General features: G+C 38.4%; 3 protein-coding genes across 5 annotated transcripts; 1 reads left to right on the forward strand and 2 right to left on the reverse strand.

Moving 5' to 3' along the window:
• Positions 1 to 35,561: 35,561 nt before the first annotated feature.
• CAAP1 (caspase activity and apoptosis inhibitor 1) lies at positions 35,562 to 57,488 on the reverse strand. Its single transcript, XM_062018323.1, has 6 exons — positions 57,273 to 57,488; positions 56,082 to 56,282; positions 54,590 to 54,674; positions 53,549 to 53,624; positions 44,724 to 44,797; positions 35,562 to 36,630 (listed from the first exon to the last, which is right to left on the reverse strand). Exons 1-6 carry the CDS (start codon positions 57,402 to 57,404, stop codon positions 36,287 to 36,289), a joined length of 912 nt encoding a protein of 303 aa, XP_061874307.1. The 5' UTR covers positions 57,405 to 57,488; the 3' UTR covers positions 35,562 to 36,286.
• Positions 57,489 to 59,845: 2,357 nt separating this feature from the next.
• On the reverse strand, positions 59,846 to 79,126 carry PLAA (phospholipase A2 activating protein). The gene is made up of 14 exons (XM_062019083.1): positions 78,927 to 79,126; positions 77,250 to 77,443; positions 75,468 to 75,568; positions 75,263 to 75,383; positions 74,764 to 74,931; positions 73,616 to 73,751; positions 72,963 to 73,132; positions 71,916 to 72,073; positions 70,175 to 70,394; positions 68,536 to 68,604; positions 66,923 to 66,994; positions 65,994 to 66,095; positions 63,731 to 63,895; positions 59,846 to 62,265 (listed from the first exon to the last, which is right to left on the reverse strand). Exons 1-14 carry the CDS (start codon positions 79,073 to 79,075, stop codon positions 61,700 to 61,702), a joined length of 2,391 nt encoding a protein of 796 aa, XP_061875067.1. The 5' UTR covers positions 79,076 to 79,126; the 3' UTR covers positions 59,846 to 61,699.
• Positions 79,127 to 79,312: 186 nt separating this feature from the next.
• IFT74 (intraflagellar transport 74) lies at positions 79,313 to 118,022 on the forward strand. Of its 3 annotated transcripts, none has more exons than XM_062017807.1 (20): positions 79,313 to 79,400; positions 80,091 to 80,231; positions 80,646 to 80,781; positions 81,186 to 81,234; positions 82,070 to 82,168; positions 82,344 to 82,404; positions 82,863 to 82,922; positions 83,976 to 84,037; positions 98,012 to 98,150; positions 99,163 to 99,225; positions 100,167 to 100,310; positions 100,639 to 100,679; positions 101,830 to 101,909; positions 104,929 to 104,982; positions 108,259 to 108,356; positions 109,266 to 109,392; positions 112,249 to 112,412; positions 113,082 to 113,207; positions 115,643 to 115,703; positions 117,157 to 118,022. In XM_062017807.1, the coding sequence occupies exons 2-20, from the start codon at positions 80,115 to 80,117 to the stop codon at positions 117,270 to 117,272; spliced, it is 1,797 nt and encodes a 598-aa protein (XP_061873791.1). In that variant the 5' UTR covers positions 79,313 to 79,400; positions 80,091 to 80,114; the 3' UTR covers positions 117,273 to 118,022. The 3 variants fall into 3 exon arrangements, with proteins under 3 accessions (XP_061873791.1, XP_061873792.1, XP_061873793.1); XM_062017808.1 differs by having other exon boundaries at positions 115,636 to 115,703; positions 117,157 to 117,241; XM_062017809.1 differs by lacking the exons at positions 112,249 to 112,412; positions 115,643 to 115,703; positions 117,157 to 118,022 and having other exon boundaries at positions 113,082 to 113,174.
• Positions 118,023 to 123,699: the final 5,677 nt, after the last annotated feature.

The raw sequence follows: 123,699 nt of genomic DNA on the forward strand, positions 1-123,699 counted from the left end.
GCTATCATGAATTCCGGTACTGCTGGCACTTAAACTGCAGTGATTTACTGAGTGAAGGTGTATTAGTCAGGGTACTGAGCCCATACTCTTTTCCTTTGTTCATTTGCCTCATGAGACCCTTCAAATCCTTTACATGGTCACATCAATAAGAAAGGAGCAAGGAGATCAAACATCTGTCCTTACTCTTCTTCCTTTCAGGTATTCATTTTTTTCCAGAGAAGATGAGAATAAAAGTCCCATTGAGTAGATACTATACAGAGGGATATTCAGATAAGGGAATTGAAATGTCACAAGAGGAAAAAAACCCCATTTGTTTTCTATAACTTGCTAAATATCCCTAGATATTATTTAGTTGAGTAGCAACAGCCTTTGATGCCACACACAAATGTATTCTTCCTAAGTTTCACAGCAAAGCAAGAAGATCTAGAAACAAGAATAAAGTTTTTTTCCAATAAACCAGACAAAGCAGGACCCTTTACAGAACATTACACCTCAGTTTCTGCCATACTGTATGTGAAGAAATCTACTTCAGGTTGTGATTTTGGAGCTAATCTTTAACTTTACATACATACACAAAGGAAAATAAAGTTCTTTGCAATCTCCAAGATAAAGAAAATTAAGGGTCATGAATTACATTAATTTTGTACTACAAAACAGATAGTCTCTTTCCCCAACACTAGCAGCAAGGGAAAGCTTATGTGGTGTTATCTGCATGTAGAAAGATAATAAAAGAGCAGAAGAGTATAGCTAGATACGAGTCATGTAAAGAGGTGTAGATAACCAGGCAAGATACACTAGATTAGAGCTGAGGTCTCAAGGAGCAGTCTTGAGTTGCTAAGCTCCCCTTATAGATCTAATGTTAAAATTATTAGCTAAACTCACTGAAGTTCAACAGTGACAGGCTATGCACATTGTAGAGGAAAATTAGCTTTGCTTTAATGTTTAAACATGAACCTAACAACAGAGCTGCAGACATATCCCTCAATTGTAAAGGACAAATTCCAAGTATCAAATGGAAACAAGCTTCGGTTGTTATGGGGAATTTGTATATTCAGGGGAATTTATATGTTCCCAGATAATGCCCACACTTTATGACCTGTGTCTGTCTCTGTTCATAACTGGACAATATGAGGAAGATGTCGAATGGAGATGTGCTGAATTTAGTTTTTTATGATAATGACCTCTACTGAAAAGCACCCTACTTCTCATTTCTAATTATTTCCAAAGGCAATGAACAGATTCAAACAGGTTATTGAACTTTAATTAGGAGACTAGTTTGCATACATTTTAAATATTAATCACTATTCAGTGGGATGGTGAATTTTGATGGGTCACAACCTATTCAATACTGGAATAGTTGATAGCTCTCACCAACAGCAGCCAAACAGGGCAGGACATGTTTTGACAGCCTAGCACTCTCTTCAGAAATGTGGGTAAAGATATTACATAAAGAATTTGAGCTGATTCAAAAATTATTTATTTCTGAACTCTGCCTTGGTGTCTATGCTTTTTCAGGCATTATCTACTGGCTACAATTTCAGATACTGGTTTTAAAATGGTAAATTGCAGCAGATTAACCACCCAGAATTTATATTTATCATGCTGTGCTTACAAGTAATAACAATGTGCTAAATAGATATTACAACTCAAATGATGGAGTAAAAACTGAAGAAATTAAGTATCAGAATAACAAAAATTAATTTGCAGCTTCAGTTGTTCTCACTTGTTTTTATACTAAAAAACAAAAAATAGCATTTTGAAGGATATGTTTCTACATTTCAGTGCAGCCAGGCTGATGAGGAAGGACAAACACTTGAAAAGTGCAGTTGCACAAGGTGCTTGAAGACAGAAATTATTTCCTTAAAGTGTTTAATCATGTTTTCTAAAAACACTTCCTCTGGTGACCTAATCACATAAATCATAGTAAAAGGTTAAAGATGAAGTTCAATTGCACAAAATTACGTGTGACAGTTTCTCTCAAATGGATTACTTTCCATTAAAGAGTGAACCCATTCCACTAAATAACCATATTTTTTGCATGACCTCTGGACTGAAAGTTGGTACTCTGTCACACACTTGCATGGATGGACATTTCCCCCCTCCTTCAATCTCTGCTATGTAGAATAACAACCAATCGTATAGACTCTGGAAGTAATTGTATAACTGTTACCTTACTCCATGCAATAACAACATTATGTATGGCTTAACAATTTCTTGCAAAATGTCATGAAACTCTGCTTATTTTACAGCATGGGAAATCAAAGTATACAGGTCCAATGGGAAAGCATGGAGTTGGGAGATGTTCCACTCCTTGACCTATATACTGCACTATCTCCTCCTCCTGTCCCCCAAAAGAGATGTTTCTATTGCAAGCTTCTTACTCTTGTGTATTTATTTTGGGTAACATCAATGTGTTTGTTGGTTTAAAGTCTGGAGAGCTGCAGTCATTATGCTTCCAAAGAACTGGTGAAATACAGCCACCCCATTGTGCTGGCTGTAGAGGATACTGAATAAGTATCAGTCCAATTACTGTCTCTGAAAGCCAAGAAATTGCCCTGGCAAGGGAGTAATCAAATAAGAAAAGAGTGCCATTCATTTAAAAGCCCATAATGCAATAAGAAATGAGGAGGAAAAATCAGCCAGATCTATCAAAGGTTTCAGACTGTCCTTACATTTAACGCAAGCAACAATATAAGCCTGAAAAAGATTTCATTGCATGCATCTTAGCAGATATTGAGTACTAGCCAAAAGTTTTGGCACCTAAAGACTAGATGGCAAGCACACAAAAGGTGGCAGAAATTGTGTGATGTTATGGCACAAATTGAACAGATAGATGGATTTTCTATACGATCACTCCCAAGAATGACTTAGTAAACTTAACATTAAATTATAATCTTTAGATTTAAGGGTGAGTAGTTTAACACTCCAAGTTCTGACAAAGCCAGTTTTATAATCCAGTGGGAACTTTTGTACTACATCCTTTCTGCTGCTGTCTTATGTTATGCTTGGCTTACGATCCCTTCACCACAGAATTTTTTCTTTTTGTTCTGAGTCATGATAGCATCTAACACAATGAGTACAGGTGTTTACTAAGATGGCAAGACACTATTTGTTGCAATATTAAGAGGTGATTTGTTGTTAGATCTAATACATGCTGAGCCTTAAAACAAAGTGCATCCCTATATGTTACTCCAGTTCACCAGTGATTTATGACAGCATAAAAGTAGAGTGGCTTGAAAACACTGGGCTCATTTATACCACCTCAGGAAATGAGGTTTATATAATGCTTCATATCTCTCCTAGTGCTGTCTGGTTTGGCAGTTCAGCATGTCGTGTAAAATTTTTACTCCCATACCTTTGTTGCAGTTAAATTTGACAGACTTTTTTTCTGTCAGCTTTACCTCTCATGCTACAATGCAGCTGGAATAATATTCACTATGATGCAGGGGAGCAGGAAAAATGTTTCTGTATCTTTTAAATCACTACAATAGGTCATAGTTAAGTCACTATTACATTGAGCAAATACTTGTCTTTAACTCTGATTGACTGTAACAGAGGGTAAGGCCACCAAGAATGTAGTTTTTAAAAATCATTACATTCTGCTTCAGAAACAAATATTTTCTACTCAGTTGAGGCTAATGACTTCATTGCAAAGGAGGTTTTCTATTCAAATATGTCACCCTATTCCATTTTTAAAAGAAAAAAAGGTAAGAGATTATCCTATAGGTATACCCTAGACTCCAAAGAAGAATCATGACAACTCATTCTTCCTGGTATTATTAGGTTAGGAGACAGCTCCTAGATGAATGAAATTCACCTATAACAATCACATTAAGGCAGAATTCATGAATTAAATGTAAACTCTGGTTTTATTCACTTCTGGTGTTAGCTGAATAACTCATGGCATTTCTTTAACAAGAAAAAGGTAGTTCTTGCATCTCTTCTAGTAAAAGAAGAAAAAAGTACATGATATATTCTTGTATAAACGTACATCAGAATAGCTCCACTGGTATTCAATAGAGTGTAACTATTTATAAGTAAGAATGATACACGTTAAGATATAGAATAGTCTCATATGATCACAGAGTTTCTACAAGCTGCATTGAAAAACTCTAGTAGTATTTTTTCTGTGTGAAACATAACTCATTTTCAACTTGTGATGCTGGAAAATCTTTCTCCTATATCATTATTTTTAAAGTTAAGACCACTTTGCAAATCTGCACAGGATTTAGGCTATCAATTCTGTGAGAGATAGGGGTTTTAAATTTTGTCCCTAGTTTCTTTCAATAAATATTTGTAACTTGAACATGTTTTCAGACATTTTAAACTATATCAGTGCACATTTTATGCCATAAAGATACTGACTTAAAAATCTCTTTTGGTTCTATTGACAAATTCAAAGGCAATTTCATGTTTAGTTTCTGTGAAGGAAAAAAAAAGGCATGTGGTAGAATTGACTGCTCAGATCCCACTCCTGTTGATGTCAATTCAGAGTAATACAATGAAACCAATGGCATTTTAAAAAATTATAGCAGTACCTATGTAATCAATGTCTGTCTCAAAGAGTTTTGCTGCTGTTCTATAAACAAGATTCAGTACAAATTCAAAACCAGATAAAAAATCTCATTGTCTTTATCTTCTAATGCAATTAAATAAGCTATGAGACTTAATAGAGGAAATCTGACCTCCACAATGCAAATTCTACACCTTGAATCCTAGAGAAGTTTTGTAATGTTGATTTGATCTCCGTGGCTTAACCTTATCTGTCATTTTAAATATAGGCTTTGTAACAGTCTAATTTTTCTATGGACAACAGGTTCATTAGTAAATCTGCTCACCACCTGCTTACTTTATTTTGCAATAGTACACTGCTCCCTAGCTGCCTCTTACAGTAACATTCATCTTAAGTATAAACAGATAAAAATAATATTGCGATGAGATTAATAAATTTAGTAGAGTATGTTTCAGAACCAAATGGAATGGACTTTCTTGAATGTCTTCCCAATCCTGCAATAAGATTACCGTGGTGTGGCTTTGGTTTCCTAACGCTTCCATCATTGTCTCACTTACACATCATCAGTTTAAAAAAACACCTTCAAACATTTACAGATCAATGCAAAAAATCCAGCAACAAGGTCCATTAACATAATTCTACTATTTGACATGCCAGTATCATCTATGTTAAGTGGATTATTTCATGCATATGCACATAGTTAGGGAGGCCAGATATAGAAATAAATTGATAGACAAGTAGATATATTCATTAGCTTTTCCTTTTTGCCACCAATCAGCTAGGAATTGTCTGTATTTAACAGTTTAATGCATCTTCTCGTTAGAGATGTACAGAAATTAATCTAAATGAAAATAAATTGCTTACTACACCCAGTATAAAAAGCACCTCAGATTATTTATCTTATCTGGTTCACTATTCCAAGCAAAGTGCAACATTAGTGTTTAAATCTGGCAGACATTTTGGTGAGGGAATATGAACTTTTTCAGTTTGGTCCCTCACAACCAGTGTCCTCTGATTACTTTTTCTAATAGAACATCATTGGAGAGTTTCAGGAGAAAATGGTTTTTTTAAAACTACATGCTACTTTGCAATATTCCAGTTATCATTTTCTATTAAATTTTAGCCAGGCCCATCACATCTTCACATCTTCCCTTTCTCTGCTATTTTAGCTTAACGAAAATCTGCCACCACTGAGAGGGAAGGTAACTATAGTCATTCACTAGATGAGAAAAATAAGTTTTCTAACCCTGAAATTGGGATACAGGTGAAATGGACCTAACTTCTATGTTCTTTCTTTTCTTTAAACCAGTGGTGCTCTTCCATCTAAAAAAACAAGTACAATTTACCTTCAATTCAGGCCTTTTAGCATGTCCCTGAGCAGAATTAATACATCCACCTGTAATTTCTTAATATCTGTCACGTTTCTCTACTCAATCCACTCACATGGCACATACTTTTAAAAAATTATTCTGTCACCTGGAATGAGAAGATACAAATAATGGACAAAACAGGGATCAGAGTGATTCCACTTAACGACTAAACTCCCAAAAAGCTTTATGGCAGGCATCACAAATATCCTCATGTTTCACCACATGAAATAAATGAGTGACTCAAATGTGACAGCCAATTCTCACTTTAATTAGTAATATCTTTAAATCATAAAACCTTTGTGAAATAAGGGGTCTAAACCTTCCTGAATTACAGGCCATAGATCTTGGAAGAAATTCATTAATCAGTACAGCCCTAAATCTCTTACAGGGGCCAGAAAAGGAGTAGAAGAACAAATTATATAATGTTTTTACAAGTTTACTATGGAGATTGTTCTTAGTCTGTAGCTTCTTCTGTGGCACTCTGGATCAGCAACAATCCTACTGAAATTAGTCACTTTTCAATACAAGGACTGTGAAACTGGCCTCCAGTTTATTTGGATCTTACACTGCCATGACAAAACCAAAAAACAAAACAAAACAAAAAAAAAGGAAAAAAAAGAACAGAAGTCAGGACTTAAAAGTTAAGACAAATATTTAGTAAAATACCATTACATTTGATATTTGTCCAAGATCAGATTTCTTACCTCATGGTAGCATAAAAGGCACAAAAGAAAGTGCTGAAAGAAGAGAGAAGGCTTTTGGAGATTTATACAAATCAGAAATAAGCACAATTACCTTGTGTTCCAGATAATTCACAATAATGGTGAGGTAAATTTATTGCTTGTTCAGTGGTTGTATTTCACATGCTGCACAATGGACCTGACTACCTTTGTGCTGCATGCTGTAAAAACAAAACACAAAAGGAAGACCTTGCTGCAGAGAAAAAGGTGGTATATTGGTTGGTTAAAAAGGAACAATACCCCTGTGGATGAAGTGAGGTGAGTTGTTGTGCCTGCTAGAAGCATCTTCTGACAGATTCAGGACTAAGAAGATAAATCACTGTTCAAATACACATGTTGCCTAGCTGATCTAAGTTAATAAGATAAGATAAGAAAATTATTGAGGTTATCGCATGTCCTGCAACCAAAATGTGTTGAAAACACAGCTCGTGGTTGAATTGGTTTGAACTGATTTTCAAGAGAATGAAACATGTCCACCAGTCCTACAACAAAAAACAGAACATAAGTGTTAAAAAGCAAACTTTTAAGTTTTTTTCTTAAATAATGGAAAGGTAAAATCAGTTTTAACTTCAGTTAATTCTCCCTAAAATCTCCAGTTAAAATAAACACAAGCTTCTTTCATCTAGTTAAAAATAAATGCTGTTTTGAATCTATTCATTAAAGGTATTTATTTGTATATACGCTTGATCTCTGTTTGTTGTGGAAATTTCAGGAATAAATGTATATCTCCCTTTTTAGAACTTTTTTTTCAGTTAAGAAATTATCCTCAGTTCCAAAAGAAATGTTGTTATTAGTATCTTTGGAGGCTTTTTTAGACTGTTAGGATTTGCAAAGTTTTGCTGTCTGTGATTTCTTTTAAGTTAAAAAAAAACCAAACAAACAAGATTGAACCATGAGCTGCTTTATATGGGTAATTTATGTTGTGAATTGAGGCCCCGGTGAGATGGGAGGAAAGAAGATAACCAAGGATGTTGCAGATTAAGAAAAGGGCAGGGAGAGTTCACCGTCAATTAATTCCAGGCAAAACAGACTCCACTACTTGACTTAGAGAGGAAAGTAAGGAAAGTTTATTCTGCTGCCTACTAGAAACAGAACAAAACAAAAAGCAAAAATGGAGCAAGGTGATGAGAAAAATATAACCACTTCTCTCTTCTCAGAAGAGGACGACTCCTCACACTCTTCCCTGCTCCAATTTGGGATCCCTCCCACAGGACACAGTCCTTAAAGAACCTCCCTGGTGTGGGTTCTTCCCAAGAGCTACAGCTTCTGCCCACAGACTTCTTTGCTGTGGGATTGCTCTGCAGCAGCAACATTCCGGGCACCTTCTTCTGCAATGCTGCCCTCCCACAAACTCATGGCCTACTCTGGGTAAAATAACCAACCCCTAGCGCAGGGCCTTCTATGAACTGACAACAAATCTCAGCTTCTCCACTCCACAAGTGCCTGGGGAACGGCTGCCATTTCCCCACGGGATGCAGGAGAGTCTCTGCTTCAGCATGCATCCTTTTCACTTTCCTCATCAACCCTGGGGTCTGCATGGTCACTTCTCTCTCCTCCAACTCCTTCCACCACCACCAGCCAGAAAATAAAAAGGATAGGAAGAAGGAACGGGAAGAGCCCTCCTCTTCTGGCCTCTTCTTCTTAAAAAGTGGTCATGGAGGTGCCTAATTGGTTCAGCCTCAGACATTAATCTGGCTCAGAGCCCAGGAAAGTTTTGAGCAACTTCTTACAGGAGCAATCTTTACAGCCCCGTTATCAGAAGTGGCTCCACACAAACCCACGACAGAACTCTTAAAGGAAGGATTTCTATGAAATAGATGTATTTTAATGCATGTAGGCTGATGCGATTAGCCCTTTCACTTTCTTCACAGACAAGACTTCAGACTTCATTTTAAACACCTGTTACTTCAGATCTCCAAGATTAACTATAATCTTCACTGATACATTCTTGCTGTGTGTTGAGAGGAACAGCTTGGAGAAGGCAGATATACACAGGCAGTATGAAAGCCAAAATAAATATGTTCACAATTTCCATAAAGTATGTAAATTTTTTTCTCCTACATTCATACTTTTCTACTGTGACATCACAACACATATCTTGAATTAGGGATACAAAAATACTCAGGAACTTCTACATGTTTAACATTTGCAGAGGCTCAATTCACAACAGAAAATTAAAGAAACTTAGGTTTATACTGCTGCAACATAGGATTTGGGTTCAGCTGAGCACTCTTTTTTAGATAAAATCTAGGGAATTATTTTAGAATTTGATTCCAGGGTCCCTAGGTTTTGGAAGAAAGAGAATAGAAAGTTGAGATAAGGGGCTTTGACTTCTATGTATGTTCTGCGTCTTGCTCCATGCTACATCATTCACAATTGTGTTTGCAGGTTTATAAACCTAAGTACTAATTTGTATTATTCTTTGCTGCATGCTCAGCTGTGCCTATCAGCCTATTAAGAAATTAATAGGGTCTCAGTATTTGCCATTGCTAATTTTAAACAGGAACAAGGACATGACACGCCATAATATTGATGCATTTGAAAATATGTTAATTATCCTTCTCATTATTCAGCTTACAACTTTCCTAAACACAAGTCATGAGAGATATTCTAACATTTTCAAAACAGTGTATGAGTTCCTTTGAAATGCCAGAGTTTTCCTACTAATTGAAAAAAAAATAGGTTTCTAGAGGATTTTTGTAGAGAAATCACCAATCAGAGGTAGAAGTTAATGTACATTTGGTACGTGCTATCGACCACTTTTCAACTTCACTTACTAAATGAAAATTAGCTATCTGAACTCAGCAGAAGTGCTAACTCACTTTCAGTACCAGCAGTTCTCAGGCTATGTTCAGAACAGCTGCAAACAGTTCTGTCACACTTTGCAAAATAACTATGGGAGTTGTAAAATGGGAAGTAAGCAAGAGAGTATATTTTTCTCCCTGGCGAGCCTGATTCCTACTGATGCTAATACAGGCATGGCTGTGCAATGATGACTCTCTATCCCTCTCAGACTGCAAATCGACAGTCTTACAACATACCAGTGTGCATAAGGATGAGAAGTGAATATTAACTGTGTTTTAACATATTATTTTCCAGTTTTCTTATGGAAATCTGGAATACCAGAGGGTCTACCTCATTTTAGCTTTTGGAAGGACACTGTATGGAGGTTTTTTGGATGTTTACGGAGTAATAGTCCTTTTGATATTTAAGTGTCAAGTTTCCCATTCGACTATTTCATTTGTGAGCTGCAATATCTTTTTGGACTGCCTGAGATCTTATCTACACAGAAGAAAAAAAAACAGTTCCCTTTCAAGTGATGGAGATGGCAGTCTTTCAGATAATAAATCAGGAACTATCTCTCTGATATTGAAAACAAGCAAGAAAGAGACAAAGGGGGATGGAGAGTGTGCAAAAGCTGGTCATTTTCACCACTAGAATTACTTTTAAATGAGTGGCAATTATTTTATGGGCTAGAACTCCTTTGTCTCTGCTCATCACCTGATCAAGTTTCTGTATCTCACCTTTCTCTGATACTGGAAGAAATAATTTATCCAAGACATTCAGGTAGATAACACTTCTTAGCACACCAAACAGTATTCATTTTGCACATATTCATGCACATAACACTCCAGATCCAAGACAAAAGCAGTGAAGAAGGAAAAAAAACCCACATCATCCGAGAAAGAGCTAGAAGAGGAGGATAAGGGTTCAGAATTTCAAAAGGGGAAATTTTTCTCCTGTAATATATTCTTAAATCCAATCCATAACCTAGAAATTCTATGCAACTTAAACATTCCTGTTTGGATTTTCAAAGCAACCTTTAGGTGACCCGGCACTCAAATTTCACCATGCTGCATGCAAGGTAGTCAAGAGGTTCTTAACAGCTATGAGGTGTGCTGGTGGACCTGATACTGACAAATAAGGAGGGCCTGGTTGGGGATGTGAAGGTTGGAGGCAATCTCGGCTGCAGTGACCGTTAGATGGTAGAGTTCAAGATCCTGTGTGGAAGAAGCACAACACAAAGCAGGACGTGACCCTGGATTTCAGGCAAGCCTCTTCAAAGATCTACTGGGACTGATCTCATGGGATAAGATTCTAGAAGACAGAAGTGCCAATGAGAGCTGGTCAATCTTCAAGCACCACTTCCTCCAAGCCCAGGATCAGTGTGTCCCAATGCACAAGAAAGGAGGAAAAGGAGGTAGGAGGCCTCCATGGATGAGCAAGGATCTGCTGGGACAACTGAGGCAGAAAGCAGCCATCTATGAGAGGTGGAAACAGGGGCTGGCTTCTTGGGAAGAGTCTAGGAACATTGCCAAGGCATGCAGGGTGCAACTAGGAAGGCTACAGCCCTTCTAGAATTAAATGTAGCCAGGGAAGTTAAGGACAGCAATAAGGCATTTTTCAAGTACATCAGCAGCAGAAGGGTGGTGAGGGGCAATGTGGGCCCTCTGCTAAACGCTGAGGGTGCCCTGGTATCTGAGGATGCAGAGAAGGCTGAAGTACTGAATGTCTTCTTTGCTTCAGTCTTTACGGCCAAGGCTGACCCTCGGGAAGCCCAGTCCGGCAAGGATAACAGGATGGCCAGGACAGCAGAGTCCTGCATCTGGGAAGGAACAACCCCATGCGCCAGTACAGATTGGGGGTCGAATTGCTGAAGAGCAGCTCTGCAGAGAGAGACCTGGGAGTCTTGATTGATAATAAGGTAAATATGAGCCAGCAATGTGCCCTCCTTGCCCAGAAGGCCAATGGCATCCTGGGATGCATCGAGTGTGGCCAGCAGGTCGAGGGAGGTTCTTCTCCCCCTCTCCTCTGCCCTGGTGAGGCCTCATCTGGAGTCCTGTGTCCAGTTCTGGGCTTCTCAGCTCAAGAGGGACAGGGAAGTGTTGGGGAGAGTCCAACGCAGGGCCACCAAGATGATGAGCGGACTGGAACATCTTCCTTATGAGGAAAGGCTGCAGGAACTGGGGCTGTTTAGTCTGGAGAAGAGGAGACTGAGGGGAGATCTTATTAACATTTATAAATATCTAAAGGGTATCAGGAGGTTGGGACATCCCTTTTTTCTATTGTAGCTAGCAACAGGACAAAGGGTAATGGGATGAAGCTGGAACACAAAAACTTCCATTTAAATATAAGAAAAGCTATTTCACTGTGAGGGTGAGGGAGCCCTGGCACAGGCTGCCCAGAGGGGTTGTGGAGTCTCCTTCCTTGGAGGTCTTCAAGACCTGCCTGGACATGTTCCTATGTGACCTGATCTAAGTCAACCTGCTTCTGCAGGGGGGTTGGACTAGATGATCTCTAAAGGTCCCTTCCAATCCCTACCATCCTATGATTCTATGAGGGGCAAAAGATGTTCTGCACATATGTAAAAATAAGCCTAAGGTTCAACATTATTTTTAACAGTAGAGGGAGAAAATCCACATACACATCTTCACAGCATTAACTGGTACTGCTCTGAAGGAAGAAGAAATTTCTAAAAGACAGGAGAAAAAGGGGTCATCAGCTATTTCAGCTGCGGCCTTAGACTAGCAGCCATCCTAGCAGACTGAGACAGTTCAATATGAGGTCATGACACTTATAGCTAATGAATTTACAGCTGCTGGACAGCCATACATGCCATAACACTCCTAAAGTCCAACCAGATGATACTGATGACTTATATCTGAAAAGCTGTAGTATCTTTCTGTTTATTGTTAGTTGTCACATGTTAGCTCAGGAAAGAAAATGTGTTAGAGATTCTTACAAAGCTGATTTGAAATGGAGTGTAAATTACTTGTTGGCACAACCCGATGTGGAAGTCAGATGGGATTTCTGCCTGACTGCAGTGACAGCCAGCACTGGGTGAAGGCCAAAGCTTTTATCAGATGCTGCAAGAAGGTGTTTCCTCTCCCATGCCTTTGGAAAGCCCATACCCAGATTCCTGATCCACTGGATTACTTTCCTCCATGAATGGTCCTTCTGGACCTCTGAATAAACTAATTCAACATCTAAATCTAGCCCTGAGATGAACACAATTTTCTCAACCCCTAAAGGAGAGGCAAAAGAGAAACTTTTGTGAAAGGAGACAAATTCTGCATGTATACCTTACAAACAGAAAAATGTTGGTGTAGTTTGACTCCCTTTCATGGCAAAAAATAGAGTGAAAAGCAGAATTTCTTGCTTGAGACCAAAATATTTCTTTCCTCCATTCCCCTAATGTAGCATGAAGTAACTCTAGAGGCAAGGTCCCTGGGATACTCCTTGGACCACCTTTCCAAGGCCACACTACACTAACAGACACATATTGAACAAACTCTTGTCTTCAGTGAAAAAATGAAAGATCTGTCTCTTATTTCACTTCAGCCAAGGCTTCACATTCTTGATTTTGGTAGCCCCTGACAAGCACGTTTAGTGTTCTTGCTGGCATGTGCTTTGGTAATTTTTTTAAGCAGCAGTACATATACATGTGCCAAAGAACAAACTATGGCCAGTAACAGCAGTTATTTTATATTTGGTCCCCAGAAATGATTCAGCTGCAGTCCAGGCCAGTTGTGATGCAACCAACAGCACTGACCTGTCAAACACAAAGTCATTATCAGAACACTGCAAACAAAAGGAGCCTAATAAAGATGTGAGGACAATGAAACTGGAATCCGAAGCATTAAGGGATGGAAGACAAAAGAAAGCACAGATAATATCTCCTCTCTGTGCTGCACATCTTATTTGTACGAAAAAAGAGCTCCTGACAAATCATCCCTCATTTATTTTCCTTGTATACAATGGATGCCTAATATATTTAGTCACTAATCCCCTGCAATAATAAAGCAGTACAAGAATATACACTCATAATAGTGACTATAATGGGAAGAACACTTTGAGTTTCCTTCTCCAAATTGAAGAAATCTGTGTTATATGAAAAAGAAAGAAAGGGAAAAAAACCCCCCTACTTTGTGTCTCACAAAGCTTAAATACAGGATAGGAAGTAACACCTTTTTTCTTTTTTCTTCTCTACTCTGTTCCTAATTTGCTGTGTCACTGAGGTCATGCCTTCCCTGCATTTTTTACCCTGCATTTTTTGCACAAGATACATCAAGCTCTGTGACTAACAGCTTCTTGAACTGTCTGGATCATGTGTTTAGTTCTGTTATTCCTTCCTCTCTAGCTGATACAACGTGTACATCAGCAGTCATGGGGAAGGGTAGAGCCTCAGCCACACTCACCATTTGTTCACTGTTTAGGAGACAGCAGAAAACAAAATACAGCATCTCAAAGAGGTGAGGGAACCATGGGGCAGGATTTTATAGGAAGTGTTATGTTAGGTCTAAGCTGTATGTGCCATTCTAAAATCTATTTTTTCCGTTCTTAACACTTAAGAAGAAAGAAGAAACCAACACAGAAAAGCATCATTTTCTAATGCCACAGTTACTCGTGAGGATGCTGTGTTCCCACTTAACATGGTTCAGTTTATAGGAAACAAAATGATGCCAAGACCTCCTAAAAAGAAGGTGCAATGTAATAGTAATACTTGTTACTGTTTATCAATGACAGGTGAGTTAAAATGAGCTCTTAACCTGTGCTGATATTAAAAGTGGCTTATCTTTACCAAGATAATATCCTCCATAAGTCCTTCTCCAAGGCACATGAGCCCTCTTTGGACATAACATCTTCTAGGGTTGGTGCAGCTTACTATTAACCATGTACATGAGGCCCAATGGCACCATTTAGCTTTCAGATTGTACTTTTTTGAAGCACACTGATATCCTCTGACTGTAGAATCTCTCTCATAGTTACCTGCAAATTACCTGAGATATTATTTAATCTCCGGTGTGACGAAATGGGGAAAAAGGCAAGGCTGTAAGATGTTCCCTTTCTTCCTCAGATGCTCTATTGCTGCATGTTTTTAGCTACAGTAAAAAGTTTTCTAGTGCTACAGTAAGCACAGAGTCCTGTGATGTAAATGGGAAAAAAAAAAAATAAAGACAAAAAAACAGAGACTTGCATAACATTTAGTTCAAGTGCAGGCATGTAGCTCCCAACATACTCTGGAGATGTAGTGCTTGAATTTGCAGCATGCAAAGTCCAATCACAAGCTGAATAATGAGAAGCAAATGAACTCCCCATGCTCAAGATGTGAGGCAAGGGATATACTCTCCAGGAGTAGCATCGCCTGAGACACCAAATCAGAAGGAAGAAATTAGAGCAAGCTCCTCACAACAAATGTTTGCATTAAACCAAGTTCTACAAAAGAGAGCTTGCAGCTCTCTCTTTTTTTTTTTTTAATTAGTTATTTTACTGCACATAATCAGCAGTCCCAACAGGACCAAAAGAGTTTGTCCAGATGAGTGGAGAATATTCCATAAAAAGGTGAGAGAGGATACAAGGGAGACAAGAGGAGAGAGGAATGTGCTCCTAACATAATTTTTGAGTGCTGCTTCAGCACCTGCATTAACAACTAAGATTTGCTATTGACAGAGATGTAGAAATAACTAGAGGACTGGCAACATTCCACCTTCACAGAGCACCAGCTCTACCATGATGTTGCCTCATTCATATTGTTTGTGTTCCAATAACTACCAGACACCCCAAAGGACACCAGGGTCCTGCTGGGTAGTCCTCAGGCCACTCATCCAGGGGTTGCCAGAAAGAAATAAAAGCCCATTCAGTCTCTACTAATTCTTCAGTAGCCAAGTCAGATCCCAAAACCCCGGCAGCAACTGCAGAGGCAGAGGACACAAACTGAAGTGCAACTGCACACATACTGCAGAAGGGCTGTTTGCCCTGTTTACTGCAAACACTGAGGAGAGCTGGGCTCCTTGCCCCACTGTGTCATTTGCTGTTGATTTCTCACTCTGGGAGAAAAAAGATGAAAAGCTAGTGTTTTTCCACATGAAGAGGCACAGCACAGAAGGAGTTAAAATAAGAAAGCCTGAATGTTTAATCTGCCAGAAACATATGAGAAGAGCAATCAAATCTGGGATAAGTAGCTCCGAATGAGGTATGCCTGATTGCTTTAGGCCATGCTGTTTGTCAGTCTTTTAAAATTCAAGTCATTACCAGATGCTGATCTGCTATAATATTGTGATATTTTATCTGATTACACTTATCTGATTGTGCCATATCTGCTATTTGCCTTCCCATTTTTTCCATGTATATTAAATGCAGGTGGTTTTATTATTCAGAGAGCTAGAAAGTGTTGACTGCTCTGAATATAAATGGGGATATTATATCATTACCTTGCTCTGAAAGCAGAGTCATTCAGTGTGTAAATCATATGCAAGGTACCTAGTGGAGGGAGACACAATAAACCATAATGTCTTGAGAGAGAAAGCAATGAGAAAGGGATAAGGAGATAAAAATTTAAGGCATTGTTAAAGAAGGATAATCTTCATAATCCCATTCAGCTCTTTCAAACCACTGCTTGTTGATAATATAACCTTTATATTCAAAACTTTTTTTTAAGTTCATTCCGTATCTCTTGGCAAAGTTATTACCATATGGAATATTATCAATAATTGGACTGAATAAAAAACAAGATCACCAACCAACCAAGCATTTTAACTGCTTTCAAAAGGGTGCAGAAGAGACCCACATATTTCTGCAAAAGCTCTGTGGAACCTTCCACTCATCTCAAAGCTTACTGTGGGTACAGAACTTCAGGATTCCCTGGGAAAACATACAGGAATCATTTGCAACATATCTGAACTGCAGATCAGGGTAACAGGGCAAAGGGACTTCATCCGAGACCAATATTCAGATACAATAAAGATAATCTAGAAACCTCATTTTTCTTGCAAGCAAATTTCTTGATTTCACTGTGATAAATTGAGAGCAAGATAAATTCTGCTGTGAGGATAGTTAGACATGTCACAAAATCACAGAAAGGCCAAGACTGGAGGCACCTCTGGAGATCACCTAGCCCAACTCCCTTGCTGAGCTAGAGTACTTTTCTCAGGACAGTGTACAGCTGAGTTTTGGATATTTTCAAGGATGGAGATTCCACAACCTCTCTGGAAAACTGTTCCTGTGCTCAGAACCCACACAGTAAAAAAGTGGGGATTATGTTCAAATGAACTTTCTTGTCTTTCAGTTTGTATTCATTGCCTCTTCTACTGTCACTGGTCACCTCTGAGGAGTCTGTTTCCACTTGCTTAACTTCCCCTATGAGCTATGTGTACATATCAATAAGATTATCCCCACTCTTCTCTCCAGGCTAAAAAGCCCCAGCCCTCTCAGCTTGTCCTCCTAGGAGAGATTCTCCTATTCTTTCATCACCTTTATGTCTCTGCTCCGGACTCACTCCAGTATGCCCATATGTCTTTTTTACTAGGAAGCCCAGGATCAGGCACAGCATTCCAGATCATCTCTAGATGGTCGTCTCTAGATGTTAGTCCTCATCCTTGGCTGTTTTGATGTAACCTCTTGTGATCCTGCTCAACCTCCAACAGCTTGATAGGTGCAGGTAAATGCTCAACAAACAAGTCAAACCATTAAATAGCTAATGCTCCCCCTCCCTGTCTCAATCCCTTCTGCTTACAACAGTCAGGACACCACAAGTATCAAGTCTTCCAAACAGACTACAGCACAAAGCAACCCCACCATACCTCCATTTACAAGAATGATCACAGAGAACGTGACTAGAAGTCCAGAGGGAGATGACATTTATCAAGTAAGCAGTAGCTCTAAGTAAGGCAAGATAAGCTAATGCAGGCACTAGGTAGGAAGCAGAGTGTGCAGAAGGCAGCTGGTAGAATGCTCTACAATGAAAACACAGCAAGTCATCTGAAAAAGAATAAGGAGGGGAAGGGAAGGGAAGGGAAGGGAAGGGAAGGGAAGGGAAGGGAAGGGAAGGGAAGGGAAGGGAAGGGAAGGGAAGGGAAGGGAAGGGAAGGGAAGGGAAGGGAAGGGAAGGGAAGGGAAGGGAAGGGAAGGGAAGGGAAGGGAAGGGAAGGGAAGGGAAGGGCAAGAGGCAGTCAACACAGAAGTCTAGGATAAACTCAGAGACACGGAAGTTCAAGAAGAAAAACAAGCAAATTTAAATAAAAAAACATGTGAAAAAGAGCTGCAACTATTGAAGTTTAATTTAAGCTTGCAGGGGGAAGCATAAGGGCAACAAAACAAAAGCAAAGCTCAGTGTTAGGTGACAATGAAGAGTAAAGGTGGCTTGAAATCCAAACTGAGGGAAGGATATTTTATAATCCTGGAACCAGAGCATATACAGTGTCAGGCTTTCACGTGTGTCTTTCATACAAGTGCAGCGGTGGTCCAATGAACCTGAAGGTAAATCAGCAGAAATGTTCTCTTCTCTGTAAAACACACCTTTAGCCATCAGAAACAAAGAAAAGCATGAGAAGGTAAAAAAAAGATAAACATAGCCCTCAAAATGGTGGTAAGAGCCAGATGGACAAACCAGCACCTTAAACGTCTCTCTCATGTATCTTCACTGATTTTACAAACCCAGATCATTTTCAGCACATAGTAATAGCTTAATGACATTGACACACAGGTCTGGACACTAAGGGAATTAACTGCCAAAATTGTAGGAATATATGTGATTTTAGCACAAATATACAAAATGTGTTGTTAATAAAGCCCCTGCCCTAGAGCCATCTGACACAGGGAAATTCTTGGTTTGTGTTCATATTACAAAAGTAAGCTTTTTGTCTTCCCATATTTGAAAAAAGATTGAAGACCTGACCTGGATGTTAAGAGAGCAGAAAGCAAATAAAAAGAATTCCATGTTTGAAAACTGGTTTTTAAACATGTTAAAGAATGTCACTTTCAGATTTTGTAATTCTTGACTCATGCTTAAGCTCAGTTTCTGTCCTTTTTCAAAGCTCCCGGACAGAAAATCTAGTAAGAGCCCTGCTTTTCCAGGGTAAAATGCTGTTTTGCAGTCACTCTCTCATATGTACAAATCCCGCCAATGGGAAAAAAAATGAGGAAAAATAAATATGCAGAAAGTTGTAAAACTTCAAGAACTGATGGCTAAAAAGTAAGGGCTTTTGTGTGCAAAACACGTGTTGGTAGCACCAAGCAAGGGGATTTCTAGAATTTTTTACTTCCTTGTATTAGCCAGTCTTTGTAGAATGAACGTTCTTTTAGCTCTGCTTTCAGAAAACAACTGGTAGCACTGGTGCAGAGGTTCATACTCATGTCTCTTTGGTTCTAGCATCAAGACAGGGGATTTAAAGATTAAATGCAATCAAATGGAACTGGTTTTCCCTGTTATCCAACTTCTAACATTGGAGGCAAAGGGAAGGTGAGACTAGATAAACTGCATTTGGATACTAGTACAGCTTTCAGCATTTTTATGAAAACTTACCTCAAAACTCACTCAAATTTTTTTTTTTTATAAAATACAAACTTTTAAAGAGGGCAGAGTCAAAAGTGGAATATGGTGTCAAATTTCAAAGGCAAACAGATATTCAGGGTAAAGGAACTGTCTCAGGCCTGGCTTTACTTAAATCTTCACTTGTATAGTTTTTCAGCGGGAATAAATATGTTTGTAAAGCTGCAAATTGTAGTAGATGTAGAGGAGCTGCTAAAACAGGTTAAAACAGAATAGATTCAAGTATCTTCAAGAGATTAGAAAAATAGATTTATAAAAATAACAGAATTAAGCTATGTTCCCACTAGACTCCCTTAGTAAAGCTCCTTATATGTCATATTTCCATAGAGCAGTGCACTCAAGTTCACAGGCTTTTCTGGCTGCAAATGGATCACCCCAAAGACCTGAGAAGCTACTTCAGTTAATTTGGTCACAGATGGATGGATATTGGACTTGGTGGGAAGAAGACATTTTACTTCTTTTGGTTGCTCATCCTGCTCTCAGCAATTATTTCTCTTGGTGTAAAAGGAGGTGAGAAGAGAAAGATGGACATTACTCAAATGACTGTGATGCGTACAGCATGGTTTGTTCATTCTTATTTCTCTTAACACGTAATTAGTTGCTTTCTCCTAGTGCCAATATACTTCTTAAGCATGGGCATGAATAAATGCCATGTGATCATGCAGTCCATCCAGAAGTCACTGAAGAAGGAAAACAAAGCAAAAGTAAATAAGCAAAAGTTAAAAAAATCACATTTACCAAGGTGCCATAGGGGATGGAACTGCTGGCAATGGGAGAACTGGGGCCTCGCTTAGGCTGACAACCAGAACCATCCCCCTGTCCCACCAGTGAGCAGGGCAGGCAAGGCAGCCCCAGCCCCAGGCCACAGACATGGGGACAGGGACAGGAGAACTTGGACTAGCACATCAGCCTGTGAGATGGGGTCAGTATTAGGCCTGGTGAAGGGACCCAAGGTTAGATACAACCCCAGGACTGGAGTTTGAAGTATGTTCATTCGAGAAAATTATATCAGAAACAAAACAGCTTGCACAGTTTTTTTGTTTTCTTCATTTGTTTTTGTGCTAATTCCTGTAATACTTCTGCTAAAAATACCACCTCATTTTGATTGCTAATGTTTAAGGAGCATCACTACAAATAGGGTCTGCAAAACTGTTCAGTGAATCCTACAGTGGAACAATAAATCCCCTCAGGCACAGCGTTGCAAGGCCTGGAGGGGCTCCCAGTCAAGGTTCTCACATATTTTCCAGCTACGCACTGTGAACTGCCTAAATTTTGTCTTATGCTGCCCTTGCCAGGAGTGCCTCAAAGCTGCTTAAAGTGCAGCCTGGCCTCACAGCTGGCTTGCATCAGCTGGGGATCCAGGCTCCCCGTCCCTGCCCATGTCCTCACATCAAAAACACATACACAAACTTCATTCCTGCCCTTATTTCAAATTTCCCCACTTACAAAATAAAAAATTAACATGTCCATCACACCCCTTATAATTCCTTGTCTATTTTTCCCTCTCACTCTACTACTATAGTCAAAGACTCATATTAGGCAGCTAGGAAAAAACAACAGCTAGAATTTGTCATGGAATCTACAATGCCCACCAACTATCTGACCAAAAAGCAGGGATTCAGCAGAGAATTCTCTTTGCTAAAATGCCTTTAGGTCAAGCACACTCATTGAATGAGTCCATTCAGCCCTCATGTACAATGACAGTGCGTTTTCATGAAATAAAATCATTTAATTGGGGAAAATGTCAACAGCCACTGATTTCATCAATACTTAATTTATTTCTGATTATTCTTCCTAGAATTTTTTGTGCTGGGACCTCATCTGTGCAGTCTTTCATTTTGTTTTCCAGTTATTTCTTTCCAAAGGATGGCCTTTGTTATCTCCATCTGCTGATTAAAAAAAAAAAAAAGAGGCTTCTTATTTATGCACATACTTGCTGCACATATATGCACACACAGGAAGCAGTGGCAGGGTGCTTATACTTCTCTTTATTCAGATATAAATAGCCTGTCACACATGGCAAAACCTTCACAAGCCAACTGTTCTACTGCATATCTGAAGCAGAAGAATTTGCAGACCTGAAATAACAGCAAGCCTAAACCTTGACAAAAGAAATCACCCTTCGGCTAAATTTTGCAGCATGACTGGTGTAAATCTAGGCAGTCAAATAAACTATTTAGAGAGCTGTTCCTCATTCTTTGCAGATGGCCTTGCAAATTATATCCAGATATGACAGCAGGGCAGTCATTAGCAGAGTTAGCAAAATAAATATTTTCAATAACAAAAATATATGAAATGAAAAAGCAATATTGAGTCAGAGCATCATATGGTATAAAAAGGAACAACATTGCTTGGGCAGTTCTTTTATTTTGTTTTTAATAGTCTAGAAATACATGTTATACATGGAAGACAGAATTATAGGAATACAAGGAATACAAGGACATGTTACAGGAGAGTGACATAATAAAAAGACTCTAATGTGGAGCAGGCAGTTCTTCAGAGTGCCAAGTTTCTCCCGACTTTTCTGTTCTTTACTAGTAGTAACGTAGCCTACTAGTAACGTAGGCTCTTCAAGAATGAATATTTTAATGTTATTCATTATTTATGAACTTCATAATTGTACTGAAACATGTTTTGAACAGTCTTGAGTCAGCTACCTACTTCAGAAGAACTTTCTGTACTCCATTTTGAGAAATGCACTCTTGTCCAAAGAACTTCTGAAAGCATACTTTCCCAAAGGTATACACATGTTGGATTCTCTTAGTTTTGTTTTAAGGACAATGTTGTACCACATTGTCAAGAAATTGTATTACCAGCTTAATTTGGCTTCATAACCTAGACTACAAAATCAACCCATTCTCCATACAAAACACATCCTCCTTCTTCCTTTTTTTGTAATATGTATAAAACACCTGTTCAAGACTTTTTTCCTCACAGACCAAAAAGCATGTTAACAACATCTAGTTGCTGCCAATAAAACACTTGTTGGCTATGAACAAAACCAGTCCTTTCTGTTCTCGTTAACTGAAGGAAACACTGGGCTCAATAAAATTAGGCTGTGCTTCATGACCAGAGAAGGAAGAGAGACAATATAAAAGAGACAGGGTCAGGAAAAGTGTCTGGCAGGTAATGATGCTATTTGTAGTTGTTCTCCTCCATGTAAGGCTCAGGATCATCACAAGGACTGGCTATACAAAAAGATACATTTCTACTTACCTGGGAAAGCATATAGGATGATCCAAGAGAGTAAAACACTGCTAGCAGAAACCGTCACAGGGAGACTGACCCACAACCTGAAGCCAGAGAGACGGGAGCAAGAAGGCATGAGAAAAAAGTGTAGGAAAAATAAAAAAACAAAATCTAATTTGAACATGAGTGCAAAGACAATCAGCCTACAAAGCTGTCTTTATGAAAACCTCATTACTATTTGTAACTGCACAACAGCTTTAGCCTTGGACGTAAATCTGCAGAATCAAAATTAATGTGCTGAACCAAGAAGTTTTATAGATTATCAGAGTTTTTCCATAAGAGAGTGTCTGATTTCTCCCATAGATAGCAAAGAGGTACCTTTACCATTACCAAACACTAACCTGAGAGCAGAGCAAGAGATTGTGCAAGGAACAGCTGATGACCATTTTGTTGGGAAAACAAAGAGTAACATGGAAACCTTAACCCTAACTCAGAGGAGCAGCTAAAAAAGATAGTCAGAATGACAATGCCTGAGCAGCTTTGTGGGATGAAACTCGGTGCTTCATTTTCCCACCTCAGTAAAGGAGATGACAGGATTGCCCTGCTCCACGGGGCATTTCATAAAGACTCATTAATTCTAAGTGAAGAGACTGAAATTAGCTAAACTGAGGGGTTTTTTACCATTGACATCCAAAACTAATATCAAAGGGCTGATAAAAAACGCTGGAGATCCCACACCCAGGACAGCTGTAATTCAGAATGTGGAACACTACTTCAAGAAGAGATATCTAAGTAGTAGACCTGAGGAATTATCAAAAGACTGGAGAAAGGAGATGTAATTTCTAGTTGGCATGAGGAATACTGATAAAATGATCTTTCCAGTCCTGATATCCCTCCCAAGAAGGACTGTGATCAGCAGGAGGAGGGGTCCACTAGGACTCCCATGTACCTGGGGCAGGAGCACTGTGGAGACTTGTGCCAGGCAAAGCCCCAGCAGCAGCACCGGTGGGTCCAGGGTAACTCTGAAGAGAAGGTCCTGGGTTTTGGTGGGCAGCCAGCTGAGGAGAGATAGAGACTCTGGAGATGAGGAAAAGCTTTTCCCCTACAAAGACAGCTGTGCAGTGTTGCTGTCCCCTCCTTGGAGGGTTTCCAGCCCCCACAGGATAATGCCCTAGGCTCTGGTCTGACCCCATGGCTGAGCCTTCCATGGGTAGGGCATTGGAGTGGAGACCACGACAACTCATGGTCCATGCTGACCTGATGTATCTGATGATGATCCTATGTCCTCGATTCAAGGACAACATCAGAATGCTGCAGTGAATTTCTGGAACATCTAATTAAGGATGAGTTAAGTAACTAGAAAAGGTGCAGTGCAGATGAAGAGTTTAAGGATCTCCATCTTTTTACCTCATTACAAGCAGGTTAGTGGATGCATTGATCATTGTCCTTAAGTACTGCTTACAATGCACAAACTTGATAACAGAGGGCTATTTAGTCTGCCAGGAGAAGATATAAAAGCATCAAATAACTAAGACAAAGAAAGCCTCAGAAACAAACAAAAAAACACCACAATTCAAAACACAATTAAGCATTTAATTTGTGGAAATCCTCTAGTCTCAACAGAATGTAAGTAGGTTCAATTATAGTTGGCATTTCAGCCTTTTATTCTGAGAACCTTGAGCATTGAATCACATTTATCTTTTAAAAAGTATTAACACAGGACAGCACTTTTTTCTGACAAAAAAAAAGAATCAAAGATGCACTTCAGCAGTTGACTGAGAAGACACAAAAATTACATGTAGGAAGAGAGCCTATGGAGGGAAAGAAACATGAGTCCAAAGGCGACAGAAGTATGCAGTTGTACAGGTGACAACTATACGCTGCACTACTTTGATGCATTCTGGCTTTCTTGTGATAGTTATGCAGGGTTAACAAAAACACAGATCATCAGTAAATCAGGCCTTGGATCCATGACTTTGCAGTGCATAACAAGAAGGAAATTTATGTGATGCAGGAGTTATCTCTCTGCACTGAGAAGGTGCTTTGCCACTTGTATTGCCAGTGATGAGTACAATTTACAGTTGTTCTCAAGGCATAACAAGCAGTGTATGTGACTCTGGATACACACACAGAGCAGTTATTTATTGTATCCTGAAGTTAAACCAGGGCTGTGCAGGGCAGAACCATGCAGTACAGTTCCATGGCTGTGGGACTCAAACACAAAGGGTTAAAAAGTGCCAGTATCTGCTTCTCTCTTGTGCAGACCTCAGACATGGAGGCCTGAGATGGTCCCGTTTTGGCTACAAATTTCAGAATCAAGCGGACAAACAGCTTCAAAACAGTTTCAGCAAGGCCACAGTGTCCAGAGTGAAATATTTGCCTAATAAACCATATTATTAATATCAAAGTTAACATGTCTGAATACAGTAATGTGCTAAAAGAGACACATGCTAAACATATATGAATATGTTCCTCAACTCTTCACCCAAATCCTGTTAAACACCACCCCAGGGAGAGGGCAGAGAAGTTTGTGATATAAAAGTCTCCAGGGAAAAAGAGATAGAGCCTTTTTCCCTTTAGAACAGTTCTTTCAGTTCATTTAGCCTTTTGAACATTTCTGCTCCACTCCTTTTCAGCTTAACTTGGAGGCAGAAAGATGCAGCAGGGAGAAAGAGACTGAAGATACAGATGAGACAGTCAATGGGCTGTACTCCACTTCTTCCACCAAGACAGGAATGCTCTTTTTCACTCGATGGTTAGGAATCCCTGGGATAAGTGTTGCTAGCATTTTCATTCTAGATTAGTACTGTTGCAGTGAGTGCATTTAGTAATAGCATTCTCCACTCTGCTACATACTGCCTTAATAAATCACCTGTTTTCCAGCCTTCTGAAATTGTGGCTCATAAACCAAATTCTAACCCTTGACTTCACAAAACTCTTGTTACTGCAAGGGGCTCTGACAGGCAAACGTCAAGCTCTCACCCTTCATCTGACAATGACAACTGGATGTAAAAGTGAATCAGAAGGTTAAATAAATTACAGAGACAGATAAAAGCCTGTACATGGTTAATATATGTTTCTAAGTAGAACAAATTAGCTGAAAATGCACTAACAATACTTACAGGTATAAAGTGGAGATGTCTAGGAGAAACGGCATCATTGATGAGGAATTGCAATACTGTATGCAGGTCTGGTGCTGAGCTAGAAGCAGAAACTACAGTCAGCACCAGTCTTAATATCATAGTAGCACAAAGAACATATTACAGTGAGATTTCAGTGTGATCAGGAGTAAATCAGATTCATTCTTTTAAAACACATAGAAAATCATTAGTAAATTATTTTCTTTGTATTACAGCCTACACTGGACATTGCTTTAGTTACATTAAGTTTGTTAGTGTGGTGAATGGAGCAAAGAGCTCTGACAAAAGAAACTGTAGAGATGATCTAAAACAAATTAATTCCTAGTAGGTGTGGTTTCTGGTGTGAAAATTTTGAAGATGCCTTCCAGGCATTGAAAATGCCTTTCATAACACTTAAATGGCAAGATTCATTATATCTTAAAAGTCTGGTACACTTTAATTCAACTCTGTTCATTAATGTTCCCTGTTTCTTACGTGCTGTGTGGATACTTAGTGGGCCAGAAGATGAGCTGCTGCAGAGATCATGTAGTACCAGGCCAGACACGTACCATGCTATGCGGATGGTCAGAGTAAAGTTCCAAACAAAGAGACATACAACAGGGAGCCTGCCATATAAGCAACTCTTTAGCTACTAACTTCTCTATAGGGCCATTCTCCCAGCTACTCTGATTATCTTCAATGGAAAATGGTCTCTTGACCAGCTAGGCTCTTCTGACTCAGGACCCCAAAAGGAATCCACTTAAAGAAATGAGCAGAGTCTCAACATGAGTGCAGTGACTTCTCCAGTCTGAATTATATGTGCAAGCTATAGTTATTCCACTGGCACTATCCCTCCAAGGCTCCTCTATCATCCTGCTGTTGGACTATGTGATGGGAAGGTCAGAAAAGCCGATTTTTAGTTTTTCTGTTTTGTAGCCACCGTAGCAGTGATCCCATGCAAGGTTAGTAAAACCACATGATACATGAAACTACTAGAAAATACTCCAAGTGGTGCACACTTAAAGAACTGACCAATTTGTTTCATAAGTGGGTATACATCTCAGGCAAAAAATTTTTGCAAGACTATGCCCTGTGTTTGTCCTGTTCTTGAATTCCTCTAAGATTATTTATGATTCAATATCAATGACCCTTTTTCTGCAAAAGTACAAGAACCTGTCTATCTGCAGTGTTTCCTTCCTGCAAAGCACACTGAGTCACTGCAAGATGTTTCCTTGAGACTGATTCTGCAGGGGATTGGGCTTTTATTTTTGTAAGTCAATGAGCAGCCCAAATCTTGTTTAATTTATGCATTTCTATTAGTATCAATTTGATGCATTTAAAGGGCTGCTGTGGCTGGAATGGAAAGGAGGTTGTTACGCTGTCAAGTATTTCTCCTGTAGGCTGACAAAAAGAACCTCTTAACCTGATGGCAAGGAAAGACAGTAAATGAATCATTGCTTGAGGAAACCAATTTATTTAGTCACTCTGTGTCACTGTTATTTATTACTTATCAGCACATGATGTTACTTCAATTAAATATAAAAAACCTGAATTTCTCTCCCAGCCCTCCCCCCACCCCAATTTTTAAAAACACACAACAAACAAGAAAAATGACATGAATCTACAGTGCTAAAGTAGAACCCTTTGGGTTTATTGCACTTCTCTCGTTTTAATTAAGCTTTGTTTATTAAACTTCTGCAGCTAAGGTATGGGAATTATTAATCTTCTTCAGCAGTGAAAGATAAAAGTTAGCTGAGAAAGAGGACATTATAAAAGTACAGTTTAGAGCTCCCTACTGAGATACACATTAAAAAAATGAAACCAAGTAGTGAGACAAAGTGTTGATTACAGCATTTTATCAATAGAAATACAGGGAGCTGAAAACAGCAAATGACTTCTCCCTTTTGCATACAAAAGAATAAAAACTCCTTATATATGGGTATGTCATTTATAATATTGGTAATAAATGTACATGCTGTCTCACAATATGATCACAGATGTACAAAAAAACCCTGTAGTGGTTTTGCCTGGGCCAGGTCTTTCAGTAGCAGGGGGGCTACAGGGGTGACTTCTTTTAAGCAAAAAGAGTTGCCAGAAGCTTCCCCTGTAGCTCACAGGGTTAGGGCCAGTCAGTTCTAAGTTGGACCCTGCACCTGACCCAGGCCTGGTCAATTAGTGATGGAGGTAACGCCTCTGTGAATAACATATTTGAGAAGGAGAAGAAGTTGTTGTGCAATTGCAAACCTGCAGCAGCAGCAGGGAGAAAGAATGTGAAAACATCTCCTCAGACAACAAGGTCAGTGGAGAAGGAGGGGGAGGAGGGTGCTTAGGCCCTGAAAGAAAGACTCCCCTGTGATATGTGGTGAGGACCGTGGTGAGGACTGTGGTGAGGACCATGGTGACGCAGCTGTGCCCCTGCAGTCCATGGAGGACCACCGAGAAGCAGAGATCTACCCCCAGCCCATGGAGGAGCCCACGCTGGAGCAGGTGGATACCTGAAGGAGGCTGTGACTCCATAAGAAGTTCATCCTGGAACAAGTTCCTGGCAGGACCTAGGAGTTCGTGGGGGAGGTGCCCACGCCGGAGCAGGTTTGCTGGCAGAACTTGTGATCCTGTGAGGGACTCAGGCTGGAGCAGTCTGTCCCTGAAGGGCTGTTTTCCTGGTGGATGACCCACACTGGGGCAGTATGTGAGGAGCTGCCCCTGTGGCAGGCCCCATGCTGGAGCAGTTCGTGAGGAGCTGCAGCCCATGGGAAGGACTCACGCTGGAGAAGTTTGTCAGGGACTGTCTGCTGTGGGAGGGATCCCACAGTGTAACAGTGGGAAGTGTGAGGAGGCCTCCCCGTGAGAAGAAGCAGCAGCGAAGTCCATCTGTAATGAACTAACCACAACCCCCATCCCTTGTGCCACTATGCGGGAAGGAAGGAGAGTCCTGGGAAGAGGAGGGGTGGGGGGAGGGTTTGGTTTTTTTTAAACGGTTGTATTTCTCATCTCCTTGCTCTTATTGTGTCTTTAATAAATCAAACCTTTTTCTCCCTAAGTTGAGTCTGTTTTGCCCGTGATGCTAATTGCTGAGTGATCTCTCTGTCCTCATCTCAACTCACAAGCCGTTTGTTGTATTTCTCTCTCTCTCCTGTCCAGTTTAGGAGGGGAGTGATTTTATGACTGAGTGGATATTGGATTAAACCACCACAAAACCTCACGTACATTTTAATACTGCTTTATTTCCTGCATCCATGTCCTTTGTTGAAGACATGATGAGGGTTGATAACAACAGTTTTGTTCATCATGAGAAGATTCACAGTTCTTTGCTTAACAGTACAACTAACAGGGAAAGCTTTCCTGACAAATATAAAATGTGAAATAAATATTGTAAAATCTACTGATCCATAGGGAAAAAAAAAAGGCACTTACAGTTTTGCTCAATAGATATCATTGCTAAAGTAACCATAAAGTAAAATTACCCTACACCTTTTTCCAACAGCAAAGAGATAGTCTGAATCGCAATTCTAACCAAGTTTACAGGTTGACTGTGCCAAACATTGCCTGCTGATTCCTGACCCTGACTCCAGCTTTCAATAACAAGCATATATTATACCCCAACAGTGGCCATTTTTCACTGACCACAGCTCCCACTTCAGGTAAAGTCACTCCCTTTGGCCTGTTCGTATGTACCGATCAATATTGGCAGCATTACCTTTTTCTGCAGTAAGCAGAGGTATAATTAGGGGCTCAGCGGCTCTCTGTTCTCCTTCTCTGCTTTTTATAGTTTGGCTTCCTGATACAAATTTCAGTGTTAATTTAAGGCCGTGCCTGTGAATCCACATATTTTCAAAAACTAGCCCACTAAAAAAAAAGCACTTCAGCAACTCACTTCTTTGGCATGTCATAATTTTCATAAAACAATAAAAATATTAGTAAACTTCTTTTCTCAGTTTTCAGACAGCCAATATTTTTACTAGAACATCCCAACACATCAAAAGCACAAGGAACAGGATTCACTAGACTGAGATAACCTTAACCTGCTAAAAGCCATAGATGCCTGCAGAGCCTCATTATTCTTGCTATTAGGACCAAGTTTCACCCACTGGAGATTAAGTAAAACCATGAACTGCCGATTTTTGCACCAACTATTTCAACAAATTAATAATTTATGGACCACAAGCATCATCATGCCAAGGCACATACAAAGCATACTTTTAAAACAAGGAAAGTATGGAAATTGTCACAATGGGCTTCCTTGCAAAGCACACACATTTTGGGCTTTTTAAAGAAGATGTTAGTGAAACAACTGATGAAGCTTTGGTATTATGTTACCTGATACCAATATTTGGCAAGATGAGATGTGTTTGAATCGCCTAAGTTCTCCCTAATTCCTGATACCTAACTCTTTCTTTTAGTAGGTTCTAGCTCTTCAGAGGTGTGCATGCAGCATGAAGGAACAGGGTCAAGAATTTAATGGGAACTTAAGGTTGTCCTACTATACCTTTAACTTTCTGAGAACAATGTTAATAGTTCTATGGCTTTTTAGTACAAAGATAAATTCCATAAGAAACCTGTTTTTTTAAAATATCCTGTCTTAGAGAGTTAGACAAGAAAGTAATTCATTAATAGAATTCCTTAGATCCACTGCATATTTAAAAGAAGGGTTAGTAGGATTTGAAGACAGAAAAGACATTACCTGCCTTTACCATGGCAGTAGGTCTCTTCAGTTAATTTTGCAATACTACATCCACTTGAGTTTCAGTATACCTCTACATCAGTGTCCCGATGAGGCCTGGAAACCAAGTGGGAGAGGACATCAAACAATCTTAATTTTGTTTGGGATATTGAGCATATGTTTTCCTGAAAAGATAGTTTAAGGAGTTCTTGCTTTTGTTACAACACAATCCTACAATAGTGATACAGGAACTGGTGCAGATAAAGAAACGGGACACTAAAGCAGAAGTTCTACAATATGTTGCATATAAAAGTTCCCCTTTATGGAGTAGAAAATGCTATGGTTGCCCAGTCTTGATGAAGAGCAACCTGCCCATCTCCAGTTCCAGCAAACTGGGTTATACATCCTAGGTCTGAAGCATCATGTTAGGATGGAAGCAACCAGAGTGCTTTTCTCAGTCTTTTCACTCCTCTCAAGACATTGAGAGCACTGCTGCAGCCTTGAGCTTCAACTATGTATTCCTATAACTAAATTTCCTTGCTCCCTCTTTCTACTTGTCTAAATTGCAAGTCATTCCTTTTTATTATTCTGCGCCCATCCCTTTTTTATGTATGGTAAAGTAAAGCTTACAATTTGTTTATACAGCTTCTGTTTTGGTCTTAGTGTATGCCTCTTTGAAACCGACATTGCTAAAGCAACATAGCCCCCTAGTGTGGATGCAATTCATAAGTTTAATTTCCATACACTTAAGAGGCACTAACCACATTACACATGGTAATGATTACTGTGACTTTGATTAAAAGACAATACCAATAATTAGAAGCATGTAGCTTGGCAAATGTGGTAGCTAAAATAGTTTACATTTGGAGCACTTCAGCTACCATTTTTGAGAGAAAATCTGCATCACTTCAGCAAGATGGAACTAAATCATGGGCTTTAGTTCTGATGCCTCATATCACAGGACTGGAAGAACCTTGAGTATCACTTTTGTAAAATAATCCTGTGCCATTTTCAGCAGCTAGATTTTCACTACTAGTTCTGTTGTGCCAACACAACAAATTCAATCAGTATGCTGATCCAGGCTGGGAGGAGCAAATGGACAGGATTCCATGTTCAAATGAGCTTCCTGATGTCATTCTCTAAATATCCACGTAAACACCAACTACACACCAGTGGTATGGGAGGGAGCAGTCAGGAAGGCAGCCTGGGAACAAGTAACCTAACAAAAATACATTCATAGTTCCTCACCAGTATTCATATTCAGTTTAAATGCCTTTCCAAGTACTGTATTTCTGCCTGTCTTTACAGGGAAGTTTCAACATGTTTAGTCTAAACAAGCTTTTCTAGTCATGTCTTATGTTCTCTGTTCCTCTGGTGACCTCAGAAGTCTCTGCATTTGTTCTGACACAGACATGCAGAACCACACACAGTATTCCAGGGAAGCAAAGCTAAGATTTTGTAAGAAAAGTAAAAAGTGACTGGAGTCTGAAAATGGCAGACAGGCTGTAAGATCAAATTCAACAATTAACAGTGTAAGGTACTCATCCAGAATGATTTTGCAGAACCATTAGATACAAGAGGTGAAAATTCAGTTTTGGTTCTAACAATAATCAAGATAGATCACACGAAAAAAAGACATTTTCCTATGTGCTTAAGAAAGCCATGATGCACTGGATGAACATGATTTTTTATGTGTTTGGGTTTTTTTAACAGAGAAGACTATTTGTGCTCTACAATTTAATAAACATGTAATATTTCCATTTATGCTTTTGAGGTCTTTCCCTGTCTGCCTACAGTCTGTTTGATTAACTGGTATGTGGCTGATGCTTTTTACAAGATTCAGATTTTTCTTCACCTCTTATGTATTTTGTTTACATATTTTAATATTATGCTAAGAAAAGCTCACGAAACATTACACTTGATCAATAAAATTTAAAAAAGCAGTATCTTAACATTTAAATTCAGCCATAAATAAGGTGAATAAACTTTTTTTTTCTCTCCATATATTGTAGATTGACTTCACAATAAATGTGAAGGTTTGTATTACTGGGACTAAACTGCAGGACTTCATAATCCATTTTTAATTTGGTGCCTATGCTCCTAAAGTTATGCTGTTCTTTATGATTCTTCTGCATCAATTAGCCACCTCATCTCGTTTCCTGAGTTAAGGCCCTATTTCACAATTAATCTTCAATTATCTTCTGTGAAAAGGGCATGTTTACCAGCATCAGCAATCTCATAATGCTAAATCAGTGCTTATAATTTTAAGATGGGCGTATAAAATGCCATACCACTTAAAAAGTATTCATGTGCAGAAAACCTTTCCTTGGCCACTGTTTTTTGAAAAACCCTTGGCACACTTTTTCCACCGACAAAAATGAAGTTAGGACAATTGCTTCTGTAGGCTAATGTTTAAAAAAATAATGCTAACAATAACCAAGCATTTATGATCTTTACAGCTCTGTGTAAGGAATCAGCTGGTGCAGAGATGTTTTGTCCCATTGTGGAGTTTCCCCATTAGCCACCATTTGTGCTCCTCCAAAACTCAGAGAAGGCTGCACAGAGTGCCATCCGGCTGCCTGACACTGTGAGGCTCACACATTACTCATGTCTCACGTGGCATTTCAGCAGCACCCAGCTACAGTGGCAGCAGCTCCAGTCATCCACACAGACTATTTTATTCCATACATGTCGCCTCTGTATTTGCTTAGAAGCAACCTGAAGTCGGGGATCAAAATTTTAATTCACTGCAGTTAATTATTAATTCTAAACGGAAAGGAACATGCTTCATAACCTGGCTTAAAAAAGAAAAAAAAGAGTTACACAAAGCACTAAGTCTCTTAGGCAAAATATTTCTGAGAGCAAATACTGTGATGATAAGTGCTACAAACAGAACTAATTCTTTTCTGAGGAAATGCCCATGATTGGCATTTTGAACTCTAATTATTATTCTCTATGAAATCATCATAAAAAGAACATCAAAGCATCACTTCTAAGAAGAAATAATAGATCCTTTTGCCTGTTGGGTGAAACACACCTTTCTATTTACCTAATACAAATACAATCAGCCCTCCTCCTCAAAAAATAACTATACATGGACAGAAAAAAAAATCATTAGAAAACACTTCTGTTGCAGTCCAGATATAATCATCATCTTTTTTCCCGTGCTGACCCAGTGTGTGATATTTTTTCCCAACAAAGTCGTTGATCAAAACTCAATAGAATTATTTTGAGGTTTCATAAATAATTCATGACTGCATTTTACAAGCAAATCGCCTCTTTCTCCAAGTAAATAGTAAATTTATTTTTCAAGGAAAAAAAAATAATGAGATATTTAAGAGTGAACAACAAAATAATTGTATAATAAATATTTTAAATTGAATGGATTTTTTTTAAACTCTGCAGTTTATGAGTCACTGCAGGAACCCATACAATTTGGCTGATCTATCTTTAACCCAAGCAGCAATAATACAATATCCTAAAAATGAATTAGCACTTCTGTAATCAATAACATGAAGTCTCTCATGATATATGTATTTTATTTTTGTAAACATCATATTTTTTTAATCCTTCTCCTAATTTCAATTAAGCTGTAATTACAAAGCTTCTGTCACATGCACAGTAAACCTGTTTCATCTTTGTCACGCTACATATTAAAGTTAGGCTATGCAACTTTTCATGCAGACCTTGAAACCATAACCCATGAAAACTCAACATTGTTCAAAATGAACTTTTAAAGGTGACCTGGAAAGATGGGAAAACGAAGCTCAGTTCAGAAACTAACACCATGTACCTCCAGCAAGTAGGCAGCAGAAGAGCACTACGTTCTGTTTTATCATCACTTCTAGCAGCATGTCCTTGTTGCCAAACAACTGCAAATGCATCGTTCCGTGACACCATGAAACGGACCTCATCTGTTGGCAGAAGAAATATTTTCCTAATTAAACCTGATTTACACAGTTTTTCTAAGACATCCTGAGTTATGTCTTACCAAGGCATGGCTCCTGCATAACAGTGGCTGGCAGAAACACACGGGAGCTTTACAAGTACACAATCAGCAAAGATTCACTTCTGCAAGTAACAGAAGCACAGGTGTCAAGAGCACCAGTGAAAATGGAAAAATACAAGTCTATAAATGTTTGTCCTATCAATCCACTATCACTGTATCATACATTTCTCTTCAATACTAAGGACCAATTTTTGTTTATTGAAATTGACTGCAATTTTGCAAGCACCATCAATGCTACAGCCAACTGTAGAACTGGAAAACAAACCTTGACTTGAAAGGATAGAGGCAAACAGTAAGGGACAAGTTTTCCTGTTGCTTGAGATGTACAGGGTTGCACAGTAGGACTAGGAAGCAAATGTCCTTGCAGCTGAGCTTTTTCATTTCCACAACAGGCAAAGTCAGGAATTCAGTACCTTGAGGATTTATGTACAGTGGTAGTAAAACTTACTGTTACAGTCTAACATAGTTCCACCAACCTGTGACTTCACAAATAACAAATCAGCATGCTTAGGTTTTGCCAGCTTTATCATTACCCGCTTCTGTTTTGTTTTATGTAAATAAGTCCCAAGTTCACCAAATGGCCAAATAAAATTAACTGAAGATGACACATATATTCTGGAATGCTCACCCTTTGAATCGGATATATACACTCAACTTATATTCTCCATTTGCTAAAAAATAACAGGAAAATATTATTGCCATGAATAAGTGATTATAGTCAGGTAAAATTTAACCGGGCCACTGCCATCACTTAGTGAACATACACTACAATTTTCTAAGCTGTATGTAATAAAGGTTTTAGTTTATAATCAAATTTACACTGCACTATTTTGGTACCATTTAACTCAGAATATTGTTGATTCTAGAGGAAATTAATCATACTTTAAGAAATATACACAAAGTCTGTTTCTAAAAACAATGTGATTGACTTGTCAATAAAGAAAGGGAAAAGGGTAGAAAAAGGGTTAAAAGGAGAAAAAAAGAAGGGGAAAAGGGAAAGAAAAAAAGTGAAGGTGAAAGAAAACTATAGAACTTGCAAGAGAATTCAAGACCTAATATTTAAATAGAACAAGGTCTTCAGAAATACTATGAAATAGCTTGTGGAAATTATCTATGCTAGTGTTGCAAAGCACCTAATTTGCTTTCTGAGTACCAACCAAGGGAAATCAGGAGTAACAATATGTAATACATCTTTTTCCTTAACAAGGACAACATTTGCAAACTTTGTAACTTAAAAAAATCACTTTGTCTGTGTGTGTAACCAAATACACACAAATATTTTAACATGCATTTGATTACGAGCCAAGTATAAACCCAGCACTAATCAACAAACAAAATCAGAAATAATTGTAGTAAGAAACCATAGCAGTAAAATTAATCCTACCATACAATTTATATACAATGAAATACTCTTGACATGGATAAAAGTAGAATTACTATTTTGAAATCTTACAAAATAAAGGATTTAATCTTCTACACAGAAATTAAGTGGATTTCCCTGTTTACAGGGGATAAGAAATGTCTACATTAGATGTTAAAAACTCAAGGTCTTCTAAATAGTGATTCGATGCATTGCCCCAAATCATGTGCAAATGCTCAATAAAAAAGCTTCAAAGTCAAGGAAAAATGTTTTATTTATTTCAGTTATGATACAGAAGACAAACAACGGAGAAGAGTGACAAAATTACATGACCAACAGTATAAAAACTCTGGTATTCATCACTTTCAGGCACTTTCATAACTCTGAAAATAACATGGTTCAACTGTTTATTTGAAAGGAAAAAAACCTCTCCCTTTTAGGAATTCAACTTTCAAAAAATTAAGTGCGCTTTTAAGTGAATCATCATTCATTTTAACTAGAGCAGGTACATTATGATGAACTGGGCCCTAAGGAGAAGCAGGCAATCTCAAATCTTATCATAGACTGCTGAAGGCAGTCACACAACAAAAGACCTCTTCAAAATGGTATTTTTAATGAAGCACATATAAATCCAATTTCTCATGTACTTTAACAAGTTGCCAATAAATAAAAAAGTTGATAATTTCTAACCATGAAGCTATAAAGGACTTGATTTTCTTATTCTTCCTGGCATAGCTCTATAGGTTGTATGAGTCCCTGAGGATCCAGTACCAAGAGACTTGATTTCAGTGAAGCATCAGACCACCCTGCCTGCATATGCCATAGAAGCAGCACAGCAAAGGCAATGAAACCAACTATCAGTGGCTTAAGCCACAGGTCAGGATACACAACAGGGTTTGAATGAGGAATGTCATACCCAACTGAAACTGAGCTTAGCAATGAAGAGAACAGACATCACATCCTTCAAAACAGACACTGAAAATTAAATTTAAACAATCTCAGAGCTGTTTTTTCACATCACCAGCTTTCATCAGAGCTTTAATAGCCCTGGCCCTCATCTCGAGCTCCAGAAGCTCCAGCTGCTGTGCTGATGGCTGAACATCTTCTGTTGGAGGAATGGCTAAGGTTGCTGCTTTGGCCTCCTTTGGGCTGGACTCTGCCAACCCCAGTATCTCATTCACACTTTTCTCAATGTCCTTCTGAAGGTCATCTATCTGACCGGCTCCACTTCTGGCAGTGTTTTCTTGCACATCTGGGCCATCTTCTTCATTGCATGGGCCTTCTATGTCACTATCATATGCATCTGCATTTATGCTGAGGACATCACTATCTTCTCCTTTGCCTGTAACATAAATACAACAATCACACAGTCGCCCAACAGAACCCTTTTTCTTTCAACTTGCAAGATCACTTCTGCTTAAAGTGCTTCTCTGCAGATTAAAAGAGTGACAAAAAGATCCACGCATTGAAGACAACTAATGTCTCTTCTTTTTCTCTAAATTTAAGGGCTGATCTAATTTAGACAAGTGTTAATGCATTTTTATGCCAATTTAGAAGAACATGCAGTATAGCAAAGCTGCAGTACCAGTAAAATTTATTCCATCCTATGGAGTTACATGATCTATTTTCCTAATTAAAATGTCATAAGGTTTTATATCACAAGGAAGCCTCTGCAGTACAAAATTGATTAATTATCTTTAAAGTAAACTTAATTTTCAAACCACAATTTTTAAAGTGACACTTCAAAACTGTTTTATGTAATTTAGAAGAAGCAGAATGCTAATCAGGCACAGTACTAAAAATTAATAGAAACTCCACTTATAGAAAAACTATTCAGAATCTATCATTATGTATTTCACCACTAAAAACATGGAGAAAATGATTGCATTTGTTTTTAATGTTGGGTAAGAATCTGAGTTCATTAAAAAAATTCATTAGAAGGGGCAGGACAATAAAATAAAAGCAGAAGTCTAACAGAACCTGACTAACTGTTCTCGCAATTTGGTTTGAGACACACTATTGCTTTTCTTCACTAACAATCAAATTTATGGGAACTTGCAGTAGTATTGGTTTCTGCTTAAAATGAATAATCTGTAGTCAGATGTTGTTACTGATTCTAAAGGCTATGGTAACTGCTTTTGGTAGCACCACTACCCAAAGGTACGTCTGTGTACCTTGTTAACTCATAGTGAGGGTTTAGAGCTAAAGATCTGTGGTTTTGAAATATATATAATTTCTTACCATGGACATTCAAAGAAAGCTTACATTCTTATGTAAGCTACTTTTAGTCTATAATGTCAAAAATATTCTGTATTTAATACATATTCAGACAGCATTTCACACCTGTGGTGGGGTTTTTTAATTTATGTTAATCCTCATGTTAAAATATGGGAAAGTATGCAGACAAGGGAGACAAACCCTTCTGAGAACTGCACATTGATGGACTAATGGCAGTAGGCAAAATTAAAACATAGGAAATTCCATCTTAATAACTGTAAAAACTTTTTTACTGTGCAGTCAAACACTGGAATAGGTTTCTCAGCCAGGTTGTGTTGCATCCACACCTGCACACATTCAAAACCCAAAAGCACATTGTCTTGAGCAATCTGCTGACCTGCTTGATCCGGCGCTGTAGTGGGCTTGCACAGTAACATTTTAGTAGCAGGTGGGCTACAGTGGTGGCTTCTGTGAAAAGCTGCTAGAAGCCTCCCCTGTATATGACAGGGCCAGTTCCAGATGGACACTGCTGACCAAAGCTGAGTCAACTACTGACAGAAGTAATGCCTCTGTGATTACCATATTGGAGAATGGGAAGAGTTATTGGCCAGGGGCAAAACTGCAGCACAGAAGGGAGTCTGCAAACACCCAGGTCAGTGAAGGAGGAGGGGAGGAGGTATTCCACACATAGAGCAGAGATTCCCCTGCAGCCCATGGTAAGGCAGGCCCTGCCCCTGCAGCCATGCATGCGACAGTGCAGTACAGATCTACCTGCAGCCCAGGGAGGATCCCCACATTAGAGCAGGTGAATGCTTGAGAGAAGCTGTGACTCTGCAGAAAGCCCACACTAGAACAGCTCCTGGCAGGACCTAGGAACTCACAGGGAGAGGAATCCATACTGGATCTGATTTGCTGTCAGGACTTGAGACCCCATGGGGGAATCCACACTGAAGCAGTTTGTTCCTGCAGGACTACTTCCTTCATGGGTGAAACGTGTTGAGGCAGCTTGTGAAGAACTGTAGCCTGTGGGAAGGACCCCACACTGTAGCAGTGGGAAGTGTGAGGAGTCTTCCCCCTAAGAGGAAGCAGTGGCAAAGTCCATCTATGATGAACTGACTGTAACCCCCATTCCCCATCTTCCCATGCTGCTGAGTGGGAGGAGGTAGAAACTTGAGAAAAAGGGAGGGGTGAAGGGAGGTGTTTCAAGATTCAGCTTTTATTTCTCATTTTCCTACTTCATTCTAACCACTGATTGTCATGGTCACTTGTGGGGCTAAGCCAATTAGACGCCTCCACGATCACTTTTTAAGAAGAAGCTGGAAGAGGAGGTTTCTTCCTCCATCTTCTTCCTTCTTCTTCTGCCCTTCTTTTCCTTCTGGCTGGTGGTGGTGCAAGGAGTAGGAACAGTGAGAGAAACAACCATGCGGACTCCAAGGTCAGTGATGAAAAAGAGGAGGAGGTGTGCTGGAGCAGAGACTCCCCTGCATTTTACTGGTGAAGCTGAGATTTATTTGCATTTCTTTAAAGACCCCGCATCAGCGGTAGAGACTCATTTTGATAATGAGCCCATATCAGGGGCAGAGACTCATTCTACTAAAGCTGGCCCCAGATCAGGAGCAGTGACTCACTTCATTAAAGGCCCCGAGCCAGGGACAGTGACCATGGCTGGAGCAGGCCGTGTCCCAAGGAAGGGACCCAATATCCACAGCTTTAACTGTGAGGAGGAACCCATGACAAAGCAGCTCATTAAACTTATGCCCAAAAGAGGCCTTGTCCCGAGAGAGGGACCCTGTAACTGCAGAAACTGCAACCGTGGCAAAGAATCCACTCCAGAGACATTCACCAAGGACTGTGTCCCATGTGAGGGGCCCTGTATCAGCAGAAGCCGCAGCTGTTGGGAACAACCTACACCAGAGAAGTTCGTTACGGACTGTGTCCCAGGGGAGGAACCCTGTGTTGGAGCAGGGGAAGAATGCCAGGAGTCATCCTCATCTGAGAAGACAGAAGCAGCAGAGCCCATCTGTGAGAGACTGACCACATCCCCCACTCCCGGCCCCCCTGAGCCGCTGAGGGGGGAGGAGGAAGAGATATCGGGAGCAGTGAGCTGGGCCTGGGAAGAAAGGAGGGATGGGGGAGGGAGATCTTAAAGTGCTAGTTCGAATTTTCTCTCTGAGTACGGGAGTCTGTTTTGCCCAGAACCGTAATTAGCAGTGAGCCTACCCTGCCTTTGTCTTAATCCACAACAATCTTTTTCCTCCCATTTTGCTGGGCCTCTGCCATCCTATTGAGGGTGGGTGTGAATGGGGCACAGAGCGAGAGCCTGGTGCTGCTGTCTGTGCTAGCTGGGCCAAACCACGACATCATTATATTAATGTCATGGTTTTGCCCAGACAGAGCAAAGGGGAAAAAAACCCATGACTTTGATAAATCCAAATTCTCCCCAAGTTGAGGCTTTTGCCTTGTGATAGTAATTGCCAAGTGATCTCCCTGTACTCAACCCAGAAGCCTTTTATTTTATTTTCTCTCCTCTGACTAGTTTAGGACAGTGATAAAACAGCCTTGGTGGGTTCCAGGCACCTAGCCAGGGTTAAACCACAGCAAGCTTTTTGGTGCCAAAGCCCAGGAACCTGGGATCAATAGGAGTTCAAGATAAAGATAGTAAGTGAGAGAGGTAACGTGCAAAATAAGGACTGAAAAATTTAGAGAACAGAATGATTATGGGGAACTTTCATTGTTGTAATTGTGCTGAAGGGATTAGAAGTAGATTGGATTCAATGATCTCAAAACAATTCTGTGCTCTCTGATTCCTAAAATTAGTATGTTGACATGTGGTTTTAAAAGGTTCCCTCACACTGAAGTGATGGTTTCTTTGGAATTGCTAGTTTCATCTATCCGTAACTTTTATTCCTGAACCTCAAATCTGCAAGGCTAGAAGTACTGATTTGCAAGGATTGATCATCAACAACAAAACCACCAATGTACTGGAAACCCAAGTAATTCATTCCCCTGTGAATTGCTCTTTTTTAACATCAGGCAATCAGAATCCTACTGACATTCAAACTGTTAAAAAAAACCCCTATTGATAATGCAGTCTAACACAGTGGGGACCTATGATTTCAATACCTTTAATCATCTTCCTGTCATTGACTTTTTTTGCTCAAGATGTTAACATTTTATATTTTACTGTGGAAAACTTCAGGAAATTTTTTAAAAATAATTCCTCTCAATAAGAATGTTCCTTTAAAAAAGGTTTCGGATACAATACAAACAATTCTCTCCCCTTTCAGAAGAGTGAAGCATCTTTGAAACAACATTTCTACAAGTCTTTGGTTCACACTATTAATGTTTTGGTGTCTTTTATCGCTCAAGAAATATTTAAAAATGCAACAAAAAGAATGTGAGACTTTTTGACAACTGTGAAGTGCAAAAAGCTCTCCTTGCACATAGTGATTTGTATTTTCTTCTTGTGTTTTTATACAGGCTCCTCATGTTAGAAGGAAGTTCTGTACAAAGACTTCCAGTAGAGTATGGATTAGAAAAATTGAATTGTTCCTTGTTCAGGATCCATTTCATCAATCAACTTTCACAGAGACCACTTTTGCTTTTAACGGAAAACAAAATAAGCCTTTAGAAAAATACTACTCTTCTTTAAAATATTTTAAAATGCCTTTTGGTATCTGCTTGCATTTGGTTTTAATTCATAAGCAGTGCAGAAAAATCTTAGAAAAGATCTATTTTACTTGGGGTTTAGGACACTTCTGCTACCTTGGTGGTGTGAAAAAGTAGTCAATACCGACTACTAAGAAAGCTATAAATACACTTTCACTGCTTAAAAAAAACTAAAGAGAAGGCAGAAGGACAGAGGAAGGAAGGGGGAAGGATTTTTTATTCTCATTAAAAAAAAAAAAAAAAAAAGAGTTGGATCTGTAAACCATAGTAACATTTTAAAACAACTCCAAAAGTTTCATTGATCCTGGAATAAAGACTTTATTTCTAAACACACTAAAAAATGATCTTCAGATCGTCACTCATGATCACAAGCTATGATTTGTCTCAGTTTAGGAATCCTGCACATTATGCTGTCTGAGAACACATTCCTGAGATAGGATCTTATGCAGTTATCAATCCAGCACCTGATACTGGATTTTCTGGATTCCAAAAGCTGCCCACCATCCTGGCAAACACAGCACATATAGGAACATATACGGCCAAAGTATATGGCACTTCTAACATTCTAATCACAGCTGACAGGAAAAAAAAAATTCTAAAAAAAAATAAATACATTTTGTGTCTTTGTTTTTTTGTAAAATAAATCACAATTTTGATGCAATAAAAACTGAAAGCCTAAACCAAACTATTCTGAAACTCTAAAAGATTCTCCTTATAGCGATGTATATAAAAAGTATTCATAAGAGATGAACATATCAAGGCCTTAAATTCTAAGTGGTTTTATCCTGTTTCTACTGTGACAGTTACTTCGAGATTAATATTTCAGTTTCAGATGCACTTCTATCTGTTTCTTATACTACCAAAGAAATTTTGAACACCATCTTTTCAACATTAACTTGCAAGAAACAATGTACATACTAATTAGATCATGAAATGGAAATTTTTCTGTGTTTTTGCATGGCACCAGTAAGCATTTAGCTAATATCCTGCTCAACCCGCAAGCATGGCTTGGCAGTGTTAGGTAAGTGGTTGGACTCAAAGGTCTCTTCCGACTAAAATGATTCTATGATCTATCTCCATGGACCAAAAAAAGAGGTGCTTCAATGATGTAGTTCAAAGATTGAAAATTAACTTCTGAGCACACCCATCCTAATTTACTGCCAATGAGAAACTGACTTTGTTTTGGGTCTTGCTGGGATGGATCTAATTTTCTTCACAGCAAGCTGCACAGGTGCTGGATTTGTTGCTGAAACAATGCTGATAACATACTGCTGTTTCAACAGCCTCAGGGCTTTCTCATTCTGTCTCTGATCCCTCAGCTAAGCAGGGGTGTGCAAGATGCTGGGAGGGGTACACAGCCAGAACAGCTGAGCCCAATTGACCAAAGGAATATTCTTTACTATATGATATTGTGCTCAGCAATAAAAGCTCGAGGAAAGATGGTTGGTTGTGGTTATGACACTTGTTTTCTTACATAACTGTTAAGCATGCTAAGACTCTGCTTTCCAGGAAATGGCTAAAAATCCAGCTGCCAATGAGAAGTAGTGAATAAACATCCCATTTTGTTTTGTTTCAATGCACAAGTTTTGTTTCACTTATTAAATCATCCTTATCTTGCCCCATGAGTTTTTCTCATTTTTGCTCTACCCATCATCTCCCTCACCCTACTAGGGGAGGAGTTGCTGAGCAGCTGGTGGGTGTCTACTGCCAGCTGGGGCCAAATCATCTTGGGATTCCTTTTGGTACTGGTCACATGTTAAGTGGAAACAAAATATTAACAGTCATATTCATGCCTGCTCCAGGAAGCTAGGCAAAGCTACTTTGGGTTTCATTCAGAATTTTGGAGCCTCTAAAACTATATAAAACAGCATTCATATGAGCTTATAGGCTTGTATATGTTTAGCTGATGTACTTCTCTCTTTTGCAGTTGTAATTTTACCCAGTAAAATAAAGATAATTTCTCATTATTGGGAAATTATTATTTCCATTATCTTTTTCTTTTTGATAACTTTTACTTTATACAGTTGCTAGATGCAATAAATTCTCTTTTTTTGTTTTTTTTTACTGCACTTTTGCTTATCTTCTCTTATTTTCTTATAGCATCACAGGCTGCAGCTCAGCAGAATCATTAAAGTTATACTTTCTAATTTATATTGATATTCTCAAAAGCTCTTTAAAGCCAACGTCTTGAGTGAAGCCACTGTTATAGCCCAGAGTCATGATGATATTCTGGATGATTAAGTCATAAAAAACAGCAAGGAAGCAATCACCTGCAACAGTCATCAATTCCCTGTGATAATACGAAAGTGGATGAGATCTGTAGGAGATCTGTCAAAGGTCACTCCACAGAGCACAAAAGCAATGTTTAAAGCATTCCTCACATAGCCATAGCAACCTGCTCCTGAAAGTTCTGATTCTTTCTTTCTCCATTTAATTCTCTTCACTAATTACTTCAGAAAAAAAAAATCATTTTTCACAAAGTTATTCCAAGAGATATCTTTTAGACAACATTCTGAATTGTGAAACAGAAGTTGCAGGAAGCAAGTAATGTTGGATTTTTGCAGAAGAGAAACATAGCTTATAAAAATCTGCAATATTCTTTGATTGGAAAAGCTATTTCTGATGTTACTGCATGTAGCTAGTCCAAATGAAAATAAATTGAGACAGAAACACTTACAATTCTAGTGCCTCATGCACAAAACAATACTGGCAGTTGTTACATGATGCCAATTCAACGACTGGAATAGAATAGACACTGTTATAGAAAACTGTTTCCTTATGCAGCAGATATTAAAATGTGTAAAACTAACTAACCTGAAACTGCATTTTCTGTTCTGCCAATCACGGCAGTACCTGAATGTCCCACCCACAACATTTTTGTATTTAATAAGAGAAAATATAGAAGACACAACATTCATTAAAAGATTCAAGGATTTGAGTGTGTACCTCTATTGACACTAACTTCAAGTATGATATGTCAGTTATTGGGAATTACAGGTGTCAAGCACAATCCCTTGGACCTCATCTCTCCTCAAAGCAAAGCATTATATGCCAAGACTAAAAAAATGAAATTAAACTGAAAGCAGTCCTTTTGCAAACAATTATTATAATGGATTTCTATGAACGCCAAAACAGAGTACTGCAGACTCTTATGATCACCTCAAAAGAAAGTCAAACAGACTCTTGAAGAATTCAGCAAATGTAATGGCAGTATTCACAATCACTTATATGCCAAGAAATTGAAACGACTGAAGTTCCTCTTCAGATGAAAAAAATTGATATGAAGAGCCAAGTGAGTCTTGCCAGAAGCTAAACTAGCAAACTTTGAAGCACTGCAGTTTGCTTCTATACACAAAAAACCTCTCCAATCTCACAGATTTTTTTCTGGAATTAGGTCAAAGGGAGAGGTTGGAACCCTACAATAGCTGATTTCTGAGAGGATATTTTTCTCTGATCACACCTACTGTTCAAAAGAGAGCTATTAGTTATCTAGAATTAGTCACTGCCCAACATCAAGAAAACAAAATTCTATCTTTCTCCACTACATACCTTGTTTTGATTCTTGACCTTCCAGCTTGTTGTCTTCTCTCAGAGAAGAAGTAGAATCTATACTGTTGTCCTGTCTGGAAGCAAATAAGATATTTTATCTATGTCTTTCATAACTTAAGACAACTTCTCTAATAAACATTTACTTTAACTAAAGAAACTATGTTGTAGTAGGCCAACAGGCCAGCTGCAGTATAAATAAAGACCAAAGGAACATTCAGAGTGCTAATGTAAGCAATTGGGAATGAGGGGTTTTTACTTTGCCTACCAATACACAAGGATAAAGCAATTATTTCCACTATACCTTAGGCCTTTCAGAATAACAAGCCTCACTGGTAGGCCCTCCCTAATACTAGGAACTTTTATTTAGAAATCAAAATGAATTGTCAAGCAAAAAATAGTTTCACTTGCATTCAAATAATATTTGCTGTTTTCTTTTGAAATGATGAAGGTATTTTCATGAAGTTATCATCAACTCACCACCATCCACCCCTCCTACATCACCATCTCAGTTTCAAAAGAGATACTTTGTAAAAAGAAATGCAACTCAATTGTTAAATTATGTTTAGTATCTGCATTTCTCTACTTCTTCTGCGTGAATATCAATACTTTTGACCTGTGTGTGCCTTACAGAAAGGATAAAGAAGAGATATTTTTGTGAAATGTCCCTGTCCTTCACATATTTCACATGTACTAGTGAAAATACTGTGAAATACACAGGGAGATGGAAGGCAGAAGGACCCACAATCACAAAAAATAATTAAATTGCCATGTCTAGTGAGTATTTTGAGGGTAGAATTGTCAATTTTCCTACTCTGAATGTTGGCATAGCATTGGTTTCATACATACTAATACGGAATCAATGCAACTATCCTGTCTGTGAGAGCTAAACAGCACTATAAAAAGGACAGCGGTATTCTAGTATCACAGACGTAAATACAATGACTTTTAACAAATTGCTTTTAAGTAATGGCCTGAAGACTTTTCCTAAAGTTGAATACAGTTCTATTTTTCCCATGCTCCTGAAAATACTTGTGTCCAATGGCTGTCAGGAGGAAGCACACCAAAACACTTCTGTGTTTGTCTTAGAGGCAGTTATTTTGACTACCATTTCCTTTGCTTTAGTACGAAACGTTACAAATCCACAGATTCTTCTGATTCTCCCACTTTTTGCAGCTATTACAACATAAATGTGTGTGGCAGTGTGCACTAATTGATTAAGAAGAATGTGTAGCTGTTTTCATATGCACATAGCACCTGGAAAAAAAAGTTTTTCAATGTTCTGCACCTGAAGGAAGGAAGGAAAGAAAGAAAATACTGTTAAATACCATTGTAATAAACTGGGAATAGACTGTTTAGTAGGATGGATTCTTCATCTCTTTAGCAGGATGTTCTGTAAATACAGCTAACTCCTTTAGGAAATTAATTAAACTCTTATCTCGTGATCAACAAAGAGAGCTTGCTCATTTATTTTCTATTCCAGTCATCAGTCTTTTACTACAAAGGCCAGAGGTGTTGCAAGATGGATTACAGCCCTCACCTGTTAGATGTAGAATAAACCCAGGAATTCAACACATAGAAGTAGGTCAGCTGTAGGTAACATCTGAGACATGTTAATCAGAGTCTGTCTTGCTGCCATTGTTGGGGAGAAGGAAAATCAGAAAACAGGACATTACCATGTTCAATTCCTTAAGTGGATTGGGAGAGAAGAGGCTGTGAGGAGACTCACCCCTACAGTCAGGAGTTAACTGAGACTTCACTCAGTGAGCCTGAACAGTTTAGCTCTGGGAAACACCCTCTCAGCACTCCTAACAGGTTTGACATTACAGCCTTTTCTGGTAAGGGGGAAGGGGCTGTAAAGATGGCTCCTGTAAGAAGTTGCTCACAACTCTCCCCAGCTCTGAGCCAGACCCACTTCTGGGGCTGAGACAATTAGACACCTCCATGATCACTTTTTACGAAGAAGCTGGAAGAGGAGGTTTCTTCCTCCATCTTCTTCCTTTTTCTGCTCCTTCTTTTCCTTCTGGCTGGTGGTGGTGCAAGGAGTAGGAACAGTGAGAGAAACAACCATGCGGACTCCAAGGTCAGTGATGAAAGAGAGGAGGAGGTGTGCTGGAGCAGAGACTCCCCTGCATTCTATGGAGAGGACTGGTGAAGCTGAGATTTATTTGCATTTCTTTAAAGACCCCGCAGTAGCGGTAGAGACTCACTTTGATAATGAGCCCATATCAGGGGCAGAGACTCATTCTGCTAAAGCTGGCCCCAGACCAGGGGCAGCGATTCACTTCATTAAAGGCCCCGAACCAGGGACAGTGACCATGGCTGGAGCAGGCCGTGTCCTGAAGGAGGGACCCTTTATCACTATGGCCTGAGCAGGTCGTGTCCCGAGGAAGGGACCCAATATCCACAGCTTTAACTGTGAGGAGGAATCCACAACAAAGCAGCTCATTAAACTTATGCCCAGAAGGGGCCTTGTCCCGAGAGAGGGACCCTGTAACTGCAGAAACTGCAACCGTGGCAAAGAATCCACTCCAGAGACATTCACCAAGGACTGCGTTCCGTGTGAGGGACCCTGTATTGGCAGAAGCCGCAGCTGTTGGGAACAACCCACACCAGAGAAGTTCGTTAAGGACTGTGTCCCAGGGGAGGAACCCCATGTTGGAGCAGGGGAAGAATGCCAGGAGTCCTCATCTGAGAAGACAGAAGCAGCAGAGCCCATCTGTGAGAGACTGACCACATCCCCCACTCCCTGCCCCCGGGAGCCGTTGAGGGGGGAGGAGGTAGAGATATCGGGAGCAGTGAGCTGGGCCTGGGAAGAAAGGAGGGATGGGGGAGGGAGAGCTTAAGGTGCTGGTTGGAATTTTCTCATCATCCTACTCCCTTTTTGCTTTTATTCTGTTCTTTTTCTTGTAGAATAAACTTTCCTATTTTCTTAAGTTGAGTACTGGAGTCTGTTTTGCCCGTAACCGTAACTGGCAGCGAGTCCTCCCTGCCCTTGTCTTAATCCACAACAACCTTGTATACTTTTTTTCCTCCCATTTTGCTGGGGCCTCTGCCATCCTAATGAGGGTGGGTGTGAATGGGTACACCAAGTGAGAGACTGTGGTGGTGCTGCTGTGTTAGCTGGGCCAAACCACAACATAGTGCCAGGCTCCAGCTTAGGACCAAAGCCTACCAGTCCTCTGCTTTGAGACAGTGTCAGACTCCTGGGTAGCAACATTTCCCTACTCACCTCCTTTATGGGGTGGGGTTAGGCCAGATGTCAGCACAGACCACCAGCTAAACCTGTCCATGATGTTGTCACAGCACACATTCCCAGAAACTTCAGCTTTTGCTCTTCTATCACTTGCCAAGGCTTATCACACTCAGTTCTCCATTGCACTGTTCAATCCATTAGATTATGCACTTACTGATGAGTCACCAGAAGCACAAAGACCCAGTGTCCATAGGAACTCTGGTAACTTCATCACTGCAGAGAGACCACCCTACCTAAGTTGCTGTTGTGAACAAAAAGCAATCAGTCTATTGTCTGGGAATAAAGCCTAGTAAGAGCAGTAAGCTAAAAAAAAAAAAAAACACAAAAAACCACAAAACCACTTTATAGGCTGAAGGGTGTTACGGTCTACAGGAGCAGAGGGACAGGATGCATAGGATAGGATGCTGGGAAAGAACATTTCAGAATTGTATAAAACATACTGGTAGGTGTCAAGTGAAGGATAGAACACCTAACAGCATAGGATATTTAGAGGAAGAACCAAAAGTGTTAAAAGGAAGACATCAAGATAGACTGAGAAAGAACCAAGTATGAGGAACAAAAGATTAAAACAGAAGGTAAAGGGTCAGTAGAGCATTAAACAGGTTGCTGGTCAGTACCTTTACCTGGCCAAGTGCTGACCCTGATCACCACAGTTTGTCCTGCCCTCTAACTGAACTCTGTTGCTATACTATTTTTCTAAGTGAAAGGACATCAATTTCTGTATATATGTAGATGTGCATGTGTATTCATCTGTCTAAGTGCCAGCAACTGCAAAGTGGAACATAGATCATAAGGGTCTGCAGAACCATGCCATCAGAAACTAGATAGAATGAAAAATGTGCACACTTCCTTGGGGAACTTCAATGTCATCCATCAGTGTGTATACAGATGCTTGTAATTCACCAGCAAGTCTCAGAGGTGGTCTAGTCACTAAGCAGGATGAGAGGTCTGGGACTCAGACTGTAAGATCCAAGGCAAAACTCCTGAAAGAGACCAGGATCTGCAAGTAGGCAAATTGAAGGACCTTCTACATACCCAAGAGTTCAACAGCCTGGATGTCAGCTACTGAGGCCAATCACAGGTCTGCACCAGCTACCAGAGAGGCCTGTGTGTGCGCGCAAGAACTACACATAGCAGCTGTAGTTGGGATGTAAAACTTGTGGGTTTTCATGTCCAAGGGCCAGCAACTGAGGTGCCTGGCAGATCTGGGACCCGTGACTGTCCAAAAGATCTTGAAGGACTCACTTTTTCAGTTTTTTCTCCTTTTTTTTTTTTTTAATTTTAAGCAACTTTATACAAAAAAAAAAAACCTATTTGTGATATATCCTGATTATCGCTAAGAGCAAAATGCTGCTGAGGTTGCCCCGTCTCATTCTTCCTCACACACAGGCTTCACCATTTTGAACTTAGTCCTCTCTGCACTGAACAGCAACATGTCATTTCAAAAAGTCTGATCTTGCACAAAACTTCAAATCACTGGTACCACTCTGAGCTCTAATACCAAATTTAACTGAGAAACTACAATATCCCTTTGACAGAAAACTTAGTGACCTCCATGGTTCAAACACCGTCCATGAAATTATTTAGACCTTTTTTTAACAGCTACATGAAAAAGAAATTACCAGGTAAAAATTTTTTTAAAAGTACACATCAAAACTTGTGAAGTTTCCTCCTGCTACCTTAATGCTATCAATGATTTCACAGAAACCACACTCCTTTAAAGACATACCATGAATTTTTAGAACTTGAATGTACATTCACAGCACATTTTATGCTTTCCTGGTGAACCATCACTATTTCATTTAATAGGTGGACATTTTGTACCACCTTGTGGCCAAGCAGAAAAATTTCAGTTCACAGCTCAGGTTTTCTCATTAGCCTCATCACTCATTCACTTCGCAAGAAATAATGTTTTCCTAATCATCTATCTTGCATTATAAATTTAAGGAAGAGCACAACATCAAACAACGGGAGATGAAGATACACAAATCTAAAATTAAGTCATGGTATTTAATAACCTCTTCTTTCTTTCAAGTCATACTAGTAAGTTATCACAGTAATTTGGACCTCCGTCTTTTGGGCAGTCTTTAAAGATGCTTCTCCCTCAGGACGAGAGTTAAATCACTCTTCCAAGAGATAAGCTCAGTCTTTTTTTTTATATAATAGAACATTTGCACACTATGTTCTTTTCAGCAGAAAGAAGTTAACTATTAGTTTGTTGGTGACAAATACTGTAAATTTGAATTTGCCCTACACTAGCTTTTCATGTTGACATATCCATGCTAGTGCAATGTTTATGTGAGATCACACACACAGGTTCTGTACAGAGCCTATGAATTTTAGGAGTCTTCATAGTGTCACAGAAATCTGGGTTTGATGGTGATTTGGTACCACAACTCCAGTAGATTATGCAGAGTGACATAAAACAGGACCACAGGTTAGAAAAAGGGGTACTGGTCAAAGAAGTAGACAGCTAAAGATTAAGCCAATAACATCTGGATGCTGGTGTCTGGGACTCTAAACTTCAGTAGTAACTAAGGTAAGAGACTAGGAAGTTTTGACAGAAAAAAAACATCTTAATATACTGGACTAGAAGACAGTCTGACAACTTGAGAAACAGTCATGCTGATACGTTCCTTACAGAGCTTTTAATTGTGTTTAAGTAACATTCACCTAAATCTCCAGAGTGAGGCTTGAGATCAGTAACTGCTACTCTTAATACATAGATGATGTAGCTTCCTAAATTAAAATTTGCCTTTGCAGTTCCAAGTCTAAAAAAATATTTTAGACACCCTAATCCTTGCAAGCTTCCTGCAAATTTTTCTTCCAAAGCTAGTTTTCCGTAACAAATGAGAAGCAAAATAAATAACAGCAATTAAGTAGTACTCTTCAGGAAAGGTATCTCAAATGACAGATGCTATACAAACAGTTTAACGACTTATAAAAAGTCCATCAGTCTGATTACAAGTGAAGTCTCAGGATGCCAAGAGAACAGTAAACAGTGAATAAGACTTAAAAAGGTAAGGTATCTGTTTGGTGACTCATGTAGTCTATTTTAGTGACTTTCAAGTGGTGAAAAACAACCAAATTGTCCTAGATTGGTAAATATCAGACGGCAATTGGATGCTTGTGAACAGCTCAGTACCTATGAGCAAAGTGTATTAAAACAAGGCAAGCCTTTAAACTGCTAACCTTTCTAACACAAACCAAGCAAAAAACACTCTTGACTGCAAAGCAGTAAGAAGTTTATAAACTCTCAAAAGAGTAAAAACCAAACTGCAGATTTTCACACAATGGAAGAAACAAGTACATTAGATTTTCAAAGCAAAAGACCATTTACTCATATTACACATATGAACACATGATCACTATAATATTAGCGTATTTTTTAATACACATTTTATTACTAGAGCAAATAACCTACTTTCATTCCTTCTGTTGGAGAGTATTAAAAGAGCCAATGCAGGGAACAGGGAAAAAATAGCTCAAGAAGATGCTAATACCTTTTCAGTAAGATGAGAGGAATGCCTGCTTGTTTTTTTTAACACATTAATTGGCTGACTCCTTTCAATTAAATATTGTCATTTAGTTGGATGCCTTTTATTCAGAAATTCTATTGACTTAACAGCACTCCACTGCAGGCAGTAACACAGAAGAGTAACAAAAACCTGAGAACTGCATAGACAAAAAAACACAGTACAAACTAGACTCTTATAAAAGTCTGTATATTTGATATATTTGGAATTTCTTCAGATATATCGATTTAAGTTTTCCGGACTTCTGTTGATATATGGATATGGCTGAAGGTGTAATAATTTGTCAAATTATTGTTTTAAAGAAGAACAATGAAAGAAAGAAACTGATGCTTCCAATCAGTTAATAAGTCTTATTCTAGTAAAAAAAACTTGTAATCAACATTTTCCACTTCCATGTTTACATGCCCATGAAAACAACTACGACAAGTTGTATTTAAACCAAAAAAGCTTTAATACTGCATGACTAACAGAATGCAGAAGAAAGCAATGATTTACAAGAAAAGCATAGTAAAGAAAACAAGCTAGGAAGAAGCAACAGTGAGAATATAAACACGGAAAATGTTTTTTAATTCTGAAATGTCTTTTTTATTCCCAGGGAAAACAAATTCACCCATTTAAACATCAAATGTTACTTAAAAACATATTACTACAAACAACCAAAGTTTATCTTAGGAATGCAGTTTTCACTGTTTCTTCACTGTTGCATCTTTAGTCTCCCTGCCTACCAACTGACTTGTTGCTGTTTCAGCTGACAAAGTTTTCTGGTTTTGCAAACTTGCATTTATACTTATTTACACACAGGCTGCAAAAACAGTTAACTCAAATGTCCAAAGATTAGACCTACTTAGTAAAAAAAGCTTGTGATACTTTACAGTTGTGAAAGAATAATACTGCTCTACTTAATGAGCGCTAGGCTTAATGATTAATATAAAGTCTTATCTTTCCTCATTTCACCCGTTTCTTCCTACTTCTTTATTTCTCTATTATGCAAAAAGCTTTCCCTTTTTTTTTTTCGTTTTTAGAGCTAGCACACAGCTGTACCTGTAAGCCAAGGCTCTAAGACAGTATGCTACAAACACAGGTACTATGTTTCAACCGACCATACAAATAAAAAGAAAAGCCACAATTCCTACACCAATACATCTTGCCTGGCCAGTTCAGAGGGGTGATAGAGCTACAAGAACCAAAGGCACCTCAATCTTTCTGTTCAAAGGAAGCAAACTGCTCTGTAACTTTGATCAATATTTCATAGCTTCTATTTTTTAAAAACAAACTTCATTCTTGATTTTGCTTTCAGTTACTGTGCACATCTTTCTCACCAGCGATACAAGGTGACCTACCTTTGTCAGTTTTTTGTAATTGGAGCAGTGGTTAAAGAACTTGTTTAGTTCTACTTCTGCTGTACCTCAACACAGCTATGTGAAAACGTAAACACCAAATTAGTTTGGTTTCTCTGTTACTTAAGAGTGGAATATTATCTGTACAGTGAAAAAACAGAAGAATCCCGAAGTGCAACTTAGATCCTACAGATGTTGCTTTCCTGAAACTTTCCTACTTGCCACAGACAAATGGATTAAGTATCCTGCTTCAGCTGGGGTAGGAATGAAAAAGGATCAGAAATAAGTGTGGATGAGAAGGGCTACATCTCAGCTGAATTGAAAATACACAATTCACTAACCTAAGGGTTACTCAGCCTCTTTTACCTCCCTCAAAATGGGTCAACCTACATCATATGACTTCATTCCTGCTGCAGGCAAGGAGTAGTTGAATATTCAATTACCATAACACAACTGTGGGTGGTAAAACACTATGAAGTCCACTGATGTGTCCACGGCACATTCTATGTTATCAAGTGACAAAACCATGCTTGTAAATGTAGCGCTTGATAACAAGTCACATCTCATTGTCATAGAACTAATCATGTAAGGATATGGCACTTGAGTCTTGCAATGTTCCTTTGATCATTTCTCATGAAAATATCCCTCTATGTTCAGTATTCTTAAATTAAATTTTTAAGTGTTTTATCTTTTACTTACTGACTGACTGATTCACTTCCAATCTTGTCTCCTCCATCTGTCTCCTCATCAGTATCAGAATCAGCTCCAATCTTGCCTAGACATACATAGTTTCAAACATGAAAATTCAGGCAGATAAATAATGCTACACAGTTAGGCTTACTCTTGGTGAATAACTCTATTGAAATCAGTAGAAAAGCAGGGGTTTTCTTCTCAGTTAAAGCAAATGTTCTAAAATTAGTCCTAGTAAAAAACAAACTTCTGAGTTTTCTGTTTACTATATGGTTGGTATTTTACAGTTAAACTCTATTACAAAGACAAAGAAAAGAGCTATTGCTAGTACAATACTGTAGGCACTAAAAATAAAGAATGGGAGATAGAATAGAAAGTACTCTGCAGCATTTCAAATTTCAAGAATTCCACTTAATTGAAAAGATGGAAATATTTTTACAAATAAATTCTGCACCCCTTAAATACCAAGTGTAAGTTCAGTAAGATACTGAATGGATACTGGAATGTCATGCCCTTCAGGAAAATGAACTGTGTGTCTCAGCAGAGCAGAAGGATATACCAAGAACTCTTTAACTACATTCAGTACTTCAGTGCAATTGCTAATATAATTGAACTAGCACTGCAGTATGTCACAATTCCCCTGCAGAGAATCACAGGGCAACTCAAGATCAGTTCACACAAAATAATGGATTTCAAATAATAATTCTCCAGTCCTAGTTTTGTTTTTCCAGTAAGTTAAAAGTTTTTATTCTTGGTCTGAGTACTAAGGAAAAGCAGCTTGAACTACTGTTTTCTGAATGAGCCCTTAATAGCTTCTGAATCAATGGATGACTTCATCCAAGCTTAAAAGATGAAAGTGAGCATATTTATATACACACAGACAATGTATATACTATTAGCATATGTACATAAAAGATACTAATATATATACATACACATATATACTTCATAGTTTGGGGGTTTTTTTGGAGCTAGAAACAGAGTGAAAATCCCAGTTTAGAGGCAGACTGTTATCTGGTGTACAGTGGTGCCTAGAAGTTTTATTCATACCTTCAAGTATCTTCAACAGTTTTTTTTCAGACAATAGCTCCAATTGCTCCAAGCAAAGACTTTTGATTTCATCCATGGAACAGTTCTACAAAGATAGATCAGACAGACCACAAGCTACTAAAAATTTCCAGGGACTAATTAATTATGAACAGTAAGTAGCATCCCAACTATACCTAATGAAGGCTTAACTCAGATTTCAAGTCTCTTCCCTGTTCTGACCTGCATTGATGTAAATGTTGAAAACCATCAGAGAGGTGTTTAACTTTTGAAAACTTAAGCAATACACAGTATCAGTTACTTGACCAACAGCTTAGAGTTGTCACTGCAGCTGCAACACTGAGCAATAGAAACACTGGGCCTCATGTGCAAAGTATGGAAGAGCAAACAACAATAGCCCTGATTACTCTTAATCCTTCCTCACTCAGAAGCAGGTGGATTATAATTAAGCCTGTAAAAAACAGAGCCAGCTGTTGAATCCAAGGTCACAAACTGAAATAAACAACGTTACCAACAACATACCAACAGCTGTGTATCATAATGAGGTGTATCATAAGAAAACATTAAAACAAAATTAAAATCGTGCTCCAGTTCTCACCCTTGATACATACCACATGCTACCACAGATTTGATTGGCACTCCAGTTACCTTCACATCTTTCATACTACTCAGTGTCCTCTTGGTGAAATAATGTGACAATTTCACACTTAAAAATGAACTCAAATACCACATCCAAGTATCAAAACTAGTAAGTGTTGAGCATATTGTAACTTTCACAACCCTACTGCAGATGTGCTTCTACTGCACCAGGAAACTTCCTTTCAAACTCAGTAATGCCTCTGCCTCCAGCTGCTCCAGTTCTCTCAGAGACGAGAAATGAGTAAGACTGTTTTAAACATGTAGTGAGTGGCATACAAAGTTCTGTCTCACGTTAACGATATAACTCAAAGGTAAAAACTGAAAACAAATTTAAAAAGGCATACAAATGGCATTCCACCTACAGCCTCTTCTTCCGTATAGGCTCACAAGACTCAAAAGGTCTACATTCTAAGTGGCTCTACTAGTACTACCATTAAAGTCCACAGAAGTTAGAGCTGCAGGGGCTGTTTATCAAGAAGGGACTTTATTGTCTTGTCTCAGACACTAATTTAATACCATCGAAGGAAATTAAGCTGAAACAAACAGAAATCAAACTTATATTAATAATGTATTTATGAATACACTACTGAATTTACTCCAGATAATTATGAAACTCCTTTTGCATGTAATTAACGAATACAGACAGATGGTACACAAATAAAGCAGCCTGAAGTTCAGCAATGGCCAAGCAGCAGAAAAAGCAGTAACCTAGAGTAACTATATCAATTTGTTAAAAGATGTTACTTCCAAACACTATATATAAAGTTTACCTAAGAAATAGGCAGGCAGCTTTTAAGCTAGAAGTCCGCTACAAAAATTATAAAAAAGTATATAAATGGTAAGTGGTGTTCGGTACCTTTAAAATATCAGGCAGCATCTTCTGTAGTTTCTTCTCTCCTATGATACAGAAACACTGCTGAAGCATTTCTTTTTTGTCTGCAATGTAGAAACTGACAGGTTTGAGTAACACACTGAGATCTAACCCTCCTTCTTCTATATCACTGGGCTGCTCAGCTTCTTCCACTTTTTCTCCAGATTGTATATTGCATTTTGCTTCCTAAAACAAAGAAGGGTAAGGAAAATGTTCACATTTTCTAGGGAACTAGAGAAGAAAAAAAATCTTACAGTTTCATTTGTGCTCACAGCAGTTTTCTCTTCATAACTACAAGGTATACCTTAAGGCAGATTTCTAGGCTTCCAAATAGTCTTCCAGTCCACAAGGCAACTGAATTACAGAAGCCACATTTTTGGTTACAGATGTCATTTTTATGCCAGAGGAAATTTTGAAAGAGGCAAAAAAAATATTTTTGATTATTAGTTAGAAAATATTACCTGCAAATACCTAGTTGCTGCTTATACATGAAAGCACACATTAAGGCAGAAGGAATCTCTCTGATTTGGTGTGTAATTACATCATTCATCTCATAATGTACAGCTACCCAAATAAGAAGGAAATTGGTACACAATTCCCTGCCCAGCACAGACTTCTGAGAATGGAAGTGGGCTTCGTGGCAAAAAATATACTTTCAATACAGCAGTGGAAACCCTCTACAGTTAAAAGTGATAAAAACGAACAAATGAAAAAACCACCCCAGCCAGAACTACATTTTGGCATCTTGACAATTAACTCGGGAGTGATCGTCAGGTAAATTTCTGTACTCACGCACAAACCCCTCCCAGCATTGACTCGCAACCCTGCAATCACGAGCAGCACTGCTGCTGCCACCTCTGGACTTGTGCCCTACACTCTCATCCCTAAGAAACCGCCGGCCGGCCTCCTCTGCGCGGCGACCGCGGGGGCACAGTCCGTTCGCGCCGTTCCCCCGAGCTTTCTCCTCCGTGCAGCTGCACGGAGCCAGCCGCAGGCTACTGGCCGAGAAGCGTGCACAACCACGGCCAGCCCACTGCCAGGCTTCGCTCCTCCGGCGGGGGGGGCGCCTCGTATCAAACGGCACGAGCGGGTGCCAGCCCTAACAGCCCAAGGCACAGCGGGAAAAGCGGCGACCATGGCCGCGACGTGGCCTCCCATCCCTCCTTCTCGCGCTACCTCCACGGCACCGTGGCTGGACTCGGTGCTCCGCCGCTTCCTCGCGCTGTCCCCCGTCCCCGACGTTCCCTCCGGGCAGCAGGAACGCGACCGGCGCCGCTTCTTCTCCTTCGAGGACTTCCTGCCCGGCATTGCCCCGCCGGGGCCGGCGCTCTCTGTCCCCGCACCGCTCACATCCGCGCGCGCGCCGGACGGCCCCGCGCTCAGAGGAGCCGCGCTTCCGGCGGAGCCCCGATAGGCTGTGGCGCGCCCCCGTCACCGCCCCTTCCGGCGGGCCGGGCCGGGCGGCGGGAGCGGGGCGGAGGCTGGGCCGAGGCGGGAGGCGGGAGGCGGGAGAGGGGCGGGGTGGGGCGGGGCGGGCTGCGGGAGTGGGGCGGAGGCTGGGCCAGGTGGCGGGAGCGGGGCGGAGGCTGGGCCGGGGCGGGAGGCGGGAGTGGGGCGGAGGCTGGGCCAGGTGGCGGGAGCGGGGCGGAGGCTGGGCCGGGGCGGGAGGCGGGAGTGGGGCGGAGGCTGGGCCAGGTGGCGGGAGCGGGGCGGAGGCTGGGCCGAGGAGGGAGGCGGAAGAGGGGAGGGGCGGGGCGGGGCGGGGAGGGCAGCGGGAGCGGGGCGGAGGCTGGGCCAGGCGGCGGGAGCAGGGCGGAGGCTGGGCCGAGGAGGGAGGTGGAAGAGGGGCGGGGCAGGGCGGGGCGGGGCGGGCGGCGGGAGCGGGGCGGAGGCTGGGCCGGGCAGGAGGCGGGAGTGGGGCGGAGGCTGGGCCAGGCGGCGGGAGCGGGGCGGAGGCTGGGCCGGGCAGGAGGCGGGAGTGGGGCGGAGGCTGGGCCAGGTGGCGGGAGCGGGGCGGAGGCTGGGCCAGGGCGGGGGGCTCGGGGGGAACTCGGTGCGCAGTGTGGGAAGGTGGGAATTGTTCCTACACTTTGGATCTGTTGGTAGTTAAAAGAGAAGGAGAAAAAAAAAGGAAAGTAATCACAGTGTAATGGATCAAATTGCGCTAAAGCAGCTTAACTTAATATTTTTTAACAAAAAATCTTCACACAGTTGGCGAAAGCAGGTTACACTTGCCTCTTTAGTACTGACCTCTGGTACCAGTCTTCTGTCCTATATTCAGCATATTATGCCATAGAGAAGCGACTGTAGGACCATATAGTTCAATGCACAGTGCCTTTGATCAGGTGGATCTACAGACTGAAGCTAGGCTATTTCTATCCACAACCTGAATATGACTGAGGAATTTTTAATGTCTGCTTAGGATCAGGCCTTCATGTGAGCAAGGTGCATCATCTTAATAAATGTTACAGAAATCCCATGGTTCATGTGTCACAGCTTATGTGACTAGAGTCTCCATTTGTCTTGGCAAGTACAGCGGTTGGTGCTCATGTAGCTCAGTTTTGATTCATCATTCCATTCCGCAGTAAGATATTTGATATTAAATTCTAGCCCAAGTAGATCCCAAGTACTGCCATGACTAACAGCAAAGCTTTAATGTGAAGTGCTACCACGTGCAGGTTGCTCTTCTAACAGTTTCTACTCCAGCTTAGAAGATGCCAGAAGAATTATATAATCTACTGAGAAGCTCTGAATTCTTTGCAGAAGCCTTAATTTCTTTTCAAATATACTTTTACTGTTCCTCTGATTAATCAAATCAGGAGCAGCTAGCACACCAATCAATGTACTTGAGGTTGATTTATTGCTGTAGAGAGTAGTCCAGCTTTGAGTCCTATGCTAGGTATATATGTTTTGTATCTTCTCTGGTCTCAAGGGATGGTACATCACAGACCTCCAGTCTTGAACATATTCTCAGCAGAGATTTAACATCCTTTCACTGAAATGAGACCTTCATCCTGTTGATCTACTTAAGGTTTTATAGTTGATTGTGGTCTCAACAGCAGATGTTGTAGTACACTTACATGTATTTGTGTGCTTATGTACACATAAAATGGAGTTTTGGAACAGTGTCATTTAAAATAACAGCAATAGTAATTATTATTTTTAAGATAAAGGCGACAAAAAGAGGGTATGTAGTTGTTTTAGGTCATAAGACAGTAAAAAAAAAAATCACAGCTTTGTGAAAGATGTTTCTTCCCTTTTTGCATTCAAGCTGTGCTAACACATCCCCAGTTTTTGCCAGTTCTGGAAAATCCTCACTGAAAGCTCCAGCACAAATGCAGAATATTGCTTGTGTGTCAAAAAAACAACAGAGCCTTGTTGTAAAAATTCTTACACTGCAAAATCTTGCTCTATGTTGTAACTTTGTTATTCATTACCTCCTTCACACATCACTTCCATTACCTATGCTGCCGCAGCATGTGTCTCAGGGGACAGACTGGCCAAGGGCAATTCCTGTGGGGATGGAATCCCATGTCCTTCACTCTCCCTCTTCTCTCAGAGAGTGCTAAATCAGGGCCCTGGAGTAGCAGCTGTCCCTTTATTTAAATAGCCCTGGCCTGCTTTGTGGATCTTGCCTAACATGTAGCACTGCAATTCCTAGACAAAGGATTTTTTTGCAGTGGCCCATCACTTCCCTCCAACTTCTAAGTGAATTGTGTAGCATTTCTTAATATATCACTTCTTGGAGGTGCCAGAGTATGTTTATTAACATAAACATTAACTTTTGGTCTGGAAAATTCATGACAACTTTCATGTAAAGAGGTAATCTGTAACAGAGCAATCCCACAATAACAAACCCAAAATGCTAGGTGCGTATAGATTTCTTGAAGTAGCACATGTACAAACATAGTTAAACAGCACAACATTAAAAAGCTAAACCTTCAAGAACAATTGTATAGTAGGCAACCAAAATTCAACAGACAGGCACATTATTTCACAGACATGTTTCCTAAAGGTAGTTTCCTAGATGTTTCCCAGAAAGGGAATGATCTACTGGTAATCACTGCAAATCCTGAATAATCTCTTGGTCTGCCTTATACGTGAACCTGCAATGGATCAAATGAGAAAATCTGTGACTTAAGGCCACAATCAAGACTCTGAGGATACGTATCTGGAAACTCATCAAAAGCCTGACAGTTCAAGTGTGCAACTAAGGATCTGAGAAGCATTGTGCGAAATAATACAATAATTCACAGTTCAGTCAGAGGAACAAAAGAAGTTAAGAGTTCTTGGTTACACAGTCCTTCACATCTGACATAGATGAGGCAGACTAGTATCGTGTGATAAAAGAGCTCATGTGCCAGAAAAGCTTGCCCATTTTTTCCCCATGGCTTCCATTCTATTAGTCTAACGAAAAATTTAACAAACATTCACAATTTTCATCTTAATTCTAAACCAAAGTGTAACGTGTAGAAGTAGTAGGAAATGACACTCTCCTTTTGAGCTGAACATCTTTGATCTGTTAATAGCTGTAAAATCCCCTTTTCACAGACAACACACTAATTATGGCAAAGCTAATTTCATAAAATTTTACATTTGTACAGTTTAGAATATTTCAGTTATAAGAAACCTAGAGTGGTCATCTAGTCAACTACATGACCCCTTCAGGGCTGACTAAAAATTAAAGCACATTATTTAAGGATATTTTCCAAATGCTTCTTAACACTGACAAGCTTGGAATATTGACTACTTTTCTAGGAAGTCTCTTCCAAGTCTCTGCTGCTCAATCTGTTCTCCACAGGTAAATTTCTCTTCCACTGTTCAAGATTACTTTTTTTTTTTAATTAACATTTTCCAACATATGTTATAGTAATATAGTTGCAATCAATTGGTGGAGTATTCCTGTCATTAAAATTAATTTTAAAGTTTCTGTAGAAGTTCAGACCATTTTACAAGTTACAAGGTATTTTGTTATCAGTGAAGCACAACATCTATACGGCAGTTAAAAGATTATACCCCTCATAAAAGTCACCTAGTTCTAGGTTAAAAAGAGCAATAAACCAGCTAGATTTCAAAAAGGAAGTAGAAAAAAAAAAAGATGGAAAATTAGGTAAATGCCATTTCCTTATCAGGATATTTTACTTTGGTTAATACTAACTAATGTTAACTAATAAGCTTATGAAAAGCACTGTGAATTAGCTGTTCTCAGGGCCCCTTCTCTGCTGACAAAAAGCAAAGTCAAGGAACTTTCATGGTGGTGAAACACAGAAATGTGGTTGAGGTGTCTTGAAAGTGACACTGAATCACAGACATTTCCTGTATTTCCATCTAGATTACCTTTAAGTATTGGGATGGATTTGACTTCTTGGTGATGAATTTTAATCTGAGCTACTTTAGAGGGACTTCTTGAAAAAATCCTGTGCACTTAAGACTTCAGAAAAGCAGTCAAATGACAATCAGTGAAAAAAGTTTTATTTGCAGTGTATCTTTCAACAAATCATCACAGTATTTTCTCAATTATATTCTGTCACAAAATATGAAGAAAAGCATCTTTTTTTTTTTTTCTGCAAACACTGTGCCTCCCAAGTTCTAAGAAAACACAATTATAGCAGATTAAGAACAAACCTACAGCATTCCTTTACTTTAGCTGGTTCTGATACAGAGGCATACTTTTTTATTTGAGAGTCAACTCCAAGAGACTTAGCTAATTGCACAGCATTTGTATCATCAGTGATTAATGTCCCAAGAGCCACAAGCAGTCTAAAAACAGCTTCAAGATCTTGGACAACTTCCATAATTGTGTTGATTACTGATAAACATTGAGCTTTGCCCTCAATGTTGTTCACTTGATGTAAACATACAGCGTAGTTCAGTGTCAGCGTAGCAAGCGCAATGTGGATGTTCTTATTATTGCCTGATTTCATTTCTACTGCTTGGGTCATTATTTCATCCCTCTGTTTCATCATGAGCTTCTGGCCTGCCTGGCTGACAAAGCAATTGCAAAGAGTTCTAAGTGCCAAGAGCTGGTTTGCTTGCTTTCCTTCAGGGTTCAGAAATTTAAGGAGAAGGATGATAAATTGCACATGATCCTTTTCACTGCAGAAATTCTCATTCACAATGGGATGCCTGACAGACAATCTAAGAATGTCTAGGGCTGGAAAGACAATATCTAAGAAACAAAACAAAAAATATTTTAGTATTAATATTGTATTATGTGCAAATGTGATGGTGAGTTTCTTTCAGATAGAGACGTTCTTAAATTCCTTGACAGTAACACTTTCATTCAGAAAGCAATCCAGGTAAAACAGAAGTGGTTTAAAATTCATAAAGACAAGTATTTACAAACCCATTTTAGCAACACTTCATTTAACACACAAAACACACTCCATCTTGGATAAATACAGCACTTTGCTAAAAATCTTAAAATCTTTCCTAACACTCTAATTGATAACACCGACTCCCAAAATACCATAACTACCCTAGAAAGGTCTCTGAAAGCTTCTCAGTGACTGAACGCCCCTTCACAGGCACCATCTCCCATTGTCCTAAATCCAAATCTTACAGTTTATTCTGGCTACAAAATACATTACAGAAACCAAAACAAGCAAAAAAATGTTTTAGACTACCTTCAACTATCAGACATAATTTTACAAAACTTATGAATAAAACAAACAAAAAACCCCAGATGTCCTCACTGATAAGCTGGAAATCATCGTTAAGAAACCTGAACTGGGAGTTTGTTGTGTAGCTTCCCTCTGCTTTCCTAAATCTAAATTATATCTAGGCTCCTTGTGTCTACTATTGGTATCCCATGTTTATAGCCACATCAAAGCTGAACTTGCTCAGCTACCTTTTGAGCAGTTTTTCCCACAGATGAGAATCTTGAGAATTAGTGCTCTGTACAATACAAAAAGACTGAAAAGTGTGAAGACATTAGCTATTACCAGCTCCCACCTGTGCAAAACATAGTTTAAGTGATGTTAGTAAGTCTTGAACTGCATTTTCAAGAAAGAAGTTCATTTTAACTGCATGTGTAGATACTTGTATATGCAATGTATCTATTTTTTCCAGAATGTGTGCTAACAACTAAAACAGCCTTTCCCTCAAGGCTGACGATACATTATCAAATGAAACTATATCGTCTCCACTTGCATTCACTCAGAATATCATTTCACTAATGCAGCTCTGACCACGTAACCTAGCTCCAGTAACTTCTATCATATTAACAAGAGCTACTTTTGAGATTTTAATTTACAAACTTATCTCCCTAGTTTCATCTCTCATTTGGTAACAACTTAAGCCTCCAACCTCAGACATCTTTGCTCTGTTCTAGAACAAGCCTCACACTGCTGCTAATGAAATAACCATGACTGATGTTTTCGTCATGTTTCTTTATCTTTACTGTTGTGCCAACAACAAAACCCACCAACCAGTTACCAATTTTGCAGTTCATGGCACTGCCCTTGCTACTGATGGGTCTTATTAGAATCTGTTTATCATCTTGAGGTTTCTACTTGGGTTATGAACTCCTTATGACAAACTCTGTCTAACTGTCAGCATAACAGGACTTCTGGTTCACAGCAACGTATTGATGAGATGCTAGTATAAAAAAAATAAATAAATAAAATGTCTACCTTCTGGCCAGTTCACTGCTCTCCATAAACTCTGAATTTGCTGTGCTGTAGGTGTTTCTGCAGAGGTTTTGGATGTTGCAGACAATAACTTTTCTAAGTTTATCAAGTCATCTTCTGTAAGCTTATGTTCTTCAGTTGCACTGCCATTAAGTTCCTTTAATTTACCTGTAAGAGCAATAGAAGAAGCATAACATAAGAACTTCACAAATCCAGATCTTGAATTGAATAGTACAAATGCACTTGCAAAGAAGTTACAACTACTTTAAATGTTTTGAGAGGGTTTATATTCTTAAACATCACTTTTCTTAGTTTCCTATTTTCCTAATTGTAAGAGTATAATCACCACAATAATTGTTACTACTAAGCCCCTCCAATACTGCAACACAAAGATTAAGAATTCACATTGTTGGGGGTGAGGAGATAGAAACTTGGGAGGAAGCGGGGAGTGTTTCAAGATTCAGTCTTTATTTCTCATTTCCCTGCTTTGTTTTGACTGTATGTTAATAAATCAAACCATTCCTGCCCAAGTTGAGTCTGTTTTGCTCATGACTAATTGCTGAGTGATGTTGCTGCCCCTATCTCAACTTGCAAACCCTTTGTTGTATTTCTTTCTCCCCTGTCCAGTTGAGATGAAGCAACAGAATTACTTGGCGAGCATCTGGCACCGAGTCAGGGCTAAACCACCACACTGACATTTTTAAACAGAAAATGAAACATGAACAATATGTAGACAGGGAGCCTTGACACGCTTGATAAATAGATCCATGAGACTCTCATGAAATTTGAAAAGATCAAGTACAGGTCCTGCACATGGGTCGGGGCAACTCCCAGTATCAGTACAGACTGGGTGATGGACCGGGTTGAAAGCAACCCTGAAGCGAAGGACTTGGGAATACTAGTGAATTAAAAATTGGATATGAGCCAGCAACATGTACTTACAGCCCAAAAAGCCAATTATATCCTGGGATGCATACAAAGAAAGGTAGCAAGCAGGTTAAGGGAGGAGATTCCACTCCCTTGCTCTGCTCTCATGAGATCCCACTTGCACAGCTGCCTCCAGCTCTTAGGCCTCCAGCACAAGACAGACATGGAGCTGTTCAAGCAGGTCCAAAGGAAGCCACAAGAGTGATCAGAGAGCTGAAGCATCTCTCCTATGAGGAAAGGCTGAGAGAGTTGAGGTTTTTCAGCCTGGAGAGAAGGCTCTCAGGAGACCCCTGGAGAAGGCTCTGGGCAGACATTCCTTCAGCCTTTCAATAAACATAAAGATGGAAGGAAACTTTTTAATCATGGCCTGTACTGACAGGACAAGGAGTAATGGTTTTAAACAACAAAAAGAGACACTGGAACCAGTTGCCCAGACAAGTTAAGGCCTCCATAAGGCCAGGAGCTTGCCCTCTTCAAGAAGCTGCATAAAGGTGAAGACATACTCTTTCTAAAAAGCACAATCTCTTTAAGTTCCCTCATCAAAATATGTAGACAACTACAACATTGTCAAGCTCTGTCTGTAACAGGGAGGCAATGGAGTAAATTTGTATTTGAAGCTCTTCTATGCAAGTACAAAATAGTTTTACAAAACCTCTAAACATACTAAAGCACTCTACAGAAACATACATGGTGATAATTAGGGATTCTGTAGAATATTTACAGAAAATCTACAAGAAGAGACTGTAGAATATTTACAGAAAATCTACAAGAAGAGACTGTAGAATAGGAATGAAGCATGGAAACAAGAGAGAAAAACAAACCAATAAAAACACTTACTAAAAATGTGTATAATTATTAAATATTGTACACTGTTTCATTTTTCTACGATGTAGAGTGTTCTACTTAAATATAGAAGTGACCATTGCAACCTGTGAAATTGCAGAATGCCTTACTTTGAAACTCCATAGATTACAATGCGTGGTTATCTGAGGAACAAAAATCTTTCATATGAAAGAGGAAAAGCAGAAAAAAAATTGCACGTGACCTGCACACCCAGCAGAGAGGCGAAAAAACACACAGTATTCAAGTGTATCATCTTGACAAAAAAAAAATAAAAGACACCAAACAACAGTATATAAAAGTCAAGGGGAAAAATAGACAGATATCCTGTATTACTTCTAAGGCTCCAAGTATATGAAACATTAAAGTGATGAATGCAACTCTAAAAGGTTAAAACCAGGAAAGCTATGGGGAATAACCTAGCTTTCTGAAAAGCTCAAAAGTGAAGTTACTTCAAAGAGATGAAAACTAAAAGCATCACTGAAATTAAAACACTGACCCATTATCTGCATAGATTTGGCCTGGTCAAAGGTGACAGCGTCCTTCTTCGGAAAATAAATATTTTCAACTTCAGCTGCAGCTGATTTGTAGGCACCCACTCCTACATAAAGGAAATACAAAAAATTTAACAGTGTAGCAATGTGTCTGACATAGAACAATATCCTACCAATAAGTCTCTCCTGCCAGCCATTGTTCAGAAAAATGTACTTTAAAAGTAATTGAACATTTATGCAAACAGTTGTCATTCCTTACAGAATTTTAACTTTCAAGAGTTAAAGCACAAAGCAATACCTTCAAAAACTGGTCTCCCCAGTGTGAAAATTTACTATGCAATTTTAAGTTATTAATAGGGATTTGTGAATTACATTAATTAAACAGTCATTCACGGAACGTGTACTGCAGTTAAGACATGAAAATGGCAAGTCATTTTAGAACGAAGATCCTTCCTGACCATGAAATGTTATCTTTTGATTCTTTTTATAATAAATAAGCAAAGTTTTTATATATTGGAAGATTTACATATTTAATCAAGTTACATCATCTGCTTCAGCAGCCAGAAATCTCCTTAAAATGAGTAATGAAAAGCTTTAAATCATGAACTATCGTGCTTTCTAGAAGCACAGTTGAATTAGTCTCCGATACTGTGTAACTTTCATTAACTACATACATCAGTTCCTTAGATCAACAATGTAACTACTAGGAAAACAATATTCTCTCAAAACCAATCACATTTTGAAGTCTTTGTGCATGATTCCTGCGTGTAAATGAAGACTCTGTTATATTTTCTGAATAATTTCCAGAGTATAAGCAGCTTCAATTTGCTCACTTTTAATTAAGTATAAATTTGGATCAATATGGAATCCCTGTCAAAGGGAAAACTAAAGCAAAAGATAGGGATGTTTTTCATTGGCAAGCATCATCTCTTACCTGTGTATGGATCAATCCCACCCACTGGAGCTGCTGAATTTGATGCTGAGCCAGGAACATAGCGGCCAGCACCTGAACAGAGACATGGCTTTTTAAATACCACCACTGGTAAAGAGGTAATGTGTACCTGTATTTAGTTACTGACTTTCAAATATCATAATTAAAGGTGTTACTTTGCGCTAAAGGAATTATATAAAACATCTTCAACACTTCCTGACATTTAAGAGTTAAATCTATGCATATATGTGAGAGTGGTGCTGGTGATGACAATGGCATTGGCAAGCTAAGTGACCTACAGCTGAGAAATACTGTAGGATGGTCTCTAGCAGCTACTAGTGCAAAGATTGTCAGTACAGCAGATACCTTATCCATGAGAAGCTCCAATAGGAGGGTACAGTACCACTGCCCAGGCCTGCACTTCTTCTGTGCCTTGGGCTAGCAGTGGCCTCTCATTTGGGAGGTGAACTCTTGTTTGTGGCACTGTGGTCTCAGGTGGAAGAATATGGACTTTGTATTTGCAGAGGCTACAACCTGAGCCACACAAAGCAAGGGAGGAGTCACAGCTGGAGGCCACAGCAGAATATGAATGAACAGAGAAAGACTACCAAAGGTGAGAAAACCTGACGACTGTGGCTTTTGGCAACACCATGGGAAGCTTCTGCTCCACCTAGACTTGAAACAGCACAACAGCCACAGTGCCCTGACACTGGTGAGGATAAATACTCAACAAATGATATATCAGAGCCAGTTGAGTCTATACCTTGTGTATGCAAAAAGAGGAAAGGCAAATAGTAGCGATGGGATGCTTTCTTCTACAGCACATGGAGACACCCATTTACTGACATGACTCAGTGTCCTGGGAGGCTGGCATTTACCAGGAGCCAGGATGCTGGACAAAGACTGCCAAGTGTTGCCTGTCCTTCAGACTTATTACCCTGCTACTCTTCTATGTGGGCATGACTGATGCTGTTAAGAAAGCCCTGGAGAGTATCAAGAATGATTAGAGAGCTCTGGGGTGAAGGGTCCAGGTGCTGGTTTTTTTTGATGCTGACGGCAAAGCAAAAATGCTTCAGTAAAAACAGACTCATGAAGTGCTTCAGCAACTCACCATATGGCTGTGTTTGTAGGCATGACTTTTGACATCAATGACATCAGGACCCTCTCTGAGGAGCAAGAGCTACCGATCAGGGAAGAGCTAAGTCTGACAACACAGGGCTGCAATGTCTGTGCAAAGAGGCTTGCTAAAATAGTGAGGAGGACTTTAAAATAGCAATGCCATGGAGGGTTAGAATTTAGGTTGAAGGTAGCAATAAAGGTCATGTAATTAAAAAAAAAAAAAGAGAAAAAAATACTTCTACAAGTATACCCATTTGTGTGTTGGCCACATGTTTGATAAAACATAAGGTTTAAGAGCTTGCTCCTTTACTGCAGAGCAGTGACGCAAGCCAGAGCAGTCAGCAGCATGCTCGCTCTGCCAAAGGACTGGGACAACTCTGACAGCCTGGCCCAGAGACCCGTGCTAAACAGGTGTCTGCACCCCCACAGAGTACAACTGAACATGGTAAAACAGGCATCTGACATGCCAGCAAGAAAGATTATGAATGATACATTACCTGTAAATGGATCTGCTGCAGGCATTGCACTTGGTCCAGCTGAAGAGCCTGGAACATAACGTCCAGCACCTGGTGAAACAGTAAGAAAAGCAATGACTACTATACACAGGTAGATTCTATTAAAAATGTCAATACTCTTCACACAGAAGGAGTACAAAAATAAAGCCAAACATCAAATTCATCTTATGGCTTATTATGGCATTATGGAAAATCTGATCCTATCCCCACAAAAGTCCCTTGATGCTGAACAAATTCTTCCTGAGGGCCAGAAATTTTTTTCAGGGGTGTATGCATTATACATTTGGAGAGACAAATCAAAAGTATGTGCGTAAGCACATACACAGCTCCATGAGTTCCATCTGACCCCATTAGCTTGTATTTCTAGCACAGTACAAGAAAAAAAGTTATAGCTCAATTATTTTAATGACATTTTAGTCCCAACTTCATCTTTGTGAAACTAGTTGAAGAGTGGTTTATTTTGTACATGGGATAAGCAGGATGTAATTGATTAATATGGTTAAGCTTATGAGTAATTAACTTGTTCTAGTTCCCCTTCCTTACCAAAAAGGGGTCATTTATATGTTTCACTCTGTTTCAGTTCATTTTCTAGCTAAACTTTTGTATTTTATTAGGGTAATGTGAAAAGCAGAGAATTAGACTGAAAATCACAACAAGTTTGATTAAAATTTTGGTTCTGGCAAATACTTCAGAAGTTTGTTGAGTTTTCACATTTTTCTTGTTTCCTTGTTTCAGCTAGATAAGAGTTAATTTTTATTCCCAGTATCTGCTACAGCACTGTATTTTGGATTTAGTGTGAGAATAATGTTGCTAATACTCCAAGGTTTTAGATGTTGCTAAGTAGTACTTATCCTAACTGAAGGATTTTTCAGTTTCCCATGCTCTGCCAGAAAGCAGATGTGCAAGAACCTAGGAGAGAGTGTAGCCAGGGGACCCAACCTGAACTAGCCTAAAGGCTATTCCATACCATTGGACATCTTGCCAAGTACATAAACTGGGTGGGGGGGCGAGTGGCCAGAAGGGGCCTATTCCTGGTCTGGCATCAGTCAATGGGTAGTGAGCAACTGCATTGTGCATCACTTGTTTTTTTTCCCCCTTGGGCTTTATTTCCCTTTTGATCATATTCCGTTTAATTACTATGGCTATTAAATATTTTAGTGTTATTATTTCACTTTAGTTATTAAACTATTCTTATCTCAATCCATTAGTTTTACTTTTTTTCCCCAAATTCTCCTCCTAATCCTACCAAGGGTGGGACGATTGAGCAAGAGGCTGCATGGTGCTCAGTTGTTGTGTGTGGTTAAACCATGACATCTTGTCAGATCTGTGCTTGCCCTCAGTCACTTGAGGACATGATAAAGTGCTGTACAAGAAGTACAGGAGCTGCAACACAGAAGTCTATCTGAATGGTGAGGTGGATTGAAAACTGACTGAACAGCCACATCTACGTGGAGGCTAGTCATTGATTTTGTACCCCAGTGGTCAGTATTCTGTCCAGTCCTGTTCAACATCTTCATTAACAAACTGGAAGGTGGGTCAGACTGCATTCTCAGCAAGTTTGCTGATGACAGAAAACCGGGAGTAGCAACTGATGGCATCATTTTGAGTTCCAAATTTTTACCTGTAAATGGATCTGAAAATTGATCACTTGTACTCAACAGCGTTTGCCCCTCAGTATTGTCGATAATAAACTTGGCCACCTGATCCAGAAACATAGGGTTTAGATCATTCTTTTGCAGGAAGTTATATGCAGTCAGCCAAGGATCATCACTGATGTTATATGGCAGTTTGTAGGAAGGCCCATTTTCATTTACATCAATAGTGAAAACATAGTCATACTCCTTTAAGCAGAATAAAAATAAAAGTAAATTAGATTTTTTTCCACACTTTTACATAAAGATGCAACAAATGCAGACTGATAATGGACCAAGGCTAAGTCTAAAAACTTTTATACTGCTACCTGCAGATTGTATCAATAACACTCTCCTAACACAGGCTGCAAGTAAAAAATACCTTCACCATACCCTGTATTTCCCAGAGTTATCTAGATGTCTCAAGAAGAGCAGGCTAGAACCACATACCATGGTCATGTGTGCACAGATATATTACAAAGTAACAGATGCATCAGTTAACTGTCATGGGCAGTTCTGGCTTCCCACAAAGCTACAGGCTGTCAGATGTCTCAGAAAACCTGTCTAAAAAGTGCACTTCTAACACCATAAAAGAACAAATTATTAAGTTTTCTTTAAACTGAAAGGTTATCCTGGTTTTCTGGAATAAAGCTAACTTTCTTTCTAATAGATAGTACAGTGCTGTGTGTTGCATTTAGTATGAGAATAATGTTGGTAATCACTCATGTTTTGTTGCTGCTAAGCAGTGTTCATGTAAGTCAAAAACTTTTCATCTTTCCTAAGTGCTCAGACAGCACAGGCTGGCAATACACAAGAAACTGGGAGGAGACTCAGAAAGGACAACTGATCCAAACAAAGCAAGTATTCCACACTACTGAATATGTCCACTATATAAACAGGAGGCAGTTGATCAGGAGGGGTGGGCCATTCCTTGGAGACTGGCAGGGCATTGGTCAGTGTGTGGTGAGCAATTGCATTGTGCATGATAAACCTCTCCTGAGGTTTACCTCTCTGTTATCTTCCTTTTCACTACAATTACAATACTTTATTTTTATTTCAATTATTAAGCTGCTTTTAACTCACAGTTTTACTTGGTTTTGATTCTTGAATCAATGTGTGCCCATTCCACTGCAGGGCGGAGAGGCATGAGTAAACAGTTACTTGGTGCTTAGTTGCTTGCTGTGGTTAAACCACAACCGAGATAAAATTAGTATCTCCAAGACATTCCTCTGTGGTGTGACTGCACAGAGACTTTTCTGTGACTATTTCAGTAAAGGAAACCTTTTTTCAGCTTATTTGTCTTTAGTACAAAAGTTAATATAAAGAAGGGGCACAGAAAGCCTGGTACCAAATATTTTAGGTCAGCCTTGCATTATAAATTGTACAATTCACTTCCTTTGGAAAGGAAATTAAAATTAACTTTTCAAGCTGTTAGTACTAAATACTAGAGAACTTGGTAATTCCTCTACTAATAGTCTACTTTTCTCAAAAATAATTTGTTTCCATTGGCTTGTTCATAGTACAAAATACGTTGCAAAATTAATAAAGCAAGTAACACTTATTTATACCTTTGGTTCGGAGTTTTAATAGATCAAGCAAGGCAAAAAAAGTACCAATAAATAGCTGTTTTCTAAATTGTATTTTATCTAATCAAAGACTGGAGTAAAACTTTAATGAGAAATTAAGCATTTTACTTAGGAAGAAAAAAAAATCAAGTAAAGTTTGATATACCTTTCCTTCAAACAAAACTTTTCCAGATGTTTGCTGAGTGGCTCCAGAAGCACCAACAACATCACCAATCTTCATCCATCTTCCTTCACTAACACTCCACTGATATGCTTCTACTTTGTCATTATCTTTAATAAGCCGCGTCTGTCCATCTCTTATTCCTGTAGACAGAGGTGTTTAAGAGTTTGAACAAATCAAAGAATACAGTTTACTTCAGGAGGACAAAAAAAAAAAATCTTCAGATTGCACTCCAATTTAAAGATAAAAGATAGTTCACCAACACGTAATTTCCCGGCAAGTAGGTACTACATGTCATAACAAGAACAGCTGAAATCTTGACAACAGTATTTTACAATAAAGATGTTATCTGCCACCAGACTAAACTGCAAAAGCAATCCTTAAGTATTTAAAAAGTTTACCACTTTCCTAGGGAGATGATAATACAGATCAGAGGAGAATATCACCATTCTAACAAGATGGAAAGCTTCATAAGACTGTGAGATTTCTACCACCTGCTGATCAGAGCCAAGTGCTGAAGTCACAGTCTACTTCACCTTGGGAAAAAGTATTGTCTATTTAAGAGTAAATTTAACTGCCACTGCTTTCACTGTACTGTCTAATTTCCTAAGTACCTGGAAAGTGTGAACTGATTCAATTGAGACAAAGTATTTTTAAAGCCAAAAGCTAAAGCACAAAATTTGCACCTGCTTTGAAGAGAAAAAATCCACATAGAGAAGTCCCTTTTACGAATTGTGAAACTGTCTCGTATACTACTGGCACAGCCGGCATTGCAGATCCAGAATACCTCAAACACACTGCAGTATCCTGGATTCCACCTTTTTCATGAAAGAAGGGTTTTTTTACCACTTTACTCTATAAAAAAAATATACATTTAAACTAGAGCCTTGCCTCAGAAAGAATCAATGAAAGGATGGTATAGCAAAAACAAGCTGTTCTCTTCAGCATTTAAGTGTTCGTGACTGAAAGTGATCAAAGCCAAGAAACAAGACTTAGCAGCATCTCCAACATGACAGAAGCACAATAGCTTACCAGGCTCCTTAAGATGTTCTCTTCCAGGAAGGTCATCGACATTAACATACCCTAAATCACCACTTTTTGGGTCAATGGATGCTTGGGAAAGCTCATTTTCAAAAGCCTGAATCTCTTCAGCACTTGCTGTACGTTCCAAAGACTCTGTAAACACTCTTACAATTCCATCACTGAATGGAGAGAAAATAGTCAGACATAAATAGTATTTTCAATGTAAAAAAGATTACATACATTCTAATGGCGACTTTTACCTCATGAGAATCCATCATTACTTCTAATAGCCCGTCACAATTATTTTTATAAAATTAATTTCTTGCTAAAAACACTCAGAGGAGGACTTCAGTGGGTAACCCTATTTGTAGCACTAATTTAACATCAAGGTTTAAAAGGATTCTTTATACTTCTGAGTCCATTCTCAGTCTATTCATGGTTTAACAGATACCCAAAAATCTTATTCTACCTCTGTGATCTGCATAACTAAAGAACGACTTTTTGGATTAAGTATAGCACACGTTTAAAGTTAATCCCCATGCACACTTTGATGGTTGTATTTCAGATATCAATTTCATCTATGCTTAAAATTAATGCTTGCAATTTCATCAAGGGTTTGTGGAATTAGATCTAAAAATACAGTGAGTGTAAAACCTGGATACCTTGAGCCAACTACAATGTCACCATTGTCTAACACGCAGCAGCACCATACAGATTGAGCTGGGAGTCTGATTGTTTGAACACATTCCCCTTGTTTCCAGATTCTAAGAGATCTATCCTCTCCAGTAGTTACAAAATCTGAAAAGAAAAAAATACAATAACTTATGAAGTATACTTGTAACATACTGTGATACTAGATGCCATTCTGCAACTGTTTATCTAAAGTTTAGAAGAACCTTTCTACAATGTAATACTTCTCTCAATTGCAAGAAAATAGATAAAAGAAAGCTATCACATAATTGTGTTCTAATAAAAAATAAATGCATAAATAGCAGACTAAGCAGTCAGACATGGAATGAAATAATGCTCAAGAAAAAAAGGTTCCTTCCTCCTTTCAGGAGTTTAAACAAAGAATTTTGAACAATTTTGTTAACAGGGCTGTTTCATCTCACATTATGCTTGCATAGTTTCACTTTTTTTTTTTTTTTTAATTCAAACTGTTGCAAGGTAGACCTGCTTTTTCAAGAAACATGCATAAAGTCCTCTCAAAAGTTTATAAACTACCCAATGAGGAACTTTAAGGCGTAAAACATTTGCAACGTAACACATCCATTAATATACATACACTTTACCCGTTGATCAAAAGCACAAGTGTCCCATACATCACACAAAGATCACTGACTTGGAATGTCTTCCAACAGTTAGTTTTGAACCTCTAAAGTCTAACTCTGCAAACAAATGCAATTAAGACTCACACACAAAATTCCTAACCTAAGTTATTTATAATGTACTTTGAAAACTTTCTGTGTAGTTTAAGTTCACATCATCTGAAACTGGTAAGCCACACATTAGCACTTGAGTACTCTGTAATAGTGTTGAAATAGAGGTGGCAAATTAAATGATGGTTTTGCCTATTGCTTTGCAAAGTTTCACTTAAGCCTTACATTTAGGCCTAATCCAGGATCTTTGCTCTTCCCTACTCTCAGAGCAGTTCTGCCAGAGATGTGATCTGGAGTCAATCACAATGCTTTTTTCATTTATTTACACTAAAAGAAAGAAGCGAGTTAAACACTCCCAGAGTTCTTCGGTTGTGGCACCTCCATAGAATTTGTGATTTCATTTTGGAAGAACATTGGGTTATAGTTCTTACCTTTAGACTGAGGGAAGACAGAGATGCTGTATATATAATTTGTATGTCCATAATACACCTGCAGACACTCGCCAGAGATCTGCCATCTTCGAACACTAGCATCATTGGCACAGGAAAGGAATTCCATTTTACTGAGAATAGCTAAACCTCTCACACAGTCTTCATGTCCTTCGTAAGAGAAAAACTTTTAATGTACATTTTCTTTCCATTAGCAGCAGTATATCATTTCTATTTAGCTCACGTCTATGTCCTGGCAACCAGTTTTCATTTATAGAAGCATTTCAAAAAGAAAGCAATTCATTGCTTATTATTGCCTGGGAAAAAAATCTAATTATTTTAAAAGTGATGTGACTCTGGACTTGAGAGACTTTAAAAATCTCACCTAAAAATTGTCCACTTTATCTGTGGGGTTGGGGGTGGGGGGTGAGGGGAGGTAAAATTTTTTCTCTTTTTAAAAGAGCACGTGACTGATGAAATTCCCAACTCCAGCAACATTTACCAGTGAATGTTCTTTCACATCTGCCTGCCTTCCACAGTTTAATAGTTTTGTCAGCTGAACCAGTCAACATTAACCCCTGTTCAGGCAGTATTTTCACTGCCCATATTGCAGCTGTGTGACCCTGCAAAAAAAATCCAACATTATTAGACTTATCAGAATCAAATTCAGAATACCTATTTTATATTCATGTAGAGGAGTTTCATACCTGCAATGTCATCATGCATCTGTCATTCAACCAGACCTTGGCTGTTGTATCCCATGATCCACTTAATAATGTGCCAAATTTGCCAGATGAAAGGCTGCAAACTGCAATGAATATTCAGATCATCACTGACAAGTTTCCTGCATTGCCACTAGTCTTACGCCAAAAATTTGAAGAGAGTTATTTAAGGAGATTTGCTTGCTATCAGATGCATCTTTAGTTTTGAGGGGTTTTGGGAAGAACCAAGTGGAACTGTAGTTGCACTACAACCTAGAAACAAGCTGCTTTAAAATCTCTTCCCTTTAGGTTACAAAATTTCACATAATTTTACCACTCACCTTTTTACATTTTTCTTATTACCAAACCTCTTATCCCCAGATGAAGATATTTTGAAAAGCAGGTTAGATAACTAGTCAAAACGCAGAATTAATGCAAAAGTTTAAGATTACACAGAAAGCCAAGATTTCATCAGCATGTATTGATGTCCTCAATTATCTCATCTTCTTGAAAGTAAAATAGTACTACCAAGAAACTAGTAACATTTGAACATGTAGTAAAAAGACAATTCTGCAAATGATCCAGTAATACACAGGTATAAGACACAGTACTAATAAGGTTTACTAATAAGTTTACAAATAGAATAAGTAATAAGCAGAGAGTAACGTGTCCATCTAACCATTGACAAAAGTAAAGCATGGCCTTATGTTTTTTCCCTTCTGTGACTCCACAGGGAGAACTGGACACTATCACTCACAATTTTCTAACTTTACCAACTTTGAAACAGATTTTACAATTAATGTAACTTCATATTTTTTTGTTTTACTTTAAAATTGCTACAAATACTTTTTTGGTGGTGCATCTATAACTCATCCAGAACACGTCATCCCCTTTCACACCTCTGGAGAGAGCATGTCACATGTTACTTTAACTACTCGTCCATTCCAGATTTCTACTGAAGTCCATAAGCTATTCCATGACTCCTTAGACAGGGACTTTTTATTTTTTTTTCCTCAGAGAAAGTAAAGAAGTTTGCAATACAAAGATATTCTTTAGGTGCTGTTTAGCAGTCCAGGATATTTTCAAACTGCTCTCGACAACCATTGTTTAACACAGTTAAAGCCTCAAAATCTCCAAGACTTGAAATGTTTCTTTTTGACACCTATAATTACGTTATTAGGGCACTCAAGGTTCTACTAAATATTAGATCAGATGACAAAATGGAAAATTTAGTGTGCTAATATGAAAACTGAGGAATCTTATTATATTGCTCAAAAAAAGATATACAAAGACAGCTTAATATGTCACATGTTGCACTGATCTGACTAACAAGACACAAAATTTCTGCAGTGAGCTTTTAGCCTTTATTATGTATTTCAAGCACCAATTAATATTAGATCCCCACCTGGGTAATAAAGTGGGCAGTGGAAGTTTGTTTAGGAAGTTGACTCTTTCTAATTCTACCAGCTTTGACATAAAAATTAAGCTTAATACATGAAGAACTAAATTAACTGTATCCTAAAAATTCAATTCTTGGACAAAGGATAAGAACTCAGAAAACTGCCATGTGTTCAGATATACAGTTAAATCTAAAGCATTCATCAGTGTAAACTTGAAAGTCCAGCATGAATGGAGATTATAAAATCTCAGATTACAGTGGCCATAATTAAATATCTTGCTATATTAAATAACAAAGAAATGACAACTGAGTTTTACAAATTAAACTTAAATTTCCTAACACATTCCTTTATTTTTATCTAACAACTCCAGAATAAAATTACTACATACCTGTGTTCTTATGACCTTTAAGGACATAAAGAGGAGCTGGGTTGTCAACTGTGAAAATGCAAATATTATGATCATTGCCACCGGTTGCAATCAGCCCACGAGGATAGAGTTCACTTGGAGGTATGATGCACACACAAGATACAAAATTTGAGTGGCCACTCATACAGTGCATTTCAGTAAAACCCCTGTCAAGACTAAACATATACGATAATCAGTTCAGAGTCATGATAGAAATTGTATTAATTTGAGGTATTGAATTACAACAGATGTGTGTATTCCAGCTCTTGAATTAATAAGTACTCTTGCATTGTCCTGAATAAGTCTTATGGATGACCCAGAAATAATTAAAACCTTAAAAGAAAAATTATACCCCAGTATTCTAACCCAGTAAGCAATATTGTCTTTCTTGGGTTTTATTGTTATTTTATCTCTTGTTACTTTCCTTTTCAGTTCAATTATTATTTTTTTTTAAATTATTAAATTGTTCTTAACTCGTAAGTTTTACTTTTTTTCCAGTTTTCCTGCCCATCCTACTGGGGTGGTAGAAAGAAGTGACTCACTACATGGTGCTTGGCTGCTGTCTGGAGTTAAAGCATGACACTACTGCAATCTCAGAGTCTTCAAAGAAGAGATAGTCATTACCAATACTAGGACTCTGCCTAAGTTACTCATGTCTTCCTCACAGAGCCCTCAAGAAATATGGGTTCAAAGCAGTCTTCCTTTCCCGTAATAAATTTCTATGCAATTTAACAAGTTTTTTACCTTTTGGTAACAGATTTAACTAGACACACTTAATGAGTTTATTCTTCCCCCCCCCCCCCCCCCGCCCCAAGTGTAGAGCTACAGAGATCAGTTTAAACACCTATGCAAGCACTCAGGCAAATCTGCCAATTATTTCACTGGAAGGTAGAGTAAAGAATATCCATGCCTAGAACTTCAGAATGCAGTTCACAATTTTAAATTATGAACAGCCCTGGAGATCTCTCCTGTAATACTCTGCATCTCCATCATCTCTTTTCCACATTGCTTAGCAGCATCTCTTCTGGTGACAATGATATGCTGAAAAATTCACGGAGTGAATTCAACAAACAATTCCACTAGGAGACAACACAACTGTCAGAGAAAATAGCGGTGGAGTTTGTCTTTCTCCAGTGTTCTTTGATGTATGGCTCATATTCCATTTTACGATCAAAGAAGTCTGCTGAGCAAGGCCCAGAAAGAAGTTTCTAAAAAAAATAGCCAAAGCATATCACCTCGCTGTCAAAAACGCAGCAAAAGAGTTACTTTTGTTACTGAATACCAACACGGGGAAGCGCCATTAACACCACGTGGGGAAAAGACGCCCAGATTTACAGGCATTATTAGCGTCTGCAAAGCACGCTAAAAGCGTGGATGCACATTTACGTCCTTGAGCAAACACAACTTTCTCCAAGAGCAGGCACGCAGGCGGCAACGCCATCGCCATTCGCGGACTCGTCAACAAGCCCTTCAGCGAAAGGACTCGCGCCCCACGCACCAGCCCGCCGGCTGCCCAGGCCCCGCCGATTCGGCCGGGAGCCCAAAGGAGAACACGACGGCAGCGGCGGGATCGACCCGGCGTGGACTCGGTGCCCGTACCCCAGTGCCCCTCTTCCCGCGACCCGCAACCCGGAGCGGCTGCCGCGGCCCAGCACTCACCCGTCAGGAGCCCAGAGCCGCGCAGTTCGATCCCGCGAGACGGACACAAATCCGCCCTCGGGGAAGAGGCAGCAGGTCAGGCCCCGCACGTCCTGCCCGTGTCCCACCAGAGAGCATCGAAGCCGGTACGCGCCGCCCTCGCCCGCCATGGCGGGAAGCCGCCGAGGCGTCCTGACACAGCAACTATCCCCGCCGCTGCCGCCGCCACCGGAAGCCACCGAGCGCCGCGCCGGAACAGCCGTCAACGGACACGCCAGCTAGGGGCGGAGAGACTCCGTGTCCCGGCAGGCATATCGCGTCGCGAGGCGGGGGTAGAGCTGCTGCCCCTCCGCCGCGAGGCACTCTGGGACGGGTAGTCTCCGTGGGCCCAAGCCCTGCGGCGAGCGGAACCGGGATTTCGCGATCTCGCGATAGCTGGTCTGGGGCGCTGTTTGGCGAGGTGGTTGCTGCGATACCGGCGCCGCTGGCTCGGAGGTTCGTGGCTGCCGGGAGTGCGGTGAGGCAGGGGCGGCTGCAGCCGGGCAGCGGGGTCCGCGCCGCCCGCGATGCTTCCCGAGTCTGTAGCAAGCGCTGGTGGTGCCGCGATCTCTGCGCCCTCAGTCTGTGTGGAGGCGGGTTTTTAGCGCCTTGGGGGTAACGAGGGTACTTCCTGCCTGTTTGGGTCATGGCCACCGGGACCGTCCTGTCGCGGCGCGCCCCGAGCCAGTTGCCCGGCAGCTTCAGCCATCGGACAGCTGTCGCTGCGTGTGATGGCTGGGGAGGAGCCCCTCGAGTGGCTGCTAAAAGCGACCCGGATTTACCAGGGTAGCTGGTGGTGCCTGAAGGACCGTGTCCAGATAACCCCGATGGATATTTACCACGGCTCTGCAATTCCCGCTTGTTTCGTGAGGGACTCGAGTTCTGTGCGCAGATGCTGAAACAAAAAATGCTACGAGAATTAGCAGGAGTTACCTATTTAACAGTATAGACTGAGGACTGACCAAGCACTGAAAAGGGACTCCTTGGGACTCATGGTCCTTCTGTGGTCCTTTCTGGGCTCACTGTCTCTGTCTCGATGAAACCTAACTTTTTAAGAGGGGGAAGAATTCAGCTTAAAAGAGTTGATCTCTGGTAGCATTAAAGAGGCAGTGCAAATAAAAGATCTATTTCTATCTCTCATTCCAGAAATAAATTGAACAAGGAACGAGTATGGCCAACAATCACAGACCTCCAGTACCTCGTCCTTCTTCAAGAGCAGGAGTAGGGCTGACTGCAAGGCCTACCTCTTCATCAAGGACTCTATCAGCAACCAGAATAGGAACAGCAGTATGTTAAAAACAGTTTATCAACAACTTCAATTGCTTTAGAATTTTTTTTAGTATCATAGCTATAGTGATATAATTTCTCTGGAAAAAATTTAAGATTTTGGTTTTGTAGGGGATTTTATTTTTTAATTTTGACTGAAGGGAGTGAAGGAGGTTTGGCATCATGAGTTCAGCTGTAAGACCTCAATAGCATTAATGTTGCAGGCAGAAGGAAAAATGAACAGCAGCTCAAAGGAGCTCTTACCCTTCTGCAGCAGATATTTGAAGTTGTTTCCCTGAAGAGATGTAAATGCCAAAAGTTTCTTTTAGAAACAGGTAGAGATTTTTTTTATTCCTTTGGCAATTACTTAAGGATAATAAATTAATGATTAAGAGTTGCTTCGTTTGTGATATATTTGACACTTTTTTTTTATAGGTGCCGCCTGGTACATCAAGACCTGGATCTCGTGGTGGTTCTTTGTCTGCTGGAGGAGTGTTATCATCTCAGATTAAAGTTGCAGACCGTCCAGTGACTCAGCAGGGATTAAGTGGAATGAAAACTGCAATGAAAGGTATGTTTTACTGAAGATAGCTATCAAAGTGTCTGCATATGTTCTAAAGGAATATTTAGGTTTTACATCACTGGGTAAGTTGCAGGGTGATTAGCTATGCCTGAACTGTCTTTAAAATTATTAAAGAGAATGGAACAAGATATATTGTGTCTTATTCCATCTCTGCAGAATAATTCAAATACTGTGTTGCATGGTGACTGTTCATGTACCTGAAAAAGTTCTGTTTAACTTCACAACAGTCTAAAACAAATTTCTGCATTTGTTTTAGCGAAGCAGTATCTATTTAAGAACACTGAGAAGAGATCAGATTTCTGTCTGAAAATTGTGGAGACTGTTTTCATAATTTACAGTTGATCAAAATTAGTGGTTTTCTGACAAAATATCATCTTGCTCTCTTTTGTCAGGTCCTCAGAGACAGATAATGGATAAAACATATTACATGGGACTGCTGAGGTAAGTCTTAACGACACATTAAACAGCAGAAAGTTTAATACTCTGTTCGTTTTCTGACATGAAGTTCGTTGTGCTTTACAACAGCTTGAGATACATGAAATTCACATACCACAAAATCCATCTTGTTATAGGAGTTGAGGTCATGTTAAGGTATAGTTTCTAGAAGAAGAGGAATTTTATGCTTACATTCAAGTGCAAGCAGATTCCTTTGATATTTTGTTACTAGCCTTGCTACATTAAATGCACTCACACAGCATTAATAAAAGGAGGCTCCCTGAGCTTCCACTTGTAACACTTGATAGGTCTGATAGCTTCATTTGTAAGAAGTAGCATCACAAACTAAGCAGTTTTTAGTGTATGTTTCAGGTGGTTTACGTCGATTACACATTGAGCTAACACTAAGAAAGGCAAAGCCCTGTGGAAACTGTGTTTCATATTTTACTTTGTCAGTTGATCATACTGCAGTATAGAAAAATCAGTTCTAAAAGATGGCATTTTAAATATGGATGATACCATGTTCTGTGAAATGACGCTATGATTTTTTTTCTTGACTATTTGACAGAGCTGTTTCACATCTGTTTTACTGGCGGGGACAAAAAGCTAATGAATGCATTTTATTTCAAATCCAGGTTTTCTGACAACTGTTTATGATTTTATCTCATAGCACCACTCTGCATTTTTTCTTACACACCTCTTCTTTAAAGTGCCAATTTGAAACACAGTGTAGTGTCAAAAAGTGGTATTGATTGCTCATCTGCTATAGTAAAATAAAATTACTGTTCAATCTCTGTTTTAGTTGTACTTTCAGATGTACTGATGTTTTTTTTCCCCCCAGGAGCAAAACAAATGAACTCACAACAGAAATTAACAAGCTGCAGGAAGAAGTAGAAATGTACAAGCAAGAGAAATCTGTCTGTTTGTCATATGAAAAAAGGTGAGATATGTTGGCTCTAATGCAGTGATAACTTTCTCAGTCACAATACAATTCTGGGGTGTGATGCAGGCTTCAAGGAACGATTAAATAACTTTTTTTTTTCATTATTTTATTTTTACATGTACGACTCTTCCCATCTTAACTTTGATTTTTTTTTTTTTTTTTTGGTATTTAGGGCAGAGGCTTTAGCTGCTGAAATCAAAGAATTTCAAGGTCAGCTAGCAGATTATAACATGGTATGCTGCTCACATCTTTTGACACTGAATGCTTTCCCTTCTCTCATTTACTTGGGACTGTTTTGCTTTACTTCAGCATCTTTTTTATTGATGTAAAAATGTGTTGGTTAGTACTGTCTTTTATTCAGTTACTGGAAAGAAAAAAAGATGGAAACTGAGGAAAATATAAAAAAACCCAAGTGTCCTGTACATTATAAGTAGTGCTTGTATATGGATTTAATGAATTAGTGCTGCATAATATTTTTGGGTTTTGTACAGCTACATTTAATGTTGTTTACTTCTGAAGGCTGCATATAATCTATTCAGGTTCCCAAGTCATGGGATTTTTTCTGTTTGCAATCAGACAATTTCTGTGTTTTCTTGGGTACTTTTTGAGTTGCTATCTATTTGCCTGATATTTTTGTGTGTAAATAAGAAGAAGTGGGGCAGTAATAGGTTGGAATTCTGTCTCATTTCAGGTTGTGGATATACTTAACACCAATATGGATACAGCAGAAGTGATTCAAGATTATAATGTGGTAAGAATTAGGATATTTACTGTGCTGGTACAGCGCAATGGTGTGTGTTAGATTCTTGGTGCTCTGAATGTGTGACATAGAAAGAAGTGTAGCACTGATTTAAAACTTACTCATTTTTTCCAGTTAAATTAACAATAATATTGACAGCTGTTTGTATCAACAGTTGCCAGAAGTATTGCATTAACAGCCCCATGATAATTTTTTGCAGTTTAGATTTGAGAAGGTTGTTATCCCAATCCAAACTGTGAGGTTTAAAACATGTTCTTTGAAATAGGAACTGAGAACACTAGCCTTATGAAAGGTAAATTCACTAGACTGTACTGCCTTGTAAAGCTGCCCAGTCTTCTGAAAATATAGTTCGTCTTCTGCTTTTTAAATGACTTCTGTGTAATAAATATTTAATACACCTCTGACATGGCCAACCACAAAATCAATCAGTTGTGTTCCTCGTTTACTTCATCTTCTAACACAAATAGAGTGTTGCTATAAATACTAAGATGTGAGTAGCATTAAGCCTGCTCCATTTCTTATTACTTTGATAAGCAAAAGAAACTACTTATAGAAAAGGTTTTTTTGGTAACTTGAAAAACTACCTGAGTGTTTCTTGGTCAAATAATTTTTTACCCGTGCATTTGGTGGAAAAATAGTCACAATGTCTGTGTCATAAAGAGAGGAGCACTTGTGAAGTGTAACATTTCCATTCAGTCTGTAGGCTTTAAAATGTATTTTACTAAGTGTTCCAGGAATAGATCCCACTTAACAGTAATGATAAGTGAAATGGTTTGTTACAAACTTGGTTGTATTTCTTTTTCAAGCAGAGATGCCTTTGTACTTCCCTTGGTTTTCCACGAAAGATTGCAATTTCGGAAGATTTTTCTTCAGTATTAGCTGCCAAAAAACTCTGGATGCAGCAGCCACTGCTGATTCTCCTCTACTGCATTCTGAGAAACTTCTTGTTCATTTAAAGGAAACTTTAGATTTGTATATAAAAGATGTAACTTTATTATTTTATATATTATTTTAAAGTACTTTCTTTTTTTCCTTTTTTTTTAGTTAAAGGTTCAAAATGACCGAGATGCTCAGAGCGTGGATAACATTTTCACAGAAAGACAAGTGTAAGTATATGAAGCGTGTGCTTTTCTTAAGCTATTAAAATTGTAAGTGGACTTACCAATATGGTTATGTTACCTGATTCAGAAGTTTCTTAACAATGTCATGCATGTCACGAGTGATACCTGAGCTATTTCAAGATAGTATATCAGTGCCATGGCTGTAGCTTGGGTTCATAGCTTTAAACTCTTCCAAGTAACTGCTATGGAGATTCTTACCATGTTACCCAGGAGGAGTTAGGTGGTAGTAGAAACTCCTGCCTTTTGGCAAGCTTCTGTCAAGGTCCTGAGTTTTGGAAGTTGTGTTATGGGACAGTAGAGCAGGGAGAGCAAGGAGAAGTGGGAACAAGAACTGAGATTCTTGTCTGGTGAGGTAGGGAAGTACTGATGGGAAGAGGAGAACAGTGAGATGCTGTCCTGGTTTCAGCTGGGATAGTTATTTTTCTTCCTAGGAGCTGGTACAGTGTTGTTTTGAATTGAATGTGAGAATTATATTGATAACACACATCTGTTTTGATTGTTATTAAATAGTGCTTATTGTAAGTGAAGGCCTTTTCAGTTTCCCATGCTCCACCAGCAAGGAGGTGCACAAGAAGCTATAAGGAAGCATAGCCAGCACAGCTGAACTATTAACCACCAAGTTAAACTGTGACAGATGCTTGTAATAAGAATTTATAAGCCGTGAGAATGGCTTGTGTAGCAATAGTCCGAGAGTATGAGTTTCTAAGGTGTTTAAGGACAGGAAATGTGCACGAAAAAGAGGAATGATTCTGTTCTTTGCCAGTAATAGCAATCTCATCTACAAAATTTTACGTATAAATAAGCACTTTTAAAAACCAGGTTGCCATAACTTAACAAGTCACTTTTCAGTAATAATGCCGTTTTCAACAGCTCACAAAAGTGTCTGTTCTACCCCGACTAAGTTTTTAAATGTTAAGAAAACACTAAGAGAAAGAAGTTGGTTCAGTAGCAAACTAAGGCATGAAGACATTAGATAGCAGTAATGATAATTTGTTGTTGTACTCTCTGTAGAAGCATTTATTGGAAAGGAACAGTTGGTCTTTCTTGCTTTACTAATTTGTGTACAAAAAAAACCAAACAGAAATGCTGTGTTCTCTGATTGTGTTAGTTTTGCCTAACAGACTAATAAGCTGAAACACTATTCATTTGGATTCAGTCTCCTTTCTCACTGTGATCTGCTTCAAGATTTTAGAGAGTTTTTTTTTCTTTTCTGGACTTCCTTGCAATGAAAGCATTAGTGATTATGCCAGCTTCACAGGCTGCTTTGTAAGGACTTGTTCATGTTAAGCAATATACACTAGGCTCCCCCCTCCTCTGCCATAAGTAACCAAACAGATGTTTGTAGAAGGTGGACTACTGACAATAATGCACACGCAGTACCATATCTTTTAGCTTCATGTTTTGTGCAACTGTACCTTGTGGATTTGACAAAATGAAAGGAGATGGACTGCTTATCTTCATTTTGTATTGTACATAAGTAGTGTAGTATGTATGGAAGTACAAGTCTACTACAGTTTTGAAAAGTCAGTTCATCATCTGTTGTTTAAGACATTAACTCTCCTCAGTTTCATAAGAGTCTATGTATTTATCCTCAATAAATCCATCTTCTCCAGGCTCAAATGTGTGAGTTTTCTCAAATATTACTATGGGATCTTCACTGATTGCACCCGATAGTGTAGGAGAAGAACTCATGTCAGCTGAAAACTCGTGTTCAAACATCTCCGAGTCATTTTCTTCCAGACGACGGTGACTGTAGCTCATCAAATAGTGACACCACATCGGGCATTTTATAGCAGTAAAAATCAGGAGCGTGGTGCATAGGACAAACCCTAGGACACCAGCTAGGAATGTCCAGCTTTTGCCAAGAAGAGGTAGCTCTTTAAAACAGACAGGAAAGAAAGAAGAGTCATCTTCATGAGGAATCAAAGAATCATAGAATGGTAGGGGTTGGAGGGGACCTTTAGAGATCTTCTAGTCCAACCCCCCTGCAGAAGCAGGTCCACCTAGATCAGGTTGCACAGGAACATGTCCAGGCAGGTCTTGAAGACCTCCAAGGAAGGAGACTCCACAACCCCTCTGGGCAATCTGTGCCAGGGCTCTGTCATCCTCACAGTGAAATAGTTTTTTCTTATATTTAAGTGGAACTTAACCAGCAAGAGTTCTAGTATGTTTGGGGTTTTTTTAGTAATTAAATTGAGAATGCACAAAATAAATGATAATGAGGGAATTACTGAGCATCTCCAAAGCTTTTCTAAAGTGTTATTGCTGTGTTATTAGGGAGTCAGTAACATCAGTCAGACCAAAAATGCATGTGCATCTCATATTTCCTAGCAGTAAAAGTCCACCATGCATATTTATAAAAAGTAAGAGTTTAAAAGTCAGGTGAAGTTCTGGGAATGTGTAAAAGATAATAATTTTGTCAAAATTCATATTCAAAAGTTAGGCTTTGGAAAAAAATCAGTAATCAAACTAAAATTATATTTCCCAAGCTTAAATTTCTGTATGGTGATGATCTCTGTGCCCTAAAATATTGTATCTTTTCTTTGGCATATCCTTTCAATTGTGTTTTTCTCATAGTAAAAGTTTCAATAGATTAGTTGCCAGTAGGCTTGATTTGGAAGCTGTTTTTGTTGCTGGCCACTGTCCTAAAATAGATTATGACCGTTAACTGCAAAAGAAGTGTGTGGCAGTGATGGCTTACAATTTGTGTATTTGTCTGGAGATTGATTTTTCTTCTGATTTATATATATCAAGAAATAAAAGCATTTCAACATGGAGGAGTGGAAAAGAATGCTAATTTGCATATAAGAGAAAAAAAATTACATTACCAAAAAGTATGCTACAGTATTACAGAGTTAACATCAAAAAGTGAGGAAACTATCACTGAAATTAAAGAATATGGGATGGGCACATCTGTGTCGCTTGCACACATCTGAAGGCAGAAGTAAAACTGATAAGACCCTTTTTTTGCATTTTCAGAAGACAGCTGCATTTAGAAAGCAGTTAGTTTGGAAGAAGTAATTGAGTTTTTTTAAAGTTGCTTCCCTAGTTTTGTTAGGCAGAGAACTGGACAATTATCTGAATTTCAAGCCTTTCAAATTTCATCATGACTTTGTAGTATCATTTGAAAATTTATTCAATAGAGCTTGACGTTCACCATAATGTGTGTACAGTCTACCAAAACCTGGAAATATGCCTGTTCTGTAGTCCTGGCTTTTATGGAAGAATTACAGGATACTAAGAATACAAAATGATGTGAAATCATGGGGCAGCAAATAAAACAGCTTGTAAGCAGTGAAGTAAAACATCAGTACTTTACCAGCATGCGTTCCATTGTTTCCAGTGATGTTGTTTGGAGTCAGAGCTGTCAGTAAGACACTGCTTCTAAGCTTAATGGCAGGAGTTATAGTGTTTTCTAAAGAAGCTTTTTCAGTTTTGCATTCATCTTGGATAGATGCTGTCTTGATGGAGATTTTTTCCTTGGTGGTTGGGAATGTACATGTAGTGTTGTTTTCATTTTCTGCAAATATAAGTAGTGGAAAGGCAATGAGATATTGTTAATTAATTGGCACTTGGAAAAAAAATTCACAGATAACTAATGTACCACTGCAAAATACACATAAATTGATGCTTGTGTAGTACCCAGATCAGGAAAAAAAAAAAAAGGTATTTGATGTAAACAAATATGAAATGCTGTTCTTACCAGAACTTACCCATTGTCACATTGGAGACAGTTAGCCATATCTGTAAATCCAGGAGGTCACAGGAGCAGTTCCATAGGTTTCCAGCTAAAACTATTTTAATTAGTTTAAAAGACAATTTTGTGTGAAAATGTTTCAGCAAGTTATACTGTAGATTTAAAACTGTTAGACTTTTTAGAGAACTAAATACATCTGAGTCTAGTTGACTAATCATGTTGTGGGATAGATTCAACACTGATAGTTGATTTAATCCTGCAAACGCTGCTTTATGAACTGTGCTAATATGATTGTTGCTGATATCCAGGATTACAAGTTTTGTCAGATTGCAGAAGCTGTTATTATACAGTACAGCAATCGTGTTTTCACTCACATAAAGTTCAGTGAGGTTAATAAAACTTTGAAGAATCTCTTTATCACGTTCTATTAAAATGATTTTATTATTTTTGAGGCTTAATTTAGTAACATTTTGGAAGAAGTTAGTGGGGACATTAGAGAGATTCTTTCCAGATGCCTCACAAATGACCTGTTGGAAAAAAAAGAAAATGACAACAATTAAATACTGCAGGGAAGTCCAGTGATGGTGTCTCAGAGATGAGTATTAAGGACATGAAAAATATTTCTTATTTTTTAATAGCAGCACTTTAAAAGAGAAGTTCTGTTGCTCTTTATGCAGTTTTATTTATTTTTTTGTAATATACTCCTGGTCTGTTGGTACAGGGGAATGAATCTTCTTAGTTCATGGAAGCCTGAAGTTCTGGATCACTTAGTGCTTAAACTCTGTTTGAGATGCAAGGCTCTTTGTGTCTATCATCTGGAATATTACTATTCTGGAACTGATAGGGCTGTCTATTTTAGAATTCTATGTAAAGATCAGCTGGGTAGAAAAAAGATTCCTTTCCCCCATAATCTGCAAAGAAGGAGTCAGAGATAAAGTGGATTCAAGATTGAAAATTAACTAAGGCTTTTTCAAGTGCATTGTTTTGGTTTTAAATCAGTTCTGTTTACTCTAAAATATCTTTGGAGCAGACCTTCAACAAATCATTTAGTATATATTTTTATTAGAAATATAACAATTTTGTTTTCTTGGTTGAAGTTTAACATAATTGCAGTCTTTTCAGGTTTGAGAATGTTTACTCTTAATATCTTGAAATGTTTTCTGAAAAGAGTAGATTTTTAATATCCATTTGTATGTGTTACTGCAGACTGGTGTCAGGACACTTTAACTGGCTTTGAAGAAGATTCTAAATGCTAACAATAGATTGGGTGTATTTTCCCTCTTCCTAAAGAAGTAGCTTATGTTCAGGTTGTTAGTGCTGTGACCAAATTGAATCTAGATAGCTCATTTGAAAACAAATGTAGGTGGAATGCATGTTCTACACTCTGTGTACTCATTGTGTATTTTTTTTTGGTTCTTTGTGTTTCTCCTGCAGATGAATAAGTGGTAGATAGAGCACTGAACCTGTAAGCAGTGAGTCAGAGCAGTACCAGTTTTATCACTTAACTGTGTATTAAGGCTTCTTCTTTCCCTTCTGTTCACCAGTAAAAAGAAAATCCACTAAATTCATCTCTGGAAAGAAACCTTCAAAATTTCTTCCATACGTTTGGACTCTACTTGGACAACTGATAACTCAATAAGTCTAACTCAAGCTGTAATTTACCTTGTCTAAATAACTGTTGTTATATAAGTCTTCTCCAAAGTGACATAAAGGAGACAATAATGTTGTCTTCAAAGAGATTTGACTGAAATATAAGACCATCTCAAGTACATTTCAGTATTATGTACCCAGTTACAATGGCTGCCAGCAGCAAATTGTCCATTTCACAGAAAAATATGTCTTCTTGTTTGTCTCTGCGTACTCTTTCTTCAGGAATTTAGTGTTTACAAGGTAGTTTTTTAAATGCTTTTAGCTTCTAGTGTGTCTTTCAAAAATAAGGATGATTTGCATAAGTATAAAACTTACAGTTTGAGAAGTAGTGTTGCAGTCAGCAGTGACTGAATTCAAGAACAGTATTCCGCCCCAGATCAGAAGCCAAGAGAGTTTCATGTTTAGAGCCTAGTGAAAAACAACACTTTTATATACCAAGACCATAATTTAGTAAATTTTGGTTTATATAATTACCAGGAAATGCAAAATTGAAAGGAAAAGAATAGGCTATCAGAATTAATGCATGCAGCTTTCTCTTAGTTGAGTCAAACCTAACACCCATTAAGCAGACTGTATCAGCAAATAGAAAACGGATTGATTAGACATGTTAGAAGACAGCATTGTAAGTGGATAAAATGAATAAGCAGGAATGTACTCATTAAAATCCCTGTTAAAGCAATTGTAAGTCCTGGAAGACTAGATTGTGATAGGTGTAAACTGCAGAAAGTATTGAGGCTTGCTTGCTTTCCCTAAACTATTTCTCTTGTTGCCACTGACAGAGACAGAATACTCTACTAAATGGACTGTTGATTTCTCCACTCATTCTCCACTGTTACATTTGTATGTTATGCATTTTTGTGACTTTTTAAAAAAAAGTAGTAGATTGATCTTCTAATCTCCTTATTATCCATAGTATAACACATCATATGACATAAACCTGGACCTCTGTATTATGAAGCTGTAGTTGTTCCTCTGCTCTGGTCTTTGAGCTAAGAAAACATGGTTCAATCTCTTTTGTTGAAATTTCTGTACAGATTTCAACTTTTTTCTTCAATCTATTTTTTGAAAGATTTTCTGACAAATGGTATTCACTGTAACATTAACCACCTGTGTCAGATGTGAGATCAGTCCCTGTTTATGCTGGACTTGAATAAAAATGTTACATAGAAGGTACAAACTACCTTAATTTTTTTACACTTTTTCTTAAGCCTGTGAAAGATAGTAGGGTAAGTGAATCCCAGTATCTTCTTCCCAGATTTTTATCTTCAGTTAGACATATCTTTGTTAGACATCAGTGGCAGAGACAAGGAGTACTGGCAGCAGCAGCCACTGTGGTATCTATATTAGGTGTTATTCTTGGTAATGATAGTACTGGTACAAATACTTTTTGAAGCCAGTTTATATGTTGGTAGTGGAAAATATGATGCAGTTTGAGAACTCCTGATATAGATTATTAGCAGTTGGACCTTGTGGCATAATTGGGCCTTAAAGGTACTGCTCCCGAGATGTTCAGAAACCAGTCAGTCTATAAATACAAATTAATAGTGTTTTCATAGTTTGCAGATTTTTTTTTTAAATACTGTTTTTAGTAGACTGGGAAAAATATATTAAAATGTTTTAAACAGTAAGTTAATTAATTACATTCAAGCTGAAAATGAAATTTAATTGAAAAGCTTTTCAAAATTTCAAGCAAAAAGTTAAATTTGCCTGAATGAAGGGAATGCCATTAACTGGAAAATTCCTTTTTCTGTCCAAAAATTCACTCTACGTATGCCTAAGGCAAAAAAATAGTGCCTATTTTTAACTTTATAGTTTCTACTACTGAGAAGTTAGAGATTTTCTTACAAATTTGATTTCCTCTATTTTGTGTGTTTGGGAACCTATCTAATCAGTGGAAGAAGGGGAAAGCATTTGTAATTTTAATTACAGTTTAGCTTTTTACTAGAACCAGGCTTTAAGAATTGTTATTTAAAGTAATGGCTTTGTAAAGAAACTGAGCCTGGCAATAGATTGTTAATACCTTGCCATTTCCTTGTAACTAGAAGCATTATCTTAAAAAGTTTTCTCCAGAGAGCTTTTGAAGATTTTGTCATTTAATAATAATATAATTCATATATTTTTCTTACATTTGTAAAAAAAAGGGCACATTTGGAGAGGTAATGGAGTTTAAATAATCAGATAGTCTGGTTTTCAGAGAAGAGACAGACTGTTCCCTATCTTTCTACTGAAATAAATTTTACTTAACAACTTGACAAGGTTCAAAGCAATTCCTGAACTTTTCATGTATCTCAAGGTGTATTTGCTTCCAGTCTAGCAACAAAGTTATGATAAGAAAACTTTTCCTGCATCTTGAAAAAGATATGCCGAGTGTCTTACCTTTCTGTAGCTTCTCAGAGGCAGCGGATGTACACATGTGTAGATTTTCCAATGCGCTGCCAAGAAATAATATGGTGCAACAGCACTTCGGTTTTGTTCAACCTTTGTACCTGATGAATAAGCAGGCAGTGTAAAAAAAAAAAAAAATAAACCTTGAAAATCATTAGCAAAAGATTGACTAGGTTGAGCAACTTCTTATAATCATCTTGGGCTTAATTGGATCTGCAGCCAATAGGGAAGACTAAGAGCAATATGCTCGAGTGTCAAGTTCCAGGTCATGTAGGAAGCATTGAATTAAAGTGCCACAGGGAATTTACAAGCAAATTGGGTTATAATCAACTAAAGAAATGACAGAAACAGAAAAAGACTTTACTTTTTTTTTTTGTGATGATCATGAAGTGAAGAAGATGTTGAGGTATTTGCATATTGAAGTAAGTAAAGATCTCTGGTAATTACATTTGTATTAATTCTTGTGTTTTGGAAACATCATCAGAGGAGTTGTGATACATGTAAAACTCATTATTTACAAAGAATTACAAGAACTTAAGGATGTCTGTTACAGGGGTTATATTTCAGGAAGAAATTTTTAAAAGAAATGATTCTCCGTTTTGAGAGCATTTCTATATGAAGATTGAAAAAGAGATTATATTGTTAGACAACTACTATGTCAATTTTTTTTCATGCGTTGGTGGTCATTCTGTCCAGTGCACAGCAACAAGCTACCAAATGGTTCAGTCTCCAGTCCTCTCAAATATATGGCTGTAGAAACCACTTTACTTCACTATCCTCCTTTAATGTTTTTACCATTTTGCTTTTTTTGCTTAATTTCTCAGAACATTCTGAACTTTCCCAAGCCTCATCAGCAATTCAGCTTCATCAGTAATCTTCAATTACATGTGGTAATGAATTGTCTTCCTGTGATACGAATTGCTGATAATTTTATTGACTCTTAGAAAATCACCGAGTTTTAACCTTCTGTGGAAAGGTTTCTAATAGAAGCGATGTATCACAGCTAAGTTAGACAATTACAGTCTCAAGGGTCATGATAGGCAACAGGACGACCATGAACCGACAATGTGCCCTCATGGCCAAGAAGACCAATGGCATCCTGGAGTGTATTAGAAGGGCTTTGGGCCCTTCTTGGGTCAAGAGAGGTTCTCCTACCCCTCTACTCTACTCTTGGGAGATGGCGTCTGGAATATTGTGTCCAGTCTTGGGCCCCTCAGTGCAAGAAGAACAGGGAGCTGCTTGACAGGATTCAGCACAGTGCCATCAAGATGATGAAGGGAGTGGAGCATCTCCCTTATGATGAAAGGCTGAGGGAGCTGGGGCTCTTTAACTTGGAGCAGGCTGAGGGGGTGACCTCATTAATGTTTACAAGTACATAAAGAGTGGGTGTCAGGAGGATGAACCCAGACTGTTCTCAATGATGTCCAATGATAGGACAAGGGACAACAGGTACCAACTGGAACATAAAAGGTTCCAAAGAAATACAAGGAAGAATTTCTTCACTGTGAGGGTGATGGAGCACTGGAACAGGCTGCCCAGATGGTTTGTGGAGTCTCCTTCTCTGGAGACATTCAAAACCCATTTGAATAAGTTTCTGCTGTGGCAGAGGAGTTGGACTTGATGATCTTTCAAGGTCCCTTCCAACCCTTAGGATTCTATGATTCTGTGACAAATTTGATCACTTTGAAGTATTTAGCCAATAGTCTGTATTGCATAAGAAAGTGCGTTGCCTCAGGTAAAGAGACAACTCTGTAGTGTGTCCACACACTTTACATCGGTGGGACTGGAAAACTAGGCTTTCTTTCCTTTCTCTGCCATGCATACTTGTAGTCTCAGGCATAGATGAGCTCCAGTAGAGCTTGGAGACACTGCTGCCTTCCAGAGCAGAAGCTGTTTCACTATGTTGTTTTGAAATACAGGCGAAATATACCAAGCAATATCCTTCTCTCCTTCCCTAAGTACCCCTCAGTGATCTACAGGAAAAGGCACCATTTTTACTTAAGGACAAGCTCTCTATGATCAGTACTGATAGTTTCTCCAGGTGAAATACATCTAGTATAGAGATTTATTCTGGAAATCAAAGCCATAACATTTTATTAAATTAATTGCAATTTCTCTGTTGTCATTCTGCCATGACTTCAGCTGGGCTTGATTTGAGAGAAACTGTCACTGCTGAGGCTTTGCAACAACATTCGTAGGCCCAGACTGAGGTATGAGAAGCTCCCAATAAATAAGTAGCATAAAAGCTCCCTCCCAGTTCCTTGCCTTCCAGATGGTCGCAAGTCAAACTGCTCTCATAGCTTAAGAACGTGATTCGCTTATCAAATTGCTCCTTTCCATTACCAAGAATAACATAATTACCCATTCATGATAAGCTGGTGTACTTACAATGAGGGCTTCAGTCTTTGGACTAGGTCTGGACAAACCATTTTTGCTCTCAAGAAGGTATTCTGTTTAATGTCATTTCACTGCTACCCAGTTTTTCCTGGGCAGTCCCAGAACAATTTGCTACACGAAGTGGGAGATAAATTTTGTCTAGAGAAGAAGATTTTAGTCAAGAGAAGACTGAGGGGAGGATCTCATTAATTTTTACAAATATCTAAATAGTGCATGGCAAGAGATTGGGACATCCCTTTTTTCAATGGTATGCAGCAACAGGACAAGGGGTAGTGGGATGAAGCTGGAACACAAAAAGTTCCATTTAAACATAAGAAAAAACTACTTCACTGTGAGGGTGATGGAGCCCTGGCACAGGCTGCCCAGGGAGGATGTGGAATCTCCTTCCTTGGAGGTCTTCATGACCCACCTGAACACGTTCCTATGTGACCTGATCTATTTGGACCTGCTTCTGCAGAGGGTTTGGACTAGATGATCTCTAAAGGTCCCTTCCAACCCTTACCATTCTATGATTCTGTGATCATCACTTCAATTTATTTCTTCATCATTGGACTCCAAAGCATCTTTGCAGCATGGGTTGCTAAGCTGACAGAGTTTCTACTTGACTTCCTCAGATCACAGAGCTTTCTTGAAGCCAGTTGGAAGACTGGTTACACTTTTGAATCTCTTTTGAGAATTCCACAGATGTGGTGAAAACCATGAGGACAGGCTAAGGGAACTGGAGTTGTTTAGTCTCTGAAAGAAAAGACTTAGTAGGTATCAAAGGAAATACCTCATGGGAAGGAGTAAAGGAAATGAAGCTGGTTTCATCTCAGCAGTGCCCAGGGACAGGAGAAGAGACAATGGGCACAATTTGGAGAGCAGGAAATCCCATTGAAATGTAAGAAAAATCTCTCTTTACTGTAAAAGTGGCCAAACATCCAAGCAGCCAAGCACACACAGTCCAAGAGGTTCCTAGAGAATGTTGATGATAACTTCTTCTCACAGGTGATTGAGGAACCAATAAAGAAGGGTGTGCTGCTGGACCTGGTGCTGATAAATAAGGAGGGTCTGGTTGGGTTTGTGAATGTTGGAGACAACCTTGACCATGGGATAGTAGAGTTCAAGATCCTGTGTGGAAGAAGCAGTACACAAAGCAGGACCGTGACCCTGGATTTCAGGCAAGCCAACTTTGGCCTCTTCAAAGACCTGCCTGGAGGAATCTCATGGGATAAGGTCCTAGGGATTTATCAGGTACATCAGCAGCAAGAGGAAGATTAAGGGGAATGTGGGCCCACTGCTAAACACAGAGGGTGCCCTGGTGACAGAGAATGCAGAGAAGGCTGAACTACTGAATCCCTTCTCTGCCACAGTCTTTACAGCCAAGGCTGACCCTTCAGAAGCCCAGTGCAGCAAGGATAACAGGATGGCCAGGACAGCAGAGGACTTGCCCTGAGTGGAAGAGGAAGAAGTTAAAAACTTGTTGGCCAAGCTTAAGGCTCATAAGTCAATGAATCCTGATGAGATGCATCCTAGAGTGCTGAGGGAGCTGGCTGATGTGATTGCTAAACCTCTCTCCATCATTTTTGGACAATCATGGAGTACAGACGAGGTACCTGAGGACTGCGGAAAGATCAGTGTCACTCCAGTCTTCAAAAAGGACAGGAAGGGTGACTCAGGAAACTACAGGCCTCACCTCCATCCCTGGAAAGGTGATGGAACAACTGATCTTGAATGTTATCACTGAACATATGAAGGAAAAGATGGTTATCAGGGGGAGTCAACATGAATTCACCAAGGGGAAATCCTGTTTGACCAACCTGATAGCTCTCTGCGAGTGCATAATCAACTGGCTAGATGAGGGGAGAGCAGTGGATGTCAGCTACCTTGACTTCAGCAAGGCTTTTGACACTGTCTCCCATAACATCCTCATCAGAAAGCTCAAGCAGTGTGTCTTGGATGAGTGGATGGTGAGGTGGATCCTGGCTGAATGACAGAGCCCAGAGAGTGGTGTTCAATGGCGTGGAATGAAGTTGGAGGGATGTCGCCAGTGGAGTTCCACAGGGATCGGTTCTGGGGCCAGTCTTGTTCAACATCTTCGTCAAACAGATGAGTGTGCTGCCATTCAGCAGGATCTCGACCAGCTTGAGAGTTGGGCAGAGAGGAACCTCATAAGGTTCAACAAGGGCAAGTGCAGAGTCCTGCATCTGAGTAGGAACAACCCCATGCACCAGTACAGGCTGGGGATCGACCTGCTGGAGAGCAGCTTTGCAGAGAGAGACCTGGGAGTCCTGGTTGACAATAAACTAACCATGGGCCAGCAATGTACCCTTGTGGCCAATAAGACCAGTGGCATCCTGGGATGCATCAAGAAGAGTGTGGCCAGCAGGTCAAGGGAGGTTCTTCTCCCCCTCTGCTCTGCCCTGGTGAGGTCTTATCTGGAATGGTCTGTCCAGTTCTGGGCTCCCAGCTAAAAGTGGGACAGGGAACTTCTGGACAGAGTCCAGCGCAGGCCCACCAAGATGACCAGGGGACTGGAGCATCTTTCACACAAAAGAAAGGCTGCAGGAACTGGGGCTGTTTAGTCTGGAGAAGAGGAGACTGATAGGGGAGGATCTCATTAATATTTACAAATATCTAAAGGGTGGGTGTCAGGAGGTTGGGACATCCCTTTTTTCTTTTATATCTAGCAACAGGAGAAGGGGTAATGGGATGAAGCTGGAACACAAAAAGTTCCACTTAAATATAAGAAAAAACTATTTCACTGTGAGGGTGAGGGAGCCCTGGCACAGGCTGCCCGGAGTGGTTGTGGCGTCTCCTTCCTTGGAGGTCTTCAAGACCCGCCTAGACACATTCCTATGCGACCTGATCTAGGTGCCCCTGCTTGAGCAAGGGAGTTGGACTAGATAATCTCTAAAGGTCCCTTCAAACCGCTACAATTCTGGTTCTATAAAACATCAAAACATGGTCCAAACAGGGTGTTGGGTCTTTACCTTTCAAAATACTATAAGCCTACCTGAACAAGACACTGATAAGCTGCTCTAGGTGACCATGCTTTGAGTAGTGGGGCTGGACAAGATGGCCTTCGGAAGTCCATTCCAACATCAGCTCTACTCTGCTTCTGTGAAATTTTCTTTTTTCCCTTAACCCTGAGATTATCCTTACGCAGTTTCACTACTTTAAATCATCTTACAAGCATGCGAGCATTCTTGGTTGCGTCCTGATAGTGTAATTTACACAGTTTAATTTCTTTGGTATCTTGCAACTCAGAAATAGTTAATGAAAAATAGAAAAAAAAAATTCTGCAGGAAGATATTGAGATTATTTTGTCATTTTTAATAGCAGAAGTCACATTGGAAACAAGAAATCTGTTTAAACAACCTCTCATGAACTGTCAGGGTAAAGAAGGTATATTCTTCACAGTGTCAGTGGTTAAGTTCCCATATCTTTAGCAATGTTCTCAAATTTACTTTGCAGCTTTCAGGAATTTTGTAGAAACTATTACACATTACAGGAAACAGTGAGGACAACTCTTTACATCTTCTTTTATTCTGATAATACATTTGCTTGTAACTCACTGTAGCTGCAGTGGTAGAAAAATTTTTGTGGCTAGCAATGGCTAATTTCTTAGTTCTTGCATGATTAAGAAGCTCCACACTGCCTAACACTTTGAAGCCAGTTTCCATTCTCAAGGAATCAAACTAAAAGAAAGTGATCTTATCATCATTATCCAGTAGTGTCAGGTTCTAGTGTCTATACCTATCAATTCAGTGAGACTGAAGGAATACCAGAGTTCGAAATAGATGCTTAAAATAAACTAGTAAAAGTTACAGTAATGTTCCATTTTACAGTACAGAAAAGTTAATTCAAACTGTAGAAGAAGATCTTGAACGTGAAAAAGGTGTAGCAGATGACATTATAAAAGACATGCCACAGGAAAATCAAGCTAAATACATGGAGATGAAGGCAACAAATGAAAAACTCTCCCAGGTTGGTTCATTTCATTACACTTACCTAAAATGTGTCTCAATCTGGCTCCATTGATTCCAGATACAATTTAAGTATTAAAGAGCTTGAGAATGGAGTAATACAATAAAAAAGCTTGGTGATGTCATACTCAATTGTAAAAGTGCTGGAAAAATAAGTAGAGCAATTGACTAAAACCAAATACTTCAACTTTTTGTATTTCTTATTTTAAGAATAGATTGTGGTCATCATTTTCCTTTTAAATTTGGGGACTGATATGCAGATTTTAGAAGCTATAGTGCTTCAGTGTTTTAGGAAATATAAAAAGCAAACAAATGGGAAAAACAACCCCAGCAGTTTTTGTAGTTCACTCAAGTAGAAAGTTTTCTTCCTGTACAAAATTAAATCTGACTGTTCTTACTGTTCTAGTAAGTCTGAATATATTAAAAAAAATGAACTGGACTTTGCAAAATTTTTGTGACTTCACAAATCCTAATGTTAACAAAAGCAGTATGGTTTCTACGTTCTCTGGGATCATCTAGCATCAGACATACAATCTTAGAAAGTTTCTCTGTATATTCTGTGTGGAGATAGACATCTTTTGAGGCCAGTGCTTCCCAGCTGTCTTTGGATATGCTCAGTCGCTGGTCAAGGCCTACTAATCTCTTTCTGGACTGTGAAGAAGCTGGTGACTAGTTCAGGTTTTAAAACTTGACTTTAAGCTTCTGAAGTAGAGATGATAAATGTCACCCTCAGTATTAATTTTAAGAAAAATGATGGCAAAAGGAGAAACAGTTTTTTGGTAATAACCCAACTGCAAATGACAATGATAAGAGTTTATTGGAAAAGTTTGATGCTGAAAATAAGTAGATATTGTATCTGAGTTACTTGGAGAAGTTGGACACACTCTTGCCTTTTAAATTTTTAACAGAAGAAATTAAATGTTTTACAGCATTTGATAAATACTGAGTTGCAGAACAAAAAAAAAATAATCTCATCAAGTAGTAATTTTTATCTGATTTTTTTTCTTTTTTAGGATCTGATTGTTCAACAGCAGGAATTGGATGCACTAAATGTAAAGGAGGAGACTCTAAGAGCTGTAGGTGTAATAACAGGAAGTCTCTGTACCCGCCTTTATTGAAATCTAGTGTAAAAAATAATGCAGTAGAAAAATTTCTGTAATGTTCCTCCTTAAATTTTCAGGTACTGTAGGATCCTGCCCTAGAATAGGAAGGAAAGCTGCCTTTCTGTTTTCCACCAAAAATTTCTGATCCGTTTGTAAAATTGTTTCTGTTAGGTGCCAAGTACAAAATTTTTATAGCAATAGTGAGATTTCCTAGCTTTAGTTATTCATGTTTTTAAATGTTTTGTGTGACATTAGGTTGATTTGAAATTACTCTCTGAAGGTAAAGGTGAAATTATCATTCAGGTCCTTCTTAAGGATTTGAGAGATCTAATTTTTCAATGTGTTTTGAATTTTCAGGATGTGTGAGAATGAATACCTTGTTCCACATTCTGTTTCAAAAGCAACTGATGTGTGAAGCACAAAGTGTTATTTGCTAAGATATTTTTTATCCCACATGCAACCATAAACGCATGACTTTAACACACTAATAAACTGAGAATTTTTTTTTCATATTAAATCTTTTAAGGATGAAAGAATCTATGATCTGAAACATACAGTCATATTTTTTTTTAAAGTATAATTTTCATATACTACGAGACATTTTTGTGGTCCTTTTGAATGCTTTATATGGTTTATGATGCCCTAGAAATGAAGAATGAGTAAATCTATTCACAAAACTGGCCTGAGGATGAACTCATAGAGCAAGTAGTAGCTGACTGGGATATTCCTCCCCAGAAAATGCAATGTCAAGAATATGGATTATAAAGCTTATTGTTTATTCTGTGTCTGTACTGCTCATAAAAAATAAGCTTCACTTTCAATGTATACATAAGCATTGCTTAACTGAAGCGTAATTTCTGCAATGGTCTCTTGCCATCTGAAGACAGCTAGTGGGTGTTTGCATTTCCCAACAGGAAATAGCACACTCCCAGGTGAAACAGGAGGCTGAGCATCTGTATGAAAAGCTCCATGAGCTTGAAGAACACCGAAATCAAATTGTTGCTGAGGATAAGAACATGGAATCTCCACAGGAAGAAAGAGAGAGATTACTGAAACAAGTAGGAACATAAAATGTTATGTCATAATGTAAAAGATTCTCTGAGTCAGCATTTTAATGGACAATAATATATGAAAATATGTAGGTCTGAATCTTGCTTTTATTTGCTCTCCAGGCAGCACAAACCATCTGAACTGTTAATTGGCTGGATGGAGTGTTTCAGGTTTAGCCAAGACAAAATTGGCGCAGTCACCTTTTTAGGTGACTAACTTGTTCCAGTGCATGTCATGTTGATATGGGAAAACGGATCCTGATGAACAGTTCTATAACATAACTCCAGACAGTTATTTATTTATTTCATATGTTAAAGTTGTTCTACTTTTTTATAGGTTAAGGACGACAGTCAAGAAATAGCAAGCATGGAAAGACAGTGAGTAATGCCATTACATTGTTGCTACACATGATATGTAGACACTAAAGACAGGTAATTGAATCCCGTCATGTATTTTTCTGGAATTTTAGAATTTAAATCATCATATATTAGAATATCATCATTTTTAAGGCCTCTGTTGATGTTAGCCTTCCATAGAGAATAGAATATATCCTTCTGTTTCAGCCAAACAACCCGGATTTAGATCTACATAATAAGAGACTTCCTTATGAACATGCCTTGAGAATGTAAATTGATAATAGCACTGACATAATCTTCTCTAAGGCTGAAGAACACATTTATGTGTAAGAGCTGCTGATCTGGGACATCTGTGAACTTGAGCAGTCACAATTTGAAGAGTTTGTTTGTGTACCTAAAATGTAAGAGTGACAAAGTTGCTTATGGAAAGTTAAACTCTAAAGAGTAACAGGGCATTGCTTCTTGATTCTTGAGTATTGGACTTTTCTGAAGATTTGAAAGAAACTCTGTTAAATGTTATAAGAAATAGTAATGTACTGGGGGTTTCTCTCATTTTACAGAAAAATTGACATTATTACTAAAGTCCCCAGAAACAATTTTACATTATTTTAAGGAGTGTTCCCAGCTGTAATCATTAGTTAATTTTTAATGCATTGACACCTTTGGATGATAAGTTGATTAGCAGAAATTGCAGAAAGAAATGGTAACAGAGAATTATATTTGAGAATTTACCTAGAAACGTTTTTACATAGAAATATTTTTAAGGCAATCTCCTCTCTCACTGCAGTTGATTATGTAATACACCATTTTACTTGGCATTTTCTTAGTGGATTTTAGTGAATGCATACTGTTCCTCGTTACAGTTTACCAATGTTGTACCTTTGCAAATCTGTGCAGACACCAGCAGAGGGACTAGTGGAGTCAATTAAGAGCTGCATAAGACTCAAGAAAAATTATTTTAGTGACAAGATGCAGCAGTACTTTAATAGCTAGAGAGACTAAGATGGCAGGTGCTTTACATATATCTTTTATAGTAACAGAAGTCCTCGGTATTTTTTCAGTTTTGATAAGCTTAGGCTTGCTATTTTTATCCTTGATTTTTATCTCCATTTTTTTTTCTGAAGTAAAAAAAGCATTTTATAGCATACTTTTGAACTTGTCTATTTTTCAGGCTGACAGAAGTAAAAGAAAAAATAACCCATTTTAAAAAGGTCATTCAACAACTTGATATGGATCTGGAAAATCACCAAGGTACTATAACTAGAGTTGTAGCACCCTATGCAGAGCTGCATCTGTTCATATTATAACATATATTGTTATCAGACTTAGTTAGTTGAAACTTTTAGGCTTATGCAAATGTCATTATTCACCATTAGGAGAAGGTTTTGTGTCTAGGGGTGCAGACTTCTTTTTTCAGATGTGAGAAATGGGAAGTATCCACCTGTAGTGATATGTTCATCGAGTTCATATCAAGTAGTAAAACTGCCATATAAAATAATAGTACAGATGTCTGGTTTTCTGTCCCAGTTCAATTTTTAGGACTACTTAAGGAATAGAATATCTCTCACTGGCAGCATTGCAGAACCAGCTCAGCTTTTTTTGCCTTTTGCGTGATCAGATGCAGTCAGTGAATGTAGAATTGAGAATGTTAAATAGTATTGTGGAAAGCATACAGAATTTAGTAGTACTTTTATCTATCTTTGAAATTTCTTGGGTTATTCTTTGCAAGAAGAGAGCTTAGAAACTTAACCTCCAGCAAACACCTGCCACAGTACCTTAGGCTGGGCTAGACTGGGTTTTGGGATTTGTCCTAGAAGTTACGGTTCTGGAGGAAGAAACAGTTTGAGCATAGGCTCTCAGCAACTATAGAAGATTCTGCCTGCTTCTAGGTAGGTAGAAAACCTCACTATAAGGCACCTTGTTTGCAATGAGTTACATAAATACATGCATATATTCTGGAAAACTTTGTAACAAGTCACATTTTATAGGACCGATGAATTAAGGCATTTGCTTTTTTTTTTTTTTTTACTTTATACCTTTTCTTAGACAATCAGTATGAAATTTAGCAATAAATTTCTAAAACTGGCCCTAAACAAGTGTTGCTACTTCTCATTCTCATATTTTACATTACAAAATATTTCATGTTTCTCCAGACATTTTATTATTTTTGTGCAAATAATTTATTAAAACATCTATTAGTTTTCTGATTTCCAGATGATATCATTGCCAACTTTACTATCCTGCCTTAATTTTTCTTTTTTGTTTGGCTTGCAACTCTATTTTGTGTCTTTGGAGAAATGCAGAAGGTAAGGAGTTGCTTTTCACATTTCGTAGTTAGGTTTCTGCACGCAATCATTTATTGCTGGACTCCATGTCTTTCACTGTTTTAGAAAAAGACTTGTGTTGAAGAACAATTAAAGCATATGTAGAAGAAAGCATGTGCTCCTTGCTAAGATATCAAGATATTCAGAATAAAGTTACCTGGTAGCCTAATACAGAGGGAATTAAAACTGTTGCTGTAACATAGAGTGAATAAAGAAGATATTGATAAGAAGTACCTTTAAGATATAGAAATCTAAACCTCCAACACCCTTTTCTCTAGTGAGTGAAGCGAGAATTGTGGAAGATTATCCATACTTCTGCTCTAAATCAGCATCTTTGTGTGCCCTTGAGATTCCTGTCCTCTCTCCCTCTCTCCTTTGCTGATCAACTTACTTCTGGCTCAGTTTTATTTTGTTTATTACAAAGCATTCCCCAAAGAATTACAACTAAGAAATTTTTTATTGTTTCAGGATAAATATTTCAGGACTAGAAACATTTTTTAATCAGGAAGAACAAAATAAATATACCATAAATAGAAATAGATATTTCAATTTTCACTTAAGAAAATATAAAAATGTTAAAAATTCTCCCATTTTTATATGGAACATGTATATCGAATATATGTATATTCTATTATGTGGAACATATATGGAAAAATTAGCAGTTACCTTTAACTGAATAGTTGAGATCAACATTAGCTCAGACTTAACAATTCAAGAGAGTCTGAGATATTGATGTAATAATGCCATATTTGAAGAAAATCTATTTGTAAAAACATTTTAAAGGTTATGGCCTTTAGTTAAGTTTTTTTTTTTAAACACTTGGCATATCATGTAGCTTTCTTTTTCATGGCTCATTGTAACTAGACCTAAGAATAAAACAGGCAGAGTTACTAAATAGTGGAGTCTTGTCTTGCAAAATGAAAGAGAGAGTCCAGCAATGAACAAAGCAGCAGCTGCAAGGAAACTGAAACAGAACCACAGTCCCTTAGGGGCACACGGGTGTTCTTATTGTTTGTATGTACTAGATAAAAAGGAAAGCATGGGAGTGTACAAGTAAAATGACCTGGAGAAATTTGCTTGCTCAGTTACATCTTTATCTGCTTCATTCTTTTGCTTTGTGTTCTTGAAAGTTACAAGATTATGCTGAAAATTAATTATTGACCAAGACCTAGACAATTGAAAATTTAGATGTTTGAAACTTGAAATGATTCTAAAGGGGCTTAATTGTCATATTTTCTTGAAACTTGGGACAAATATATCAGGTCTTCCACTTTACTACTAAATTTTAATTAAGAGCTATTTATAATCAGTGGCTGAGTTCAAGGACAGAGTGAATTGTGTATTTGGTGTTACACATTACTCCTAAAACTGCTATAATGAATATGCATGGAAGTGTTCTTTTAAACTTACAGAGATCTTTCTGTGCATTTTATTTTCCTATACCACTGCTTGTACAGTTTTCTTGCTTATTTCCCTGAGAATATCACTGTGTTGCTTACAAACTGTATATCCTTATGAAAGTCTGTTCTAATCAATGAAAGTACCATTGAAATGGCCCGTATGTTACAGAGCTGCAGAAAGTTTTAGCCATGGTGTCCAAATACACAAAAGCATTTGTTCTCTATTATTGAAATCCACCTGACTTCAGAAAAATCCTCTGAATTTCCTTTGTTCGAGCCAAGTATTTATCCCAGTCTTATTTGGCAAAAATACTGACTTCTGAAAGATTCTAAAAATTACATTGAGGTTGACTAATTAAGGTAATTATCCTTTTCTCTATATATCAAAGTGTTTATGACATATTTGTCTGAAGTGACTATATTAAACAATATGAGTCCTGCAGTTTCTAGGTGTACAGAATCTTTTTTTTTTTAAAAAAAGCCATTTTGCCTACCTAAAGGAATCTGAGATAATACGAAGTTAAATCAATGTTAAATCTCATACAGGAGAGGAAAATTGGAAATACAAAGAGCTGAAGAAGAGAGAAGAAAGCATGGACAGTAAGTTGTCTAATTGACTTTAATTAGACCTAATTGCACTAAAATACAAATTTTCTTGTATTGTTAACACTCAGTTAATGTAGAGCTGAAAAGAACTGATGTCCTCATCTTTGCATAAAATTTCCGTGGTCTACATCAGGCTAATTGGTATCTTAGGACTTATAGGACACTCATGAATATTTAGAGCATCTTTCAAGTCTTTTCATCAAACATTAAAGTTCTTAGGAACGCAGCTTTATTTTATGAAAGCAAAGCTGAAATTAACGTAAAAATTCATTTAAATAAAAGCTATTTGATTCTGGTTAAAAACAGAACTTCAAAGAGACAAGCGTATACATCACATAATTCTTTAAAATTAAGGCTTTTCATGACTTTATTCAACATAGATTATACTAAAGATTTTTTTCCATATTAAAAGGTTCTAATATTTTTTAAATATACATAAAATATACATTTTTTTAAAATATACTCTATTACTAATCTATAATGGTAGACAGCTTACAGAAAAGTTGGTCTGTTACTCAGCAAAAGGGGGAAATGATCAGTAAGCAAGACATGAAGGCTAAAGGGTTGTCTAAAAATATTCAGTATAAGTTAGGGGTAGCATAATGCTGAAGGAAAGGTCTCAGCTGACAATATAGAAAGATGGATAAGAATGTACTTACAAGGTTCCTGAATTTTTAAATTACCTGATCTTCTGAGAAGCAGAAGGGCAAGTTCTCAGTTGATCTTGATTTTCAGTATGAAAACGAACCACGAAAGTGAGACTTCACAATCGTTCTTACTTCTGTGGTTTTGATTCTACTTCTGCCCTTAGCCAGAGGATAATGATGCAGTTTCAGAGCTGTTTGAGATTAACTGAGAGATTTGGGAGAACACACAGGAGTCTTAAAGGTGGGAAAAGAGCAAATATAGTACCTGTCCTGAAGACGAGGAGCCAGACAAGTATAGACCAATCAGCTTACTATCAATTTCTAGAAAGATTGTGGAAAAAATGAGCAAGCAAACAACTTGTAAACATTAAAGAAACAGGAATATGAGTAATACTAGTATTGATTTGTCAAGAACAAATAACTTCCTTCTTGGACAGAAAAATATTACAGAAAAAGGTAAGAACAGATGATGATGTGTACTTTGACTTTAGTACATGTGCTGCTGTCTCATGGGTGTTCTTAGAAGCAAGCTAAGGAAATATTGTCTGTTATTAACCTATGGTGTGCATTTGATTAAAAAATTGATCAATTGTGAAAGATTCACTGCCAGAATGGAAGGGTGTATTGGGTCATGTTTTGCACTGTGTTGGAAGTTAAGGTTAGGTGATATTTTTCTTAGTTAGTTGGAAGACAGGAGACAGAATAAGTAAATAGATTCACAGCAAATGCTACATCAGAAAAACTGAGATCGTGTTGGAGGACAGTTGAAGTTTAAAATACCTGAGTGATTTTCTCTGTTAGAAGTTGCCCACTTCTTTATTTAAACAAAAAAAAAAAGACCAGCTCAATTTTTTTTAAGCACAAAACATTAAGTGAGGTTTTCAGTAGTATTACTTTTTTTTACTGTCTTTCTCTTAATTCTGTTGTGCTCAGTGTACAAAATTCCTGTCTCTATTTCACAGCAATAGATGGTATGAAATACCCAGTAAGTACCCTTTGAGGAAGGAGCTCTTTTGAGATCTTCTTTTGCTCCTCTTATTAAAGTATAATTACACCCTCTTTAAGATAAAACAAGATCATTCTGAAGGGAAAATATCACAGAGAGGAAATAAAATTTCCCTTTCTAAGGACAGCATTATCTGTAGCCTGGTCACTGGAGAAAAACAGGCAATAGTCTTATTCAGCACTTGGGACTTGACTAGCTCTTTTCAATTGCAGGCTGTTTTAGCTTTGTTTTTCACTATGCTTCTGGTTTCTTGTTCACAGCAGTGTTGGCAAAAGGTAAACCTTACATTTTTTGCAAGTACAGTCCTCTACAGTTACTGGTCAGCATTAGATGAACCAAAAAATTACCTTCTTGAGCCAGCTAAATCTGCATCAGAAATAGTCATGATTGTTAACAATCAGCTGTGCATGTCAAAAATGTGTTGTCTAATGCTATTCATTTACATCTAAGGATTCCAAATGTCTTTCATCCTGACATCTACGGATCTTTGTAGTATTAGTGTTATCTCCTGGCTTTTATAAAAGCGTGTTTTCCACAGTAAAAGTTTTAGAAGCTGTGCTCTGTGAAGCATCTCTATTAACACTTTCCTGTACAGTATTGGAGATGATGTTAGATATTATATAGTTTTCTTAAACATAAATGTTTTATTAGTAAAGGGTTTTTAAATTAGTATTTTCTTAAAATCATGTATGCTCTGGGATCCAGAATTTAGTCTGTCCTCATCCCTTCAGGACTTGTCAATATTTCCATTAGGTAGTTTCTTCTGTCTTCTTTCTCTCTTCCCCATCTTCCCATCTTTAATTTAATATTATTTGATCCTTCTTGCCCAAACAAGCAATTCTTCTCTTTTTCATCCAGCTACTAAGTTCACTAACTGTTTCCTGAATGTTCCTGTGTATATAAGCCACATTTCAGAAGAAGACTCAGCAAGAGAGAGATGATCATAACTGATAGCCCTGGGTGGTATCTTGATGGACCTCTGACTTTCATGTCATGTGTCCAGCAGCTTTTTTTTTCAAAACATCTCTTACCAGAAGCACAATGTACTTTGACTAGGATGCAAGTACAGAGTATATATCACTATCACAACTGACATATCAGAATCAGTAGGATACTTATTAGAGACATGGAAAAGTAACATCATATAGAAAGAGGGGATACCAGGTGAATATTGGTCTCATGTCTTTAGCAGTGTTTTCCATGGTCCCAGCCATTTGAGACTGTGAAGTCACTTGTTTCCTTTGTTTAGTAGCCCATTTTGATAAATTTCAGCAATATGAAGTCCATCTGAGAGAAGCATACAGAAAGGTGTCAGAAATTATGCTGATGAAACTTTTTTCCTATTGGGTAGCACCTAAACAGTATTCAAGAAAATGGTGACCTCATGTCATTAATCTGTCAAATACGTGTCCCTGGAGAAAGTTTCCTCATTTTCATTACAAATGGCTGGTTTCCAGAGCTCTACCACCTGTCTCAAGTAAACTAGAAACTTTAAAATTACTTGTCTGAAATTGTGCAGCTTATCAGTTTTATACAGAGTATTGACTGGAAATGACAAGGGTTTGTGCTGTACCCATGCACATACCAGTCATCTTTATTACATTTGTTGACCTCCAGGTTTTCTGGATACTTTTGAAGACATAAAGAAACAGGAATTGGAACGAAAGGCTCAAATAGAAGCCAACGTTGTAGCGCTCTTAGAGCACTCAAGCAGGGTAAGTGCATTTCCCTCCACATGTGACAAGCTAGGAGTTTAGAAGCACGGAATAGGAGAATGGATAGATAAAGAAGGATGGTGGGTTTTATGTGTTATGAGTCAATATAATAATTATAATAATAATCTCTTAAGAGAATTAATCATTAAACCATGCACAGCTATAGTTAAAGAAAGAAAATCTCTTCAATGTCTCTTTTCTGGAAAAAGAATTTTGAAGACTAGATAATAGTTGTGACTAGAATAAAGTAAAGGTTTCCGTAATTGTTGTACCTCATCATCCGTTATTCTGTTCAGGATAAAGATTTCAGAATACTGCGAATGAAGCTTCTACAATATTTTGTGTACCTAAAGTCTGCAAATCTCAGATTCTGTCACTACTATTAAGTAACCGACAATATTCCAGTCATTACTCTGATCTATTATAATCATGTCTAGAATAGCCTGCTGTTTTTATATTTAATATGCATGCTTTAGAAGTTGTTCCTATTTGCAGTCTGACTTTTTTCACTTTCAAAACATATTTTTCTTCTAACATTTTTCGTTCTTGTGGGTTTTTTTAAATTTTAGCATTCTTTCAGCTGACAAAACTTTGATTATGTCATCATTAATTATCTTTTCACTCTTTCAGTGTGGTATACTAAAAGCTATATTTTAAGCAATAACATTTTGAAAGAGATTGGTATGGAAACACAGTTTATACTTGCTGTATTTTTTTTCATCTTCACTAACCTGTCGGTATCTTTTATCAAAAGTTGGCATCATGAAAATTATTCACATTTAAATCATTTCAGAATATTTCCCCAATTTTCAGTTAGTAGTAAGGCAGGAGAGTTTTTAACTTGTCCAGTTGCTATTTCTTGTTCCAAAGATACAGCATGTTCTCATTGTTGTTATTGGTAACACACAGAATGTGAATCGAATGGAACAAATTTCATCTGTTACCAATCAAGAGCTGAAGATTATGCAGGAAGACCTCACTTTCAAATCAAATGAAATGCAGAAATCACAGAGCACTGCTAAGAATCTGATTACAGGTGAGATCAGCAATGAATTTTCAAAATAAGATTTGAAAAAATGGGGTTACCCAAGTTGTTACACTAATAACAAGGAAAAGATCAGTGGTCTCCAAATATTGATAAGCAGTGGCAGGTTAACAAAGTGAAACTCCTGTGAGTAACAAGTTATTTTTATTCCTCAGGAGTATTTCACTTACTATTACCAGTAAATTATCAGTGTCCTTACACATATATTTATATGTTAAACAGATGTATTTTAATACAAGCATACAAAGTTCTTTGAGCTAAAAGTTTGACTTTACTAATATTCACCTAAAAATAAATGTTTTTCATGATCTTAAAAAAGCATTTAATAAATTGAAGTAGAGACCTTCACAGTTTTCTAACCATGTGCTGTATGTAAAGGTGCTTCTTAATATCACTTCCTTATGTCTTACACTTTTCTAAAGGAGTACCTGTGTACTGTGAGAGAATAACTGGCAACAACAGTAAATAGCTCACAAATTCTCAGACTTTGGTTTTGCAAATTGAATGTCTATTTTGACTTCATTTTGGAAGTACTCAGATACTTCATGTGTAAGAATTAGCAGGATGTGGCCTGTAATTTTAAAAAGCAGCCAATGTTTTTATTTAATTTCCATAACAAGTACCTATTTAGTTCTTTATTCGCACTGTTTATAGTGGATTTGTTCTCAGAATTCTAAGGCTTTGCCAATATCATTATTGGTTCAGTAAGTCTTTCCTTGTTTGTTTGGCTGAAGGGAAGAGACAGGAATTAAGAACCATAAATCGTTTTGTTAGAAGGCTATTACGTGCTGTACTTGGTAGTGATTTTCAAAATAGGAGCCTGTGTTGTAGCGTCAAAGTAGTTACATGCTAATAAGTTGTTACACAGAAAATGTTACAGAAATTGGTTGCTCTGCTGTGTATTTGAACATTTAGTGCTCAATGTCTGCAAATACTAATTTTGCAGTTTTAGTATACTTTAAAAAGCTGGGCCATACTTACAAGTTCAGATATGACTTAATGTTCTTTCATGTAAGCATCAGTTCTTATTACTTTATAATGTAAGGGTGTTCTGGGAACACATAGCACTATACATACATTATTGAAAGACATATTTCTTTCTTTGCTAGGGGAGAGAAAAAAGTTACAGTACATAATTTTCAGCAGTTCATTTAAATGATTCGTAAGTAAACTTCTGAAAGCAAGGAGTCACAGATACTGTAATAAGCAAGAGCTCTCAAAAACACTGTGAATGTTGAGTTTGCACAGTTGAAGTTCATCCTAACCCTTGAATTATAGCACAGTCATCTTCAGGATTCTGTTGTTATGATTAAAATCTGGATTTCCATATTACCTTGCCATAACAAAGATACAAGAAGTCCACCAGCAGAAACCTTTAAAAAAAAAAAAAAAGGAACCCATGAAGAGTAAACAAAAGTGCTGATGGCACAGTTTCTTAAAAACAATTCCCTGGGTCACTGTAGTTTGCTGGGAGTTTGCTATTGTGTACACACTGCCTGCTAGATGCTGCAACTTTGTGGCCTATCAGAAGAAACTGGGCTGCATCCTCTTCCTGTCCCTTCCGTTAGAGAAGTTTTGAGGTATTTTAGATTTGAGGGTTTTTTTCATTGAGGCTGTTGCTGGATAAGATTCACTCTTTCCAACTTCTCCCCTTTTCTCCAGAAAGTGTGAATGGAGAGGAATAAGCTCATTGCTGTCTCACCATAGCTTTTACCAGTATGTAGGTAGATCAGTTTAAGAATCCTTTCTGGCTTTTTTGGCATTTGTGTTGTTATTACTTGTTACATGTGAAATAAATCACAATTAATCAGCTGTGTATTACTTCAAAATAACAAAATATAAATATTTGAAAAGTATATAAAAAGCAAAAATGCTGTGATCAGGCCTAAGTCCTTGAGAAAATCTAAAGTTGTTGTCTGCTATTTCTCTCCAATTTGAATTATATTTATTTTATAATTCTGGGATTTACTGATTTTACGATTAAACCCCTGATTTATTAAGGTCCTTAAGCATTTTTCTGTCTTTACATCACAGTGCTGTAGGAGCAAGAGGAATAGAGCTGCGGCCTCTTTTGTGTTTTAGGATCTGACACTGACCAATACCAGGAACTTTGAAGTGAAACTATGGGCAGTTATGAAATATTCTAAACAGAGGGGAAGTGTTTTCTTCTTAAGCCCTCTAGGGTGGAAGGCAGCTTAAACATTGATTCACAGGCATGCAATGAAGTTCCAAACCTTTAATTTTTTTAAACACTTCTTTTTACCAGTGTGGAAGTTTTTCATATTAATACAAATATTGTACACATGCTGGAGCCTTTCGGTCTTACCTTTTGAAAGTGTGTTCTTCAGGATAGTTGCACATCATACATAACAACTTTGGCTTGTAATTTTTTAAATTTTTGATTCCTAAAGAAATCACCAAAGCACTCAGAAGTCTAAGCCAGAAATGTTAATTAAAGACAACATTTCACTCTGAAAAATGAATGTATGGCATACACAATAGGAGGGATAAGTACCAAAATCTTGCTATGGCAAGGTTTTGTTCAAGTAAGATTTTCCCAAATAGCTCCACTAAATAAACCATACCCAGAGGTTTTGGAAAGGTAAACTCTCCCACTGTCACTTCAGCGGCATATCCGCTCTTCTCTGCTGTAAAGATCTGTCTGCACTGGTTGTTAAGTTGAGAGAAGTTTTCTACCCTTTTTCCAGATCAAAATATAAATCTAAATGTGTGAGCAAAATCATACCTCATAAATCTTACATCGTACATCATAAATCTTTATCTAGTGAGCAATTATTATGGAATAAAAAGTACTGTTAATTAGACATTGTGTATCTGGTGATCTAGAGAGTCAAAAACTGCAAATGGACCTGCAGAAGATGGATCTCTTGGAGGGCAAGATGGCTGATGAACTGGCTTCTTTTAAAGACAAAATTGAACAAACAAAATTGGAGTTGGAGGTCTATAATAATTTGCCAGCTCTGAAAGCATCAGGAGAGGAGAAGAAAAAGGTAATGAAGGGAATGAAACCTTGGATTATACAGAATTTGTGGGGGGGATGGGTACCTACTGGAAGGGAATCCAGGTCTTTGGCAACTGGAAATCCTGAATAATAGCTGAAAACTCGGCTTGTATACCAGTGCAAATGAATCCAAATGCTTCTATGCTTATATGTGTGATATATGAAGTGAGTACATGTAGTAAGCTGTCAGCTTGATACCTTTTGATAACTTCTTTCCACTACATTTCCCATTTTTTTTAGTTATTCCTCAGGACTTCTCTGCTGTGACTAGCCATAAATTTAAATTTAGCAATCTAACCACAGAACCCAAACAAAAAAGAAAAAATCAATCTTACCTGTATGTGCTCTAAGACAGACTCCATCTAGAGTACTTGCTGTTTCACTAATGGTAAATTTCCTACAAATCCTTAACATGAGCATTCCCATTTATGTGGATATAGTATGGTCTAAGTCTACAACTCGGTCATAACCACTGTTATCTTTAGAGTAGAGCCTGTATTACTAGACAAAAGCCTTATGAGTTCTTCACCTGTGTGATCTTGTTCTGAAAGGAAGAAAATGTAACATCTTGGAAGCTGAATCAAAACAATGTGTCTGTAGCACACTGAAAAGGAACTTATCCATTAATCGGTTTGTGTTGGATTTTTTCCCCCACTAGAGTCTCCAGGATGACAAAGAAAAATTAACAAAACGTAGCCATGCTTTCAAGACAATAATGGAACACTTGAATACAGAGTATGATACTCTAAAGAGAGAGCTGCAAGAGAGTGAGACACATTCTCAGGTATAGATGAAGACCTCTTCATTGTTTCTATAGCAGTTTTGGTTTTCTCATACACATGAATCATTGTATGGATGGAATTAGTTTATTCCTTCCCAGGGAGTTTTCAAGGTTATATGCTGTTAAATGCATAGCCATATTTTCTGTTTTCAAACAAAAATTAATATTGTGCTAATGAACTTCTTGTAAGCTTTGCATTTCAGAGTTACTAGGCAGAGGTCTTTCTGAGCTTAGAAATTGTGCAAATCTTTTGTTCAAGTGTTTGTATTAGTCTTGCTCAGAACTCTCCTCTTTTGCTTTTCATCTTTGAAGAGTTTTGAGGACCAACTTAGAAAGAAATTACAGGGAAAAAAAAATAGTCGTAGCTAAATTACATAAGATCTCTTTTGCTTTTAAAGGTGTGGTGGTAAGTTTTTTTCTTGTAATTTGTACTATTAATTCCATTTCCTTTTTCCAGTCCTTCTCCTCCTTGGAGACCATTGGAGTTTTAAGGTTTCTTCAAACTTCTTTAAACACAAGGAAGTTTGTTATGTATTTACATTTACATTTCATAATTGAATCAGAAAATGTTTATAAACTCTTGCGCAACCTGGGTTTTTCCATTTTAAACATTCATAAATTGCTGTCATTTTGGCAACAAGACTTATCTGTTTGGAATGCACAGAAGGAAAATGCTTAACCTCAAGAGAAGCTGAAAAATTGAATTTTGTTATTTTCTCTGCATGTCATTGATTTTTTTATTGTTTCAGATTGTTGAATTCTTTGTTCTTTAAAACTGCTTTTTTTTATAATTCAGTTAAAAGCTGAAGGTGGTGTTTGTACGTGTTTAACTTTCTTCTAGAGTGAACTTTATGGAGCAGGTGAGAGGGCATTCCTCTAAGTGAGGAGGTATGCATATGTAATCGTAGCACTGTGGGCTAACTCAAGGGTGATTAATATAAATCCCCAAAGCCACACACCAAAGTCTGCAAGCCTTCAGATATTGTGTATTTTTTTTAATGCCAAGATCAGGTTACCCTGCTTCTGCAGGGGGGTTGGACTAGATGATCACTAAAGGTTCCTTCCAACTCCTACCATTCTATGATTCTATCAGGTTCTTATTGCTAGAGATTATGTAAATCAGAAAAGGATACCCAGTCAGTGTTAAGAAACATGCATAATGATGCTAAAAATTTTATACAAAATAGTAGCATTTCTTTAGTTCATTAATCTGTGGCAGTTCTAGTCCAATGTGTGTGGAAAGGATTTGTTTCTTTGCCTTTTATGTCATGAGCGTAAATTTTATGAGGGTGAATGAGGTATATCTTGATTACTGATTAGTTGGCATGCATCAAGCATTTTGAAGTACAAATAGCATTTATATATCTTGAAGATTTGAGCAGTTTTGCAAGCGGTTGACTATGTGAGTTGTTGCCTTCAAAGAGTTACTATAAAAATGCACTGAATATTTCCTTTGATATGTGTCAGGCAGTATTTCAAACCCAGGCTTGTTTACCCACTGTACTGATGTTACAATGTCTACAAAGGGGGCAATAAAAATTTTAACTGGTCAGAAGTACAATATCTTAGAAGCAAGTGGCTGCCATGTTTGCTGTGAACCAGTACACATTATAACCAGTTCTTTACTGTAATATTAACTTTGAGTACTGTAGCAACTATTTTCCTGTCTTCTAGTTTAAGAGTAACCTTCTAAGTAAAATCTTGCAATATTTTCTTAAATTGTTATCTTTTTTCCACTGACAGTTTAGTCTGAGAGTGATTTTCAGTTTTTGCATTTAAAAATAACATGTACATATCTTGAAATGCAGAACCTTGAACAGTAACATCAGAAAAACAAATATAAAAGTGTATTGTAAGGAAGCAGCCATCAATATAATGTCCACATTAGTTTCCTGTTGATGCTAAAAGTATTGAAGAAGTGCCAGCACTTAACCCACACTCCTACAATCTTCTTGCTGCAGCTCTGTTCTTATCACAGCTTCTGGCATCAGACAGGAAACTTAACTATGGAAGTAAGGAAGTTTCTTCTGTATAGCTCAAAGACCAAGGCAGTGTCAGGAAATACTATATCTTTGGTGATTTTAGATCTCACTAATTTTAAGAAGAGAATATTTAGACGATATTAAGTGTAACGTGAATTAATGTCTCACTGTAGTGTTCACCTTTTTACTTCAGTCTTGCTTACACATTTCTCTATATGACAAGTCTTGAATTCTTGTCTGATTTTTTTCCACCTACTGCTACAGTTGCATACAGTGATTTTGTATAAACAGATGTAATTGTGCTAAATGATATCTAGGTAAATCATTTTTTCCACTGTTTCTCCTTTCTGTGGTGTTTGTGTAATAACTACGATCTTACATTTTTAGGACGTTCTTTGTTTAAAGTTCGTGTGTCGTAACTATCATTTTCATTTTGAGCTCTTTTTGAGTTTTCAGCTTACAAATTTGGAGAGGAAGTGGCAGCACCATGAGCAAAATAACTTTATGATGAAGGAATGTATCCTTTTCTTTAAGAAATACAGTAAGATTCCCACATGGTATTAATCAAGGAAGAAGTGTGTTTCCTCCAGGAGAATAAGACAGGACAGATTGGTGAGCAGGAGACGGGAGGAGAGTAAAGGTGATGCTTTGCAAATATCTGGTTAGCTGATAGATATTATATATAGCAAAATTTGCATACATTTTCACAGGATCCTAAAGCAGAAGAGTTGTCTTGCAGTCTGGAATTTTTCCTTTTGGGACAGATTTGCCATTAGGTTTCACACAAAGATAATCTTCACATCTGTCCAGTCTTCTCTGAAATTATTCAGCAAGTATAGCATTATTTTAAAATCTTTCTAGCATGGTAACTTTGTTTGGTATTTTGTATTTTTAAAAATCGGTAAAGAAAAAGTAAACAGCAAGTTGTCTGCAGGTGATGCATTTCTTATCAAATGAAAGAGGAATCATGTGTTAGAGTGGGGAAAAAAACAATAAATGTGGTAAGATATGACAAGGAGATGCTTTAGCTGCAAAATGGGCTGGGATAGGAGAACTGCATTATAGCTGTCTCATTATGTGGATTTTAATTAAGGAATTACTTTCTTGTAATTATTGTTACACTTCACTGTATCATCCAGTGTTGGACAATGGACATTGCCATGTGTCTCAGAAAATGGCATGGAGTGTATGTCAAGAAATTCTGTAATAGTCTACCCATCAGCAAAAAAGAATATTAATACAGGATCTGCATATAGCATTGTCTTTTTCATACCCCAAATATCCTATTTCTCAGGTGATAAGTGCTCTAATTCTTAGGAAAAAAATCTGAAAAAAAGTCTTGGACAATGTAGTGTAATTGAAGCTACCGCCTCTATGAAGAAGGCTCTACCAGAATATTTTATTGAGGCAAGTCTCTTGAATCCTGTTTTTTTCTAATGGAAAAAACCCTAAAACAAAACAAAGAAAAACAAAAAGTTGATTGGGATATTGAAAGTGCCTAACTTCCTAAAATGATATTATTTATCCAGGTGCGGATCCTTGTCCAGAGTTCTATATCTGCTTGCGCTAGTGGAGAGAAAGGTCCTGCTTTCTTGGACTTTCATAGCCAGAGTCCTAAAGTGCCAACTGTATGGCTGTAAATAGCTGAGTGCCGACTGAAGTGGTTTTGTTTGGGGTGTAACAATTGGCAGAGCCTCCCACCAGGGACGTATTGGCTGTATATATGAAAAAACAACTGACTCAAGCACGTAATCTCCTTGTTTTGCGTTTAGGTTTTTTTTACCATGCTGGGCATGAGATGGCAGCTACTAAATTAGTGTAAAACTTTTAGCCCCAGTTTAAGTTTTTCCATTATTTGCAACACTTGACAGTTTTCACAGGAGGAAACTGACTTTATTGTGGTTCCCTTATGATCTCTAATTATGCTAATATTTATACTGGCAGGTTGATTCCTTAATTCTTTTAATCAGTCATAGCAACAAAAAGTCAGGAGAGTGACTACCAGCCAATAATGAAGAACGTGAGAAAGCTGATCACAGAATACAATAAAGCTCTCATAGAAGCATTACAAAACACCAAGAACTGAACCCTTCCTGCCCCAATGGAGCAGCAGTGTGGGATGTGCAGGGGCAGCATGGAAAGCTGCGCTCATTCACTCACCACTGTGGCCACAGAGCTGCTTTAAAGTACTTTTCCAGGTTTTTAGAAGTCACGGGTCATGATAGCATCTCTCCTTTTGCAACATTTAAACATTTTAGAAATAAACTTCTGAGGTTCAGAAACTTGCAGAAATAAAAAGAAAGTACTGCACAATGAGTGCAAAATCATCAGGATGTTTTACTAAGGCCCACTGATTCCTGGGTCACACCTCAAATGTGAAACTTCAGTCTGCTTTACACAAGGAAGCTCTGATTGTCTTGTAGTCCTCTCTCTGCCAAGCAGAACAGGAGTTTTCCCTGAGTAAGGGCTGCCTAACAGGCTCTCAGCCTTTTTATCTTGAGTGAAGCATCTAGTAAGACAGATGGTAATATCAGCACACTGTCTCCACTTAAATAGCCATTTATAACAAGTAAGGAAAGCGAGTAAGGATGACAAGCATCCTTTTAAATCAGAATGGCTTTGTAGCATAAAGTCTTAGACTAGAAGAAAGTCTACTTTGGGTCTGTCAGCAAATTTTCATTTCTCAATGGAGAACTGACTAACTTCCTTATTTTATAGATATATATATTTTTAAGTGTAATCATAGGGAGTGAACTGTGATAAGAATTAGTGAAACATAGCTAATACTGACCTTGTGCAGAGAATTTTACTTTTGTAGCATTTACCAATAAAGGAAGTAACAGAGAAAACTGTTTGTGTTTTCTGCAATGTGTTGGGGATTTTTTTTACCTCAGGCTGCAAGCTGCAGTGTCATACACAACCTCTACTTTGACAAAAATACACAGGAAGAGATTCAGCAAAGAACAAAACCAAGACTTACAAAAATAACAATGTGCTTTATCACACAAAGATTTCAGAAAGCAGTTTACAGAAAAGAACATTTCCATGTATGTATTTCCCTGACATTCTAAGTGTAATGCAGTTATAAACTACCTATTGATAATTTCCTTCACCTGGTATGTTGTAAGATAGTCCAGATCAAAGATAAAAAGCACAGTTGACTGTAGCTAGGAATCTAAGCCAGACAGTAGTCTAGCCTTTTACAAAAAATAACAAAGAACAGTGAGATCTGGATTTATAGTTGTTCTGCTTTCTTAGAAAAGTTTTCTGGAAAAGTAGACAATATGTTTCATTCTGTACAACTGGAGTAGACAAAGAATTAGAAAATGCACTAAGTCACTTAATATAGAAGTTCTGTATTTTTGTCACTAATTTTCTCCAAATCTCTGATTGTCATTTTGGATGTAAAGGGGTACATAAAACAAACACAGCAGAGATTCTTGTGGAGACCAGTGTGGAGACCAGATTCAGCACAGCAAATGCTGTTGTGCTGTATATTTACATCTGTACAATATTTAGAGATGGTGGAACAGGATTTCTATAAACCAAGGACTGTTATCTATAGGAAATTCCCACTAAAGTCTCTTCCTTCCTGTGAAAGCTTCAGCTATTCCAGAGAGAGACCATTATTTGCTGAGATAAAGCTGAAGTCTAATATTCTCACCAACCAAACCATCATCCGGAGAGATCGCCTCCTGAATTCCGCTTGTGCTACAATAACATACTTTAATGAACAGTGGAAAAAAAAAACTGCCAACTGAATAAACAGACTGTTTTAAATTTGCTTTTGCTCAGAGCAGGGGATGGTTTTGTTCCTCAGTAGTGATTCTGTAAGTTAGCATGGTAAAATTTACAGTTTTTGTTGTGTTCCCCACAAGATGCCCATCATAAAAGCCTTCACGTGAGGATGCTGTTCTTTCCCTTCTTGAAGGATTACCTGATTCTGCCTGAGAATCTCATCCGTTGTTCCTTCTTTAAATGGTTCATCCATACAGTCCTGGATCATGGTCATAGTAACTGTGGCTGAAAAGAGCTAAATGAGTTCTAATCAGTGAGCTGCACAGCAGGGATTTAATCATCCTCTAGGAGATCAATAACTCATTTGGAAGAGTGAACTGAGTAAATTGTATCCATACCTAGCTTCTACAGTCTCAGTGAAAATAACTTTAACTCTTTTTATCTTTTTTTTTTCTTCTGTTCTTTTAATACAAGGCAAAAGTACCAGACACATGTCATTTTTCACTAAAGCTCCTGTGCATATATCAAGACAGTACTTTGGCAACACATGTCTCTACCCAGGTAGTCTTTTATTCATTTTAAGCTGTGACATCAAACTGAGAGGACATTCATTCAGTGACAGCATCAATAGAGTGGAGAAATTTAAAAGACTCACCTCCTTCAGCCTGCTGGAAATGCTCTTCCTAACATGCCCCAGCATGCTATTGGCCTTATTTTGCTCTGCAATGTGGGATCTTTGATCTTTGACACTATTTGATGTCCACCAGGAAGGACTCCAAGGTCTTTCTTAGCAAAGCTGCTTTGTAGCCACTCAGACCCAGTATGTATGGGTGCCTTGTTCCTCTCCAGGGGCAGGACTGCGTTTACCTTCCCAACCCTTCACGTCTCTGGAAATAGTTTCCAGCATAAGCTGCTCCATCACTTTTGCAGGGATCAAGGTGAGGCTGACTGGTCTCTAGTTTTCTGACTTGCTCTTCCTGCAAGAGGGAGTGATGTTTCCATTCTTTCAGTCTTCAGAAGCCTCTCCTATCACCATTAGAAAAGATAACAGAGAACAGCCTCACAGCTGGCCATCAGCCAGCTCCCTCTGCACAAGCAGGTGCAGGCCCAAGGACTTAGATATGTCCAGTTTGTTTAAAAGTTCTCTAACTTGATCTTCGTCTTGGAAGATGCCATGAGACATTAGGATAAAAAGCTAGGCAGTGACTGTCTCTCCAAACCCCACTTTACTGCCACACTGCATGCAAATGGGCATTTCCACTTAAAAATCTTCAGCCAAAGGGTCTGTTATTTCTATGCTATGCGTGTACTTTGCATGAAGGTAAGTATATGATGACTGTCTTTATTCCCAGCTCATGGTGGGATGAGACTGCACCAACCTTGCTTCTGCATTCAGAGAAATTGTTGTATCTCCAGGCAACCTTCCTGCTTCATCTTCATTGCTTTTCATTGTGATCAAAAAAACTTCTTTTTCATTTAAAATAAGTCAGTATTTTCTGCTTGCATTCCCCTGAGCAATTTCAGATAGGTGGAACACTGAAATTCTTTTTCAGTTCATTCTGCCTTGATGACATTAGTTAATGTTAATGCTCCTTAGAGATGGTATGTGCTGTTTCACAACCAGAGGGAAACATTTCCAAAGTGAAGCGGTTGTGAAGTCTTTCAGTACGCTACTGCTGAAGTGTAAAACAAAAATACAAGGCATAAGGCAGAACTTAAGATGAGACACTAGCCAGAAGAGTATCTTAGTCTGAGGAAAAACATATTAAAGTGCTTACCTTATAAATATTCTGAAAAAGTATATGCTTTGAGTGAACTCCTTGGAAACATATCTCAAAGTGGTACAGCCACTGGGTGGGGTGAACAAGGCAATTGTGGGCTGGAAAAAAAAATCCTTGAATTCTGAAAGAGACCATAAGGTCTACAGTCACTTGAACATATCCACCAAGGAGGGCACCATTGGCTTCACCTTGAACACTCTGCATGCCAGGTGACAGCTCCAGCCAGAGCAATGCTGTGAAAAAGGCAGGTTAACTACTGGGAAGGGGAACTGAGTTATCCCAAAGAAAATATTTGACATCTTCCTCTTCTGTGGTAAAGAGAAGGGAAGCCTTTGTAGCTGCAGAGATGATCCGAATTCAGATCCCATCTTTGATCAACAATTTGTTGGGCTGGCAGAAGTTTGGAGTAGAGGAAGAAATGTTCCTTGCCCTGACTCTTGGTCTAAGTCGCAGGTTCTCTGTTCAGGAAGGAGGACTAACTGGACAAAATGCCAGATGTTTGAAATGAAGGAAGCCTCCCATACTTTTTAAAAAGAATGAACCAGAAATGTAAAATGATCTGCTCTTATTGCCTATTGTGAAGCTAATTCCTTGAAAGTCACATTCATTTAAAACAGCTGAGCTTGATTCACTGGTATCTTTGGATCAGGCCCATGGTATCTGCCATGCAGTAAGGGACAAGAAAGATCCAGGACTTCCAGCCCCAATGTATAATGTGAGTTTGCCCACAAATACTGTTTCAAGTGAGGTGAGGAGAACTCAGCACCTCCAAAAATTAGAAAAAGACAATTATTATTGTAGCAGAAATTATCAATAATATGAGTAACCCCAGAAGTTATACAGGAGAGATAAAATTCCAAATAAAGACCAAGTTTTCAGTATCTTTCCTGGTTTGTTTTGTTTGTTTCCAAATGAAATGAAGAGCAGGTGTTTAATGACTTGGACATGTATGCGAGTTTGCTGTATTTAATAATGTTTTAGGATTATTAAGCTGAAAGTTACTGAAGTTCTTTACCTAGATGCAAATCTACATTTTAACCCTGCACCTTAAGATGAGATGTGCACATCTTTATTGTTTCCGTATCTCAAGAATTGCCAAAATAATATTCTTCAAACCAAAAAATACCCAAAATGCTATTTAGAAATCTCTGTCTCATGTAGATAGAAGACTAAAAGTTAAAGCTGGAACATTCAAGAGAAGGAAGTGTTAATGCTGCAGCCACCAACACTGCACGTGTGGCTCTTTTATATCTGCACAGGATTTTAGCCAATCCAAATATGACATCAATTTGTAAGTGAAGGCGGGCAGAGAGCAAATTTATCACTGAGCTTCACTTGTTGAACGCTGGTTAAAGTTAAATTAATTAAATGCTGCAGTAATCAGATAAAAATTATCAATAGAGCAATGTTAACAATGTAAGGTGAACTCTGTGGAAGACAGTGGATCCTGCAAAGAGGATTTTAAGAATGAATTTTTGAAATCTTGATGGATCAGAATGCTAACCCTAATCTAATCAATGTGACCCACTTCCTTATCCTTGGAAGAGAGAGTCAGTTCTGTAAACTTCACATACATTAATTGGTTTATGCGATTTGTCTTTGTCTCCAAACTACACAGATGAGAAGTTTCTCTCATTATCTCCAGTCTGCTTTAGGCAGACATATTTTTATTGATGTGAATAATTTGAGGTGGTTCAGTATCAATACCTGAAAGACATTTGGATATACCATTGTAACCATTAAACACAATCATCCTTCAAAATGTGCTGTAGAAAAATTAAGTAGAAAAGCAGCAACAGTACAGAGAGGAGAGAAATTTCAAACTCTGTAGCTTCTGCATGAGCTCTGCTGACGTCCTGTTGGGTACCTCTTTCAGGCTGGAAAATCTCATTCATCTCCAGATCTCTTTTGACTTCAGGGATGCAAGACTATTAACATCACTTATGTTTAGTGCTCCCAGAACCTGATCCAGTCTTGGCAGAGAAAAACAGCTTGATGTTAGCACATGTGCACAATCAGCCTTTTTCACAGTTCTGTTAAGAAACAGGGGAGATATACTGTAAGGTAAGAAAATAGTTGGCACAAAAAGCAATGAGAACAAAGATGCAGTTCTGTCACTTTCGTACAGACTAAGTAGGATACTGATAGCTTGCTTACTTCTCGCTTACTTCTCTTCATGTATGCATTTGACATTATCAGTGGCCATCACCGTTATTTTTCCATCTTTCTGTTGACAAGAGACCGTTCTAAATCTACATGAAGCCTATTTCAGCAAAATAATAGTGTCTCACAAAGAAAAGTTTTCTAGAGGGTAGATCTTAGTCAAAGCTTGACATCTTTCACAATGAGTCACTGATAAAGAGGCCCTAATGTACTCCCATGTTTTTCATCAGCTGAACTTTCCTCTTGAGAGAAACTTGAGATTCTCACAAGACTGTTTAATTCCATTGCAGTAAATTCCCTTACATTTCTCTAGCAATGAAGACAGAGAAGCAACATCTCCCTTTGCCTAAGGCTGTTCTGTAGTAGACTGCTTCATACTCAGACATTTTCCAGGCTATGGTCTCCTGAAAATCCAAGAGAAACTGTTTTATGAAAACAAAAATACTGAGCAAAAAACTCCTGATTGTTACTCTGTGTTTGCAATCCTGAGTTGCTTTTTGAGTCTGTATATGCAGGAAGGACAGTAGGAAAATCAAGAAGTAACTGCACCTCCTCAGCATGGGCTGCAAAGTTAAGAGAGTGAGTTGCAACAAAAAACACACTCTATTACCTTTCCTACTCCACCTTAAAATTTCTCAGAACCACCTATTCCAGCATCACCACTCCTCTACACTCTCTCACATTACTGTGACTCATCTTTAACTACAGAAACTTTTATCTCCCCCATTCCTACACTGCCACTGTATTGAGTACAGATAGTCTTCATCCTGACTGCTTAGACCAGCCACAACATGTGTCCTCTGACTGACCATCCCTTACAGATGACCCAAA

This window comes from Colius striatus, chromosome Z (genome assembly GCF_028858725.1).
Source record: "Colius striatus isolate bColStr4 chromosome Z, bColStr4.1.hap1, whole genome shotgun sequence".
Classification (NCBI taxonomy): Eukaryota; Metazoa; Chordata; class Aves; order Coliiformes; family Coliidae; genus Colius; species Colius striatus.

Bases quoted from the DNA above. Each gene is read 5' to 3' on its own strand.
- CAAP1 (XM_062018323.1), bottom strand. From the start codon at position 57,404: ATGCCGGGCAGGAAGTCCTCGAAGGAGAAGAAGCGGCGCCGGTCGCGT. The intron at 56,283-57,272 runs GTAGCGCGAGAA...TCTTTGTTTTAG, and splicing joins CCAGCCACGGTGCCGTGGAG to GAAGCAAAATGCAATATACA. The intron at 44,798-53,548 runs GTAAGTAAAAGA...ATTTGCTTCCAG, and splicing joins GGAAGTGAATCAGTCAGTCA to ACAGGACAACAGTATAGATT.
- PLAA (XM_062019083.1), bottom strand. From the start codon at position 79,075: ATGGCGGGCGAGGGCGGCGCGTACCGGCTTCGATGCTCTCTGGTGGGA. The intron at 74,932-75,262 runs GTAAATGTTGCT...TCTCTTACGAAG, and splicing joins ATGTGAAAGAACATTCACTG to GACATGAAGACTGTGTGAGA. The intron at 70,395-71,915 runs GTATATCAAACT...TTCTGCTTAAAG, and splicing joins AAGTTTTGTTTGAAGGAAAG to GAGTATGACTATGTTTTCAC.
- IFT74 (XM_062017807.1), top strand. From the start codon at position 80,115: ATGGCCAACAATCACAGACCTCCAGTACCTCGTCCTTCTTCAAGAGCA. The intron at 84,038-98,011 runs GTAAGTATATGA...TCCATTTTACAG, and splicing joins ATTTTCACAGAAAGACAAGT to TACAGAAAAGTTAATTCAAA. The intron at 108,357-109,265 runs GTAAGTGCATTT...GGTAACACACAG, and splicing joins TCTTAGAGCACTCAAGCAGG to AATGTGAATCGAATGGAACA.